General features: G+C 33.5%; 1 protein-coding gene across 1 annotated transcript; it reads left to right on the top strand.

Moving 5' to 3' along the window:
* Positions 1 to 37,048: 37,048 nt before the first annotated feature.
* Positions 37,049 to 116,777, top strand: LOC123654597 (GATA-binding factor C-like). The gene is made up of 7 exons (XM_045590493.1): positions 37,049 to 37,298; positions 60,766 to 61,302; positions 70,298 to 70,449; positions 93,353 to 93,487; positions 114,397 to 114,610; positions 116,370 to 116,509; positions 116,751 to 116,777. The coding sequence occupies exons 1-7, from the start codon at positions 37,049 to 37,051 to the stop codon at positions 116,775 to 116,777; spliced, it is 1,455 nt and encodes a 484-aa protein (XP_045446449.1).
* Positions 116,778 to 124,588: the final 7,811 nt, after the last annotated feature.

Raw genomic sequence — 124,588 nt, 5'->3', positions numbered from 1 at the left:
ATTCCATCGCTAAGGGTATTTGTTGCTGTCCTAAGGTACCCCAGTGGTACAAAGAGCCATCAAGGGTATTTAATTGGGGTTAATAGTTTGTATGAAACATATATTACAGCAGGGTCGGTTTAAAGGAAAATAACCGCATTTGCAACCCTATGTGTTCAAGAAACATTTATATTGATCACTTGTAAGTAGTACTAAAAAATATATTTTTAACACTCAACATCATCAACTTTAATATCTAACTTTTACGTTACTAGAATACTTTTTTATTTACCCCTGTCGTCACGAAGTCACGGAGGAGCGTGCATTACGCTATTCCGTGGCATATATTTACGTAGAACCATATTAAAAACTAAATTGCATGCAGTATATTTTAAACATATTTAAACACTACAATACTATATTATTACTACATTATTTCATTCCATAATTCTGACGAATTCAACGAACCATTTTGTTCGACGCGACGCGCACTTCACGCGGACGTAGGCGCGGACAACAGTTAGTGTATTATAAAACAAAGTCCCCAAAAGTGTGTGTTAACGATTCCCTTAAAATCTACTGAACAGATTTTCATGCGGTTGCACCAATGGAGAGAGGGCTTCAAGAGTAAGGTTTGTGGAATGGCTAAGCCGATTTTGATGAGAGTATCACTTGAAGTTTGCCGGAAAAACTTTGTGACACACTGAGTTCAACGCGGGTGAAGCCGCGGGCACAGCTAGTATTATAATAAAATAATATTTAGACTTTCACAATAGCCTTGATGTCAAAAATTCGACTTCTGTACGTAGTTCAACCGTCAACGAGCACTACCACTTTATATTATTTCTAATAAGTATTTAAAATTCATATCATATTTATACCTACATTCCACAGATATTATACGAGAACTTATATCAAACCTTTCTATTAATTGGTTAGACAAATAAGTGTACACGTTAAAATTCAACTACATAGTTCGTAAACAAATGCGATCTGGATGCGGCAGCACGATGCTATCTCCATCTTACCCTGTTCCTCACATCGCTAGGCTTTGTGCGATTTCAAACGGTCCTTACAAAGACCTATTTTATTCTCATTTTTACCGTCTATAAAGACGCCACTGAAGTGGAGGGTGGAAATAATTAACTCGACGCTTTTCTACTTCCCTTCTTTACGCGGAGGTTTATAGTATCGTACAATTTACTGTTCTTGTAATGTTTTGAAAATTATTTAATAATTATGTAGTGTTAACTCTTTTTGTAGCATTTGATTGTGATATATCAGTTACAGTAATGTAAACGAAAAGCACAAATTTACTAATATTAATAACAAAATGTTCTTACTATTAACATTTTACTTTCGTATAAATTTTTTGATTAATTTACAAGTAATACTTGAAAGTTATTGTCCAATAACATTTAGAACGGGGAAGTCATCAAGTGACAATCGACGTTAATTCGAGACCACCGTGCAAACACTCACTAAAACAATGTGATTCGCGTCATTAAGAGCGCGTGCGGCCGCAGCTGCCTACGCGCACCTCATCGTTCGTTGTGTACAGAGGGCGCTGTTGTTACAGTCGAGGGTGCCATCGAGGATGCCATAGAGTGGGACTGAGAGGGTAAACGAAGGCACGTGTTGACGCCCGGTGGGCTGACCTCCGTGCTATCGGATATGTCTCATTGAAGTTTGAAACAGTGTAATGTCTATCTCGAAGAGTTTGTATCAAAACATTAGATTAATTAATTGATACGATGTTATAATTAATGTATTTTATTCGCAAATTTACTTGAAATGTGTCAATCTATAAAATAAGAAGCAATTTTTTCTTTAAATGGAATTATTTACAGCATTTTAATAAATCCAATTAATGAAATCATTGAATGTAGATAATAAATTGTTTAACGCAAATTTATGTAGAAAGATAACGTGACAGAAATCAATAGTAATATGTTTGAGATTGGTGCCATTTTGAAGGAAAAGTACATGATAACAATGCAATAAAGATAAATCGTTCTGATATCGGATAAAATCTTATTGATGAAATACATGCGGTAAGAGACTTGGCGATTATTTTCTTATAAGAATAAGATTTTATTCTTATTGACACCTAGTATATGTAATACCTATTTCTGTATTCTAGTCATGTCTCATTTAATTCGTACAAGGATACTAATGTTCAGGATCAAGTTATTTTATCTATACAAATAAATAAAATTGGAGTGTCTGTTTGTAATATTAAAATAACCGCTTTTTAATAAATGCATATGGATGTATATATGGCACATATACCAAAATAACATTTTTTACAATTTTTTCAGTCTGTCTGTCGGTCTGTCTGTCTGTTTGTTCCGGCTAATCTCTGAAACGGCTGGACCGATTTTGCCGGGACTTTCACTGGCAGATAGTTGATGTAACAAGGAGTAAGTAAGGATTCTTTTATTTGAGATTTTTTTTATTTTATAACTCTGCAAACTGAACAATAACTTTTTTGTTAAATTCCACGTGGACGAAGTCGCGGGCACAGCTAGTAGAGTAAAAATTTGATTTTAGGAATAATTGAGATAGACGGAATAAAGACTTCTACATTTTATTTATTATAATTATGATATCGTTGCTGCTACATATTCATATTAATAAGGGTAGATCATCGATATATATTATAAATATTATTTTTCTCTTCGGAATACGTAATAGGATAAGTATGGACGAAGGATCGTTGCTACTACTCGTAACCTACCAGCAGTGCGATAACGCTCGGTAATCAGTTTGATCGGAAAGCAGTGGCGAAGCACGTAATTTTCATTTGTTAAACGCCACGCGCTCGCATTGCTCTCATTCTTTTATTTATTAATACAACTACACTTCTATACAATGTCGGAATTTATTGTTTTAATGTGTTGCAACTGTTATGGTCTACTACTTATTTAAAAGTAACAATTCGATTTAAGCTCATTTGTTTTTAGAAATTCGTAGACTACAAAGACAAAGATAATATATTACAATTAAGCGATTTAATAAGATATCGTAAATGAAGTAAAATTTGTTTTTAATTGTAGCGTTATTCATTATATATTTTTTAAATACAATATTAGCTATTCAACGTTCTAAAATCGATCAAATTTCGCTACTTAAATACTGTTGCAAGATTTTGAAACAATCACTTTGGTGTTGTAGTGCGAGTAGTCGGTTTGCGGGTTCAAATCCCGCTCGGTATAGATATTTGTATTAGTGCAAATATTTTTTTCCGGCTTGGATGTCAGTCCGTGTGATTCTCCCTACCGTGCCTCGGAGAGCACGTTAAGCCGTTGGTCCTGGTTGTTATCGTAAATACCTGATAGCCATTGTTACTCATAGTAGGGAAAATATCCGCTAATCTGCAGTTGAGCAGTGAGGTGGATTGAGTTCGATCCTTCTCTTACATAGAGACAGAGGCTTATGCCCAGCAGTGGGATATTACAGGCTGAATGCATGTCAAATATTGAATGTATAAGTTTTTTATATCATTGTAATATGAAACAAATACATGTTAAGTAGGCTTTTAATAAATCTGACACCCCCACAGATTTACATATTAAAAAGGTCATTCGAAACTCCACTGATACAAGTGAGGACACTTGCTTTTAATATAAAAGCACAATAAAAACTCGATAGAGCAAAAAATATTTTGGATACTCGTGTATACAACTTTATTGGATGAATAAGATTGTACTTCAATATAATAAAACGTATTTTGTAGTGGTTTGAATCTTTAAAGAGGTGATGGCGTCGTATTTCAAAACAACGAACTTGATATTTTAGTTTTTCATGTATTTACTTAATTAAAAGCTGTGACAGGTTGTGGGGTTTTACAATGTTATGCTATTGAAAAAGTTTTTTGTAAACCCTTTTAGTTTCTATTTGTCAGTATGGAATTTTTTTGGTAAAATATGACGTTTTTTAAGTACCTACAAAATCTTTTAGATTTTTTAATAACTCTAAGGACAATAACAATTTTTTACTTAGTCTTTTATAAAATTTAATGTTATTCCGTAGGATATACCTACTATTGTAGTAAATATTATTATTAAGTGTCATAATCATTTGAAACTTTGATATCGCATAGATATATAACTTCACATATTAATTATGACTATGCTTTTGTTACATAAATAAAAAAAAAAATATTAATATACTACGCAATTATAACATCAGGCAAGTCATTTTAAATATATTTTTCTTATAAAACGTTATAATATATAAAGGTATTTCTAGCAACAGCTTTTCAAACTAAATAAACCAAGCTAACTGATTCTGAGAAATACTATTCAAAGCTTAGAATAACAAGAATTATAACGGAATATATTTTTTAAATCAAACAATTAACGTTATACGTTTTCAATTACATCATTAATCCCATTAAATTAAATGATTGAAGGACATCACGCGAACATCGAGCACACGCGTCAAAAAAATAAATCAAACATTCTCTTACGACGCCTACCATTAATAAAACTCTTTAAAATATATTTAATAATGTCTACAAAGGTAGAGAGCACAATGCTCCATCCATAAAGGGGCAGCATTTATTATGGTGACAATATATCGAATACAAAAAGATAGTGTGACAAAGATGCGTACTTTTTAATAATATTGTCATTTCTCAGCAGCAGTGGACTCTTTCAAAAAGCCATAATGTAATAATTTATTTCTTTATAAGAGTTTTTTTCTCTGTGGGAGAGTTAAAGCCAGGTGAGCACGGGTTAAACGATTTTTTTAAAGCCTTTATACAGCCTTTAAGCTACTTGATTTGGTTTTATAAAAGTTAAAAATATTAATATTTTTGAGCAGTACAAAATGTAATTAGATTCGTGGAAACAGGAGCATCACATGTGAAATCACAGTAAATTCATTTTAATAAAAATAAAGGTGGGTTTTTATGACTCATTTGAACCCAGTCTAACGTGCATGTTATCGACTAAAATATTGGTAACAAAACAAATATTTCCAAGAATCTCAGACAAGTATTTTATAGTTGGTAGGTACCCTACGTATATACGTATTTAATTCAAACTAACAAGATTTTCAATTATATTGTTATGTTTATTAATTTCTTATTATTCTTACCATATACTGGTACACCGTCTTAAGTTAATAAACTTATTTATATTTTACATATTTTAGTCTCAAAATTGCGAAACAAAAGTTTAGTAAAAGCGTATACAAATAACCCGTACGATATGAACTAAGAGTACAAAGAAACGTAGCGTTCCGTAGTACACCATTAATTATTTCCAAAAATAAACTTGATTTTTTAACCCAAAAGTGAAATCTATTTCCCTTATATTATTATTTAAGATTTTATATACATTTATTAAATTCTGCGTATAGCATTGTTTGCGCAAAAAACCGTCGCATTTATAGCCTTCGTCGAGACGGAGTTGACATCGGAGCCACAATAAAATCGATGAAATATCTTTGGGGGCTGTGACAATAACTCATATTATGTATTGTCTAGCTGTTTGCACAGGTAGGCTCGTTGCATTTGTGTTGTGGCGCTTAGATTACGAGTTGTAGTTTTTAAACGATTGGAGTGATGATTTGTTGTTTAGTAAAATTTTATGGCCAGTAAAAATATTTTGTTTTGTAATAAATTAGCGTTCATAATTTTGCAGGAACGGGTATTAATAATTTTTTATAATGAAAAATGTATACTATGATATTTACCATTTTTATTAAGTTACTGAAGATAATTTCGTTCTAGTTTATAATGTTTGTGAGTAAATGTGATCTTTATTTTTTATAGAAAATGGCTTATCTATTTATATGGAAAAACTCACGAAAATAATAAAATAAATGTTGTAATCCTCATAAAGCATGCACTATAAAAAATTTTTATTCGTTATATAATTTTATTAGATATATTTTAATGTGCTTATTAGGACAACCTCCTGTTTTATCTATAAAATTCTTATTTCAATAGAACAGTAAGATTGTGTTAGTGTAATTACGATCACCTTAATACATTTTGTTTTATCTTACCCTTGCGTAATCACTCCACTATATAGGAAGGGTAAGCCGGGCTCACCAAAGATCACGTAAACGTAGACTAGACCTTAAATCCCATCACCTCTTGGGTTCCGGGAAGCCGCATGAAGTCGTCACGCGGGACGTCCCGTCGGGACGGTAGCGCGCGGGCGGTCTGTGCCCGCCTTAATTAATTTTGATGCATTTACCTGCATGGCTCGAATACTGGATAGTTAATTTTGTTTTGTGTCACATGCCATTAACATATTTGAGCTACTTTCTCAGATTCAAAACTAATATATTTTTATTTTAAAATAAGGAGAAAAATTTAAAGGAGAGTTTGATTTTTTTTTTTATTTAAACGTGTTACAGTGTTTGCTTCAAAGCTACGCTTAATTTTTTTAAGTTATAGCAAAATTAAATAAAACACACAATCACAGTTTACAATATTTTATCTATTATATTCCTATATCATATTATATTATTTATATACAGTAGGTACCTACTGTAGTGGCGTCGTTAACGTAATCTTCAGCCGTCGATGGCCATCTACGACTGGTCATCTGGTCCTCTGCATTAAGTTCACGGTTTTGTGCTGTCAGAACTGTGTCAGAAGTTACAAATAAATATTTTTCTGCAACTACTTGTAACAGTCAAGAAACCTTATAAATAGGCCAACCATCTCTTCTAGGGTTGTAATCTAAAATCAACATAGCTATTGCATTGTGGGCTGAAAGATGTACAATCAAAGATGTGCGGGTATTTATAAAAAGTGTTACTTCATAACTAAACACGATTACATTTTCTTCACTTCAAGTGAGAGTCAAGAATATATAATACGTGAACCGTCTTTATGTTTAATTAATTTATTAGTTCTTTAAGCATGATAGCCACTGTTTACCGAAATATATTATAATACAATTAAAAAAGTTTCTGGAATAATACCCTACTATTAATAATCCTTTCGTGTCCTAGCGTGTTCTAGCAACATATTTTTGTATTTTACAAAAGATAGCATTTTGATAAAATTATTCTCTACGCATAGAGTTCATAAAAGAAATAGAGTTACTTAGCTTTGTTTGAAACTAAAAACCAAATTTGAGGACGCTCAATAAGAAAAAAGTTTTAAAAAGATAGCATTTTGATAAAATTATTCTCTACGCATAGAGTTCATAAAAGAAATAGAGTTACTTAGCTTTGTTTGAAACTAAAAACCAAATTTGAGGACGCTCAATAAGAAAAAAGTTTTAAGATACCGGGAAATGAATAGTTTTGTATATCGTTATAAATGAAATCGTAATAAATATGATATTTTATAGATAATTAGGTAGCAAGGTTTTAACGACGTTTTTTATATTTTCAAATTATCATGAAATCCTTGCTCGCAAGGTGATCGAGATAAGTATCAACTTCCGAACATCCGACCATCTCTCCGACCACTAGCCGCTGTCTAATTAAATTTAATGTTTCTATATGTAAAATCGTCTTCGACCATGTACATAGTTTAAATGCATACACAAATTCATGTGTACTTTATGTATTTTTTAATAAGCCAGCTGACTAAACTAATTAACAAAATTTACGTATATAAAACAAATAAACTTATGTACATATAGCTAATTGCTAGAAATGTAATGATTTGTAGATACCAAAACCTTTTATTTCAGTTTTATTTTATAAACTCTATTTAAGAATTTCTGCATGTTTTATTTTCAGTTAAAATCTAATTAAAATAATTATTAGGTAATATTTTAATACCCATAATTTTTTTTAAAATATCGTTACAGGTTCTTTTACTGTCTTGTCGGTTTAATTATAAGTTTCATTATACTTTAAAAAGACAAGTGATTACTTTACTAATTGAGAGAAATAATAAATTAGTAAAATATAAATAACTTAAGCCCAACTACATCTTACAATATTGATAATACATATATTATTTTCAAACACTCAAGTTACGTAGTATCTTTTTTTCGCTAAGAAATGCTTTTACGCACGGTGTAACCCACCGACGAGACCGGTGGGAGTGTGGGGCTCCTAGCCCGAAGTGAACAACCTAGAATACCCCCTAAGAAGAGAGAAGAAGACCCAGCGGTGCCATCGTCGTAGCACGGTGCCAAGAGATCGCTTTCGCATGCTACCGTGACGTCCCGGCGGTTGGCCCACCTGTGCGGGTCGCCTTTGTCTATAGAACGCCCATGGGTACTGTGAGCGCTCTATTGCCTCGGTGCCGGTGGCGAATGGGAAGAATGGTGCCCTTCTCCTACTTTATTGCGAAGGTTGAAAGAGCGCATATCGGCGTCTCCTTCCCCCTGGTCGCTCCGCAACCTCCTTTTGCGCCCTGAACTCCTCGTAGAAGGAGGCCACGAGCGATTAGCACTTCTCGTTGCTAAACATGTTGTGGACTCCGTTTGGCAACGACAGATCTTCGCCTATTACGGCCACCAGGGTGCAGCGCTGGGCCTACAAGCGACACAAACCTCGAGAGTGTGACGCTTCGTATCACTCAGCTCAGCACATTTGTGACAGGCAGGGGTGGCCTCCCTACCCGCAATCTGTTCCAGATACTTTCCGAAGCAGCCAAGTTACGTGGTACCTAATGCATCTGATACCTACTAACTATAATTATACTATCCCAAAATATAGGTATATTTATGCCGTTTGCATTGATGCCTTGCATCAGAATACTATGAACTTACAATAATTACTTGTTATATTTAAGAGAATATATCCAGTATTTAAAAAATAAAATAAAATTTGATACGATGTATTTTTATATTTTTGAGAATCGATAGGACAAGGTACTGCGGTCTATTATTTTTACAGTTTGCATTTAATATTTTAAAATATTTATCACAAGATCTAAATTGTAACAAAGATGTTATAAATTTTATCATTTTAATAGGTTATCACGAAAAGATAACATGGGGCATGTATCGTTAATTTTTATTATCTGCCACTGTATCTATTCACTGATTTGTCGTTGCTAATCGACCCCTGTTTTAAATAAGTATCTATTTACATATATTTTTTATTAACGAAAATTGTTGAAAGTTTGAACATGAGAGCACATTAAGTACATATGTAGACGTGGACTTTTAATAATCTCGAATCCACCCAATCTAGGTAAGGTTTACGAAATACTATATTTGCCTGGGAACCAAAAAATAAAACCATTTGAGTTATCGATATGAATTGAATCTTACAACAATAGTCAGGTTTTCAGGACGACATAGTCAAGCCGGTTTCTAGTTACCATCCCGAAAACAACTCTTCAAGATTTTAGGTTAGGTTAATTACCCTAAAGTTTAACGGTTTGTCGAATGATGTATTAACTGTATCATGGCGAAAAAGATGACAGCGTTTATCAGACAAGAAAGATAATGGAATAAACCCGAATAAGATGACCTGTATATACTTGTATGAATGTTACCATTTTAATTAATTATAAAAAAGGGGAATGGATAATTTTTTTATCCCTCATTATCATAAGAGTTTGAAATTGTAGCATTTATTTCAAAAAATGAAATGGCTGAAACGGATTTATTTCAACCACCTCCTTTGGCTATAATTTACTGTGTCACACACGACACGTTATCTATTCTTGATTAAATTAACTGCAAAATAATCGCAATGAACACGAGCTTCAAGCGTTCCTCCCACAATTCATCGGGACATAAAATTGAAATTACTTACTCAACCTCACGCCCAGGCGATTAGAAAGTCGTACAATCTTTGTCAACGAATTAAACTTTGACCGAATTATCGTCGACGGAATTGCGTTCACATCGTAAAATTATCTCGTATTGCAATAAACATGTCGGTGTTTCGGCGTGTTTGGAAACAAGGCGGCCGTGTCGAATGCTAATAGAGCGTGCAATGGGGATCGCTATTCGTTCGCGCTGTGTGGCACTGTCCGTCATTTTTGAGATGTACGTTTTGAACGCTCTCTGATTTATTGCAACTATTGTTTGCTCGTTGACCAACAATACTTATATTTTTTTTTACTATACTAGTAAGTATACACAATAAGTACCTTCTACTTATTGTGTATAAGTATAATTACATTGAAATAATAGACCTACTTTTGACTTGCTTTGAGTGTTGGGTTCATGTTGGGTTAGATAATAATCACTGTGTGTAAAAATCAGTAGCTTGTCAGTGTCTCTCTAGAATAATAAGCAGACTAAGTAGAAAGCTGGTAAAATAAAAGGTTGTTTGTATTTATTTATTTTCACACACAAACACACACACACGAACACACAAAACACATAAATAACGACATTGGCTTTAAATGATTTTACTTTATTGTGAGACGTTAATAAAATCTTTATGCTACGTACATTGCTAGATTTTAATTTACAACAATACAATTTACATTATAAGCTTAAGTATTCTATTATGTAGAGTGAAAAAAAAAACTGGAAGCGTAACCTTTCTTTGTTATATTCTGTGGCAAACGGAGCATGTTTGTGCCTGTTGAAGACAAAGGCATCAAACTAAGCGCCAGATAAAAGGCATTTGTTGCATTTTTTGCCACTCTTAAGCCTCCATTTTGGCACAAGCGGAAAGAAAATATCTAAATTGGTATTTACGTATCATAACTATTGATAATACATATTTAATATACTATTTTTATTTTTACTCTTTTGCGTATGTGGAATGTGGAATTATGAATAAAGTTTTTATCTATTTATCTATATTTTCTGCTAATAATAAATCAATGGATTACCTATAGTATAAAGTAGGTAATATCGGTGTTATAACCTAAATAATTTAATCTTGTTTTCTTAATAATATTTGTTCGGTGTGCCTAAAAGTGGCCATAGAGCTACTCGTGTTAGCCATTGAAAGGTTTACAAAGAACGGTCGAGAGTGTATTCATGGGTAAACAGAATGGCTACCAAAATAAATAAACACCATTATTGCTTTCGTAGCTTCAGCTCACTGTTCTCGTACAAAAGGAGTCAATAAATCCTAATACAATGCTGTGTCACCGCATTTGTTATGCAATTAACAGAAAAATGAATATAATAAATGGGCGTTCAGAGCTGTTTACGTTATACGAGTAATAGTTCATTGTTGGAATTAGGCATGAATTATCCACGCTGAATGTCAAGGGATGTTTAGGATAATCAAAATATTTCGGTCAGCTAAAAGACATTAATTCAAATTATTGAATTAATGATTACGTTGTATATGTAGAACGCATAATTATACTAACAAAAATATAAAAATTACAGCGTCATCTCGTCATCACATACCTTATAGGTACAATTTTGCTTGTAATTACTTTTTATTAAATATATTTCCTACTCATAATTAAAAATACATTTATGTTCAGTTTTATTTTTTTAAACAATATTTCTAATAAATATGTACATAAAACTATAGAAAACTATAGAAATGAAGGGGAATGCAATAAAATTTTACGAATTCGGAAAGTTCCAAATCAAACACCTACCTATACGTTTCATATTAAAGTATCATTAGGCTGTCCACTGCGCATACCTGGCCATTCATTATGCTGTCAAAATATTTTTACCGTACATTTCGGTTATTTTGGTGAATTTTTCGATTGTGACTTCACAATGACATCTCAATATTCGCAACAAAGGGATGCATTTGTCATTGTCCATTAGACGATATTGTTGGGAAACATGTAAAATATTAGCGTGCATTGCTTACCACTGTGTCTGATCAATTCGTGAAGTAATTTTGTGTAAGGAGATAATGTTGGCCGTAGCGCAATGAATAGCCGGTAGCTAAATGTAATGGTTGTAAAAAAAATATTTTAGAAATGGAGAGAAGTTGATTGTTTGAATCAATAGTTTACAATTTGATTTTGAATCTATATTTTAACAAGAATTTATAACTTCAAAGAATAACAGCAACAAATAAGGCATAAAATAATTTTTGAAATAATATAAAATCTTATGATCGTGGAATCATCTCTATTGAATAAGTATTAAAAACCTAATAATCATATTCATACTCGTAGGTGTGACAGTATGTAAGATAAAATACATAGGAATACAAGTAAATACAGCATAAAATAAAAATCGCATTGTAATCCGGTATTGGCCGTAGATAAGGAGGGATTGTGACAAGGAAAGAATTATGTGCTCCAGAGGGCAATTTTTCTTTCCCGGGATTTATTCTCGTAATTTATAGAGGATCTGCCTGTATCTGGACTAACCCGGTTGGGTCCATGCTCCCAATTAAGAAATTACAATAGGTATGACGTAATAAAATTTTACTGTGGGCACCTATTTCATAAATTCGATCTCGATACCTATTTATATTAATACAACAACAAATACCATCATATTTTATATTTAATTAATTGGAAATATTTTTGCTAAGATAATATATATTAGTTTTTTTTTATATTAGTAAGTAATAAAGTATCGATAATAAAATAATCGATTTCTGATAAATAATTTGATCTTATATTATATACGTAGATACATTATATGGCAACACGTGTTTATCTCATCCTGATCTGTCTACGATCTGTGCATCGATCGAATGTGTAACGGCAATTTGACACGCAAAATTTTTACCGAACGTGCCTCGCCATGAATTGCTGGTGACAAAAGTGTTCCTGGCAGCTAACGTCGAGAGTCGGCTTATACCGGCTCCCACCCCTCGACCGCAGTCGTAAATTTAGGGTTTCATAAAACCAGATCGGAGATAAGACACAGTGTAGAGAGAGCGTCCCGGATCAAATGCGAACCTTCGAACCTACTATAGACAATAAAAATAACGCCGGCGCATCTGCGGATACAATCCTACATCCAAGCCACGAAATTTGTCGTGTTTATATTAAATACTCACTAGTGATAGCGATCGAGGATTTGCCAGAAATCGTGAAAAAAGAAACGTGTCATTTGCAAGAGTATTGGCCGCTATACGAAACCGAATCCTAGTGAGAAAAAATCACAAAGTGAACTGTCAAGAAGCTCACAAAAGCACATTATGATTTAACAAGTTTCTGAATTGTTCCACCATGATGAGGCGTGTATTATGTTATTCAGCCATAGTACGGGTATTTGGGCGCTTTGTAGCTTGGTATTGACAAATAACTTAAGGTTTACGCTTAAAGCAAATGTGATGAAGGATTAGTGCGTTGAATAAGATATTTTGTTAAAACTTTGGTACCTGGTAGGCGCCACTGGCTCGATATAGCATTAATCCCTGTCCGGTCGGCTCGAGTCTCACGTCGCTTTAATAAAACTATTGGAATAATATCATGTGCAACTTTTAATGGTATTAAGAAGTATAAGTAGTTGTTAGAGTAAGTAGCTACTGGTGGTAGTTTTATAAATAGCCCGTCGGAAACAACGAGCCGCATTGAGAATGTCTTAGTTAAGTAATTAAAACTTAGATATCAATTCTCGTTTATTTAACCGTAGTCCCTTTTGTAAGATGCTATCGCATTCACTCGTATCGTTCAACTACTTGATTCTTAGAAGCTTACAACTTATAAAATTTACATCAAAGCATCGTATTCAGGCCCAGAACGGGTTGTAGGCGCAGTAACATGTCGGAGACATATATTTAAAGCTTCAGTAGATAGGGGTGCAATAATTTTGACAATGACTAGCAGCCTTACCCGGGCGAGGCGTAGGCGCGGGGAAGCGCGGGGCGCGAGGGGCAATCTGCGCACTAAATCACGCTACGAATAAAATTTATGGCGCCGAGATAAAAACTCGCAGCTTTTCTCTTTTACGTTCCTTCCCTCGTCCCCCCCGGCGGTCACCTCACTCCCGCGCGGAAAATCCATAGGGATTTTTCCAAGTGTTCCGGCGACGGCGTGTGTGGGGTCGAAACAATTTTGTTTTATGCTTATTGCCGGCTCCGATGTTTTGTTTGCTAACTTGCACAGATAAGGGATAGGTACAAAGATTGTCTCCTCAGCTGGACTACTTGGAGAGGATTCTCAGGACGCGTAACAACTATATTGGTGACGAATTCTTTATTTTTTGTTAGCTTTACTTTTGTACAAATCAGATTTAAGTACTCATAAGCTAGAATCAGCATAGGAAAATTCGGTTTCTAGGTCGTAGACATTTATCTCAAAAAGAGTTTTTATTAATATATTAACTAAAAAAAATATACCGTTTTAAAATTTACTATTTAAACACAGAAATGACCAGTGTACCACATGAAACGTGTCTTTAAATTAGAAATTGTTTGTATAAATAATAAAGAATATTATTTATTATTTTCTAAAAAATAGCACAATTTCTTTCAAATAAATCTTCATCACCTATTTCAGAATATTTTACGCCCACCTAAAGACGGTATTTTCTTTAACTTAAAGCTTAACAGGTGACCCACGCGATTTCACCCCCGTTCATTTGAGGATAAAACGTAGTATAACGTATATATATATATACCACGTATAACGTACTAAAGTGTGTTATACGTGGTACGTAATATAGCCTATAGCCTTCCTCGGTAAATAGAGAATCCAATACAAGTGTATTTTTCTATTTGTATTCGTAGTTTTTGAGATTAGCGCATTCAAACAAACAACTGTTCAGTTTATAATATTAGTATAGCTAAAGCTCAAACATAAAAATTTCTGTAGCTTAGTAAGTAACGAAACCTATACAAACTTTCATTACCTACCTATTTAACAATTTTATGAGCTTACTTAAGTATAGAATTATTGAACAACATTGAAACGTTAATTTTTTTTTAATAACCCAAAAGTCCATTTTCATACAACGAACAATCGAAATCGAATAAAAAATAGAATCAAAATAATGAATAAATAAACGCTTCACACTCAACACCCCCCAGTAGGATTTTCTCCTGTGTCGGGGGTCCGAAAGACACACAATACACAAGCACAAACGCCCAGACCATGAAAAACATCTATATGGCCAATATAAATGTCTGTTGTGAGCGGGGATCGAACCTGCGACCGCCAGCGCAACAGCCAGTGCTGTGACCGATGCGCTGACGCGTAACAAATAACTTAATAACTAAGTTGCAACCTCAAACACCTCATCTTCTATTCCTATAAAGTATAAATTAAAAAGGAGTCTAAAGTCGAATTTATACGTTTAGTGTGTCGGTCTGTCAGTCAGTCATGACATGATTTTTATAAATACATATTGATTAATAAATAGTAAATACATTAAGGTAGAGTTTGCTAGTTTCAATTAAATTAAGTACAAGTAAAAAAGAAGATAAAAGAAGTAAAAGTAAAAATAGAGTACTAAAGAAGTACTTATAAGGTTCCATTTTTTAACCGACTTCCAAAAAAGGAGGAGGTTCTCAATTCGACTGTATTTTTTTTTTTTTTTTTTTTTTTATGTATGTTACATCAGAACTTTTGACCGGGTAGACCGATTTCGACAAATTTTGTTTTAATCGAAAGGTTTTGTGTGCCAATTGGTCCCATTTAAATTTATTTGAGATCTAACAACTACTTTTCGAGTTATATCTAATAATGCGTTTTTACTTGACGCTTTTTTCGTCGACCTACGTTGTATTATACCGCATAACTTTCTACTAGATGTACCGATTTTGATAATTCTTTTTTTGTTAGAAAGGGGATATCCCTAGTTTGGTACCATGATAAGGAAACCAGGATTTGATGATGGGATCCTAGAGAAATCAAGGGAAACATTCGAAAATCCGCAATAACTTTTTACTGGGTGTACCGATTTTGATAATTTTTAATTTAATCGAAAGCTGATGTTTATCATGTGGTCACATATAAATTTTATCGAGATCTGATAACTACTTTTTGAGTAATCTTTGATAACGCGTAGTTGCTTGACTATTTTTTTGTCGATCTACGTTGTATTACTAGTTGATGTAATTGAAGTCGGTTTTTTTTTCGTTTGCGAGCAAACACAATTATTGTAGTATGTTATTATTTTTCATAGATTTTTTTTTACGAAATCTTACAAGCCAAAAAATTTAGACGCATACAAATGTGTACTCATAGAACTATATATATAATATAGGTATAGTTATACTTATATGTAGTAAATGATCATACTTGGCAATAATTAGGTATTTATATCTAAAGTTAATAATCTTATTTGCTTCTTAATATATTTGTTTCCGACCGAATATATCGCAATATCTTTACAGTAAATCTTTTTTCTGAGAAAGTTGTGTATTTTCTGTTCACTACGATACAACTCTGGTGATTTATATCCACAGATAGTGACATACACTTTTCGTTCATTAGATGAGTGTATAATATATTATATGCACAATAAATAATTTGTTCATATCACGTTATATAATATTTCTCATAGCTTAATGGCAATAAAGTATATAGAATATAAACTGCATAAAATTGTCTGTTAAATTAGTAAATGTACATTACAATTATCCGCAATCAAAACAGAGTAACAATTTAGATACATATTTTATTAATTTAGTTCAGACGTAATCTTTGAAGTGAAACAACAAGAATATTAACTTCTCACAGTTAGACATATAGGTATTAATAATGCTTCAATTTAACAATAACTTTATATTTTTATTTCAAAGAGACTAAAAATTTAAAGCGTAAGCCGCTTGATCAGGAAAGATAATATAATACACTTGTAGTTTACTGCTATCTAATTTTTTTAGGGTTCCGTACCTCAAAAGGAAAAAAATGGAACCTATACAGGATCACTTTGGTGTCCGTCTGTCTGTCAAGACCCCTTTTCTCAGGAACGCGTAAAGGTCTTAAAGCTCAAGGTCATCAAGCTGAAATTCATATCAAATACTCAAGTTTACTGTCTCTTAGAGCTGTGAAAAAATCAAACTTCTAAGCCAACGTAATCAAAAGATACAGTCGTTTATGCTTCAAATTACATATATAAACAAACGAATCAAAACCTACAGGGTGCTATGCAACTTATTTATAGCACAGATAAAGGGGATATTAAGAAAAGCATAAATTTTCAGTTACACCATATAATCAAAATCTTTTTAGTAATTTTGTTTATACGGAACCCTCGGTGCGCGAATCCGACTCTATCTATTGTTTTTAATCGAAAATTGGTTTAAAAAAAACTTAGTCGAATTGCCTTAAAAACTGTAATACCATACGTCAATATTTTGGTGGCTATATGTTGATTACTCAAACTTTTTAACAAGGATCGCTTAGTGATACTAAACAATTCATTTTATTACTTCTTTATTTAGTCAACAAATAATTATATACAGACTAGTGAAAGCCTCTTAAGATCACTTTGTTGTATAATAAACATCTGTTGTTCAGTTTCTAAGTAAAATAGAACCACACTCATTGTTAATATTAAATGTGAGACAAATTCGTACCACAACAAAACCTTTTAAAACATGTCATTCCGATAGTCTTACTTATCTGTACTCAATCAGTGTTTACATTATTACAACGGCGTGATCCCGTCAAAATAATGTCCTTATTAGTTTACAAAGCGATTTCAAAGAAACTACGGGAAAAAATGACAAAAATATCCACGCCGTGCCCGGAGATTACTCGAGAGCAAGGCCATCTGTGGATATTGAGACCATCTCACACGAGATAACTTATCGGCCGATCTCGACTCAGATTTTGTGAAGAAAAAGCGAAAGAAAAGGCTCCCATTTATAGATGAAGAGCCATAGACTCCGAAGAGCGCAAGCCACAATCGCATTAGGTCGGCGGCTGTCGAACGCAACGATGATTTGAATTTTCATTGTTTATGGTGGCAGACATGTGTCAAAGTTCGATTGGAATTTAAATTCGGCTCCTTTGTTATATATTTTTTTATCAAGTTGTAAACACGGTACAGTGATGTTCCAATTTGGTTACCAGTTCTTTGATGGAACGTTGTATATATGACTGCTCGTATATTTCGGTTGATACTTTTGACGTCGGTATGTAGTATGAATAATTACGAATCATGCTGCGAGCTAATCGCCGTTGTTAGATATTATAACAAACGAATGTTACCTTTAAATAAAACGCAGCTAGATGTCCGACTCACAACTAGAAGTCGGAACATCAAAGCTAGTTGGCATCTGCTAAATTAGCGAATTCAACTCAGCCGAGCGAGGGTACGGCACAAAGCGGCGACCATTTTGTTCCGACACTTTTCGAAATTGGAACGTGACGGTTGCAAGCGCTGCCAAGCAGAGACAATAACATGAAAAGGAAAAATATAAATGGTCTTATTTTAAACAGAGGTATTGCGACGACTAATATTTTATGCTGCTTTTCAAATATAAGTTAGTGTATTGCATTTTTGAGTCTTTATGTATAGAGTGAAGACTGAGTTTTCTATGGCGGAAGTGAGGCAGTTACGTCGTTATAGTAGTCAACGGTGTTAATTTAAAAGTGCGTTCTTGAACCCTTTCAGAGGTATTGTATCTTTGTACGCTTTGTACGAGAGATGGTTTATCAGCTTCGCATTGTACATAAGTGCTGTTTTTTCATTCCGTAATGCTTTTACATTTCAAAGGGGTTAAATGTTATTCAGACTAGCTCCTGCTTAGAGCGTGTGGGTGTTGAGGGGAACGGGAAATATCTGTTTACTCGGTTTTCGTGCAGTTGCTGTTGTTTTACTACATTAATTCTATTGTGCATATAGAATTTAAAAATGAAAAAAAAAAAAAAACTTGTTTACTCTACATATATACTGTAAGAAAACTAAGAGTTAATTTACATTAAAAAATTATTTATACCAATTAAGTACATATAAATGGATTTAGTCCACGAGAAGATTGTATTTTGTAACTTACAGATTTTCACATCGGTTACATTCACTATGGATTAAACAAATTATAAACATATTATGATGGTAGGTATTGGTTAAGTAACGTGCTTTAGTTACGATCTTTGATACTATGTTCCTGGAACTTGATTCTATAAAGTGTAATAGGTAACAAATAGACAACACAATTTTTTATCTATATATACTAAAAGTAATTAGAATGGTTATAATAATTTCAAATGTTAAAAGAAGATGAGTATAGATGGTGGCGAACGTTTGGAAGTACTACCAATGAAAAAACATTCAACTCTTAACGAACCCTAAAAGTATGACGATCATGTGTCAAGGATAGATCCAACACATAAGATATAAGCACAAGCTCTTAGCCTTTGACAAACATCTTTATAGTCTATACAAACAATGTTTTGAGCGATGGTTGTCCCGATTGCTAGAACAACCGCAAATCACAAACAGCAATGACTTTTGACCCGTTGTAAAAAACTATCTATTGTCAATATTCGTTGAGTTCTCCTAATCGTGGTTAAATGTAAATTTTTAAATTTTCACTGTTACTATGATTATTAGATTACTATGATTGTTATTTTGAACTATGTATAAATTAAGTAATACCTTCAGAACCTTCTATCCTATCTAGTATACCTAAAATGTATATTGTGAATACAAATTGCAACATATACACTAAAAATACATTGTAATTTATTAGTATAAATTGAGTTGTTAACAACTAATTAGTAATTAATCGCAGAAATAGGACGTATATACATAGGGATCAAATTCTAAGATAAGAACGCATTTTGTCACGTGCAGTACTGGGTTCATTCAGGTTGTTTGAGTACAATACGTACTGGCAATTACGTTTAAACATGTGATGTAATGTAATGATGTAATGTAATGTAAATTTAATTTCATGTACGTCTATATTTAAAATTAATTGCAGGTCAGAGGTAGTGTTGTAGGATGAATGTATTACCGATAAAATTGCAAAAAAAAAAAAACAGTAAAGTTGTCAAAGGGGAATTTCTCAAGACATTGAAATCATGGATGTAAAAATTGTATGTGTACACACAGAAAATAAATAGCCTTTATATAACTGAAGGGTTTGTAAAATTTATAATATTTTTTATTTAATAATTTGAAGTTAATATTGTATTTTCTGTTATAACTACACATATATACCTACTCATGTTAATGTTACGAATGATGTATTTAATGATGACTTTGATGATTCGTTAAGTTTTATTATTTATTTATTTGTTTATTAATACTGTATTGTACAACACAACTATATTTTTAACATTAAACACATTTAAAGACAGTTTCGGACTGTGAAGTACAAAGGTCAGACATAAGTCTGACTATGGAACTACTTATAGGTATCTATTATATCTTCCAGATAACACAATTAAAGGAAGGATAAATTTAAATATAAGCTCGAGACAGGAATTACGATATTTTCTGGTGTTTAATATTTTAAGCTGAACTGAACTGTAAAGTTGCCGCACCTGCGCAAGGGCTGGCTCGTTCGTGTCTTGTACGGGAGAATGATCGGAGCTTGACTGAGTACGCTGCTTATAATCCATTACGAGTTTGGATTTAATTTCGCTACTAAGTGTTAATATAGATACCCACTTATTCGATGCAATAATAATTTTACGAGACAAGTATAAGAGCTTATGGTATCTGAATACTAGGACCGACTATACGTACCTACTCTTTGAGGTAAGGTAGGTAGACCCATGAGAACATATACCCAGATCGGTAACAAATGTTTGCATACACATATACATCTACAGATATCCGCTCCCTATGGGATTTGAATCGATGACCGTTGATATTATGGGATTATTATCACCGTATCACTTAAGTGGTCACATAGGTACCCACAACATTTGAATAGCATTATTAGTTCTTAAAAAGTGGTATAAAAATAAATGTGCAATTTCAATGGTTCAAATCTTTATATACTCCTAGTTTATGTATTGTATAAAAGACTCAAACTGTCTGGTCATTGACCTGTCATTAGATACTAAAAATATTAATGTAGTATATCTTCTAAGTATACACAAAAGACAAAACTACAAAAGACTGTAGCATCAGTCTCAACGACCAGTAGGACTCCTGTGTCTGGTATCCAAAACACACACAACGCAAACACAATCACTCAGACTTCAACACACATCTATATGGTTACATGAACACGTGCTCTGACCCAACACCATCATTAAATAATCTAAAAGATATAATAATAAAGATGTAAACTGAGTTAGGACACAGCAGGAAATTTCCTGCTCAAAATATGGAGCAGAATGACGAGGGTAGTACCTCGACCTTACAGAAGATTACAGCTAAATAACACTGGAAACAAGGACACGTCTACTCCAACGGCCATCGGTCCTGCGACACAGATGACCAGCCCACTGCCACTTCAACTTGCTAATTCTGTAGGCTATTTGGGTTACTTTCGTTCTTTCGTGGATAGTCTTATTTCTAATCCTATCTTTGAGGGAAACCCCAATTACAGCCCGTTCCATTGAACGTTTAGTGACTTTAAACTTGTGGACCAGTCCCTTCGTCAATGTCCACGTCTCAGCTCCGTACGTTGACACAGGCAGAACGCATTGCTTGAAGACTTTTGTAATTAATAACGATTAACAAAGAATTATAATTATGTAGAGGCAAACGGTAAATAAAATTAATCGTTTTAAGGATGTTTTGTCGCAAACATTATTTATTGTATTTTATTTAAATTCTTCATTGTACAATAGATACACTAAAACAAGTGTGTACAAAAGGCGGGCTTTATTTTACATCAGGCTATCCTTGTCTGGACCAGACCTGGTCCTGATAGAGCTTGCCGGATCTGGCATGCCTCATTCTATCCTGATCCGGTCCAGATACATGATCTGGTTGAGCCTGACCTTTTTTCTAGTCGGGTAACTTATTTAAATTATATAGGTAGGTACGTTAAATATTACGGAAATATTCAGATAGATTTATAGTTCAGTTTTAACCTAATTTCAAAAAAGTTTGAAAGTAAAATATTGTTATTTTCTTTACTAGTTCAAGTTCCAAATGTGAAATAAAGCATTAAATAAACTTTTGATTTAAGAGAGATAATGGCACTTTATAGCTAACTCGAAGGGTCGGGTAAACACTAACATAAAGGAGCATAACCATGAATCATTCGGATAGCTATTGAACAACACACACTGAGAGTTCAGAATTACAAACAAACAATATTTAAATGACTGGTTCTAGACAGAAATGTTACAAACATATTGAAACAAAATTAATTTGCAAAGTTATCACTTTTATAATGGGTATATTGGTAATTGGTAAATAACGGAAAAATGGAAATTCAGTAATTTGTATTGTGATACTCGACAAAGAATGGCAAGAGGCAGAGAGGCGTCAACTATATGGAGAAGATTATCTCCTGCCATAAAAGTTGAGAGGAACTACGGGAGGTTTATGTCGAAGAACAACCTAACAAAGGAACTAGTTGTTAAAATAAATTAAAAATTGTAATGGTGTAGTGTTGTTTACTCGTTGCAAACATCTTAATTTCATTGAAAAACTTTACTCTCTACGTCGACAACAGCCGCAGTATAATATTTTTTAAGGTTAACCTCTCACAAATTGTGGCGGTTGCTACCTTTATGCATGTAATTGTTAGGCATTTATGTACATACCTACTCGTAGGTACAACAAATTTAATTTTACAAAAGAGAAAACGTGAAGTCCTGCGTAGACCTTAAGCAATGTTTATTTATCGTTTTATCAAATAATATGTACTTACACTTCTGCAACAATAGCTGCTGTGCTGCGTGGTTACGGCAGTAAAGAATATAGCCGCCCCCTCTCTTCCCGTGGGTGTCGTAAGAGGCGAATAAGAGATAACACAGTTCCACTATCACCTTGGAACTTCAAAAGCCGACAGATGGCGGGAAAACCATCCAACTGCTGGCTTTGAAATAAACAGGCCGAAGACGGACAACAGTGTCTTCGGTGCGACAAAGCCAGCCCTGCGGTCACCAACCCTGCCCAGCCTGCCCAACATTGTGACTACTGCAACACACATCAATTTACGCCATTTTTAGCGCGAACTTGTGGCGGCCTATGTCCAGCAGTGGACTGCGATAGTTGAATAATACCCTACGTAATACCATAAGTCTGAGGGGTGGCCTTGTTAGAAGCGAGGCCACCCCACCATTGTTTCGGGGCCCGGAGTCTTTGTCCGGGCCTACTGTCGGGGCGAGGTGGTGAATGCTAGCGCGACCCCATCTCGCCCTACCCAGGTGGACGACTGCTCACACGTGGTGGTTTTTAGTCAGTAGGAGTCTGACATAACCCTCTGGCGCCCCCGCGGAGGGTATCCATGATAGATTTTTCCCACGTAAAAAAAAGGTGAATAATAGCAACTAAAAGCCATATACCTATATATCCTAATGTATTACTTAGAAGAAGATTAATAATTAATCTATTAGTCCATTTTTGAGTTGTATTTACGTATGTCGAACACTTAAACCATAATTATGAAGTATTGTTTCAAATTAAATTTAACTGTTTTATTTGTCATACTTGTACCTAACTCTTATGGTAGACTAACGATAAGCCGAGGGACAATATAACTGGTAGTTTATTCACCGTTGGTAATTAATATTGGGGTACTGTGTGTGAAGCTGATTTTTTGAAATTAAAACAGTCAATTCGAAAATATTGACTGAATGATTATAATAATTTTAGGTAATAGCTGACCCCGCAAACGTTATTTTGCCATATATGTTATTAACTTCCTTAATCCCTCCCCCCCTTATTACTTATGAGTATGAAAAATAGAATTTGGCCAATTCTCAGACGTACCCGATATGCACACAAAATTTCATAAAAATCGGTTTAGCCGTTTCGGAGGAATATGGTACCTAACTAACATTGTGACACGAGAATTTTATAAGATTCGCCCCTAAATGACACACAATTATTTGAATGAAAAAAAGTGGGTACTTTTGGGTTCCAGATGTATAATTTCTATTGTACTGGGGGATTATAATGTGAAACTTTTATTTGTTATCAGACGAATCTATTATTAAAAATAAAAAGTAATTTTAAGAGTTAAACCACTGTGTAGATTATTTAAAAAAAATGTGTTTATTTTGATAATTAATTAAAGTTTGAAGTGCATATGCTTTATTATAACAAATATCTAGGTATATGGTATAGTTTCATCTAATTACGGGTACTTATTTATTAGAAGATTTATTTTTATAAATAAAATTTCAAATGTCAATGTTATATTTTTGAGAGCGCTTAATTTCATTTAATTTTCTCAAAACATCTTTGCAATTAAATACAAAAGTAACCAAATGGAAATTCAATAAAACGTTCAACAGAACGAGCGGCGCCGTTGGTAGAGACCCTGCTTTACGCTCCACGGCAGCGGCTTAGATTCCCAAGTCTTATTAAATTATTTATAGATATAGGTATATGTTTATTATACTTAATCCCATTTTTCAGATCAGAACTTGTAACAAACATCTAGTTGTGTGTTTATTGTAAACATATTATTTTTTTTATAATTAAGTTCCCTCTGTTGCTAGCGGCAGAATAATATATGAAAATAAGTAGGGTGTCAGTTAAAGTAAGTACATTATTTAAATCTTAAAACGATTTTTAAATGGATAGGTTACCTAGCTGTCTATTATATATTTGTCCTACTAGATTATTTTATTTGAACTTTTTCTCATTTACACAAGTAAAAAATAGGTGTAGGGTAGTACCTCGAGCACAATCAAAGTACAAGTATTATAGTATTGCAGACATAAAATAATCTGAACTCAATCTGAACTGAATCAATGATAGTACATGAACTCTACATTTTTAATATTTAATGATTGTATCTATTAAACTAATTATAAATAACTTTGACAACATTTAGTTTTGTAACGTCATCACTAGTTCTACTAACAACTCTAATTCGGTGTAGGTTACCTAACCGCTCATGTATAGTAAGTAACGTTTTAAGAAGTAACAATATAACTATAACTTTATGCTTAAATGTGTACGAATAAGTATAAATAGTATTAAAGTTACATTCATAAACAACAATGCAGTACGAATCAGTATTGATTAAAAAAAATATAATTTTTTTGAGTTCTTTTGTAATTACTGTACATAATTATTGTTTTTTTAGTGAAATGTTTGAGTTGCGAGACGTACCTACTTGATTGTAAATTATTTCTTTATTTGCAAGGAACATGGATTCAGTGAAGTTATAGTGATCGACTGTGTGATTTATTTATAATAAAACAATAATAATAGAAAATTAGTAATGTTTTCCATTAAGCATTAAACATAACAAAATCCTCTATAATACGTAATCCATCACTCGCGACGCGAGCGCGACTGACGCACACCACCGCACGCCCAAAAAGAGAAAAAGAAAATTTAAAAAGAGAACACTCCCATCGCTAGTCACGCCCTCAAACCGCCCGTGGAGGTTTCGACCAATGAGGTCGGACGTGTATCGCGGCGGCGGCTGGAACCGAGCGGTGCCGAGGGCGGCCGACACGTTCACAACAAAAAGTCACACGACTGGTTTAGTGTCGGGTCGCGTCCCAACGACGCCGCTTCATGTGCCGCGGTCTGCTTCACGCGCCTGCGCACTCACTGAACTGTATTCAAAACATCCTCATATCACACCAGATCGTATAGACCAAAAGCAATCATTATTTTCAAAATAGTTGTGAGCTGTGATAGATATTATTCTTATTGAAAATGGACACGACGGAATGGAGCGTATGATTTCAGTGTGTTTGTATGTAGCAACGATAACAGTGATTAGTGATAGTGAACGATATTTGAGTGATACGCATTTTACGAGGACAATCAAGGTATTTATGTGTGTCGTTATGTAAAAATTATCTGTTTTCAAAATTTGTTTTCATCGCATTCACAAATTGTCAATGAGTGCCATTGACTTCGAAGAGAAAAATTAGTTAAAATTAAGAGAAATTTATATAAAAAATAAGAAAGAGCGCTTCTCTACACAGTACCTTCAAAATATTAAAGTAAATATGTAGTACGAAAGTATTTTTTTTATTGGACTAATTACATAAAATGCATTTTTTACAAAATCCAAAAAAATACTCATAAATACACATACATTTGAATGATATATAAGCAATTAAAATAATGTAGAGTCAAAAATGTATAAAACATTAAAGCCGTCGGGAAAATGTTCAGCAACTAATATTATTTAGATATCTAAAATATAAATTGTTTCTAAAAATAAATACATATTAATAATAATAATGTTGTATTATGAAATAATTCATATTTATTATGGAATAATTACTGATTATTCTGGTATACCGTGTAATAATTTAAATATGTAAATAAGATTTAACAGACGTTGTTAAATATTAATGCAATAGTTAATTTCACTATACTAAAAATAAAAACAGTGCTTACTCATGATGTTGAGATAGATTAAATTATCTAATGTTGTTATTTTTTTTTTATATTTTGAATGCTAATAAATTATAATTTTAAACAAGTATCAAAATGTCATATTAGATTATTCATATTGCTTCCGTATTTTTTCATTCATATCTACAAAATTTTTACAATATGACAATAGCAAAATCAATAATTTCAGAAATATATTACTTTAAGGTTAAGAATAAAACGAAATTAGACCTTACAATGATGACTAAATGAGAGAGTAATTTGTTATTGATAAATAAGAATTCCTTATTATAAAGCTGAAGAGTTTGTTTGTTTGAACGCGCTAATCTCAAGCAGTACTGGTCCGATTTGAAAAATTGTTTTTGTTAGATAGCCCATTTATTGAGAAAGGCTATGAGCTATAATATCATCATGCTAAGACCAATAGGAGCGGAGCATCAATGAAGAATGTTTTAAAATCGGGAGTTTTTTCTTTTGAGAGCTTCGCTGCGTGCGCTGCATAAACAGTTAAATTTTCGCAAAAATCATGTATGACACAATTGTTCCCCTTTAAAAGTTCCACGCGGACGAAGTCGCTGGCAGAAGCTATTTGTGTATAAAACATGAAATCGACTTCTTACAAACAGGTATAATAAATAAATAAAAGAACTATAAAATTATAAATATAATTTTAATTAAGAATGGTTTTTTATGGTCAATTACTTTGATGTTTCGACGCTCTTGTATATTCAAATGTAGATCTTTGTTATATAAATACAAAAGCACCAACAAATCAATGTCAATGTCGTATCACTAAACGAAAATTTTAGGACGTTCGAAATTTGAATGCGGTCCGAGATGCGCAAAGACTGCCATCGATTAGGCTTCGATAAGCTTTATGTATGTGTGTTACATACGCGTTTCCGCCGGAGATACATACATGTATGAGCATCCGTTTTATTTTTTTTGTTCATAATAATAAATTTGATTAATAAACTGTTTTTTTTTTTTAATAAATTTGTATTTATTTAGAAATACATATTAATTTACGGCAATGTAATTGTAAGATAGACGAACATATGCAAACATATTTTATATGAATATATGCAAAAATATACGATTAAATTAATTAATTATAACATTAAGACTTCTCAAGCCGAGACCGTCCTCGGTGAATTAAAAATACATTAATTTATTTTAGATGAGTGTCCTTTATTAGGAAGACATCTGCGTTAATATTAATTAAATAAATATTTAAATTTATAATTAATATATAGAGTATATAACTTATTTGTAGTTATTAATAAGAATTAGCTTCACATATAGTACTTATATGATATAAATAAATTTTAATATTTGAATTTTTACAATTCGTATACTTAGTTAAATATTAAATAAAAATTATGTAACAAATTATAGCCGCTAATGAATATTTAAGCGAGATAAGAGTCAAAAGATTAGGTCTCAAACCCTCAATAAATTATTAATTATTCTGATCTTTACTTTAAAATGCATCGATCAAAACTCTATCAGGTTCACGTTGAGGAAATAAAGTAAAATGGACTGAGTTTCTGACCACAGAGATTATAGACTTAGATATTTAGGGATCCGTGAGAATCATTCTAATGCTTTAAATGCATTTTTTTATAGATGTTTTTAATATGTAATGTAAAAACTACTAAACCAATTGCAGGGATATTTAGTGCTTAGATAGGCCGAGATTTAGGATAACACATAAGCTAGTTTTCATCCCGATATTCCCGAGGCATTGGTCGTTACGTGGGAAAGACTTGGAGGTGAAGTTTATTATAAATTAACTAATACATACTTTTTTGTATAGTATCTTGACTCTATCTGATATAATTACGAAAATAATTTTAAAAGTAATAAATATTCATTTAGCATGTTTTATTTAATATGTAATAAAACTAGAAGATAACCATTCCATAATTCTTGGATCTATATGACGACCGTAATAACGCCTACGCACCGAAGGTCGCGGGTTCGATTCCCACTCGTAGTGGAATATTTGTATTTATACAAATATTTATTTCCAGTCTGATTGTTAGTCCTTGTGGGTCTCTTCATTGTGCCTCGGAGAGCACGTTAAGCTGTTTGTGCCGGTTGTTATCATGTATACCTGATAGTGATCGTTACTCACATTAGGGAATATATCAGCCAACCTACACTGGACCGGCGTGGTGGATTAAGCACTACTGTTTGTGCATTCCTTGTGGGTCTCCCCACCGTGCCTCGGAGAGCACATTAAGCCGTTGGTTCTGGTTGTTATCATGTACACCTGATAGCGATTGTTACTCATAGTAGGGAGTATATCCGCCAACCCGCATTGGAGCAACGTGGTGGATTAAGCTCTAATCCTTCTCCTACGTGGAGAAAGAGGCCTATGTCCAGTAGTAGGATATTACAGGCTGAAGCGTAAATTACTATAAAAATAAAAATGTATACTGAACCATACATTATAAAGTACTACAAGAATTTAATAATCCCATGCACACAGTAGACTTTTAGAGAGGTTTATTATAATCTTCTTTGTTTCGACATGTTAGCATTAGAGTAGCTTTTATTAGAGTATTAAAAGTTTAAGTAACTAGTCCTTTTATTAAATAGGCACTTTATTTTTTAACAGATCTCTGTCATTGTCAAAGTGACATGACGTGACAAACAGATAAAAAACATTATATTGCGTACTTTTTATTAAAAAAAGGTTTATGAGAGCTCATTATTGAGATGTTTCTTCTCTTCTTTCTTGCTTGGTCAATATGAGTTCCCAATATTTTGGCTTTTGTCCTAGCCGTGACTATGGCGCTTGCAACAGCTCCGGAATTTCGGCTAATAGACTGACGCGTGACAGACAAAGTAAATATCACATTTAAAGTCAATAATAGTTTTAGTAACCACGAAAAATTAAAATCTTTATAGTTATATCGAAACCTCTCTTGTATCACAAACTCGATAAAGGTTCGGTTTTTGTCAGACATTTTTTTTGTCCTTAACCGTCGGAGAGAAATCAATTATCTTAATTGGGAGTTAGCCTAATCTCAATAAGAAGAGATAACCCAACGGGTGTAAAACGACATGTTTATATTAATATTGTTACTCTTTGAGCGACTTTGTTGTTTATTAGTGTTATAATGTTTCGACTTTTTATTTCATTCGTTTAAACTTTGACTAGTTTATGTCTCTTTCACGACTGACTTTTTTATTTGTTTAAGCTCTTTTATTTTACTTTTTATTTGTCAACCCCTTCAAATTTTTTTTTTAATTTGTAGTAAATGTATTACATACATAGTGTAACTTTCTTATTTTTTATGTAAAATTAAATTAATTATTTTTATTTTTATATTAAAGATATTGACCACAATAGGATATGATTTAAAAAAAAATTCATTACCTACATTTATTTCATTTTTATTTGTTGATAAGATTTTTTAGTTTATTAAATCAACGTTTATTCTTATCATAAATATGGTTTCTTTTACAATAGGATATAAAAACTCAATACAAAATAAATATAATTGCATCTAATAAAGTTCAGGCCTGTGATGCATTACCAAAATAATTGTGTTTGCTCGCAAACGAAAAAAATTTACTTCAATTACATCGACAAGTAATACAACTTAACTAGACAAAAAAAAAAAATAACAAACGCACTAGTCGTCACTACGATTTTCGAGGGTTTCCCTCGATTTCTTTGGGATTCCATCATCAGATCCTGGTTTCTTTATAATGGTACCACACGTGAGATATCTCCTTTCCAAGAAAAAAATAATTATCAAAATCGGTTCATAAACGACGAAGTTATGCCCGAACAGACATGAAATATATATATGGTGTGTTGTTTAGTGGTATAGAACTGAAACTATATTGAGTGACCTCCTCCTTTTTTTTTAAATCGGTTAAAAAAAAGCGAGTGTGCAAAGACCTCACGACTGAAGTAAAAGTTACGAAACGTAACTTTCTCTCTTTCTATCTTCATTAACTTATATCTTCCTCTCAACTTTCGTTCGCTTCTCCCAATCACACTTTACGTAACGCTCTCGTCACACTTTCACCAGCTTGCTCCCCAAATCAAGCCTGCGTATACTTCAAAATGTCAATACAATTACATTAGCAACAATTTAAAGGGTAATTTAGAAGTTTTCCTTTATCTGGTTTAAATTTTTTTTATAATAGAACCTAGATTACAGACCTAAATCAATGCATATTTGGAGGAGGTAGGTACATGGCATTTCCAATTTTACTTGATTGACGACTATAAATATGATTTCGCCATTTTTGTCTTAGTATCAGAGCTTATAACCTTTTTTTACAGCCAAAAAAAAACAAGTTACAAACAAATATGTATCTTCCGTCTTATATCTAAGTGTTTTAAGCTTTATAAGGAAGTCCAGATTTCTACAATGTAGTAGGGATTTATTGCTTAGTATAATGTATTATACACTTCTTAATTATCATAATTTAAAAGTATTTTGATTAAAAATAGTATTGTTTATTTATTACGCATATTTCATAATTTTATGAAACATATTTTTACAACAAGCATACTGCAATAATGAGATTTTAAACAAAAAAATTTTCTTTTATAAACGTTTTATTTTTATGTCACTGTTTTGTCATATATTATTTGTTTATTGTTAAAAATAAAAAATATACAACAAGTTGATCTATGGTTATAAAGCAAACGTGATAACTTATTTCTTTTATAACTATTTAAAACGGATACATGTTCCGATGTATATTTTATAAGTATTTCAATAAGAATGTAACAAATTTGAAATCTAGATTAAAATTATAATGAGCATTGCATAAACGATGATTCATAGTTTTCATATTTCTATTTATAATTATACGAATGTGTATTACGTTACATTATAAATTGATTTAATTAATCTAAGTGTAATACATACTCGAGAATTTAACGATCTTAGTGGACGGCTAAAAATACTTACCAATTAAGTACCTAGTTATTTAGTTACTTTGCATTACATTTTAACATATATTTGTCATTTTATACTTTTTGATTTGTTAAGTAATTATTTGCCGTTTGTTCTCAAAGGTGATTATAATAGTTGAACTTTATAACAAGTTGACTTCAAAAGCACTTTTGAATTGTTCTTTTGAAAAATGTTACTTTTAATGTTTAGTATACTAATTATAATATATGAAGCATCGAATTTGGATTATAGATTCTATTAAGAAGAACTGACAAGAAACTCAACAGACCTAAGAAGAGATAAATTAATCATAAAACAACTTGTTTAAGAATCATTATATTTTTTGGTTATATTTTTTATTCAACTTTGCATTATATTCCTGATTTTTACTTTTCTTTTCAATTGTATGAGGAGTTAAGAGATTATATTAAATACCATGTGAGACGAGGAAAGGGATAAGGAATATTTTGACTAGCCCGTTGGCGCAGTTTGTAGTGACCCTGCTTTCTGCTCCAGGGGTTGTGGGTTCGATTCCCACCTCGAGTCTGGGTGTAATATATATTTCTTTATATATGTATTATTAATAAGTATGTTTATCAAAAAAAATATAGCTATGCCAGTCGGCTGTTACTTATAACACAAGCATTAAGTTGCTTATTTTAGGAACAGACGACCGTGTTTGTATTGTGCAGATATTTATTCATATAATATTTATTTATTTATTTATGTTTGTACGAAAGTTTAGTATTAGATATATATGTAGATATAGGTATTTAACGGTTTATTTTACTTATTATACTTAAACTTAAGCAGCATGTAGACGTCTCATTAATACGCAAAAGCCTCCTGTCCGTCACGTTGCTGTGGATTGCCACATATAATTCCTCTACTATGAGTAACGATCACCACAAACTGTCTATGGTAACAACCAGAACCGACGGCATACTTTCTCTCCGAAACACAGTACGCTCGTCCAAGGACATACCTACAGCCAGACTACAGAATCAAATAATTGGGAATCGAATCCGTACCTTAAAGCTTTTTCTACCACTACACCAGAACTGTTGTCATTAGAAAATTTAATAAAAATTAGCCGCGATATCAATTATCAATAATTAATGTTTTTGCTGACAATAATTAGCATGTGATATAAAAAAGATCACTCATATATTATTTTAAAACTAGTTTTAACTTACGTCACTACAAATATATTACTGAACGTGAAATACTTACACACATTTTATACTTTATATTTTATATATAAAAATGAATGTTTGTCTGTATGTCCTCTATAGTATCGCAAACTATGCATTTGATCATGTCATGATCTTCAGCAAAGTATTGTGCATGAGCCCATAAAGGTTTCTGAGTTGGTACGACAAAAAAAGCGTAGCAACGCGCGCAGGGTACAGCTAGTATTTTATAAATACCGCCTAAGTAACGCCTACCTTGAAATAAAAAAAAAAAAAAAAAAAAAATTGCATGTTTTTAGAATAAAAAAGGACATGGGTTCATAAGCCCGTGGATGTATATCACTTGTAAAAAAGAAAAAAGTATTTTATAAATACCAAAACAAGTGACATAAACAAAATTAAACACAGTTCAATAAATATATATATGTTAAAAAACTATTTAACATCAAGTGGAAACTAATAGGTTGAGTGTTAAGTGACAGAATGACTTGAATAATAACAACGCACAAAAATGATTTCAAATTGGAAGTACCCGGGTGACCGAGCTAAGCTCGGTATTTTTACGAATTACATATTGATAAAATATGAATAATATTTTTTGATTTTACCGACATAATAATAAAAAATAAGAACAGTCTATTTAAATAAAAAATAACGAGTGCAATTAGAAAAAGAAAAAGAAAAAATAATTGATCAGGGACATGGGGATTTGAACCATGGACTTCTCGGTTGATCCCGAGCGGCCGATTTCCCACCGAGCTATTGCAATTACTTATTCTAATGATATTTTTTTTCAATTCCTAAAAACAGGGATAAAACGACATTTCCTGAAAATGAATCCTAGCTAGATAGATTTATCTCCCCCGAAACCCCCTAAATACTAAATTTTATGAAAATCGTTGGAGCCGTTTCCGAGATTCAGATTCTATATATATACACAAGAATTGCTCGTTTAATAGTATAAGATTAAGTTAATTTTATGTACCTATAGAAAAAGATTAAAAGAAAGGTCGTCGATTGTATTAATTTTGTAATTTTTATTGTATTAATTTTATAATCCCTTGTCGATTGATTTGTACAATTTAAAACAAAATATTTCAAACATACCTACATGACATATACAAGTTATTAAAGGTGGGTATAGTATAGGAAAAGGTAGGTTAAATATAGGATAAAAATAATGTCGCGTTTAGGTTTCTTTACACCTAATTTATGTTGTTATTCTTTGTGAGTTCAGATATAATTAGCATACTTTAATATAATTAGGAAGAACTACTACACTAAACTAGAAAACGAACCTAGTATGTAAATATGAGTTTTTATGTTAAAATAATTAGCAATATTGTATAGATATTTACATAATATCTATTATAAATAGGTACTTATTAATATTAAACATATGTCCAATGGCTTATAATGACCAATTGTATCAGACGAGATCGACTTTTGACAGCTTCACCATATATTTAAAAAAAAATACGAAATAATAAATTTTTTCATAGTGTAACTTTAGACTCATTGATATAATAGTTAGAGCATACACTATACCAATGCATATAAATGACGATTGAAAACTGCTTTTGAAACCTATAGTTTAATAAAGTAATTTTTAATAAAGAAAGAAAAATTATTTATATAGAACAGTTATCACTCAGTTCATTAATTAAATATATTTGTTTAAACCTTGAAATATTAAAAAATCTAGTCCTTGCAAACTTATCTCCTTATCACACGATATAACGAGGAAATCATATAAAATGAACGCAAATTGCGATAAATATGTGATTTCTTTTTTTTATCTACAAAATGATTTTTTTCAGTCGATCGTCAGATAGCGCCCTCAGCGGTTGTCATAGATTGAAGATATCTAAGTAGCAAATATCATATTTTGCCCTGATCACACATGTCATCGTTCTGGTGAGAAATTATTAAACTGTTTCTAATCTACACAGCTACAATATTAATAGCGCGAAAAAATAGTATATGCTATTTTAACTATTAGATACTTTATTTTGATCATTCGTTTAACTTTTTTAAATTGTATTCATTACTGTAAAGTATAATTGTAACAGTGATACATTTTGGTTTTTTTTTTCATTAAATCTTACCATAATAATTGAGTTAATAAATTACGTATTAAATTGTATTCAGACAAGCTATTCAAAAATTTACTTATTATTTTCCTAAAAGGAACGCGGATTTGTTTACAACTATTGTTATGCAAATATGCTCATAATTAAATATACAATTTTTAATAGTTAAATGATATCTTCGACTGAATCTAATCTTAAATCTAATCTAAATCGAAAATCAATTCTAGTAGCAAACATTTAATATTATTTTGGGTAATACATCCTTGAGATCAATTCGACCTACAAAATGTATTCAAAATTGGACTCATAAATGCATTCCACATTCTTTTTTATATATTGTCACATTGAAGTATTTTTAATATATACCTATATATAATTTTTATATAAGAAAAGCGAACTTTTAATTAATTAAGCGTCAATAAATAACTCTATCTATTATTGTGATCCAAATTATGAAACAATTAATCAACAATAATTAAGCAATTATTGTTCAAAAACCTTTTAACGTTTTAATATAAGATTTTTTAATATGGTATTATACGCGATTCGTTGGTTTTCAAACCGGATTTTGGAGTAAAATGTAATGTAATAACCTTTTGTATGAACTTGATGTTTAAAAGAACAACTACTGAGTTTTTTTTTCGTTTTAAGTAAATACAGCATTCGTCATTGGTGGTAGATTCACTTAAAACTAATGTGATTAGTCCTACTTACCTACCTAATTAAACATAAATTATTGTTTCACAACAAAAAAAAAAAATAGATATATTTTATAATATTACAAAGTCGATTATCTTACATAACTCGCATTTGATCTAAATATTTGCATTCACTTTATCTGTACCGTTTCGTGCGTCAAGAAACACTCGAATTTTATCTTCTAAACGTTTTAACACGTTTCAGCCTGTAACATCCCCTGCTGGACTAGGTTTCTTTCTCCGTGAAGACGGGTCGGAGCATAATCCACTGCGCTGCTTCACTGTGGGCAGATATATTCTCTACTATTAGTAACGATCGCTATTAGGTATGATAACAACCAACAGCTTAACGTGCTCTCCAAGGCACAGTGGGGATACCCACAAGGAGAGACAACTAAACGAGAGATAGGAAATATTTGTACAAGTCCAAATATTCATCCTGAGCGTGAATTGAACCCACAATCGCCAGTATGTGAGCGCCCACACTTAACAGAGCGTTGTCTTAGAGAGCAGGTCTTAAAGAGTCCTACAAATATCTCCTTCTTAAATAAACTTTATATAATATAACAATGATATGCAAGCATACGTTTGATACATATTTTAGTATTTTACTAGGTGCTAGTACAAAAAGTATTATAATTTATTTGGTACGCTTAATATCCAAATATCTTAGTGCCAAATCAGTGCAACGTATAAGTAAAAACAACAAAATGTTTCAAAATAAGATATTTGAGGAACTTATATTGACTTTGATTTATACTGTTAGGGCAAGTATCGTGTATTATTAATTTGGACATTGGATGCGATAAAATCAAATCGATACTATCGTTTTCGATTTCTGACGTATCTTATCTTAATACAAATTAATAGACATGGCTGTAAGTGTTAGTCCATAATCGTTGCACGAGTTCTTAACTTTATCGCGCGGATACGTTTTTCACGATGTACTTTAATTTTCATTGTATTTTTAAATATCATTTTACAATAAATGCGAATTATTCGTCTACATTTTATTGAAATAATTTTACATTTATTAAATAAATTTTGCATTAAGTAAATACTTTTATATTTTTATCGTTATCTCAAGTATAATAAATGTGATAAAGTCATGATCATATATCAGATTTATATGCATTTTATTCGAATGTAAATAGTGTAAAATTCATTTACAAATCAAACAATTTCTTGAGCGTTCACAGTTCTGACGACTGTATAAATAAGCTGTTACTTATTCGCGAGGCGTTTGCACTAGACACCTACTGCAAGTAATTTCATAGAAGGCAAGATAAATACATGGGTGCAAATATTCTACACATGTCACAGCATTTCAAAGAAAATTCGACTATGTAAAAATACCCTAATACGCCGTACAATAAGACTGGACGAACAATTCGTGTAAATGCTGAATAATAAGTGTTTATATATTTTAAAAATTAATATATGTTAAATAGCACATTGTATCCGCGACTAGATACAAAGCAAAGATATCTTCAGCGAGCTTAGTAATAATAAAAATCAGTGCTCGGTTAGCTAACAACGCTTAATGCGCGGTTACACCTTATCGCAGCCGTATCGAGTGTTGTTTGTGGTATATCAGTTAATCAAATTGGGAGCGTATCGATATCACGGACGTCTTTCGATAACGCACTGTTTTTATCTTAAACGATTGTTTCTTTTTTTGACATTATACTGGCTTATGATTTTACTGATTTATTTCTTTGATGTTTCGAAAATAACCCGCAACATTACTAATTGTGTGTTTTGTCTTTGCAGATACGGGTATGAGTGGTTCTGCGAGTCGGGACGCGTGATCGTGTGGCCATTTACGATGTCAAGACTGCGCTGGGTAGCCTCTCAGTAACTAGGCCGGCGCGAACGTTCATCGGGCGATTGACAATTGAAATGCGGATAGGGGTGCGGACTTAAAGTGCGTGTATATAAAAGCGATGCATGGTTTGTGAGGTCGGATCGGCGGTCATGGACATGAGCGGTGAGGGCGGAGGCGCGGGGTCTGGAGGCGCGCTCCAGCAGCGCTGGTACGACAGCCGCGTGAACGGCAGCCCGGCCGCCGGCGACGTCGGCTCCGAGACGAACGGGGACGGTTTCTTCCACTCGCCACTGGAGGGAGGCCACCACAGCCGCGCCCGCTACTACCATCAGCAGATGCACGCCCCTTACTCGGCGGCGGTCGGCTCGCATGGTAAGTTTACTGTTACTCTTATTTATGTAGTCTTTGGGATTTATTTTCGTACAACTCATGTCCGCTAATTAACGATTCTTTTTATATATTCAATCAATCTTAACATAAAATTATAATTTACTTTGAATAAAGTCTTATTTTATTTACATACGTAGGTATAGTGATGTAAATATATGTAGACACATTTAAACAAAATAAGATTATCCAACTCTTTTATAAATAAATAGTAAGCACCTATACCCAATTTAGTTTGGACGGAATAATACTTAACGCAAATAAAATGCGTTCCTAATACAATATAATTATGGTACAAAAAAGCTGCCAGTATTTAAGGCAACTTGTTGGCAGGGAACGGTAGGCAAACGTCCGTCTAACCTTATCGCTCATCAGACGATATCTCTCCTAAAACTCTATAATTAATTCTACGGATCTGACCAGTCAAAATCGCCATTCTGTAAGGTGACAGGTTAGGTAAACACGATCGAAAATGGGCCCCGACCGTAAAAGAAAAAAAAAAATCGTTCCATACTTTTTGTTTTTGTCTTTTGAGGTTTAAATTTTATGACCACAATAAAGTTTTTCGTGGAGACAGGTGGCTCTTCTTTATAATTTAACTACTCACTTGAATGTCTGTACGATCTCGTCTAGAGGGTCGTCGTTAGAGGCGAGATCGGCATGCGGCCGATACTCTTTAATTTATTAAGCGGTGCGTCGGTAGTGATGTGACACTTAAGAAACTGTGTCACTTCTGAGAATGAGGGCTGGGATTCGATTTTGTCGCGTTTACGGGTCGCGGCAGTAACGTACCTTAGTTTATGTGAACCCGCGCTCGACTAAATTTTTAGGCTGTTTGTAAACTTACTCTCTTATCGTGTTATGTCCGCAGTCACGACGCGGCTCCTTGTAGCTTTGATTATATCTAATTTTGGTAAATTCATTTGTCGACAACGGCCGCAGCCGAATCAATTAGGTACTATAAAATTACGTGAAACATTGATACTCGTCTCTTTTTAGTGTCGTTTATTTACGCCACTGAAAATTCGAAAAAAATACTTTAACATTTGAAAACTCTATTGAATTTCACTTACAGCGCCTCTACCTAAAGGGTTTTTGTTTTATTTATTTGCTCTTTGTTCTGTCTTTGTCTGGCCGGTAAAAAAGTAATAAAACATATTTTAAGTTGGCTGAGGTGTATATAAACTTGCTACGATGACAACGCGGATCGTTTTCACTTAACATTTTACGAGCGACTGCGGCTCGCCCTCACTCGCCGTCGCCCGTCGCATAATTGTATCAACTTTATTTATTTAATAAACTTTAATGCCGTATTTTTTTTGTCATCATGCACAAAGTTTTACCAACTTGTCGTTTATTCACACAAAAACGCTTGTAACATATTTTATTAATCTTTAAGAATATGATACAAAATGTAGATTTATTTTTGAAAGATAATTTTGTCACTTATTAACCGATGATATCTGACTCTAAACACACAAACATAAATGGTCGATGTTTATCTATTCAGATAAGAACGAAAGTGCGTGTTCGACTAAGAGTTGATAACATTTAAAAGATCTAATATGAATTCTATGACTCAACTAGATATTACCTATTTATATTCAGCTATACTTAAAAATAACGTTTTTGAAGCAAGATTTAAATTACTGATGCAGATGAGGTAAACTTCAGTAATATACGTACGTAGCTCTGAAAATGTTTTTAAAAGTTCTAGCTCATTAATAAACAATCTTAATTAGGTATTGAACATACTTAAAACAAATTATTCCATTTAAATTTAAAAGACGACCTTTAGCGTCGTTTGCTTATATGATTTTTTTTTATATATTAATAAGTGTTATTTATTAATATTTATTAAACATTTAAAATGTATACCGAAAATATAAAATTTTTAAAAAGTGACGAAATAAGTCGCTAGCGACGAACAGTTTTTGTAATGGTTTCGGTGTAACGCGATACAGGGCAGTCGATTTGACGCTCATCCGATAATTTATGGTTTGGCGACGCGATTGATGGCACGGATAAAATTATTTATTTCACACCGCTTTAGATTCATGGCTAGTGGATTGTTCTTCTCCGAAACTTTAATTAATAAATAAGCGCCTAATGTCTTGTGAGACGCTTAAAAGATATACCTAAGTGTATTTATATAGAAACTAGCTGACCCCGCAAACGTTGTTTTGCAATATATGTTACTAACCCCTTAATACATTAATTAACATTAATATAATTTAGGGGTATAAAAAATAGATGTTTGCCGATTCTCAGACCTACCCGATATGCACACAAAATATCATAAAAATCTGTCCACCCGCTTCGGAGGAGTATTTTAATTAACATTGTGACACGAGAATTTTATATATAAGATTACTATTTTGTCAAAGAGAATTAAGCGTTCTTGTTCTACTGAATATTGTCTGCTTTGAGAATATTTATGATTTTATGATAGATTTCAAATATAAAGCTTTTATCTTTATATCCCAATATTTACACAACAAAAGTGTCATTGATTAGGTGAAACATATATCATACAGTTTCTGATGATGATATTAAGTATTTACTGCATGTTTATATTTTTATGAATATCAATTTAATATACATATAACATTAAGGATAATTTTAATAAATAACAAAGTTATTACACTTTTAATCTCCGAAACTGTAACTGTCCTTTCCTCCTTTACTTTGTATAAAAAAACAGTTTATTGTCTCACTTACGTACGTATATAGAATTTAAAGTAAGGAGTACTTGTGTCTTTTGTCCCATGTTTCATGTTTTGTTTCTGTAAGTAGAAATACAAATACTTAAAAATTAAAATTATGACCCTGTATGTGTGTGTGTGTTTGTGTATCCAATATCGTATCTATACATATAGATAGAAATATATATGTATACCTTTACACAACAGTCTGTCACAATAATAGATTTTTTTATAAATACAATCAATATAATAAGCCGAATATGGCGGTTGTACATAGACTACCTCTCAAAATGGCATTATAATTTACTTTCATTTAAAATAGAGAGGCATCTTAATTTTTTAATGAATATGACACAAAACTATCAACAGGTGGACAGTGATACGATCAAATTGAAATGTACATAGAGTTTTGCAATAAATGAGAACATTACGGTCACACATAGTTAGGTAGTTAACTATTCATATATATAAGGTGTAAATGCTAGAATCTATTTTAATGGCAAGATAATCATTGTATGGAAAATCATTTTTCGTTTTAACAGTTGTTTAATCTTAAGAAATTAAAGAGGGATTTTTTTTAGCTATGTTTTAAAGTAGATAGGTAATAAATAGTTATACTACTTAGAAGCAATGGTTTTATAAAAGTTTTTCATATTGTATCTAGTAATGTAAAATTTTCGATATTGAGATTCTTAATTATATTTCTATAAATTTAAAAAAAAAATAGAAATGGTAATATAATGGTAAATAGATTTTTTGTAAGACGAAGATATTATAAAAGTGAAGGAAGTGAAGAGATATAAAATATACTGTTTGTGCACTATCTGTGACTCATCAATTTTACGTCTAGTCGTGGACATAGGATTTTTTTTCTAAGAAATTAATCTATAGAATTGTTACTATCAAACTATTTGAGTGTTGCTATTTGATAAACCTGTTTATTTCTGAAATAAAATATCGATTATTATTATTTATTAGTACCTAGGTAAATGTAAAGTGAATTTGTTTTCATTAATTTATCGATAAGCTAGATAGGTAGGTAGGTACTTCTCTTTTTACTATGTTTGATAAATGTCATTTTTTAAATCATCAACACAATGTGTCGCGGGTTGCTGTCTGTACATGGAAGATATTATATGAGTATTATTGCGACCTTTATCAACGCAAATAGCACCTAAAACAATGATTGTTACAATTTTTGCCTGTTTGTCTGTGATTTTGTGCACGCTAATCTCAGAATCGGCTTATCCGATTTAGATGTAATTTTCACTAATATATTGTGGTAAGTTTCACTTAGCATTTAGTGTTTGTTTCATGTCAGTCAGTTCATAATTAAAAAAGTTATGTCCATTTAAAGAGTCACGTTGAGCATGTAAATACCAAAATAAACTAAAAGATATTGCCAAAAAAAAGCCGTCCAAAATCACTATTCTACGCGGACAAAGACGCGGGCACAGCAGTAGTTTATATAGAAGAAAATCTTGTTACATTAATGCATGTTTACGACTAAATTTGCGCTGATTAAATAAATTGTAGTTAATTTTACTACAAAATGCCGTGAATGAAGACATAATGCTTATTGTATCATGTTTTAGTAACTTGTATCTAGTAATTAACATAGTCAAATATATTTTCTGTGTCATTCTCGTAACAAATCTATGCTTTCATTCTCATTTGCACTTAACGATACCCATGTTCAGTTATAACTGTAACTGATTGAATTATTATGAACTTTAGATTTTCTTTTTATAAGTTTTCTGCACAGTACAAATGGATACTTCAAAAGCGATACGGCTACGAAATGTAATCTCATAAATGTATTACAACGTTATGTCAATCGACAATTTATGTTATGAGTTATGAGAGGATCAATGCATTTTCCAGCTAGCCGTCCACCTGCCAACTGGTCGGACATCATTGTCTTTTTGTAAACAATCCCTTAACAGGCTAGATTTTTTCAATTACTCCGTCTGGTGAAGTAAATGAATATGAAAGTGGCGGCCTCATCACTATACCAATTAAATTGACTAAACATTCGTTTTGCTCAAATATGCTTTACCCGTCCGTCTGTCTCTATAGACACTACCCGTCATACGACTTCACGAACCTTATAGTCTTTTTGTTTTCAGTTTTTCACCATTCCTTTAGTCCTATTTTATTTTGTCTGGCAAGCGGACATGTTACGTGTTGAACGTTTGCAAGCTAAACAAACAATCGTGTGCATTATAAATAATATGATGGTAGAGTATAACTATTCATTACGTGGTCGTTACATTAATTTCTTTTGTAATTGAACAATGAGTGAATGCAGCAAAAAATCTGTGTGTGCATTTGCCTAATAAGCTATACATTTTACTTGTCAATCGTGAATGTGAGCTGAATGCCGTTTGTGTGCGTTAGTAAAAATGCGTGTGTGCGTGAGACGCGTCCCGCAGATTGGCGCAATTAGTTGTGGGGGGCGGGGCCTGCGTCTGCGCAGCGACATCTCCTCCCTCTACGCACACATGCGTTGTCGTGGCACAAAATAATGATGCCATGAAGCATTAATTATTTCCCCCATTCTCGACACACATTAGCAGGCGGCAATCGTGGTTGCGAAAACACTAAGTAAATTACTTTTATTCCAGCGAGGAGACATAACGTTATGTTTTAATGTTTTACTTGGTTGCGATGCATCCTTAATGTTGCCTTGATGATGCGATCGTCGGATATCTTGCAGACGTTGCAGGCACCTGGAGTGTCACAGCGGTAATAATAGCTTACACCACATAAAATTATAATCTGTTTTTTCAAAATAATGGGATATATTAAAGTTTTACAATGTATTTACTTTTATGACACTATTTCTTTTTAAAATAGCGATTTTGCTTGTACATTTATGTACACCACTTCTACCATGTCATCGCATGCAGTGATGGTCATAGTAGATATATAATATAAGTACATATATTCATTTGATATTTTAAAGTAAGATCAGATTTCTCTTAAACATTTTTTATAGAAATACATACTTTATATATCAATAAAAAGGTACTTACATATTGCTATTTTGTATTACAAAAGTATTTAATACCCTTATCTCTGAAATGATATATTCTTTTATCTATGTAATTGTAAAAAAACATCTTTGATAGCGGTATTGACGTAAGTAATGCTCGTTTCGTGGAATGTTATATAAAAGGTTATGAAAACGTAAACAAATATAGGTATAGGCATTAATAACATAAGAATAATTGAAAGAAAGAAGCAAAAACAGAAATATTTCGAAACGACAGCTTCCTAATAAAAATAAAAACGGTAATAAAAGTAAAATTAAATAGTCATTACATACATACATATAGAACTTTTATAATTAAAAATAAATAAATCATATATGTCTATTATTTAACAAAAATAAATCTAATGTATTATTTTAGCGTTAAAAGATTAGATAATAAGTATTTATAGCGTTAAAATTGTCTGTAATCAAATATGGCAGCCGCTACCTACAAAATGGATACGCGTACAAAACGTGTGCTTTCAAGTGTAGTACGCGATGAGCCTGAAGCGTTCGGAAATGGAATATTGCTGTAAACTTTCCAGACGAAACCAGTTGTTCACAGTAACGAATATGTACCAAGCCCTTGCTTAAACTTCGATTGTTATTATTTATAATTCGAATGTAGAAATATTTCTAGCGAGTTGAATTAAAAATAGTAAATTAAATTATTTAATTTTAGGACGTAACTATCTTAATTAAAGATAGGGAAACTAAATGACTTTACATATGATTTATACCCGACTACCGAAGGGGAGATTTTTTTATTGTCATCATCATCATCATTTCAGCCTATTGCAGTCCACTGCTGGACATAGGCCTCCACAAGTTCGCGCCAAATATGGCGCGAACTCATGTGTTTTGCCCATAGTCCACGCTGGGCAGGCGGGTTGGTGACCGCAGGGCTGGCTTTGTCGCACCTTAGACGCTGCTGCCCGTCTTCGGCCTGTGTATTTCAAAGCCCTTTAGATGGTTATCCCGCCATCGGTCGGCTTTATAAATTCCAAGGTGGTAGTGGAAGTAGGTATGCTATCCCTTAGTCGCCCCTTACGACACCCACAGGAAGAGAGGGGGTTATTTGATGCCGTAGCCACACAGCATTTTTTATTGTACTTACACACATGCATATGCATGTACATATTTATCTAATTATCCATAAATTTATTGATAGGTAGACTCTACAATGTATCTAATACTCGTAAGTAATAGGTATGTTACATATTTAAGTAGGATCGCCTTGAATCCCCGTGCTAAAAACATCTTGTTTTCTATTGTAACCATTATTATAGGTACTTTTTGAGTATTTGACCGTATCAAAAGTAGCCTACAGAAGCCTGAGAGTACGCTTCAGCCTTTAATATCTCACTGCTGGCCATAGGCCTCTTTCCTCATGTGTGAGAAGCCTGAGAGTAAGTGATCATATAAAAAAAAAAAAACAAACTTAACATTGCCGTCAAGATACTTTAAACCTTCCAAATTTTCCATAGATATTTCAGGGTTATAGAATAAATTTGTGAGTCATTAAGAACATGTTATTTTAGTTCAAGCATAGATTAAACGTAGGTATACCACATAGTACTTTATTTGAAATAAGACGAGTTTCTCACGATTGACTGGTGATTGAAGACACATAGGCTAATATAAAGTGGACTACCTTATTTATTCATTCTATCATCTCAACTAAGAAATTAAGTACGTGATTAGAATGAATAAGGTTTTGAATAATAAAATTTAATAACGCAGTGCATCGAGTTTTTCTAGCTACATCCGATTACCTAAGACAGCAAAAACTATGGAATTGAATTCCTTAGACTAACGATTACCATTCACAAGTATGAAAAAATCGAAAGTCGCCGGCAGAAGCTTCACGATTAATTAACTTGAGAACCGTTATTCATTAGAGTTGGCGTTTATTAGCCGTCACAATACATTTAACAAGCGGTCGCTTTGAACATTTTAAACAGTGAAGCAAACTGTATGTAAATGCTAAGTCATACAGGTTAAAGACGATGGTCGTTCGGTGGTAGTATTGCTGGTGAGGTAAGCTTTAGGTAAATTTTCTTTCGGTTGCTTTATTTCATTATTGATATTCCTGTGGAATACATCTAAGTAGGTATTTTTTTAAATGTAACTAGGTCAGCAAACAAGCGTACGGCTCACCTGACGGTAAGCAAATATCGTAGCTTATAGACGTCTGCAACACCAGAAGCACCCTATTCCCGAATTTCCCCCAGGAGCTCTGGTCACCTTACTAACCAACAGGAACATAACACTGCTTGAAAACAGCATTATTTTGCTGTGATCTTCTGTATGGACGAGGTACTACCCCAGTCGAGCTGCTTCATATTTTTAGCAGGAAATTTATCTCGGTTTATTACGAGTATATAGCCCAGCATTTTGAGTAAATGTTTTTTTCCTATAATATGAAGCTAATTTTTTTGTTCCGGTATTATAGTTTTTACAAAAATATCAAACTGAATATTTATGAATAAAATTAAATTGCATTTTTGTTAACAGCCATAAAAAAAAAACTAAACCTTTCCACAACTTTAAATGAAAACAATCAACACACATTAACAAAATATACTCAAAACAAATATGTCTTTAACTTTAATTAATCTTAAATACAATTATGTTTCTAGAATAAATGTAAATAATATATAACAAAAAAAAAAGAAAAAAAAGAAACAACATTTCTTTTAAATCAACCGGTGTACGGAAATAAGATATATAGATAAGTCTTTCAAACATTTTATAATAAATAGGTACCTACTACAACTTATAAAATAAAAAGGCAATGATTTTCAAATAACATGGGAGAGTACCTAAGTTTAATGAATACCTACAATGTATAAATATAAGAAACAAGTAAATATATTACACGGTTCATGTCAGCACTATATTTAGTTTAATGGTAGAAGCTTGCATGTTGTTTTTTACTGACGTGAATGAGAAACTACTTTCAGTTGAACCGACGACGGTTACAGTGTTACAATTAGAAAAATCGATCGTTGCTAACAAATTGTGGAGGGAAGCGCGTTTAATTTTATTGCTTATAGCCTTATAGTCACCGCGAACGCGTACAGACGAAAAAACTTATCAAATTACGCAATATAAATTTAGTTTATAGAGATTTACCATATCCAGCTTTTTAAACTCGTCGATACCTACAATGTGATGGCAGAAATACTATTACCTATTATATTAAGTTAACGTTTGAAATCACTACTAATAAGGTAACCAAAAGTTATAAAAAATTAGTTTAATATTATATCTATCAATATATTAGTGTCATTTATAAATTAAGTAACTTATTCAATGAGAGACATTTACTAGATATTTAAAACAAATTTTCGACTTACGAACTCTTTATAATTAGGCCGACACTTAATTATGAAATCTAAGTTTTAAAACATACAAGATTTTTTTTTACCATAACACGAATACGAGTAATATTTCCGTTCTTGATATTAAATTTAATTAAATAATGCAACATCTTACATAATAAGTATTTGAATGTATATCTTGAACTTAGTGTAGTGTGCGTTGGTTGCAACAACTCGACCTCACGATCGATATAGCTTCTAAACACGGGACGAGCTGACCTAATTAGGAAACTTTTTTATACTTTAAGCTTAATATTATCGTTTAAACAGCCTTGAAATAATTTGTTGTCTCGTAATTGTGTCGGGAGGTAACAATAAATAATTAGGCTTATTTATGTATATTAAAGGGATGGGGCGCTATGTTTTCGAATATAGGAAGTAATTTTTTTTTTTTTTTTACTGAAGGCAAGTAAATATCAAGTAAAGTCATGTACGTTGAATTCAATTTACAATTTTTGTTACGATTTTTCAAAATTCATCGCGTTACTTAATTAATTATTAACAACAAATATACTACGACTAAAATATCTAAAGGTTCAAAATGCAGCTAGCTTAAATTACAATTTTATTAATAATTAAGTGAATCAAGTAATAAGCATAAAGTTGGTATGGGGCGACCGTAATTTGAAACACATTCGTAGGTAGGTACTGTTTACGTACACCTTGGCTCATCTTATTAAAAGTTAATTAACAAAGTTGCTGACGTCACGAAAATAATGTTTAATACAGTGGGTACACAGTTCCCCGTCGGGGTTTTTTTAATATGTAATCGCTTATTATTAGGTTCTTATAAAAACGGCTCTGTCCGCTCCGGTGCGCAGCCGTCATTCACTAGTTTAATGTATTCGTTTTGCTTTTATGTCCTTCGCATGATTAGCTTTGATTGATTGCATCCAAATATTGATGCGTATTATCCAAACCGCTCTTAATGTTGGACATTACTGAAATAATATTGCAATGTAAATATGTACCTACTTTTTTCTTAAAGATGACTTTATCTGATATTTTTGTGTTACCTACTTGCGATTTGGTTGCTTAGAGATAAATTCAATTTTATGACTTTGTTACGATATCTTTAATGGTTTTTTACGGGTACTTATATTTCTGATTTTATTAAAGGTAGCATAAAATATTGAGGCGTTTTGTTTACTTTGTCCTTATGTAACCGGTTTGAGGACTATTTTTTGTCGAATTATGTACTGGAAGATTGATAGTTTTGTTTACACTGGGATTTATTTGAGGATCTCGGTCCAATTTGGAGTCTCGGGTCCCTGTTTCCGGTTGATTGCTACAATGAAGGTGATGCGCGGAGAGCTTGATGGATGAAGGTAGCGAAGACATGCGACCCGGCCACAAGAATTCGTGTGCGTTCAGGCAAAAAAGGACTCTAATATCAGTTCACGTTTAAACATCAAGATAGAAACGTCTGTTGCGTCGTCGTAAGGTCGATTTTCGTTTGTTTCAATATTTTCGTGGCCGTATTTATATATTTGCCACTAAAGCGGTGTGGATGAGTCGGTGGTTATGTCACGATTTGTCATATGTCGCTTTGCGGTTCCTAACATCCCCTGAGTAACTTCAGATTTAAGCAGCAGTTATTTAAAAAAAAATAATCTTCCATTTAAACAAAACTTAATTATAAAAGTATTCCGGTCCAATTAAGAAGACATGAATCAGACATACGAAGAGCGCTTTATATGCAAATTGATAATTTAAGTCTAACGTTTCAATATAGCTTGTGAACTTTAACTCTAACAAGAAACCTGAAACCTTGGCTATGTGTCAAGACAAATATTATAATGAGCGAAAATTTTAAATAAATAAACACACCTCACTATTGCTACGAAACGTATGGAATTTTGAATATTTAGCGAGTACTGCACGCCCGACACCTTGCTGAAATCGCTTAAGTGCGATTTATGTTTTCATTACGCTATATTTTCTAGGTTAAAACATTTAGGGCAGAGGGCGTTAGCGTCGCTCGAGTCGTTCTGCCTGGAAGGCTATTTTCGCAGCACATTACTAAGGATGAATGATTTCCTGGCGAGCCATGATTTATACGACGTTGCTTTGTGCTGGCTACCAGCGGGCACCCTACATAGACTCATTACAGGCCGTTCGTAAAGAATGGAGCTATTCATTCATACCTTTGTGTAAAGCTACCAGCATTTGTCTTTGTTGCGCTCGCGACGTGCTATCAGGCCGCATCGATCTTCGTAATCGTTATCGAAATTTGCTATGAATATTTTAAAGTAATAAATGATATAATAAAAATACAATTTTGCTGTATTTGAACATACTTGTCATCAAATATTTAGCAAAAAATACTGTACAAAATATTTTATAGATCATGAGGATGTAGAGAAAAAAATTAAAAAATTATTAAAGCTATATTAGATTAAACATACTTAATTATACATACCTATTCAAACGTTCGATTTATTGATTTTATGTTCGGTCATAAAACTGTGTTTTTTCTGTTTGAATCTATAAATAATGTAAAACTACATTTTAATGTTTCAACAACGTGTCAACTAGACATACAAATCACGTAATAATAATAAAATATCGGACAGTTCTTAACTGTTTCATTTTAATATTAAAAAATACGAACTCGAACTCGAACTCGAACGTACTCGAACGTGGAATCTATTACGAGTAGAATTATTAGTCGTGCTATGTGGTTTTGTTCATGATATGAGTAGGTGCAGGTGTTAGGATTTATTTGTTAACTTATTTCATGAGTGTGTATGGGCAAATATATTTTTTTAATTTTTTTTTATAAATGAGACTATCCGCGAACGAACGAAAGTAACCGACATAGGCCACAGAATAAGTAAGTTAAAGTGGCACTGGGCTGGTCATCTGTGTCGAAGGACCGATGGCGTTGGAGCAGATGTGTCCTGGAGTGGAGACCGCGCCATGGCAAACGCAATGTGGGACGTTCTCCGGCCCGCTAGACCGACAATCTACGTAAGATTTGATGGAGACCAGGATGTCTGGCGCGAACTTATCGAAAATGGAAATTAATATATTACTGTTCAATACTTTACTGTAATAGTAAAAACTTTGTGATTTCTATTTTATTAAGTTGTGTTATGGATTTAATGACTAATCTTTTTTCTATGCTTTATTTAGTATTATTTGACTAAACTATTATCAGTTAATCTGTAAACAGATTGTAATGTTTGGACTGAATGTATTGAGACTGAAATATTATGTTGTTTAAGATAACATGAAATACTAACAAACGTTTAATAAGGTTCACGTAAGGTTCAGAATCAAAGGATTCGATCGTGGTGAGTCACGCAAGTTCTAGTTCCATTAAAACTATGGAACTATTTTTATTCTTATTTTTAAAGTTTGAAATTCTAAACCAATTACTATTTGAATCTTGAAATAAGCTACGCTAAATTTTACTCAGTATGAAAATTATATTGTGTATGATATAGTATTGTAAATTCTTTATGAAATTTTATAAGAAAGTTTATGTTTACAACTACAACGTTTTGGGCCTTTAGTTTCCATTTTGTAATTAGTAAATAGTAATCGTAACTTGTGTACGAACTTTCTCTTAGTAAACATCAGCAGAATAGTAAAATATTAAGTAAGTATTTGGTATTTAGATTGTGTAATTGAAATAATAGTAATAATTAAAGTTTTTACGTTGACAGTACATAGCGTTAGTGTCGGCACGGGTGACGATTGCTACAACCTGTCAGCTCATGGCAACATTGATTATATGTCCGCTTTACGTCCGCGAGTAAGTCGTAAGGCTGATTTATTAGCTATGATCGCTGATATAGATACATTAGCGAATTCTCTTGCCACATTACATTTTAACACTATTTAATTTATCATACGAGACTATTAATTATTACCTTTTTTGTGTATTAAGGCCTAATTACCGATGTATCGAGATCTTAATTTGTTGTAACGGTTTGTTACGTATACCGATTATTTTTGCTCTTCAATTAGTGTAACCTATTATTACTTTCATTGATTGTTATTTACAGTATAGACGCAACTAGACGTTCCATGTGGTTCCACCTGTGTTAAGTTTGGTGCATATATTTATAAGTTGACATTTGGTTTACATTGTTCCGTAAGTAGGTACACATTGCTTAAATTCCTCATTATTAGTACCGTTTTACAGGGTTTTATAATTAAGTAATTTTATATCTGGTAATAAAATTTATTATTAAAGTACACGAGTATTCCTAGAAATATATTATTAACATAAATAGTGTAATTTAATTCTCAGCGCTTGGTTCTGTGCTCGGTTAAAGTTTGTAATTATGTTAAAATGGGTTATATTCAAATCAAATATTGATTCTAGGATAATGGATAATAGTTTGGTGCTCGCTAAACCTGGTTAAGTCGATACCGGATTAAGTTATAGGTTGTTGACGACCAGCGAGCGGGTAAGACACCGTACGTACAGAGGCGAACTTAATAATACGAAAATCATACTTAAAATGTCATAGATTTGTTTTTTTTCTCTCTGCTCAAACAGTGTTAATTACGAAGGACATTTATATGTGACTTGATGTCTCTCGCAGCTAATACTGTATTTTGGCAGATTAAGTGGGACGTAAATTTGGCGTTTCACTTAATTAATATCAAACTAATTTTTTTTTATGTTGTTATTGTACATATTTATTTTATTTTGACATTTAAATTACATTTTATTATTAAGTAAGTCCTTTCTGTTGTCTGCTATCTCTATGTACAACATTTAAAAATAACTAGGTTTAAGAATATATTTAAACAAACAGCTTACGTTTAGAAAGTCTATCAAAGTCTCCTTTCACTAGAAACCTCTCCTGATCCGTTTCAATTAGCAATTACTTTGAAAAATAATTTATTTAACTAATACATTATTACGAGTATGTAGACGGGTGCCTGTGTGCGTTTGTACGATGTCTTTATGTAAAATTGGACGCGTGTTGTCATTCCGTCCCTGTGCGTACTCGTATTTTTCTCCCGATACCGTAATGCGCAAGTCACGCGGTTATGTAAGTTGCCATGGCTGCCGGCCGGCGCCGTCATTATAGGCATTATTATTGGAACACTCGGTCTCTCGCCCGGCCATTGTCAAGATTGTGGGGTCAGAGAGACCTAGACGTTAGCCAGCTACGTAATTTCGCTATTCGTGTAACCCTATAAATCCTATCGTAAAAACAATTTACCGGATTCGACGTTGAAAAGCCAAGAGCTTAGATCATATTTAATGGTAGACATCGTGAGCACGCGGTTATTAATTATTGAAATGATTACGACGACTCATATTCTTCCCATGTCGTGTCTCGGCCATAGCTGCTCTACGTCAGATGCCTATTGTCATAATTTAAATGGGCTATGAGTTAGATTTCTTAGTGCCACTCTGAGTTACTTACTCGCTATGACGACGAACAATAAACCAAAGCCTCTAATGGTTATGTTTATAGTTTGAAGATTTGCCAGCTGTATGTTAAATAGAACATTATATTCGCGAAGGTTAAATATGTAACACTATACGTAAATGTGTGTCGTAAAATTAGATATCTATATTCATAGAATTATAAGAGGATCTTATATTTTGTTGAATAGGTTTTGTGTTAATATTATTATTATAATATTATATTGTTATTTTAGAGAATCTCTTGAATTCACATTAAATTAAAGAAGCAACAATTTATTTGTAAAGGAGAAAAATAGTTGTAAAATGTCCTTCACCTTCGTAACGAGTATAAATACTAGATGATGTAAATTATACTCGCGGGGATCATATTAATATTAACAATTAACTAGTCCATTCGGTACTTAGCTGTCGAGTCAAGTGTAGTGGAAGTATTTCTAGGCTGCGCGTTCGCCGCCGGCATCGCAAAGCGTCGGTGTGTTTGATCAAGTGAATCACTAGTGTAGCGTGACATATCCCGTGCTGCGGTCGCGGTCGCTATGAGATATTTTTACGGATCCATGAACCCCGTCTGAAGCGAGCTCGCCGAACTTTGATCCGAAAACGAAATATTGATTGCCCGATTGCTTATTGATATCAGAAGCCCGTAAGCAACTTTGACTAGTCCGAAAAGCTACCTTACGAAAAATATAGGCTCGAAACTGTCGTAAATATTTTGGAACTAACGCTCAAGATTCAGGAGTTTTATCCTAAATATTGTTGATGTAAAGTAATAAATTTTGTCTTTGGGTATTTAAATTCGTAGGTAGCTTTTAAATTCATGCAATGTTTGAAGATTTAGATCAACATTACCATTTGAATAACATTTCAACGTCTTAATATGAATCGAAATTTATTCAAGGAATGTTTTAACTCTCCCAGAAAGCACAAGCATATGTGATGCTACTTCCTTCCTTACTCGGAAATGAAAGAGAATCATTGACAAGTCTTCAAACAATGAAATTTATTAAAATGCAATAACAATAAAATTCGTGTCCGGACATTAGCGATGTTAAGTTATTCTCCAAACGCCACTTAATGAGAAGTGATGGGTTCGTAAGAAAATAAAAATACAATGTACCCACCCTGGGTACCAACGGGCGGCGACGCATTGCGTATGCAGGGCGCGTGTACTTAAAATTACACGTCCTGTATGCAAAGAAATGCTCGCCAGCGCCGTTGCAACTGAGAAGAAATTGTTAAAAATATATCTTGTTTTCATAAATTTGTAACACAAGAACATCGAGACACTGTAAAAACGTATAAGGTGAAAGTATATGTACCATAAATTATGTGTAATATGATATTTTAACACAATATAAACCATTTAATACACTAATAATAGTTGATTCGATTTGATTACCATAAAGTTCACATGTATCTAATATAGTAGGTAGTAAAGAGACGGTGAATGCGAAGCGGCGTCTATTAAAAACCAGTTTCTTCGTACCAATTTACAAAACAATCGTTAGTTGATCAGTTGCCCGCTGTTTTAAGCGTTTCACAATTCATCTTTATTAACAACGACGCGTTATGTGTATAGGAACTTTATAGCCTCGATACGGAACTATAAATCACTACGAGACACCCACGACGACTCAACTCCACTATTCGGCATGATCCGGTTCGTTCTAACGGCTCCTGTTGTTTTCGAACACTGCGCTCACTGCAGATTGTCAAATCGAATATTGAACTTAGCGTGCATATTATATAATTTGTGGATGTATTCTAGTATACATTCTTATATTTGTGATTAATGAAACGGAAGTCTTATCTAAGTTACGAATTCTTACGTAACGGAATAAATTGATGATTTGACAGAGCCAAATTAAAATTTCTCATTGCTGCGAATTCGACAACCTGAATTTCGACTAGTGAAATTGAACCCGGATATTAAGCGGGCTCAAGCTCGAATCGATCGGCGCGAGGCTTGTCGTTGGGGCTAGCGTTCTTCCGCTCGCCGTCACTAGTTGTTATTCCCGACCTCACCTGTCACACGCCACGGTAGCCAACCGTAATAATAAGAATCGTAATATAATGGTATTATAATCCAATCAAAACGTAACGTGAGGTGACCGCCCGGGCGACCGATTTACCATTCGTGACGCGACCGTGCACCTCGTAAAACATTTTTTGGGTGTACAAGTACAACACTTATAAGAATTAGAAGGATACTTTGTATTGAATCGACGCATAATGGTTACACAAATGTAAATGATATCGACTACATGTGTGGCGTAGCTTAGGAGCTCTGACAATAGTCTGTGGTACCTAAATGTACCTACTGGTAAATCGCTTGATACGTGCTAGCAAGCAAACTTAGCAAGTTACCTTTAAATGTGTTTGGAAGCTTGTTTCACGACATTGACATTTGTGCATACGTTAGAAGCGACATTTTTATCCACATATTTCTTTGATTCTTGCTTTATTTATGCTAAGATATGTGAAGTAAAAACTAAAGAGTGGTTTACTAGTCAGTCCAGTCGGTCCACCCCTACATATCTATTCGATGCATGTTCATGATTATTTATCGATTAATGTCACTCTGAACTTAACATACCTTTATTATCTTAATATATATAAATCTCGTGTCACAATGTTTGTCCGCGATGAACTCTTAAACTACTTAACCGATTTTAATCAAATTTGCACACCGTGTGCAGTTTGATCCAACTTGAAAGATAGGGTATATTTTGTTTTGATATATGTAATTATTATATTTAAGAAAAAAAATAAGGCGATACGAAGTTTGCCAGGTCAGCTAGTGTAATTATAAAAGCCCATTTAGGTAAAAATTGCAAATAGGTAGGTACTATTTTTGTATATTTGACTTTTCGTTGAATTATGTTTAGTTAATTTATTAATAGCCTTTTTACGAAATCGTTCATATAGGCTTTTTATGTGTATTAAAAATAGTTTATAAATTTAATCAATATGATAAATAATTTTTTCGCTTGAATTGAGATAATACGGTTTATGTAAATTATTCTTAATGGTGTTTTAATTTTGAATATATTTAGTTTTAGTTGTAAAGATTCGTTATAATTTATGCTACCTATATAATGGCGTCTATTTATCAATCACATTTTTATTATTAAGTCAATGTCGTTGAGAAACCCGTCCATTTGAATGCTAGCTCAAAGTAGATATTCACGCAGATGTGCAATTTTGTTACTAGAATAGTATTCCAATTTTATCATCAATCTGTGACGATTACATAAGTTTTGGTTAAAAATTTGTAATAGCATTATATGCCGTTGCAAAATATTTAGCTGTTGTTAAAAATTTAGTTATACTTGGGTATGGCAGATTGGTATCTAATAGCACTAGGTATACTAGATATAGATCTATCCTACACAAATAAAAATACAAGTAGAAGAACACGGAGCCAGTTAGCTGAATTTTTCTACCTGTACTGTTCAATTGTTTTCGGCCACTCAGTATACAGACTGTTAAAAATTAAACACACATTAGGCGTTTGTTGGATAAAGTTAATCAATGGTAGGGCTAGCCGCCAAATTGGGCGGCTAATTTAAGTATTTAACTACAATACAGACACTATCTTCTTTCAATTTAATAATGGATGTTAATAAAGTCATTATAGATGTGTTAAAGGTATTGATAAAAAATAATAATATTTAAAAGTATAATAATGTTACGCTTGTTTATACTTGTTTAACCTCGCTGTACCTATGTAAATTCGACAAAATTAATCTTAACATTTGTTATTATTAAAGTAACACGTGTTAGTGATGTATTCCGAATGTTTTAATAGAAAAACTTATCGAAGTCGTTGAGAGCAAATAAATTAAAAATTACTTATAATAATAACGACGCCTGTGTTAACAACTGCATAATTCTCACGATATAGATGAATATTTTAATAAATTATGTTGTCTGTTGATTCAATGTTTGTTTTTTAACTTTTGCGACTCACGATAACGTTTATATTTGACGGCCCGTCGCTGTTAACAGCGGCGATAATTTCTCATCGGTTATTTTATTTTTTGTTTAAATTAGAGACAATTGATAAAGTGACTTAACTTTTTTTTCAAGGTTGTTAATAGTCATTAAATAAACGACCGCTGGACTGCCTTAGTAGGTACCTAAAATACTTGGCGTCGATACGACGATCAATAAATTAAAATTAATTCGGCGTGCGAACGGCGAGATCCGATACGCGATACTGACGCCTACATTTATCATTCGCTAACACGTCGGACATTTCACAAGAGACGCACGTCGGGGAATTGTAGCGTTTACAACGTACGGCATAAGGGTTACGGGATCGCCGATGACGGACGTAATGATCCGTCACGGGAACAAAGGATAACACTGCTAAAGACAATAACTGGAAGGGATAAGTTCGCGTGCGTGATGGTTAAGCCGACGACGGCGACACACGCGCCGGCACGCACGCCGCATTCGGATGCGGAGCCGTAACCGCGCAAATAAACCGCTGCAGACTGGACGACGCTGCCCGGATGGCCTTGGCGCTTGCTGGGAAGTTTCTCACGATAAAGTATTTCTACATTTCGTACATTTTATTCAATTTGTAGCGCTAATGACATTAATTTTAATTATTTATGCGTAAAGATTACGTTGTCTTTTTATGTATTTCATTACCGCGAACGTTATTTTGTACATCGAAAATATACAATGAAATCATTAGGTTATTAACCTAAATGTGAAATTGTGCCAAATTCGGTTTATGTAGACATATTTAGGAACCTATTTCAAACTTGAAAATATACTAAATAATTATTCGAAAGTCTAATTGTACGTCTATAATATTGTAAAATGTATTTGTATGTACAAAAGCTTTGGTGTAATAAGGTAAATAGGGTGATTTTCACCGTGCGCAATGTGCACCGTGAAGCCAAGAAGGGTACCTACTGGATATCGGGCCACGCCTTTAAAATATTGAGAATAATAAAAATGTTAGTAAATTAAAGCGTTGTACATTCACCACATAAATAGTTTTATAAATCGTAAACGAAATTTAATCAATCAATTTTGCCTATTTTATTAAGTAGAAACTAAAAGTATTTTAAGTTATTGAAAGTTATTTGTACAGTTGGGATATAGCTTTTTTATATATATACGTGTATAATGTAATTATGATTATATGTAATATATTGCATAGTTCTTATTACATAAGCATATCAGAGGAATTTATTTAACTGGAATCATGTTTACTGTATATTCATTCGTCTAAAAGAAATATATGTCAAAGATATCCATTAATTTATAATTTTTATTAATTGCTTGTTTTTAGAGCATTATTAATAAATTTAAATTTGTAATAACGTTTCGTTTTTACTGTCGATTCGGTAAAGGTGTGTTCACGATAAAGACTATCGTAAAAGCTAAGTAAATATATGTTGAAAGTTTGAATGGAATATACTTATATCTAAGTATTCATGTGCTAAACAGCGATAAAGGGAATAATTGTTGTTGAAATATTATTAATAGTGAAAAAAAGTAGTAGTCATGTAACTTTTTCGATAGTAACGTTGTAAATAATCAGAAGGGAGCAAACAAAAACCGTTACGTATGAACTTAGCGTCGATTTGAACAACACTTTCAGTGCCCTGTGGCGCGGTGCGGTGATAAGATCTCGGGCTGCATCTGCCGGGGATATGGGGGCAGGGGTTGGGGTTAAATTCCGGTGTTTTGTTTGCCGGTTGTGAGAATTTGCTATGATTGGTTTACGATTTAATTATGTATTGGCTTCAATTAGTTTCATTGCAAAGTTGTATGATTAAAATTGATTATAATTATACTTCCTTATTGACTAACTGAGGTAAGGCATAGTAAGAAATATCCTGTTCAAATTGGAGCAGCTCGACTGGGAAAGTACCTCGATCTTACAGAAGATCACGGCTAAATAATACTGCTTTCAAACATTGCTGTGTTCCACTGGTGAGTAAGTAAGGTAATCTCTGATTCTGGGACATTTAATTGAATTGAATTCTTGTAAGTGATTATCTGTGGTACGAAATTTACCCTAATTTCTTTTTAATTCTGATATAAAATGCCAATGAACTCGAGGCTTAGCACACATATATGGCACATGACGGAAACTAGCTGGCCTGATGAATATAAAGAATCTAATGTAAGCGTCGGCAGTTCCCGTACTAGGTTTCACGCGCGAACGACATCAATACATTTTTGTTCGAGTCCTATTTCGTATCATTCGCTGATTTTTGTCATCATGGTAAGGGGCAGGTAGGGCATGTGGCGAGATGGCACGATAATAGGAATTATTCATACGTTATCGGGGTGCCATCGTTGGTGGCATTGTCAACGAGGGGTGGCTGCCGTGTCGTAGACGCTGTCAAAACGTTGTGTGTGTACGAGGCTTAAAGTGACGCTAGCGACTGATAATTGTTTTGTTCCATGTTCGTTGCAATGACGATCAATATTTAATTTGTCAAACATTTAGGAAAACCAATTGAAAGTCGAAATTCAGAAACGTGCATCATAATAAAAGTAAGAAAATTACTTATGTTTTTTGTCAATTTTCTTGTGCTTCTCGTCAATATGTCATTTCAAACGAGAAAAAGTTCCACAATAGCTCTTAAAATCCGTCAATCACGAGAACTAATTAACATTGCGAGGAGCAATACTAAATTCACATTTTTTCGACTACGGGCACCTTGATACGGATCTTTTAATCTCTCGCAACGATCGGCACCTGGATCTACTCGATGCGGGCAGATCATTGCAAACAGGACACGTGAGACCCAGTTTTTATTGTGTAGGCTATAATGTCAACAATTCGTTGATGAGCTTTAAACAAACACGATTTCCATAGTAATGATGTGTCGATAGTAGTCATCACTTGTAAATATTTAATTTCTAGATACTGTTTGAACATTTCATTAAAATATGTACTAATGAGATACTAAAATTTGTGGTAAGAAGTCGAAAAAATCGGATTGAATTAAATTCTAAACTCGTAATATAACACAAAGGAGGGAAACAGGGATGAGTATCTACAAATATCGAATAAATTATTTAATAAAAAGCTAAATATACATAGGTAATATTAATATAGCTAGCAATACCCGTGCGAATAATTCGCACTAAATAAGTAAAAAATTTACCTACCGTCAATCATGTTGACGTTGTTTCAAAATTAAAGCCGTCATATATATAATTTTAATAATTTATTAATTTAGAAAAACAAAAGCAATAATATTTTTTTATTTATGGATGCCGGTAGAGCAAGCAATTATCTATAATATGGTATAAAATTTCAGTGGAGCAAATGTGAGATTTTTCCTAAAAAGGGAGGCAAACATCTTAACCTTCAGGTCAAAGAAGTCTTAGCGTAGGCACCTATTAATATATATGATTTTGAGTTGCACATATAATCAACATACTTGCTTACCATTGATGTCCAGCAGTGGACTATTTTAGGCTGAAGTGATGATGATGATGATGATCTTTGATTTATTTAACTTTTTATTTCGGACGGTCAAAGCGTAATTGTAACGTTTAGATAAAGTCGCGTTAGTTAATTTTAGATAAGTAATGTAGTTAAGATAACAAATCGAGACCAATTAAGATTGATATAAATAATTTGTTCAGTAACAGAGTGGTTTTACTCAATTTGTTAAATTAGTTCTAATTCTTCTCCCGTCTATGCTTGGTGAGTAATATTTATCTCACTTAAAAATAAGTTAATTTTATATAAATAATATATTTCATTTGGTGAATATAATATTATTAATAAATATATTCCATAAACAATTTTATATAGAAATACATTGTATAGCCGTATATTATTTAATACGTATCTTTGTAATAAAAATACAGTGTATTATTTATAGATTTATATCGATGTGAAATAAAATATACGTTTCGATATAAACTAACTATTAGTTACCCGCAGTGCGCCGCGGGCCGACCATAGAGTGAAATCCTTACCCTGTTTTATTCAACAAGGGTATAGACAAGGGATGCTCCCCCCGTGTACTTCCACCAATCCACGGGTTTCACTTGAACAATTATCATTACCCTAGCATAGTACATATGTTTGCGTTCAATGTTAAATAATAATTGTTGAGTAAATTAAATAGGGTGAAGTTGTGGGTATACGTGTTTTATTTAAATGTCTGCTAGTAACATTGTATTGACACATCCTTTTTTAACTATTCAGTTATTTTGATGAAGAAAATGTTATATTTAAAATTTTGTTGGATTTATGTAAATATGACTTACAATAATATTACTGTTATAACGTTTTTGTTATGTCGGAAAGTTTTGAAATAACCATCGTGCATTGTAAAATAATTACAATTTTCTTTTCTTATTATATAAATAAGTGCATATGATACGAAACAAATCACGGCTTTGTAGGCTAACGCTGAGTATTTAATTAATAAAATTTCCAGTTGGCCCACTATTTTAATTGGCCGTTGTTGTGACACTACTTTTGTAATATTTCGGAATGGCCCGCCTTTGTTCTCTGCGCAACCAACGCGACCGGCGCGGTATAATAGAAGTTATTTGTTTATCAAATACGCATTAAAGCTTAGAATATTCATGGTCATGTTAATTTAAAAGAATAGAGATGTCGTGTGAAAGAGTTGTTGGATTCAAATGATATTAATTTCGGTATCACGGGCGGGTCGTAACGCCTCCAAATTGTCCGCCCTAATGACGGCTAGTTCGGACAATGACTCGGCTATCGTTCGATCTTTGTCAGCTGTGCTCATATTGCTTAGGGCTACAAATTTTGGACATAGCTTCTAATTTGTTTATAATTTTCGGATTTCATTTAAAGTTTTCATTGTCATGCTTAATCATAATAAATACTTTGTTTCCTGGTTTAACATGTATCATTTTGTTTTTAATCTATAATTTTATACAGGTCGAACGCTAAGTGGCGGTAGCGGACAGGTGTGCAGGCCGCACTTCCACACGCCGCTGCATCCCTGGCTCGACTCGAAAGCGCTGGGCAGCGGCGCCTGGGGCGGCGGCTTCCAGCAGGACGCCGCGCCCGCAGACAAACCTCTCTCTCCAGCGCAACATCCCCATCCTCATCCCCTATTTTCCTTTCCTCCAACGCCGCCGAAGGACTCGACTCCCGACTCGGTCGCCGCAGCGGCGCTGGGTCAGCAAGACTACCAGGCGGCCGTCGCGCACGCCACGGCGATGAGCGTCGCATTCATGCAACAACAACAAGAACTGCCACTCTGCGGCGACGTTAAGCCCATGATGGGCGCGCCGCCCTCCAAGCAACGAGAAGGTGCGCAGCCGGACTCGTGTCCCCAGGAGAGTCAGCCCTCTGGGGAATACAACGCGCAGTACAACGCCGCCGCCGGCGACTACTACAACTACCAGGGGAAGGGTTATAGCGGGCAGCAGCAGAATAAACCGCGACCGAACAAGACGCGAACTAGCGCCGGTGAGTCCGCGCGGACCGTACGCTCTGCACTGACCTCGCTCGCACTCACTTACATGTCCTTACGCTTATCCGATCACGTATCAGATCTTTGAAAATCTTTAAATAGCTTCAAATATATAAATATTAATTTATCAATCATAAAAAAATTCTATCTTTGGCTAATTACTACTTCTCTTCTTATTTTTATTCCATCAGATCTAAATATGTTTCAAAATCTATGTCTACTTACTAACTAGTCCAATCAAACAGTCAATCCATTCTGTCGGACAGTAACGGAACGGTACCGCTAAAGTAGCTGTAATAAGTATCTCAGTGCGGAGCCTCATCAGTCGCGATTATTAATTTGATAATAATAGAGTTTCATTTCGTTTCAATTCGATTACTCTTATAGAGGATACGATGTGGTCTGATAAGCGTGGTTGCACTGGTGATTTCTTGATGGTGTCACGAGAGTAACGCTTGGTTTAACTGCTAAAACGGTGGAGGTTACTAACATTATATATACATTAACAAAAATCTAATTATATTCAACAGTATAACGAAACTAATTGACCAAGACCTAACATGTATTGTTTTATTTGTACATTAAGGTTTGATATTACTCTGTATGTGAATTTAACACTTTAAAAAGTTATGACCTAGCGTTAGACCTTAACTGTCTGTGTAAATAGTACGTAAATTCAAAATGCAGTCGCGTTAATTAATTCAGATATGAATAATGTACTCACGAAATATTATGCCGTTTCAAACCCTGATAAATACTAAAAATACAAATATAATTTATTTTCATAACAATGAATAATTTTAAATTCAAATTATATTAAGTTGTAAGGTAGGTAATATTTAAATTTCGGATAAATAAAACGGTAGGTATAGTTGACTAACTAACTCATTGTTTGTTTTTACATTATTATTATGATAAGAAAAATATTAGAAGAAAAAAATATACTTTATAAATAATATTTTTGAGTCAGAAATTACAGTAGGTATGTAGTAAACATACAATATACTTAGGTACGGCTTACGGTTGACGATACATTAAGGATACTATATACTACGCCCATGTTCCTATTGTATTAAAAGGAATAATTTTAGATGCAATTATTTGTTGTCAACAAGTAGATAATATTTTCTACTCGAAGCGTCGGTTTCCCATTACCTAATTGTAGAGCCATTGTTTTTATGCGAATACAGCTAAGTGGATTACTATTTCATTTTTAATACAATCTTCTGAATCAACTTTTTACGAAATCGTTGGCTCATCTCTGTTTGCTTTAAATTTAAATATGTAAGAGTTAATCAGCGTATCTCGACTCAAATTTTAATTAACTTGTGCACCTAACATTTTACTGAAACGTAATTAAAGCATAATTAAATGTTTTTCAGTAAAACATGTACTTGTTTAATATTTTTAATATCAAAGTAAGGTATAATGAATAAATGTTTAAAATTAAAAGTCTTAAATGTGTTTACAGTACATACTACTTACTTGGAAATGAAGTTAGTCAATACTCCATGACAGCGTGAATAAATAAAAACAAACATTTCAGTGTGTTGTGATATAGTACTATAAGTTAAGATAATAATCAGCTCACAAACAGATCATTAGAAATGAAATAGTCTCAGGTAGAAGAAGTGCATCAATTCGTGTAGGTATATTAAACATCAAAAGCGTTGCAATTAAAAGTTAGATTCGCGTAATATTGTTCCACTAACCTCTGCTCCTAATGCTACTATTGTTACCTCAACAATTGGACCGAGTTTTCGCAATAAGCCAGCACAATAATATGACGAATATTCATATAACTGAGAATTACTCAACAGTAATTGTATTACGCTCGCTTTATTTTATACATAAATATGTAATTATAACTCTCATAGTTAAGTTGTGACAATGGAGAACGAAAAGCGGTCGTTTTTGTCTCTCATTACCGGCTTAAAGTTACATTACACGTTAATGCCAACATTCAATTTAGCACAATTATGGTTATTCAATATTTTGTGAAAATTCAACTTTGATTAACATGTTCCGATCTCACGGGCGTGGATATAATCTCGTTAATGGGTTTCTCATGGATAATTAGAATCGTAGTGAAAAAGACGGCGTTAATTGCGATAGAAAAAGTAGAACCGCGTTGTCAATAAGCCGTCTCGCGATTATAATCATACGGCGGTTATCGGTGGCGGAAATCGCATTCTTATTGAATTATGTGATGATTTATAGATCGCGACTACATCGGCAATGTCTCTGGAATAGTAATGGCGCACTTTGTTAGAGACTGCACGTCTCATGTTTTAGTTTTTATGCAAATGTTAATAGACCGAGTTATTTAAAAATATTTAAGTGATTCCGATGATTTTATTTTATTTTTTCACCCACATAACTGAATAACATATCTGTTCAACCAGCTATAAAAATAATTTTTGTATCGAGTTTGTAAGTCGTTGCAAAGAATATTTAAAATAAACACGACTTTATTATCGCCTTATTTGTTCTTATTATATTGAACTTTATTATAGCGGTGCTTGTCATAATTTCATATAATGAGCTTATCAACCGGTTCTAGAGAAAACTCGTTCTTGTCAGTATTTGTAAAAAAATAAAAATAAATGCGCAAGCGGTGAATAATTTGAAATTGTTACTGGCAATTGATAAACAGTTAAGAATTTTTATAATATATACCGAAATGTATTATGACGCCACCGAATAACGAGTCGAACGAAGCACATTTATTCCATAACCGACACTATTATTATAATTTTAATACTCGTAATTTTTATTAATATTAAACAAAAAAAAATAAATAAATGTATCAACTCCTGCTGTTAAATCGATTTTAAATGAAGCTTGATAATTTTAAGATATCGTAGGTAGTATCGAATACATGTATCTTATATTAATATATTGATTATATTAATTTAATAAACGGTCTACAGCATAATAATATAAACTATAAACATATTGATATATAGTTTCCGACATTAGTAGGTACGTAAACGTGAACTTTTGTTAGTCTGACTAACCGTGTTCGACCTCAAATCTAGGTTCAAGGGAAATGTTAAAGTCACACTCGATATTCAATAACTTATTCACGAGAACTATGTATGAGGTTTTACTTAGAATTACTTAGGTACATGGTTCAAGTTCGATACTGACCTGACGCACGGCGGTACGTTCAAACATTTTAAACGTATGCAAATTTAGAAACATTTTTATATATCTAAAATAATTATTCAGGCGTTTTTATAAAGGAATTTTTTGTACTCGTGTTGACTTGTTTACTTTATTGTTAATTTGTGTTAGAAGATTAGATTGTATTCAGAAATTTGTGATAATTTTTGGTAAGAAACACGTCAATAAATATTAAAATATTAACACCTAAACGTTAATGTTAAATGGATTACTATAATATATTTCGTTTATCACCTTTAAGCTCCACTGAGGTGTGTTTGTAAGGAATTCCGAGTAAACGCGCCCGACCTCGAAACTAGGTTCAAGGAAAACACTTGCGAAACCCTTCGTTCGATTCATTCAGGATATCTATTGGATATCGAGTCCGATCGGGATGTTAAGAATTAAACTTTAAATATTTTTTAGAACTATTTTTGTTCGCCGTATAATTTTGTAAGAATGAAATGTTATTTAATCTGAAATTTCTAATGAGTATCAAAATGGGTACGTTAGTTACGCCTTAAGACCTTTGGGAGTATTTTTTTAATAGTTTGAAATTCTTATCATGTAACTGTGCAGGATGAGTTCTTACTAAGAATAAGAAGTAAGTTTGAGTTACATAAAAGCTAGAACTTAACAATCTACTATTGCGAATTTTATATGGCAATTGAAATACAAGGCTACCAGAAATAGTACAGAGTATTGTTAAGTAGAGATCGGATATTATTATTTAAGAATTTAATGAAAGTTAAAAATTTTTAATTTATATTTTTGACTTGCCCCGAGTGTCAGATTAGTGACTGGATGATGGCAGTTCTATGTTTTATGTTCATTGGTGGAAGCAATATTATGATAATGCGGCTGCCCGGATGTAGCCCATTCCATTGTTACCGATCTGACCTCGCTGTAGTGCAATAAAACAAGCGGATTTTAGAAGAAATTAAAAATGTTCAATTTATCACAATTGTTGTGTTAATCTCGTTAGTATCATATCAGAACAGCTTACGGATAAACTTTTTAAATACATAAATATATCCTGCTCATGTGAACGTGAAGTGTTCGTTTCGGTTATAATATTACTTTTAGTTTAGTTCACCAAAGTTACCATAACAGTTGAGAACACAATAAGCAACATCGGACCGATTCCAGATTTAAACTTCTTAATGGTTTATTTGTGTACTTTCTAAAACAATACGTTCGGTACGTTCACTTAAATGGCATTTGATTTAAACTACAGTTCCCGTGTTTCAACGATAATTCAAATGCAACGTATCTCGAGTCCGTTGCACTTTTAGCCGCTGGTTCTTAACGAAAGGTCCTATGAGTCATAATCGACTGTCCCTATCCGAAGTAGGTACAATACGACATGATTGTTTCCATGCAACTCACGTAGTGTTGCTGCAACAAAGATGTTTCGCGGAAAGTTGCGCAACCAATTAGTAGATTCATACGTTTCACAAAAAAATGTGTACACAACTGCATAAAAGTGATCAAGAAATTATAAACTCTATGCTGTCGATGTAAATATTATAATTGTATAAAAAATAATAAAGAGAAGATTTTCCAGACGTGTGTGCGATTGTACGCCACGGACCGGCGGCTAAGAGGAATGAAGCCGGGACGGCTCTCTTGGTTATTATTTTTGTTGAGTGCAATTCTTTTATGTTCGAACTATATCGTAACAATTTCACAAACCATCTGCATAGTGATACCTGTTTAATTTTCTACTACTCTTGTCAAATATAACTGTAGCTTATTGCTTGAAGGGTACTTTATTGACATAGTTGTATATTTATTATTATATTAAAATAAATTACTAAGGAACATCACACATTATATAAAATTATGTATATATAAAACGAGTGAAAGATAGGATCAGTAATAAATTTATCAATTTTATTAAAAACCTCGTTATTAACTGTTTTGATATTTCTTAAAGAGTACAAAAAGATTAATCGAGTTGTTTGGAAACAAGCCACTATTGAATATTTTGTGTTAAATATTCTTGTACCTAACAATATGTGGCAGGTAACAATGCAGTGGTCCGTCACGGTCTGTCGGTACAGTACTACAGTGTGGGATACAATGCAACACTCCAAATTTGCATATGACTTCGGCGGAACTTCAGTGATTAATTCATTATAAAAATGTACTTGCAGACTAAATGAGTTTCATGTATGTATGTACGTAATTAATGAGTTCGTATACCTTTTATTATTTTTGTTTCATTATTGTAGTAATTTTTTTATTATCTATCGGTACAAGTTTTATTTTAACGGAATATTTATCTGCTATGCATTGCTCACGAAGGCATTACTCGTTTGCAGTTTCCTTAACTAGAAAAAGATTCCTCCCGGGCACGATCGGCCGTCTTATTAAGCTCGCGTCATATCACCGATGTGTATAATTATACAGGGTTCGTTGCAACCGCTCGTTGCATTGGCGTCACACGTAATTATCTGACCGTATAATAATAACCAATGCAAATATGAGCACTGCAGCATTGGTCTGTGCAGGCGCCGTGAAAAATGACTTTATTCCTGCGGTCCGTATCGCTGTGTCATCCTTTAATGAGGCTGGTGTTTAATAGAATAATATAATTATCATTTTACAATCTATCCTACTAATTTCGCGGAATATACAGATTAAAATTACCGAATAGCATCGACTACAATACGATATTCTATTTGCATACAGACCTGTAATTAAGGCATAATAACAGCCACTGTGGCGCAACAGTGAATAAGTTTTAAGCAATAATTTAATGGTTTGTATGCAAAATAGCCGCACCGTTACGTGTTGATGGGCCGATGCGCCGAGAGAGCGCGTCACGGTAGACGGGAGCAAATTAGTCCTTCATTTAAGTTACATTACCCCGCTTCGTACCAGCGTTATACGTGACTATGTACTAGTTTTTACGGAGTGATTTCATTGAGGAGTAACGGGCTGTCTTCATTTATTTTGAACGCATCGATAGTTCTGGAGAGGCTAGCTCTATCCATTAGTCGTGGCGTCAGCGGGGTTGACACGATGGGATATTTTCCCAGCGCGAGTGGGGCGTGTGAAAACTTTGCGCGCACTTTCCGAGGCTGGAGTGCGCTCTCTCAGAGGCTCTTGAAAAATAAAAACCGCCCACTCGGCTACGTAAATATGGCAGATGAAAATCTTTTATCGCGGTCACGTAGCACTGCCGCGTCACGACCGCGCGTCACTCCGGGTAATAAAGAGCGCGCCGCATTCTAATTTTGAACAAACACTGGAATTTTTTGCTCAAACTCTTGTAGTCGTTCAGGATAGGTTTATCTCTAGCTGGACAGGCACCGTTACGTGCGCACTAAATGGTATCTTTATTTTACGTCAGAATCACGTCCAGCGAGCGAGCGGCGGACGTTAGATCACTCGATAGTCAAAACAAGAACAGAAATAAAATAATACTTTAGACAGTCTAAAGAATTTAACGTATATATTGTTACAGAAATATAGGAGGAAGAAAACGCTTTAACTATAAAACATTAAAATAACTGTAATATGTTTTATTTCGTTGTATCGGTGGAGATGGTAGTAGTAAATGAGCCGCCGCCTGCGGTCGAACTGACTTTCCAAATGTATATTAAATCAACGGAGATGTTTCTATTGATTTTGATAGGTCTCCGTGTGAGAGACACTATCATAAAACTCCACGATACTTGTAATATCCTGTTATTTTTTCATAATAATCGTTATTGGTGTTTATTTATTAGAAATCTCGGAACAAATTATAGGCTTTATCGACGTACAAAAAATAAGGGGTTAGCCCAAAAAGTGAGTTGTCGGTTCGATCGCAATAAGTTTTCGATAAAGTCCGGGCGATTTAATTGCCGGTTGTGATCTGGTTTTACATAAAAAAAGATAAATGGCCATATTGCCTCAAGCTCGAGAAACATTCTGTGCTCGGTCGAGTTTTTTCTGTCTGATATTCAACCACTTTCACCTTTCTTGTTAGATTCCTGCGCGGGAAGCATTATTTATTCAGTGCGCCACGGCGTCTGCCCGGGGACTATGATAATAGCGTCATACTATCAGCGCATTGATATCTTTCGATAAGTCGCTAGACCAATAAACTCATTTCCGGAAAAGATTTATTGAAATTACATCGCAAAATTTGCAAATTTAGTCTTCATAAATACAAGCTATTGCTATTATAAATATAATCTGCAAACACACTGAAGAAAGGATGCGATGGAACTAAATGGGTTTTTAAATCGATTTCGATAAATAATTGATTCGGTAATCGAGTTTAGAGAAAGATTAGGGGCGGTTGGTTTTCGTTATGAATATCCTGTGCGAGTAATCGAGTCATGTGAAATTGATTTAGCGTAAAAAATACAATGTTCTAAAGTTTTATGATCAAACAAATCTGTAGACGGTACGAGTATACACTGCTCACTATTTCATCTTACGATCAGTTTAGTTGTCTTGATTAAATTAAATTCTAAACGAAAACTGAATATGTATGTGAATATTTTATTGAAATATAAGTTTAAATTAAGTAACAATACAAACTATTTGAAGGAAATACGAAGGATCAAAAAACACAGCGTGCAGTGTCTTCGCATATAAATATTCTCCCGGAGGGCCACTCGTCTGGGGTTACCTAATAAAATATTTGCATGTTTTTATGAAATAGATGCATGTTTTAGTGTTAAGAAAGTATTTTATGTTATATATTTCCGATTAGATTAATGGCTATCGTAGGAAAAAAAATGATATAAAATAGTTAAAATAAGCCTACTTATAGATAGATATGCGGATGCGTTGTGCGGTTGAAATGCTTGCCTTTGAAATTATAACTTGTGTACGTTTAATACAATTACACATAGCTAAAATTAGCATGTAGATAATACTTTATGGCTCCTTAACGCTCTGTTTGGTAAATTGCTCTCGACAGTTTGTGCAATGTTTTTTTCTTTAAGAAACTCGCTTTTGTTTATACTATGAATGAAATATAACTCGTTGATATCAATGTTACGCTATTTTAATATTGGCTTTTAAAAAATATTTCGGTGATAATAATTTATCAATTTGACGTGTAGTTCAGATTTGTTGTTAGTTTATTTCGATATTGTATCAGCTTATTACTCCAACGTAGGTACCGAGTACTGCTGGCGAGTTTATGCTAGTATTTTTAATAATTATAGGGTATTCGCTTTAAGTAATAAGAAATGGTAACTTTCTCCATGTTTTTCCTTGCGTGTTAAAAAAATCTTGATATTTTTCCACGAGTGAAACTTGGCTCGCTTTCCCTTGTTAATTGAATATTTTTATATTTTTCACAGTAATTGCAATACATTTTGTAACGATATGAGCTGTGAGTTATGTTAGAGTATTTTTAATAGAGATTGTTATTTTGCATGTTTAAGTATATAGTGAAATTTGATTGGTAATGTTTCTGAATGTATTTTTCTCTCGTCTTCCCAGCCTGCCAGGAGACAGGTAAATCATCCATTCAAGAGACTGAACTTGATTTTAACACTGCTTTTTATGTTTGTTTTTTTGTTTTTTTATCATTTTCATTTCAATCATTTATTCAGCTATTTATTTTTACAAAACAATAATAACAATAATAATTTAAGTTTTGTAAAAAATATGAAAAAATGAGTCAGTTTTAATTTCATTTTACATATCTATCTATACACATCACATAAGTTGACGAAAAACAAATTTCCTAAATAGATTTTTATTACATTTGAATCATAATATAGCTTTTAATTTACAAATTACTTTCTAATTATTTTTCCCATTGTGTTGGTGGCGTCGTGTTATACGTAATTATTGTATACACAGAGGGTCGAGAGTGCGTCAACTGCGGGGCCACGAGTACGCCGCTCTGGCGGCGCGACGGCACCGGCCACTATCTCTGCAACGCGTGCGGACTCTACTACAAGATGAACGGACAGAACAGACCGCTCATCAAGCCTAAGCGAAGACTGGTGAGTGTAAGAATCCGACCAATTTTATGAGTTTTACAAACTATCTTAACTTAGGTCGTTGACTTTGTTTTAATTACCTACATTCGATCACACTTTTGTATACTCAAAATAAAAATCAACGTCTTACATTTAATTATTTTAATTAAACGTGGGATAATTTTATTTAAATAATAAGTTTTATTAAAGATAACGAAGGGTAAATTTAGCACTTATGTGCCAACATTATTTACTTTAATGAGCATATTCGTTTGAATAGGTAGTCAGGTATTCAGTCACATTACAAGATCGAGTTAGGACTCACCAAACCGAGAATGGGAGTTGTTTACAGTTAGGGGCAGCAATAAAAAGGCGGGGCATGCATACGAGCACGACAGCGCATAAGCGCTCCTACAAATTGGACTCTTAAGAAACCTGAGCGCTTCGACGAAAAATCTCTCCTTTTAACAAACTAGCCTCTCTATGACCGCTATAAATCTTTCACTTAACGTTTAATCTACAGTCGGGCACGCATAAAACTGAAACAATGCGACATCGCCGCTGAGACGTCACGTCGTCGGCCCGGCTCGTCCGCGACCGCTAACGATCGGCCCGTGCCCACAATTGTACAATTTACCATAATACCCTATTCGCGGACATAAACTAGAGAAACAGCTTGAAATGTTCGCCTTTTGTTTGCTAAATTATGTAATGTCTAACAATTATGATATAGTCGCTCGGACCGGAAACGTTTTCTAATTGAGCTTGTCGTATGACGAGAGGTTTATACGTCTAAGGCTTTAGTGACTTGTCGTCCATTTTAATCTCCCTTGCTTTAGCATTGTAAACATTTCCAAGTAGCTGATTCGGTCATGGTTTTTAAACCCGGATGTAGCGATACCCACATACTTTTAATATTTAAAGTCAGTGTACTGTAGAATGTTACCGTTCGTGCGGCGTTGGAGATTGAATTCTCACTTTTAATTTCGTTGTGGGAAATTATAACACAATGCTCGCGTCCGACAACAGCGCGGGCTTTAATCCTTGTATTAAATACTATATATTTTAAAATTATATAAGTTTGAATTAATAGAAAATTAAAAGAATCTCTTACAACAACGAAATTATTAAATACCTAGTACTTCGGTTAATTTTATATTTAAAATAATTTTAAATAACGTAATAAAGGCATTTAATTATGAAACAGAGACCTTGTCGGAGTTAGCAGAATAATTGGGCGGCATTAGTTAAAACAATCATTATAAAATGGACTAATTACTTAAGTGCACTTGACATGGATGAGAATTGAAGTGGGAATTTTTTGACAATACAAATTAGGGGTCTAGAACAAAATGTGATATTCATTGTTAAGACAATTTTAAATTATCAACAATGAGCTGATGTAAACGCCAATTAAGATTAAATTATTTTACTTCGTCTAGGAATTTTTGATATTTTAGTAGATATTAAAAAATATGTATACAAAAATTTAGCAAATAATAACTATTGCTGAAAATAAGGTAAGCAACCTTCAGTCTTATTTACAAGTTTATTAATTCGCTCATGTCGACGCTGTATAAAATTATTAATATATATATATGTTCACCATAAATTGAATATTTTTTATATTATGTAAATCACGAACAATAGAATAACATATTTTTATATTTATACACATTTTAAATAATATTTTATTGTTTGTAACAAAATAAAATATGAACGAAAATATGGTGATAATGAGTATTCAACGGTAAAAACGTTTTTTTTTTTGTTTTAATAAACTTGCACTTATCTTTGCAGTAAGATGGATGTTAGATAAAAAAGTTATGGTACAGGTTTTAAATTACAGCGATAACCATTCACAGTTTTTTTCATATAAGCCTAGTCTGGAAATAAAATGTAAACAATTACGAAGATTAAACATTATTAATAGTTATTAATGAGTGCTGTGGCTGCAATTATTTATTCACACATTACTGACTATGAATGTAAACTTCAGACTCATAATTAATCTTCAGATTTTTGCTTTTATCTTGAAACTGTCTTTCAAGAAATCTATGATCGGATTGATTTGGTATAACTACTTTATTCTTCTTCTTCTTACGGTGCCTCTTCTCTACGAAGGTTGGCGACCATCATGGCTATCTTAATCTTCGAAGCTGCAGCACGGAAGAGAGAGCGAGTACTTAGATTAAACCATTCACGGAGGTTCTTCAGCCAGGATATTTTCCTTCTGCCTGGTCGGCGTTTTCCCTCGATTTTTCCTTCAATCACAAGCTGAAGAATCCGATATCTGTGTCCTCTCATTATGTGACCAAAATACTGCAGCTTCCTTTCCTTCACAATTCTCATTATCTCCAACCTTTTATTCATTCGGCGCAGAACCTCAACATTTGTTATTTTCATGGTCCAGGATATTCGGAGTATACGTCTGTATATCCACATTTCAAAAGCTTCTTGTTTTGAAGTAGTACTTTATTAAATAGCTTTAAATTGTAATTACATGATTAATTTCTAAGCATTTCTTTCAGTTAGTTGTAAATAGCGATTTTGTTGTACCTTGTTAAAAGTAAATAAACAATATTAATTCTTAATTCACTTAATTTAAATGTGCATTTCCCAACATCTAATTAAAAAAACTTTGGTCAGCTTTAAAAAGAAAATATAATTTAATACGAAGATGCCGTAAACATAATCTCAGAAAAGGCTGTCATGTTTGTAAAAGGTAAAAAGGGTAACGGTATCTACAAAGTGTTTTTGATTTAATCTTAGGTCCAGAAGTATAGTGTTACATTGTATTCAAATAATCTCGGTCATAATTATTGCGTCAAAGTACAAAATATATTCGAACTCGTAGTGAGATAAAGTTTTCAAGTCAATTTGCGTTTATTTATCTTCTCTCCGACTAAGCAATATTTAGTGAGTAAATTCGGCGCCGATTCGCATTGGAACAGGCGCATCAGATTAAGCCACAAGTATTTTTTATCACATTATTAATTATAAAAATTATAAATATAAATATATACATACGAAAAAAAATATATAACAAAATGATGTCTTCTAAACGATGACTATAAAATATATGTATAGGTATGAGACGATATAATGCTATACTACGAATGTAAATATACATTTTTTCAAATTTTAAATAAGTTTTGAATTCGTATTCAGACGTTTCTGTTACAAAACGAAGCAAATGTCAGTGAAGGGAGAAAAAAAAATCAACAAAAAATCACGGATCATTGACAGAACAGTAAAAATTTATTTCCTCGGATTCCGGATTCAAAATCTCTCACGCTATCTAATCGATCCAGGTGGCTTGCAAATGTTCCAATTATTAGGTAATATACAGTACTATCACACAACCAAATCGCTATATCCTCGTTCCACGCATGAGCAATTCGACCAGAAGGCGGGCGGTCATAGAACTTACCTATTTGGCATTCATGGCCCTAAACAAGTGCCAAATAAATATTACAATAAGAATTCTATAGCCTCGAGCTTATGTACGCAGCGGTCCCACACTGTCTGCCTTACGTGCCTCACCATGACGTCAGATGAGAAAGAATAAAAAATAAAACGTCTAAAAGAATTAATAAAACCTTCGCTTTGTTTAAATTTTGTTACCGAGAAATGTCCCCATAAAATAAATAAGAGGCATTTATGCGTTCGCTTATTTATACTAACATTTAATATAAACGAATGAAGTAAATTAATTATAAGATATTGTAACGACGCGTCAAAATAGTCTAACGCTTCCAGGCACAAAAGTTTTTAATGTTTCGTTTTTATAGCTGGCGATAAATGAATCCATTAAACGTGCATGTCAATAGTTTATTAATTATAGTTTGGGAAGGTTTTTATTGTTGATACAGTAGTGACCGTTGTCGCTGTCGCCGGAGACCGCTCGCCGCTCATCGATCACCGCCGCCTGTCGAATAAATCTTGCTCCAACCTACGGTACACGTTAAAAGCTTTAGCGGGGCAAACCTAATTATTATTAGAATAAAAATACGAAACATGTAAAAGAATAGCGCTCATTTTTAAGTTTAAATTGAACAACAATTCGTAACTACGTCGTTTCGTTTGATATGTATTTATTTAAAGATTACTTTTTTGTTACTCAGAACAATAGTAAGAAATAGCCTCAAACAGAGCATTGTTTCTTGAAAACTGTTAATCCAACAGCTTACTAATTAGCATTTCTTTGAAAAAACCGCTTATTATTAGTAAAAATTAATGAAATAGCATGCGAGGTGAATTAGAGTGTCGTGATTTGATTGACTCACTCATGTGTAGTTAGGTCGTTCACGTCGCGGTCACTGATTCAGAGATTAGGACTGCTCCGTAAGAACTGTAAATCGAAATCTATATAAAATAATATAATTAAAGCGTCTGTTTGTAAATGACAAAATAGCAGCTTTGTAATTAATGTTTATAAATGCTCACATGGTAGGCACTTAAACGGAGAATTTGTTTGTAGCTTTCTATCTCTGGAAAAAAGTTTCTAGTTTCGGAAATAGTTAGGTTTTTGATATTTCTAGTTTTCACGGTAGAAAATAATGTTTCAAAATACTACAATCTAAATAAATGAGATGTTCAATATTAATTAAATATGTTAATATAATTCGCAGTACTTCTTAATAAGATATAATAAGTATTTATTTATTGTATTGCACAATTTTAAGAAAAAATAAATTAATATATAATTATGTAAATAGAGAAAATAATAAGTATAACATCCAAACTTTTCTAGATCGGTTACAGAGTTTTTAACAAGCATCATATTACATAATTATTTATTTCATGTGTCATCAAATGGTATTCAAAATACATTACTTGACGCATCGAATGTCGTAAATTAGCATTTAGAAATATATTTTGCGTCCAAGAGACCGTTTAACTTGACGAAATTCTAATGAGGGAGTGAAATTAATGTTGCTCTGAGCTTGATTTACGTTAGATTGTTTTTATTAAAAACAGTTTAACTTATCAGCTTGTCATAAAATATACTTATTGACATTTTTTGTTTGAAAACTAAAGTGACGTATCTTAATTATATATTTCTGATTAGAAATAATCATTATTTATTTCGAAAGCATATGTAAAAGTTTCCTCTCGTTTAATGTTTTAATTTTAAATATATTTTCTTCTTAAAAATGTCAAAAACTTGCATATTTTAAATGTTTGTTGCATATAGTGCTTTTAATTACTGGCCAGTGCTAACAATCGTAATATTCAGAGTAGTTTTAAATACAAGTAGGTACAATAGGTTCTCACGCAGGGCCGCGTTCGGTGAGTGACACGGCCTCGCGACGGGGGTGCACTAACTTTTATCAATCTTACTCGAGACGAATACCTGAACAACCTGTGTGCCACCTGCTAATGTAACGAAATGAGATTCTTGATTTACATAGAGACATTGACTTCTTAAAACATAGTTGTATGGTGAAAAACTCAATTTTTAAACTCAATTTATAACTGATATAAATTGATCTGTAATGCAATTGAATTATTTAATAGAACTTTTTTTTTACGCAATATACTTATTAGTGAGTCGATTTATACGGTAAAAATTTCAGATACTCTTTTTTTATGTTATAAAAATGTAGAAGTAACTTATATGACATTAGCAAAGCTGCGCAAGCCTACGTTCACGGACAACTTGCGTGTATTTTATTGCATTTCCATAAACACGGACCCTTTTTTCATCCCACGACCCGAGCAAGAGGAAAAAAATTCCACTTTTGTCAACGCCTTGATTGATATGGTAACCTTCCCTTGTTTTAGCAATAACCCAAAGTATTCAGTTTGTTTTTTCTCCGCCGCCTCGTACATTTTTATTTGCCACGTCGAACAGGTTTGACATATCACTAAATTTTGTAAGAAATATTAAAACTCTCAGGATTTTACACCGGTGGCCGAGTAGCGGGAGGTATTATAAATTTTCAAAATATTTTTTTCGTATCTTCTTTCATTGCTCAGAAAGAGCGTTTTTCTGTATGAACTCCTCGCGTTCCTCTACCTGTCCTAGGCGCCAGCGGCTGCGACATTTATGGGTAGTTTATCGAGAATGTATTAATGTCGATATTAATAATGTAAAACGGTATTTCCGTAGGTTATAAATTGTGGAGGGTTTTTGTTTTATTCTCTTGTCAAAATAAAGGCTGACATTTTTTCTACAGTTTAATAGGCGCGTGATATTTTTAAGGTAGCTCATCGGGATTGTAGGCTCGGGTTTGCGTACGACGTCGGGTAATCGAGTGATTCGGTTAAACGGATTGCTTTTGGAGCGCAGGCGAGAACGATTTCACGCGTGAAGCGAAGAGAATCGATCGCCAGCTATGTGTATGAACTCAATTGAGAAGCTGCGCTGGTGCGTTTTAGTGTCCGTGCTTTTGTTGCAGGTTAAAAAACGTTAAGAGACGTATGTTTAAATTACAATTGAGGCACGTCGTGTGCATTTCAAGGGCAGCGTAAGCGTAATCGAAGTCAAATTGATTTTTTGATTTTTTTTAGTGAAAATCAATAATTTACAAAGCGTTTAGAAATGATTGTATGCGTATTTTTGTCTTTCATAGATCGATCGATTTCATACTACACTAAAAGGATGGAGTATAAAGTTATGATTATGATAACTTAATAAGAATCCTATAGTTGGTAGTGGAAAGACCCTCGTGTTACACAAATCGTTTTGGAGTTATTTATCGGTAGCCGTGGTACGTCTGCGGACACTTTTGATTTAGAGCCACAAATTGCACGCCTCAGAGTTATGAGAACATTTCTCTCGAATTTATGATTTTATTTACGTAGCTCTTCATTAATTTTCTTGTAAAAAATAACACGCTCAAAGGAATATTCTACGTTTTAAAAATCAATGGTACCTATTTTGACACGATATTATAACAAAAGATTAAATAATGATAAAATACACCTTCGAAGATTAAGCCGGATCATACGATTCACATGCAGTAGCTTCGTTGTGAAAACGCCAATCATTGTATTTCCTCATACTGCTTCCAAACTAAGCAATTAAGAGCATTAGGCAATCGTTTGAATGACATCAAAGGCGAACTACCGTGTTACGTTATAATCTGGCCTAAGCTTCGTCCGAATTGACAGACTTTAAGTGCTGCTACCGATCGTGACGTACACCTGACCGAAATTCGGTCTAATAAATAATTCGATGAGCTCACAACTACGGACTTCCTAAGCAATTAACGAAGCAGGAAGCCGTGGCTGTCATTAGCCCGTCAGCGCCAACTGTTCCTAAAAGTACACGAATCACGGTATACTCTCCAACGTAATTAGGTACGATGCGTTATAAATACAAATAAATAAAGTGCGGTGTGGTGGCAGGCCGCAATTTAGCGGTGCGGTCGCTACGTTCAAATTGTTGGGTGCGAGCGATGTCTCACGGACTAATGATGACTAGCACCAACAATACCGGCCTCTGCTGTGAACTTACTTTGCGATATCGATTACATTAGCAGGACGATTAAAAAGTTGGACATCTATAATGTTGTCCTTTTTTTCTCTTTTTTTTTTTCTCTTAATGTGAATTTTACTTATACTCAATTTTGCACACCTACAAACGTTTGCTCTTGTACGTCCTAAGGTTGGCTGGTAGAGAATGATTTTAGCATTAAGCCCGCCTTTTGTACAATTCTTTAATGTATTGTGCAGTAAAGTAATAAATAAATAAATGTTGCAGAACGTATACATTTGATGTACAGATAAAATATCGTAGATTTAATATTTAAAATATTAATTACTCGTACATTTATCAAACTACCTATTACATTTTTATTTTTCGTAGTTCATACATGATTATGACAAACATTTATTTTGAGCTATGGTGTGTTTTTAAAGAAGCTAAAATCAATTAAACAGAGTGCTTTAATTAAAATTATCCACTTAGATATGTACAGGTAGGCTAGATATACAACTAGTAGGCTTAAAGATGTAAGCAACATTTTGTCAACTGCACTGTAGCGTCCCACGCACGCGCAGTTACATGCCACCGGGCTTCGATTCCCCGGTCGCTTCCGTATACAACAACATGCCCACTGTGGGGACATTGTGTCACCATTGTTACTACACAGTTAGTTAAAGAAAGTACATTCTAAATTCAACACAAAAAATATCGAAAGTTTCCTATGAGAATAATAACAGTAATTATGTATTACAAATGGATACTTACTAACAACCAGTCGATTGATTTTATTACCTTGGATAATAATCGCTCAGAGCTAACCTCTTTACGAAAATCACTGGAGTACTTACTTTAAAACATGTTTGTTTTATACAAACTAATGTGATGTTAATATCGTTTCGCTCGGAACTGGTTATTCGGCAAATATGAGGGTCGTTGCATACAATACATTTAAATGTATCGCGCGATCGCAGATCAGTCGTAATTGACGCAACGCGATAGCATCCGCGATGCGAGATCGCGCTTCAACGCGATAGCCTTACCGCGACAATATTCACGTGAAATGCTTAATGAGCTTCACATTTACATAATTGCTTTTATTTGTTTAAGTAATCATGCATATTGTAACAGCCTTTGATTAATTGCACTATAAAAGAACGCAATGGAGTAATTACATTTACATTAAACGGTCGCCGTTTGAGTAACGACTTTATTAAAATTGAATAAATACATAAAAATCATGTCAAAATAATAACGCTATGTCAATACATCATAACCACATACATAAATAATAATAGAATGACAAGTAAGTATATATTTTGTTATGTATTTTTATTTTATATAAGAGTGATAATTCTTTCTGAATACGACAGGAAATGTTAGATAAAAATCAGGTTGATTGTTTCTGAAAGATGTTATCTTCGTAATGACAGAATAAGCACTCGAAGACGACTTAGTATTAAGTGAAGAAAAAATTTCTAGCAACGTTAGGTCTCACAAGAGAAAACCACTACATATGTATAGAGTGATCACATTGTTGCAGCGTGTTAAAGACCGGTCGGTTGCGGAGTAACGAGCATTTCGTATACAATAGACCTTTTAGCGTCATCTGGACGCACGTCAATCGCGACTTGATCCGTGAGCGTTAGTGAGCGACAACCTTTATTATCAACACGATACGTTCACCCGGGGCGACTATGACGGTGCCGTAATTATTATATTTTAATAATTGATCGTTTATGGAAAGTGCGCAAATTTTATTCAAAGGTTACTCGGATTACTATAATGTTGTATAATTATTATTTATTCAGCAATTTACTTTGTTTTTATATGTTGCGGTAATAACAAGTGTAACAAGAGTACGTAACGTGAAAATTGCAAATGTACTGCTAAAAGTAAAAAAAAATTATCATAATTATAATAGACAATAAGAGGTGAAGCTATTTTATTTTATCTAATGGCAAGTTAGCGAATTTAATAACTATAAAATCGTTTTAAAAAAAGACTGATAAAAGTTCACCAAATTAGTCGTATACGTGAGTTAAACACTATGATAACAAAAAACGATCGGAGTCGGTTGAATTCATACAAACTTATAAAATAAAATGCGTCCGCGGGACTGACGTGCGTCCGGCATCACTTAGCAGCGCTGGAATGATGTGACAGGCCTTGCCGAACCGAATTCCTTTTTCAAATTTAAAATTAAAAATAAAACAAAACGAAAACTTTCCGAATCTGTTCCATTGTGTTCAGGTTTTGGAAAAATTTAAATGGCCCAATGCTGGCCGTTTTTTCGTGGTTCAGAATCTTGGATTCGGCGTTTAAATACATACAGTTTCGCGGTTTAGCGCCATGTTTTTTCCATTTTCTGCGCATACCGATATGTTGAATGCGAAGCAATGCGGTAGATTTTGCACGATTAAATCCCGGAGTGCGATAGGAATGAGTTGTTAGTGTTGACGATTTGGACCACTCTAACCTATATTTATCTCTCATTTTGTACTTAGTGTTGTTTATTTGTGTATGATAGTGGCTTTATTAATTCCGCGAAATCTGTTCGAACCGATGACTGTTTATTCACATGCATTTATAATGATTGATTCTGGTATGAATTAATATGTCTAATATACGATCTTATGATGAATTTCCTTTAGCTTTGTAGATAGTATTTCACATATTAAGAGTGGCAATACGAATGTATTTATACAGCCAGGGCGGCCTCTTCCTAACAATGCTACGCTTGTCGCAGCAACTGCACAGGGCTGGCTCAAAAGAAATGTTTAGTAAAATCACTTTTATTAGAAGATAAAGATAGATTTGTTTGTCTGGAATTATAGAACTGACTTTATTCATTGTTTCACAATTAGAAAGCTAAACTTTGCTATAAAGATCATATTATATGTCATAAACTGCCGTCTTATAATTGCCTATGCAGTTGTAGTTGCTGGATTTTTCTCATTTATAAACTACAAGTATATAAAATAATTATGATAAATTAACAAAAACCAATGTAAAAAGATAGCGCGACAAAACTTTAGGTAGTTAAAAGTTTGAGCTTTTAATAATATTTAATTTAAAACTGTTATTCGTAACAAATAACATTTTTTAAGTAACGATTTATCATATTCTTATAAATTTAAAATTATCAAAATAGGAATGGTTTATTTCGCTTATTTCCAACCCTACCAGTAGGGCCGTGAATCAGGGCTGACACGGCCGCCGGTGGTCCGCGCGTCAGCAGCGCGTGCGCGGGTGGGTCCCTTCAACCCTTCCGATTTACATAAATATTGCACATATATATAACTTTTACTTTATCACACTATATAAGTGTATATAGACATGTAGTTTTAATTATAATTGGGTATACTTTTACTGCACCTTTTTTGAAAATTAATATTTTTTTCCAACAAATACAAATAAAAAAAAAATACTTTGTAGAAATGAAAAAAGATGATTAGTGTTTGCCGTAATGTCGATAAAAATATAGGATTTCAAAGTATTGAAGACTATCATGATTTAGTATTTGTAGAACGCTGTTATGAACTTGGTACATAGATTACGTAACGTATATGTACGTATAATGTCAGGGGTGGTTAATTAATATGGTAACCGCGTCCAGTAATAAATAACGTAACGGCTAGTTCCCACATGTATCTAGAGCTAGACTTATTATTCGATACAAGAATTATATTTTTTATTACCGGTAATATAGTTTATTTAAAAACAATAGTTAGTAAGTCTGTTCATATCTTAAGCGAAGCCAGCGGCAAGCGCTCACTTTGATTCACTTTTGTTCATTTTGCGCCGTTCCATTGTGTTTACCGCGTTTACCATTGTTCGGGGCCCATATAAATTGGATCGCACTGTTTTACAGCGGTGACAGGTATATTTGAGTGGTCGATTTTGGCCGATAATTAATCCGTATTGTAAAATGTTGGCCCACCCTCGCAAGCACAGAGTCCCGCCTTTGTATTTCTCTCTATCCGTGCCGACTGTAACCAGTTTGTTTTAATGACAGCCAAAACGATTAACCTAAAAAATGTAATACAATTAAACAAGATTAATATTTATTAATTTCATGATTTTATCGCCAACCCTTTACCCTAGAGTTATTGACTTAAAATTCCTTGATCACGATATAAATATCGCCGACACTCATGCAAACACCGTATATTTTATGAGTAATTATGAAGAAAAAAGTACCATGAATATTTTAATATCAATAGTTTTAGCTTATGACGCATCAGTCACGTGCTAGCAAAAACTTTAAATGTGCAAATTGCTCAAGAAAAAGTTCTTCGATTGCGCTCTCTGAATGTCATTTCACGGTCACTTAGGGCTGGTCGCTACATTAATTAATACAATAGTTCTCAGACATAACAAATTTAGATATAAATAGAGTTAACATTTCTATTCTTTATAGAACATAAATGTTTTAACACTTGTGCAATGTATGAACAATCGTAATAAGTTTTTGCAACTATCTATCGTAAAAATATTTTTTTTTCTTTTAATCATATAAAAGCGCGTGCGAGAAATTTAATGAAATACTTGAATGTCATCAACATCTCATACAAACACGAATAGGAAGAGTAAAACTATAATAATCAAATGTATAGACAGATCATAATTATACCTTTTCTAGAATTGACGACTTCTAATTTTTATAAACAATCTTGGGATTTTAGACTTTTAAAATTGACTATTTTTGTTGCTTTTCATATATAAATATCTTAGCATCTTCAAAAATCACGCTACAAGATTGAATACGATATTGATATTCTAGTTTCATTGAGTGAAAGCCTAAGCAGTTACTCATTAGTTAAGTTTCGACGCGGGTAGCCGGCTAGCCGTCACGGAGGAATTATTAAAGGCGCACCAATCAACTCACGTCCGTGGAAATGAAGAGCTGTCGGCTAAGTGACGCGTGGCTAGTTGGCTACCGTCGACCAGCTCCGACTGACGGCCGTGATTGCCAGATGTTGAAAATATTTGACCTCTGGGGTGATTAGCTTTTAAAATTGTATCTAAAAAGATCCGTTATGCCTTACTTAACAATGATATGTAACTATTTAATCTTTAGCGGTAGAGAGAGGAATAAAAAATAACATTTAAATAATAGGAGTTTAATGTTGCGTAAGCATAAAATTTTATAATTATACCGTGTATATGAGGTTTTTGTAAACCTATTAACAAAAAAAAGAAACATGAAAATTTAATTTGTATGTTACGGCTTATGTACAAAGCTTTTAAGGAATGAATTTCTGCGCATGAAAAGTAACTATTTACCTATTTGATTTAAAAGTAAGACTAATAAGTTAGTACCAAAATTTTAAAGAATTTAAAAACTTACTAAAAGTAACACATGCGGTCGAGTAAATTTGTTTCGTAATACGTAGTAAATTTTAATCATTTCAACAATTCCTGTCGAAAGAAATGAAAGAAACGGTTCTTCAAAGCGTCTCTTAACTCACGCTCCGCATATTATTTTCGCAATTAATTTACGCGAGCGAGACGCGGTTCTACCGAGCCCGTTGCACTCATCGTCGGACCTTATCATTTCTCGTTAAAAAATGATCCAATTAAAGGTCATGCGGGGCATCAATAAGTTACCGAAAGCCAGTTAAAATCTCTTGCACACCCATTGTAATAACGCATGCGCTCTCAATATTAAAATTTAACAAGGTATTAATTAAAAAAAACTAAAGCGAAAATATCTTTAAATTTTCTCAGGGCGCGCAGAGGGCTCGTCGTTTTATTTTTAATTCATTTTATTCGGCGCTGGCCGAGCGATGCGTCCCGCCCACCGGTGATTTAAAATTTTGATTTATAGACGCGGGCGCGGGCGAGTCCGGGTAAAACGCGGGAGAGTACCTAGCACGCGCGTTATGCGTCGTGCCGCGGGTAATTATAAATATGACGCGGTGCTAAACTGTGCGAATTGACCCTACAACCTGCGAGAATCGCATTCACACTACGCCCTTCGATTCCAAAACATTAACTTCGAATAACAGAACAGTTGTCAGATATCATTTTAAAATAGGTACATTTATATAATGAGAATAAACGATACCTATTCATATTCCAAATTAATTAAATGGACCAAACCAAAATGTGTAGAAAAAGCACTTAGATCCATTGATTGCTTGAAATATGTACTTCAGATAGAGTCAATTTAAATATTATAAATGTGTTTAATTACTAATACTATTACACTAAAGTATAATTTTATTGTACCCCATACTAAACACACTAGAATACTCGGAATAAATTAAAAGTCTAATTTTCCAATTCCGATGCAAATGTAGAAAATCATGGTATCTAGACAGGCAGCTGCCGTATTTACGACTTCCCTCGCTTCCCTCCGGACCCGACTTCGCTTGTGCCAGTTGTTGCGCACCTGTTTGAATGATTAATCATCCATTATTCCTTTATATAACTGTCCGGTTTTACACCTTAGCGTATGAGTGTAAACTTGTCATTGTTTCGAGGTTATTATTTATTAATTATTGTAAAATAGATTTTACAATTAATAAACTATATTATACCGAAATTGATATAAGGGCTATATATAATTTTGAATAACATATAAGCCATAATATAGTCGGTACCTACTTATATCAAATGTTCATAACATTAAAAAATACCCGGCTAATAAGTCATGCAGGTAAAAGAACATTCAGAAAAATATTTAATCGTGTTTGTTCGATGAAGCATATATAAAATTTATTGTATTTCCATAACATAAAGTCTAGCAAAACTACGGAATTAATAAAACATTAACTATTTATTTACATAGCAATGACTATAAAAAATATAATGGTGCACAAACATTATTAATGTTAGTCGTGAAACCATAAATAAAAGCTTAAGGACAACAATAATTTATGATGTCATTGAAAAAGGTAAATCACAAATAGTATTTAACGTTCCATTCTAATAAAACGGTCTTAGTTTTTCGACTTCGAGACACATAGGACACAGTGCCCCACAGTGTAACACAGATTAGACGAATACTATTGAATTCCATATGAATACAAAACACAGTGTAACCAGCGGCCTCGCCTTGTATCTAATTTGAAAACGCCCGCACTGTCCTTTGCCATTCAATGCAAATTCACACGTTACAAGAAGCGACCCGACGCTGAATTACCAACGTTTAGTCGCCTCTGGAAAATTGTTTTAAGTTGCATTGAATGTCATTTCAGTTGATTTATTTTTTCCTTATTCATTTGGAATATTATTCAAATATTTTTAGCTTTGTGGCGACCACGTAAATTAACAGAGAATTCTATTTATCTATTGCTATATAGCGACAGGCGGACAGCAATAAATGTCACAAAAACTTATCGTAAATTTTTTTATATACTGAATAATACCAGTACGGTGAAATCATGAATCGATGTTTTGGAAATATAGAAAAATGTCTCTTTTGCCTACAAATACAAACGTTTGAAATGTGTAGGGATCAAACCTGCGATTGTTAGCGTTACATCAATTTACTGTGACCACTCTATGCCAACCCATCTTCTACTTAACGATAACGTAAAAATATATATATTTAGCTAAATTTTTAAAAGCCTAGGTTGTACTTAAGGATACATAAGAATGCCAGTAATTGTCAATTGAATTGTTCTTACCTAACGTAAAAGATAACGATTGTATAACCTTAACTAAACGATAGAACCAATGCCGTTTGTTATCTAACGAGATAATTTATAGATAAGACCTAAAATAAATTAGACCTGTTTCAATATAATATAATTGTGTTTGCCAGCAAACGAAAAAAAAACCGACTTCAATTACATCGACAAGTAATACAACGTAGGTAGACGAAAAAATAGTCAAGTGAATACACATTATCAAAGATTACTTCAAAAGTTGTAATCAGATATCGATGAACCATATGATGATGATGACGACATGATAAACATCGGCTTTCGATTAAATTAAAAATCATCAAAATCAGTACACCCAGCAAAAAGTTATGCGGATTTTCAAGGGTTTCCCTCAATTTCTCTGGGATCCTATCATCGAATCCTGGTTTCCTTATCATGGTACCACACTTAAGATATCTCCTTTCCAACAAAAAAAGAATTATCAAAATCGGTTCATAAACGGCGAAGTTGTCTCCAAACATAAAAAAATATATATAGGTCGAATTGAGTAACCTCCTTCTTTTTTGAAGTCGGTTAAAAAATAAAAAATCACCCGGGAAAGGTAATAATAAATATGTTTCAATTGTATGAAGTAACAATAAGTTAGTGTATAAAAAAGGTAAAAATAGTTCTTGTGTTATGTATTTATTACGATTTTTTTAATATAAAGCAGTTACTAGGATGGCGATCGTCACTCATTCATAGTAAGGAATATATACGCCAACCCGCATTGGAGCAGCGTGGTGGATTAAGCTCTGATCCTTCCTTACGCTTACATGGGGAAAGAGCCCTAGGCTCAGCAGTGGGGCTGAAGCGATTCGAAGCGAGTTACTAGGAATTTGGAAAAAATATAATAACAGCATAAAAAGGGTTTCGCGCCAAATCATGGTAATTTTTAGTGAAATAAAAATGTGAAAAAAAAATGTTAGGTTTCCATCAACAATGGACGCAAACGTTACACTATCACAACGACTCCGCTGCTCATCCATTCGTTTTTCATTGTCTGTTCTGTATTACTTTGATAGATATGCCTAATGAAGAAATTAAACTTGAATGGTGAAAAGTTATTGATATTAGAAATCTATTAAAAACGTTGTTATGTTAGTGTTAGGTATTGCACTGATGTACCTATAAATCTTTTTTGTGCAACTTTGACCCCTTTAAATAACGTACATAGAAGTGTATTAAGAATAAAAAAAATATTTATATACATATTTTGTGTAACAACAAATCGAAATGCTTTCATTAGACATTACAACTGAGAAAAATATGGAGCAGCCCGACTGGGGTCATACCTCGACCTTACAGAAGATCTCAGCTAAATAATACTGTTTTTAAACAGTGTTGTGCTCCTATTGATGAGTAAGGTGACCAGAGCTCCTGAAGGGAATTGGGGATAGGATCGGCAACGCGCTTGCGATGCTTTTGGTGTTGCAGACGTCTATAAGCTACAGTAATCGCTTACCACCAGGTGAGCCGTACGCTTGTTTGCCGACCTAGTTATGTATAAAAAAAGACAGCAAAGAGTAGTGAAAAATACAATTTAATATTTCCTTTGTAGTATGAAGGATCACTAGCATATAAAAAAATCGTTTTTTATAGCGATCATTTAGTATAACAAATTCTAGTCTAGACAAATGTAACAATGTTTAAAATGTGTTTGAAGCAGAATGTATTTATTTCATTTGGTCAATTTGCAAATATTACTATAAACAACTAAACTATACTTGTTTTATATAAACAGTTAAATTAAAAATAATAGGGGCAGGTATTAGTAGATTTCTGTATGATGGTGCTTACATTTATTTGTGAAATAACTAGCTGTGGTCGTTGGTATTAGCCACATGACTACTACAATGAGATTCTTTGATTAAATTTACGTATTTGTGCCGATTTATAAATCGGCACACATTCTACATGTTTTATAGTTAAATGCAGAAGTTATGTCATAATAATTGTGTTTGCTCGCAAACGAAAAAAAAACCGACTTCAATTACATCGACAAGTAATACAACGCAGATCGACGAAAAAATAGTCAAGCAACTACGCGTTATCAAAGATTACTCAAAAAGTAGTTATCAGATCTCGATAAAATTTATATATGACCACATGATAAACATCAGCTTTCGATTAAAATAAAAATTGTCAAAATCGGTACACCCAGTAAAAATTTTATTGCGGATTTTCGAGAGTTTCCCTCGATTTCTCAGGGATCCTATCATCATATCCTGGTTTCCTTATCACGGTACCAAACTAGGGATATCCCCTTTCCAACAAAAAAAGAATTATCAAAATCAGTACATCCAGTAGAAAGTTATGTGGTATAATACAACGTAGGTCGACGAAAAAAGCGTCAAGTAAAAACGCATTATTGGATATAACTCGAAAAGTAGTTGTTAGATCTCAAATAAATTTAAATGGGACCAATTGGCACACACCACCTTTCAATTAAAACAAAATTTGTCGAAATCGGTCTACCCGGTCAAAAGTTCTGATGTAACATACATTAAAAAAAAAAAAAAAAATACAGTCGAATTGAGAACCTCCTCCTTTTTTGGAAGTCGGTTAAAAAGATATCTATTCATCGATTATTTATTAGTTTATTGCACTGATATATATTATTATATAGCCTGTAAATGTCCCACAACTGGGCATAGGCTTTCTATAGGTATAGTATTAGAACTTAATTTGGCACATTGTTTCAATAAGGTGTTCTTAGTTATAATTAGTCATATTAATCTTTTAAAATACACATGTAAATAAAATAATACTCTAAAATAAGTCAGTGTAGGGTTGTATCTCTTGCGAAGTGAGGTTTTATTTGCATTATTGTAGTGTTTCAGTGCCACTATCCATCAACGTCTGACTGAACTAATTACAGTTCATTCCCATATATATTTTTTATCTATAATAAGCATCGCGTACTTATTGTTTCTTCATGCAATAGTGACAGGAAATGATGTTTTATTGCGAATTAATTTTAATGGTACTCGTTGTTCTATTCTAAAAGATTTTTTTACATTATAAACTATTTAATTATCAATATAATCACGTTTAGTTTATGAGACGTTATAATTTATATAATTGCTTAAGAGAGTCATTTATAATTTACACTTTATATGTTTTAGTTTTTTGAATTATGTTTGCAAACGATTTACCATATTATAAAAAACCAGTTGTTTTTGAACCGACTTCAAAAAAGAGGAAGTCTCTCAATTCGACCGTATATATATTTTTAATGTATGTTCGCGGATAACTTCGTCATTTATGAACCGATTTTGCTGATTATTTTTTTGTTGGAAAGGAGATACCCAAGGGATGTTACCATGATAAGGAAACCAGGATATGATGTTGATATCCCAGAGAAATCGAGTGGAACCTTCGAAAATCATAGTGGCAACTAGTGCGTTTGTTAATTTGTTTCGTCTACTTACTGTTGATTGAAGAACTAATTGAAGTAGGTTATTTTCGTTTTCTAGCAAACACAACTATTATTTCAATATGTTATTACTTTAAACGTATAGAGTAAATTAACACCGCAAACGTAAAGACAGGGATTATATGCCTTGCTTTAAATATATAGTATAAAACATTCATGCAGACAAATTGAAGCAAAACTAATATGGTTAAGTATTTCTACGCTATTAACAGACTTTAAAATAAAGTAAAAGTAATGCAAATTTTTTTGAGGTTTGTCGATAATATAATTTGCGTCATCCTCTGTATTTTTAACAGTAGGTACATAGATACGTATCTAATGTACTACCAAACTACTGTACTGTACTATCAAAGTATTTCACTTACAACTATATATTAGGACAATTAAAATGATTCAAGAATGTTGCCGCTGGTAGTCGTTTCTTTGTAAAAAGACTTAACTGATCTCCTATCACTAAAACATATTTTGACGGTTCTTAACATCTCTTTAATATATCAGCTACCAAAGTAAAATTACAAAAAAATAATAATAATATTATTTTCGTACACAAGAATTCGATTGACTTCGATAGACACGGAGAAACATATCAAAGGAGAGCCTTGAATAAAACATTGGAGAGACAGATTCTTGAAATATTATTATTATTGTTCAGTGAAAGAGACTTAAACAACAAATAAGAGGTAGAAGAGTCAAAGGTCTTTACAAACTCAAGCACGGAACTTTTGACAAACATTATTATTGATTATAAAAGAGTTTGGTAAGTCGTATGACGTGGCAGCGTGACGCGGGCGTCGATTACGATGTACGAGTACCCGATGTAATCTCGTACGGGCGGCTTGATGTGTCAATCCGACACGATACTATCGCGATAGCTCCTATTGGGCAACCGCAACGCTTTGTTATCCTAACGGATTTATAAAATTCGGCCCATACTGTTATCAAAATTCTTGCTTCGCCCGGCTGTCATTTTCATTGACGTAATATTAAGCAATTAGATTGAAGTTTATTATCATTACTATCGACGAAAAGGCAAAGATAAGAAATGTTAAAGCATGTTTCATATTCAGGCTAAGAACATACGAAGTCTCCGTAGAACTAGAGTGTGGCTTGCGTTACTGATTAGTGAAATAAAAATTCTGAAAACTCTTTGTGATATTTTTTACAAATATAGCAAGTCTAAATATGTATGATAGATAAAACTGGTTTAATTTTTATTTACGACTTGTTTAAAACGAAACTATATGAAACATCGTAAAATGTAAATAGGTTTTTATTAAATTTTACTTACCTACTAATAATTTAAGGGTTCAACCTTTATTTCAAACACCCCTCATATAAAACTACATAAAACCCTTAATATCTACACAGCACACTTGTAAAACGACCGCTATATTATTGTTCAGCTGAAACTGGCTTGGTGTGAGTGAACACGATGAAAATCTTTATTTTCACGCTCTATCTCTCTTTATCTAATCGCTTCGGTCTGATAAGGACGGAGCGCCGGAAAAACTGGTGCGGTGCGAGGGGTAAAGGCTACATCGATTCCGCGCTTTCTCTGCTAGGGGCCGTGTAAACCTTTAAAAACAGTGCTTTTGCCACGCGATTGTGATCTTTCGACATATTAATATAGGAAAGAAATTTCATTAGTGAGAGGTCTACGGTAAATGGATTGCCTCCCCCTTGGGGTTCTCATAGTGGGATCTAGATGACGTAGATATGCTGATACGCGGCTATGTGTGCATGGTGTGCTCGAAAGAGGTTTGTCTGTGTGTAGACAAGTAGGTTTGTGTTTTCCGGCTACGAAGTTATATGGATGTAGTACAGGGACGCTTCCGATGGGTTAAATTTTGCCAGTGTTTGCAAATATATGAGGGGCTGTATGTAACCATCCCTTTTTGTAATATAATTTTATGTTTGAGTGTAGATAGGCAGATAGATTAGGGAAGACGGAGGCTGTGATTTGATTTGATTAGGAGGTGTTTGCAGTAGGGTCGGGGAAGATAAGGCTGATTGGATCGCGAGAAAGCGGGGAGGGCTGGTCTTTATAGAAATATGTTTTTAATGTGGAGAGCTTATTGAATTAGACTTTGAGTGAGTTCAAATGATTTTAATCCGTTTGGCGTGTTGGTTGGAAATAATTAAACATGTATTCATTGACTTAATTAATTTTGAATTGTTTTGTATAATTATGTAAATATTTAAAAATGAATATACTCAAAACGAAAGATTTAATTCTAAATGGATAATTTATCTAAATTATCTATTGCTAAGGGCAGTATTGTGCCTAAAATAGTCAGTAAATACGGTTGTTATGACAACAATAGAGCTGTTTTTGTTCGTGTTACAGCACAAAAGAAGCCCTGATTTTGTCATTGCGCTCGTTCCTTTGAGTTTACACTAGACTGAAAATTAAAGTACTGCCAGAACAATATGCACTGAATTTACTCAATTTGTTTGTGTATGGCATCTTTTTATCTTTGTCGGCATGTTTTATGTTTGATAGTTATTTTAGAAGCCTGCGCGATATCGATCGCGATGGAATGCTGTTGACAGTGAAATGGGTATAACAATTAATAAAACGCTTCGGTGTTGGGTACAAGTGTCCGCGTGCTTAAGATTTTATTCATCCTCCTCAGGAATGCGAAGTGTTCTCCTAACTTATATGGCCGAGGCTTTCACTGAGCCTCGTCGTGACTGAGACGAATAAAAATAATTTTACTAATAAAATTTACGATGTTTTTCAACCGTTTCAGTGACTGAGGAGCGAAAGTAATTTGGTCATAAAGTTACGACTAAACAGCCGTTTTTCCATGGAAATAAAAGCGCCCCCACGATCGGTTGACTTCTGTAATCGGCTTAGTACCCCTCGGATATAGACGGCGTCCCCCGGGAACCAGTGTGATGCAGCGGGTGTTATAGCTTGATGAGAAAATCTTATCTACAGATTATAAAATCGGTTTCGCGTAATTGAGTCATAAACCCTCGACTTAATTTTTGTCCCACTTTATGGGAGAGTTAGGCGAAGTCACGAACGTCGATTGGGAATTTAATTTTTTATGACGTGATTTAGATAGTTGTAGGTAGGTACTTAAGCAATTTTTCGATTGGAAGAAAAAGTTTCTGTTGTTACCTCGGCTAATATGGCGAGCTCTAATCTTATTCGGACACAAAGGAGATGCCATGACGAGGCGAATATTGACACAAACCATTTAATATTTAGGTATTCCAATATGCAGCTGTACCGATGTGCACGACGAGTTTAAAGCCATGATTAGTCTCACTTTTTGTAATTTTTGTTTATTAGTTTTTATTTAATTAATATGCAGCTGGTTTAACTCGATATTTGCTTTGGTTGCATTTAACGCAAAAATATTCATGACAATTGAACTGCAAACATAGGTACTTTATGTAGTCTTGAGATCACGATTGTTGTGTTATTAAAATTTTATTCATTATAAGAACGTTAATAGCCGATTAGAACGACATAAAACATAATTAATGTTTATTTACTTGTTTAGTGACTAACAGCTGTGTTTGTTTTTCGAGCTCGTCAGTACACGACCGAGAACGATACAGTCACTTACAATATTAAAACGGACAATACGCCGCGCCGGTGCGGTCACGATAATCTTGGTAGTATTCGATTCTAGTTACCGAGAATCGATCGGAGTCGACGTTCCGGATAGTTCGTTGGTAATATTTTACGACTTCAATACTTTTTGTTCGATAAATGACATGACAAATTAATGGATTTATTATGAGTCGGATTGTGCGGCTCGTTTTATTTTCGTGTCGGTTTAGGACGAATGCATTTTTAATTGAGTGAGGCACTTTTGTGGACTGTATAAAACGGCCACCGCATGCCGTGGATATTTTTTTGTTTGATTGACGTGTAGTAATGGGCAGGTGCGTAAGAAGGGCCGAAGATAGCTACTCGCTTTTTCGACTTCATGTTCAAATGTTCACTTTTTGTCGGTCGTGTCGTCTTGCGACCAGCTCTTGTCGTGTAGAGATTGTTTTAAATTTAATGGGAATGTAAATTTGCATGTGTCCAAACTGATACATTTTATTATTAGGTATTTATGATATTCTTAAATATAAGTTCGATTCAGTCTATAATATCTGGAGAAGGCTTTGAGTTTAATCCACCACGCTGCTCCACTGTGAGTTGGCGGGTATATTTCCCTACTATGAGTGACGATCGCTATCAGGTGTATACGATAAAAACCGGGTCAGACAGTTTAACGTGTTCTCCTAGGCACGGCGGGGAGACCTAAAAGGACAGACATCCAAACCGGGAAGAAATATTTGTACATATCCATCATGTGTCGGAATCGATTTTGCTTCGACCCAATATTTAAATAGATTTGTCGTTATTAAAATAATTTTTTGTGCTTCCAGTCGTTACAAAGTGCTGCGAGACGAGCTGGCACGTCGTGCGCGAATTGCAAGACGACAACCACAACGCTCTGGCGACGCAACCAGAATGGAGAACCTGTCTGCAACGCGTGTGGCCTCTACTATAAATTACATAATGTGAGTAATTTCATTTCACTTATTTAGTAATATCTTTTACCGGAGAATCACTAAATAGATACCATTTCATACTCTCAAAATAAAGAAAAACAAGCAAATATAAAGTAACATTGATTTCCTTATGAGAGATGAACACCTACTACTAATAACTAATATTTTTAGTTTGACATAGTTAGTGGATCAAAGTACTAAGAAAATTAGAACTTTTAAAGATTCACATATCTTACTGCTTAAATAAAATCCACGTTTAAAAATTATTGTTATTCAAATTTTCATTGGTGTTAAAGGCGATACTTAAAATACTTGATAAATGCTTCAGAAAATATGATTTGAAAGTATTAACAAAATATTAAGTCCCCTCGATTACTTCTCCCAAGGGCCCGTAATCCCTCAGGATGATTTGACTCTATCTCACCGTCGCTTGCTTGAGGCCTGGTCCCTCCCTACAGAGAATGATGTGTCATAACACCCATACAATTGTGTCAAGTCAAATCGAATAATTCTGATGACATAGCTAATACTATTTGGTTAATAAATACTTTTCTTAGAATTTCCGCTTAATTTTTAATGTCGAAAATAAGAGTTACACGGTCGGTAGGTACTTTATGTTTGAACGAGTTAATTTTTCTAAAGGGTTTAACCTTTTCGTCAGTCGATGTTACTGCTCTTGAACCAATTGCAAGTATTCGTACAAGTAATGTTTGTTGTTGCTAAAACAATTCTCACGACTCTCACAACCCCGAAGTACGGAACGCCCTTATGCGTTCTCTCAGTTATATCTACATTCGAAAAAGAACAAACGTAACGGAATTGAACGCTACAATGACAAGAATTAACAGTCAAAGCGACCCTAAAAATACTTGAGATTTTTTTTGTAATGTATACTTTATTGCCGCTTCGAGTATCCGAGAAACGATATTGTTTGGTCTAATTATTCGTAAAGAGCGACAAAAGAGGTTGCTACTTCAGAAGTTGAAGGTATAATGACGGGAGCACAATACGACCGAACCAGTAGCGATGTCAAGACGTAAGAAACGCCTTCTTATACATATTTATAGAGAACTTGTAAATATACGTTGGCTCCTTGGCCTTCGCAGTGCCTCATTTATCAATCATATATAAAAAAGTGAGAATCTAGTTTCGTGGAAACCAGTTGAATTCGTACGTTAGATAAATGTCTTCAAGTTACCGAGAATTTATTGAAATGTGCATTTATTTGCATTTAGATTATGGAGGATTATGTACGAGCTAATTAAGCTAAGCCGATAAGAGTGCAGGTAACGAGTCAACTAGACGTTCGAATCGAATGTTTTTTCAAAATTAACGTATTATTCTATTGTATGATTATTTTTATATTTAAATACAAAATAGATCGGCACTGCAAAGGGACATTTTAGTAACAATGCGTAAATAAATACTGTATAATATCGGGGCCGGAGCTCGTGATCGATTTCACTCAAAAAACGCAATTCATACAATAAAGCACGGGCCTATTGTGATGCAGCTCCATCACAAGCCGCTTACGGCGGGAACTAAAGCTCTTGATACTATTTCTCTTTAATTTTTTTGTTTCAATATTAACACAAATTTTGTTTTGCTATTAAAACTATTTAAATATTAAAAATAGGCACAACTAGATTGCATCTAATTAATCACTTCTGTTAATTACCTAAAGCTTAAGGGTTTTGATATAAAAATATAGCATAGAATATTTCATATATATTTTTGCTTAGCATAAAATACTTTCCAGCTACGTGTACTTGTAATAATAATAATTATTATTTATTTACTCCTTTTAACATAACAATTATAGCACTTCAAGTCAACATCTTATAATTAATAATTGTGTTTGCTCACAAACGAAAAAAAAAAACGACATCAATTACAGTTACATTAAGTAATATAACGAAGGTAGATGAAAAAGTTGACAAGTAAATACCCGTTATCAAAGATTACTTAAAAAGTAGTCATAAGAACTCAATCAATTTTAAATAGGACCATAAAACAAGCATCAGCTTTCGATTAAAATAAGAATCATCAAAATCGGTACACCCAGTCAAAAGTTATGCGGTATATAAAGTAGGTTGACAAAAAAATAGTCGAGTTACGCATAAGATTAAAAAGAGACAACATGATACACAGCACCTTTCGATAAAAAAAAACATCGAAATCAGTCCACCCAGTCAAAAGTTCTGAGGTTAACAATCATAAAAAATACAATCGAATTGAGAACATTTTCTTTTTTGGGAAAGCGGGTAAAAAAGTATTACAAATATTACGACTAAAATCTATATGGTAAAAAATACCAGTTTCAACTATCAAATCTAACAAAATCGACTATACCTCTCAAAACATGAGTGTTTACTCAAAACACGCCTCTTAAGCAACAATCGAGTCCGCTAAAATTGCCCTTACTAGTATTTATACTGTTACAAAAGCAACGATCACGGTCTTTCGGTCTCACTAAACGCACTTTTGTATTATTGTTTTTAATAAAAACATTTTATTGGCCCTTTGTGATACATTGCTTGTTTGTTGACTTGATTGATATGAGAAATATTCTTGTATAGAAATGAATGATGACTCTTAAAGTTTATTTGAAGAAATTCTTTATATCAATTTTTATCTTATTATTATTTAAATTAAGTTTATTTTGTTATTTTTAGCACACATAAGTAGTTTTTGTATGACATATAAATCTAAATTTTCTAGATATTATATAATACTAGTTGTTACATAATCATCACTTCAGCCTAATACAGTCCACTGCTGGACATAGGCCTCCATAAGTTCACGCCAAAAATGGAGTAAACTCATGTGTTTCGAACATAGTCACCACGCTGGGTAGCCGGGTTGGTGACCGCAGGGCTGGCTTTGTTGCACCGAAGACGCTGACCGTCTTCGGCCTGCGTTTTTCAAACCCAGCAGTTAGATGGTTATCCCGCCATCGGTCGGGTCATGTTCCAAGGTGGTATGGAACTGTGTTATCCCTTAGTCGCCTCTTACGACACCTACGGGAAGAGAGGAGGTGGCTGTACGCTTAATGCCGTAACCATGTTGCATAATAGTCTTATTAAAATAAGGTGCAACGCAATTATTTTTTACTCATTGACAAAAGCTTTTAATAAAAGTAATTCAGTTAAAAAAAATGGATTTCAATTGAATGTATCTAATTTAAAATAAATTATTTATTTGGGCAACCACAATGGTCCGTTAATAGGATTACCAAAGGTGCGTGGGTTCGATTCTAGCGATGTTCCCAGTAAAATTTGTATAAAATTTTTCAAACTAATATGAACCTTATGCTGATATAAATAAGTACTAATTTTTTCATATTGCGACGGGCGCTTACAGACGTACGTAGTACGTAACAAAGAGCCTACCAGTCTGCCTGTGGCTTTTTATAAATTTGTTTATTTAATTTATCACGCTCGTTTATTCGGTACTTCCTTCGATTTATAACTATTAGCTTTTTGTGGCTTATAATTTTTTTTTTTTGTAAAACCTTTCAAGGATTCGATTATCGGATCCACTTTTTTGGTATCTTCCGTTACTATACTCTTTAACGATATTTTAGTTATTAAAAAAATACGTCCTAATTAATATGTTTTTATATTAATATTTTACTCGAATTGTATATTATATATTTTTAACATAAACTAGTCAGAAATACTAGGAGCGATTTGTTCAACAAATGACTACAATTCGTAAACTAGCCGAGCAACAAACTCATCTTTGAACATTTTACAATAACATAGTAAACAAATTAAGTCTCAACAACACATCAGCCGTTTCGTAACTAGATCGTAACGTTAAGTGCCTTCCATACAAAAGTATTGGATTACCAGGTTGCATTGAAGCTAGAGAGAGAGCCCATAATAACAGCTCAAATGATACATTTCGAATACAATGGGCCGATCAATTCAATTTTAGAATTGAGAACGCTCTCCTAGTCTTTTTTTATTTCGTCTAAAGTGCTGTTTTGTTCAGCGAGCATCCGAGGGAATCTGACAGTCACTGTTTTTCTTTTGCATTAGATTTAAACGTAGCTTTATAAATACCGCGATCTTTCGATATTTTAACATTTTATGACGATGATTTTCTCCTTTTATAATGAGTATATGTAATAATTATTAGGTTATTTCGGTAATATTCGTATATTTTATCAATGCTGGTTATTGAACCAGTTTATGAATAGCGGCAAAGATAAAAAGAGCGTTTAATTTACTCATTACATTACATTACACATGCAACTGGCTGGTGGCCAAACGGCCAGCACGTTTGGGCGAATGTTATAATGACATCAATTTGAATATTCAACATCGAACAGCGAGCGATCCCATTTACATAGATTCGACCGTTGAATTTTGTGGCAGTGCAAAATGTCGTTCACTTCTAATTATGTTGCTGTACTGTTTAATTTTAGCCGCAGGTACTAGCCACTTTTTTTCTTATTTTTTAATAGTTTTATTATTATTATTTTCTTATTTTTTAATAGTTTTGCAATAATGGTTTTATACTTAAAATGACAAACTTTATGAGTATCCGAATTCTGCCAAATTCATCGTTGTGTTAAATATAAATATACCTTGCATGGCGTTTGTGCAGTAGGCTGGAAAGATTTTATCTGTTGGTAATACAGAAAAAATGGCGCCCACCGGAAGTGTCCGAGCGCGGCGCGCGGCGCGTTACAATTTTTTTTCTTTTTTTGTTTTAAATGCCTTTTTCCCGGCAGCGTTCGCCCGGAAATGCGTTTGCGTAGAACTGCCGTACAAAGCACAACGGTAATAGGTCCTATAAAGCTTATATGCAATTGTGATGCTTGACACCTTTTCTTAGAGTTAATTTTTGAGCACCTGGCGTTAAAACAAAACCGTTTTCTGTAGACTCGAAGGCATGGAGTGTAGCGCTAAATAGCATGTTTTTATTCATGAGCCTCCCATTCTGTTTAGCAAGCGATTCTCAGCTGATTTATTGTCTTTGTAATAAATTTGGGAAACTGAGAGCCGTTTCTCTCCACGAGAACGCTTTGAGTATGTTTATGTTAAGGAACTGTAAAAGTTCATTGTGTGATCTGTGATTACGAAACTTTTTATTTACACATTAAATTAGAATCATTACGTAAAAGAGTGTGATTCAAACACAAAATTTTATTCTTCTTACATAATGTAATTGTTACAACGGTAAAAAAAAATTATTATAAAATGTATCCTATATAGGTTAGAAAGAATTAACATATTTTTTATTAAAATGAATTTGCATAAATCCTGTTACAAAATACTTTAAAATCTTGTTTCAAGTAGTAAAACATTTTTTTACTTATTCTGATATATAATATTCTCGTGTCACAATGTTAGTTATAATATTCCTCCGAAACAGGTGGACAGATTTTTATGAATTTCTGTGTGCATATCGGGTAGGTCTGAGTCTAAGTGGTGTCGGCCAATATCTATTTTTCATAGGAGGGAAGAGTTAAGGGAGTTAATAATATATATATGGCCAAACAACATTTGCGGGGCTAGCTAGTCTTATAGGTTATAAAATTCTCGTGTCACAATGTTAATTACAATACTCCTCTGAAACGGCTGGACCGATTTATATGAAATTTTGTAAGCATCAGGTAGGTCTGAGAATCGGCCAACATCTATTTTTTATACCCCTAAGTTACAAGGGGGGAGGGAATAAGGGGGTTAATAATATATATGGCAAAACAACGTTTGCGGGGTCAGCTAGTAATTGTATAAATATATATTATTTAAAAACAGAAAAAGAAGCCGCGAAATGCTGGCTGTCAAAAAATATATATTATTTTTAATTTATTCGATGGGGTTTTTAAAAAAGGAACATAAAGGCAGCTGCAGTTAGTTGAGCGATCGTTGGCGCGATACGCGCGTCTTTCTACAAAACAATTACGCTTTGGTCATTGTAAAAGATTTGTGCAAAGGCACATTTCGCCGATATACCGTTATTATTTATTACAGACGTTTACATAATAAGAAAAATTATATGATTATTATTTTTATTTTTATTGTAAAATAAAAGAAATGTAATAGTCGTTCTTAGAAAAACTTCTTGTTTGATCTTTACTGTTACTAGTTTTTACTATTTTTTTGAAGGGATGCTGAAGTAGATAATCACTAATCTGGCTCACAGCCATCAGACATATCAGCACCATCAATCGTGATCTACGGGTACAGGAATAACCTTGTGTTTGAGACAGGTTAAAAATAGATTAATCAAATTAATAAAATTTCTTTTGCTTTTTGTCTCCTTTACTATGTCTAATGAATTGGGTTATGCCTGTAATATTAGATGTAAGAAAATAAATGATTAAATAAATAAATAAACTTTCAGTTCTCATGTACTATTAAAATATTATCCATAGTAATAAGTAATTTGATACCCACATTACAGAGTTTTAACAGTAAACCTAAACAGTAAAAGGTCGTTTAATATTAAAGTGTTTGCTTAATGACTTTTATTTACCGTTGATCGTAAAACACATTCCATTATCTATTTTAGTGAGCTTTTAAAATAAACTAGGATATGTGTTTTTTAGATTAACCCGTCCACGACATAATATATATTTCCTAAGCGCAGCGTAGTTCACATACCACGGACGCGGGTAGAGCACAGGTAATTAACTCGGATATCAACCATATTAGAGCGTCGCTCGATTGCGTTCACCAGAGATTCGGCCGGTCCCCTCCGGTACATCTGTAAACATCTTGTAGATAAGCATCTGACGTTTGACACAAAGCGCGGTTGCGGGAGATACTATCTTAGAACTAACCGAATACCCCCTTCCCCTTTCACCGCACCGCCCCCCAACTTCCTCAGCTCTCCGTCTAATTATTTATTTATGCCCGCTTATCATAGGATCGATGCGCTCGGCGGCAAAACTGCGTGTTTTCATGAGCGCAATTTTAGAATGGAGCCATAACGCTATCATTTAGAGATCTCAGTGACAGTCCCGTTCTAAAATCGCATCGATACTTCGCCGTTCTATTTATGCGAGTTTAGTCGTTTTATAATTGCTGACTTTCAAACCATCTTCGTCATTATATTATTTCTTTTCGAACGCCGTCAACTAACCCGTCGTCAATTAACCTACCATAGTGAAGCGATATGAGAGAAAAATGTTGTTATCCATAAAGTTATAAAAATGTATTTGTGTTTCTTTAACTTACAAATTTTTATTTCGAGCTACATATTTCTCTAGCTATTTCATCTATCTTATCATAGCACTTAACCGAAATATGGCAGTGTTCTTAACGACTAATAATAATAACGGAGTAAAGGTGTCGTCGATCGATAACCTCAAAGAGCCGAAATAATAATTGTGGCACCGTTTTACACCGTTACCACGAAACCATCGTAGGTGCGTAATAACGGAATAAAAAAAAAAACTTTATGACATCTCATTCGTACGAAGTGGCCAGGCCAAGGTGTAATTTGATTGAAAGCACCAAAAAAGCCTTATAATCATATAATAAGTGGTGGAATAATTACTGGGGTCTTAGGAGCAGGTGCGTCTCACAAGCGCACGCGCCGTCGGCCCATTTACAACTTCTGACCAAGAGAGACATGATTACATTAACAAAACACTAAATTGTAGTAAAAATATCGCTTTTGTAACGAATTATTTATTCTACTTATAAATTTTAATATAGCGCTATACAACAGCAGCTGACTTGTTAAATTATTTCCCGCTACCATTTGAAAAAACGAAACGTAACATGTTTGGAATGTGTATGTAATGAAAAATAATCGTTACGAAAGTGAAATGATTTAAGTATAATTTTTAAATAGAGATAAATTAAATAAATACGTCGTAGGTGTTGGTGATTTGACAAAAAAAATATATCATGTTCTCTGCAGATTATACGTTAGTCAGCCAGAGCAGCTAAGCTAAATAACTTTGAACAAAAACAACGAGATGCAGAATGAGTGTTGCGAACCTGAGTTATTGATAATCGAGAAACTGTTAAAGTTTGTGTCCATGTCGACAGTTACGATCGCTTGTCGGCGGCGGCGTATGAATTAGGGTAGCGTGGTAGCCGTATGAGATTTACTGAGGACGTAGTCGATATCTAATTGGACCGGGTTGATGCCACGGGCGAAACATATAATTTATTGTTTTCCATAATTCTTTTTGAGATGTGAGCTTTTAGAACTAGTAGCGCCATCTTCATTACGACATGCAAAGTGTCGAGTTTTTGATAGTTTTGTTTTAGGTAAAGTTAATCAAATGTAACAATAAAGAGAAGTATGTTCATATTAAACTAAATTTAACTCCTCGCAAAGTATCTGCTTCCGTATAAAAAGCCAGTAATAACTTCACAAGCCACGTCCAACAAGTAGCTTCGCTTCATATTCGCGTCAAATGAATTACTTCCGTTTGTATAATATCTAATATGTATTTTGTTAATATAAGTAAACCTCGTTTAAATACGGCGTTGCTTTCGAGTCGTGTCGGCGGGACGTTTAGGGCGAAATATTTAATGAAATTTGGAGCGTAATTAAAAATGTTGCAAGGCGGTCGTAATATTTACGTTTACAAATCAAGTTAATTTACGATCTGTTTCCGCGATACGAACATTAGTATCGATAGTGAGAACTAATTAACATTTGATAAGTCTACAATAAACTGCTACTTTTTCTATGGACAAAACCGCCATTCGGTCACACTTATCGGTAAATATAGTTACGGCGGCTTTGATTTTTAAAAGTAATATTAAATATTGATAATGATAGCGTGTTATTTGTCGTTAATATTAATATGCCGGGAACTTGTTTCTAACAAGGGACGATTATTAATATTTAAATTATTATTTATAAGTATAACGTGCTTAATAATCCAGACTCATAGCAGTGTGTCAGAGCCAAGTTCCAAGAATAGGAGGTGGCAAGGCACCGGCCGCGATTTACATTACACGAAACATTTTTAGCTACTTTCGACCCCTACAAAAACTCTTTCAAACCTATTTAAATTAAATGACACGCAAGTAATTACAGACCCTCAGCTTAACTAAAATTTAAATCTTATCAAAAGTAACACTAACGGTTCTCGACGTATAGACTAGGTGTCAAAACACAACCTTTTTTATTATTTACCTTAATTATTACTTGGTTTACTTTACTTATCACTAAAACCTAAACCAGTTTTAGATAATACCTAAATAAATAAATAAACGCTTCACACTTGATGGCGTAGAAATTTGAAATTTAGTATGGGTTCATGTTTTCAGTCAGAACTAGGAATAAACGCGTGTCGGGGAGTGCGGCAACAATACACAATCACAAACATTAAGACCACGACAAATATTTTCATGGCCTATAGGTACTAATATTGGTTATATGATCGTCAGCGGGTTAGTCAATTACTATAATCATTAATCAAAAAGTATAAGTAAATGTAGATGTTCAAGAGTAAATAAACGAAATGACCTAAGTAAGCGACGCATAAATATTGTTTTATTATTTGATAACACTAAAGACTATTATAAATTTGTATTTTTTTAATACAATGTAACATACTTGTGAGGGAAAAAATAGCAGAATTATTCTAATTTTTTGTTATCTACGACTTTAAAAATGATTAAATCTTAGATCTAGGAGCTGATAAGTACATAGTAATTACATTTTCGGTATTTTAGTTTAACTATTTATTATAATATGTATGTTAGTAGACATTTCTTATATTATGTAAATTTATAATTTAAAAAAATATAGAAAAATATTTGATTTAGGATTGCTTAAAATGAAAGTGATTTTTAGTAAAAATCCTACTTTTTTCGTGCAATCTTTTTTATGACTCAAACGTTGTGTAACTCAAAGCACATAATTTATGTCATATTATTATATAATTTGGAAATTTGAACAATGAAACAGTTCAAATATAAATAAATGTTTTGCTCTGTATATAGATAACATAACTTGAAAAATTACAGGTTAAGGTTCGCTTTAAATAAAGTATTTATTTGTGGTAGATGATTACTGGTATTTAATTTTGATATATAATTTTTTAATAAATTTCTGTTTAAAAAAGGCCTACTGTAAGAATAGTAAAATAAAGAGTAAAAGTGTCCGCTACAGAAATGAATAAATATGCAATTAGCAACTAGTCTTAAATAAACTTTTCGCTAACCGAATACGAGTGGTCATAACATACGTAAGTCTGCGCCCGCTATAAATCGAACTTGTCGATAAATTTGGCGCGTTTATAAATCGTATTTTCAATTATACCCTCGAGTAGCAGGTGTCCGACTACTGCCGCGAGTATTTATTTTAATCATGCGCGTACAACACACTAAGATTTGGTGTTTCGTCGACATCTCTCGAGGCACATCCTTAATTATGAAATATGACTTGTTGCAATCACAGAACCAATTGTCAATTAAAGAAGCACGGGATGGCTGATATTTATAAAAGACTAGCTGAGCCTTGCAGTTTCATTCACGTAATTTCCGATTCAGTGGAAATGTTGGGATAAAAGCAGCCTATTTACTATTTTAAATCTCCACCTATCGACTGAAAGAATTGTACTGACTGAAGAAATTATTACAACTAGATTTGTAGTTTTTGCGTGAAAAAGTAATCAACATCCATCCTTTCTTATGAAATTTCGTATTTATTATATTAGTAGGAAATATTAAAAAAAAAACTTAAGCTTTTTTAAAAGGTATGAAGATTGATAAGTCAAAATGAAAATAAGTTTTCAGTTGAAAACTCGTAGCCTATTCCTAACAGTAGCTAAGCGGTGAAATATAAAAAAAAAAAAAAATAGTTTGTGGTCATTTTTAATCATTTATTTAGAACTAACAACAGACGATACAACATTTGAAAATATGATAGGTTAATGAACGACGATTACTGTACATACTTCTTTTTGTATAAAAAAGATAAGTGTATTATTGTGTTGTATTTATAAATAAAAAATACAAAACATATTTTATTGAGGTAGGTATCCTGTTCAAAATATTGAGCAAGTACGGGAAGTACGTACGGGAAGTAAGTAGTAAGGGAAGTACCTTACAGAAGATAACAGCTAAATAGCACTGCTCTTAAATAATCTCATGTTCCTGTGGTAATTAAGGTGGCCGGAGGTCCTAGAGGAGGGTCGGGGGTAAGGTCCGTGACGGGTTTGCGATGATTTTGGTGTTCCATGCGTCTACGATAACCACTTACCTTCATATGGCCCATACGCATGTTGGTCGACCTAGTTGTATATAAAAAAAAAAGAAGTACCTTCATTCCGATCTAATTATATAAGTATTACACCAGAGATGGTCCAGTATAGTAAAATCGAGACTAGTACATACCATTGACAGCTATTACATTAAATTATATTATTACATTAATTATATTTGCTGTGTGGTTACGGCATTAAAGAATATAGCCATCCCCTCTCTTCCCGTGGGTGTCGTAAGATGCAATTAAGGGATAACACAGTTCCTTTGCATCTTTGAACTTAAAAAGCCGACCGATGGTGGGATAACCATCCAACTACTGGCAATGAAATACACAGGCCGTAGACGGGCAGCAGCGTCTTCGGTGCGACAAAGCCAGCCCTGCGGTCACCAACCCGCCTGCCCAGCGTGGTCACTATGGGCAACACACATGAGTACAACCCATTTTTGGCGTGAACTTGTGGAGGCCTATGTCCAGCAGTGGACTGTGATAGGCTGAAATGGTGATGATGATGATGACATTAAATGTGATTCTAAAATTCATGAATACAATAAAGTTGCAAGATAAATGAAGCTCTAATATTTCTCTCTAGTCAGTGGTCTGTTGCTAAAAGGAAGTTTACTGATTAATATAGTACAGTACATTTTTTTTGATGTCGGATAGCGATAAGTCGATAAAATAAATCACATACTAATTATTACCAATAAACTTCGATTTTACACTGAAAAAAAAAACTATTAAAATGTTGCTAAGTGATCGTAAATTCAATTAATATAATGGTCTATTAATTACAACGAAGGACCGCTGTAAAGTCCAGTAAGTAATCTTTTAACGAGCACATTTTATTATTTGATAAGTAAAAATATATATACTGTAAGTGCTTGTAAAATCGAGGACCTCGAATGAATCACTTGAGCTGTAAACAAGGTAGGATATCATAAAATGCTAATAATCATGATGCATTTGCTATCCTTAACGAATATCCTTAGATCTTTTAATTCTTTTTAAAATTGCTATGCGTCTGTAGAGATGCTCGTACAATATTGAAGACGCAGCGCAGGCGCCGGCAAGCCCGATTGCTGCGCTAACAACGCGGAACTAATTCACTGACATCGCTGAAACAACGACCCTTCTTTAAACCGAGCAAATTAAATTTTAAACATTAGTCGTAAAAAATATTTTTAGTAGATAAAAAAGACATTTTTTTATGTTATTTGCTTCTGAATTTCAAAACGGATTTTTTGTTTCTAAACGAGATATTAAGATGTTTTTTTTCGAGCTTTTTTATATTGAGTTATTTGTTAAAGTATGTGGAAATAACATTTTCCGTAAAATCTATTTTTGTGTAGACTTTTCTGTTACGTATTAGTCTTAAAGCTTTCTTGATAGTTTTTATAATGTTGCCGTGCCTATTTTATCACTTTCTTACTATATTTAAGTTACCGTAATAAATATTTCTCAAATTAAGAAAAATGAACAACTTTAGCGAATAAACAATTATTTTGATACGCAACATAATGACTAAATTATTCGGAAGGAAAACAAACCATAACATCATATTTCTGTTACGAAATTCAAATAAGATGTATTAACGTTTATGATTTTTTTAATTACTAAAAAACCATTCTATAAATAAAATAAAGCTTGCGCTAAAACGTCTTGAACCCTTTTCCTTAACAGTTGGGTGGGTTGCACTCACGCGTCACATCATCCCAGCTGAAACTTACCCGAGGCGCCACAGTTTTTTTATGTAAAACCACAATCTTTAACGAAATAACTTTCAGTATTTGCTTGAGTTTTTGTTTACCTTCAAAAACGAGTTTATAAAAGAAAAAAAGCGGAGTACAAGGCTTAATATGGTGATATGCATTAGTAGAGTGACATTTAGTTTTAGGGTTTTAGGTATAGATCGATCAATCATAATCAAAATCATTTTAGCTTGCGGTCGTTTGTATACGATTATTTGTAAATGCGAAGCTTTACTATGTGTGACAGTGACACGACAGTATTTACAGTCCTCAATAGTCCTGGTTCTTTTTCTTTAAATATATTTACAAAAAAAAAAAATACAACACAACACACAATACAAGTACAATTTTAATTGTATGTTTTATCATAGACATATACATAATTATTGTATACATACAATAACACAAATCTATCCACTTAGCACCACACGCCGAGATGACTCATATGTTAAATAGTTTACGCATTTGTAGAAAATAAATTTAAGAAAAATTATAACATTTGTAATTCGAATACAATATTTTTACTCGTAGAATGAGTTTATCTTTAAAAGGTCAAACTCATTCTTGATTCTCTTAATTCCGCGTAGGATACTCGCGTGTGGCATCGTCGTGGATAATTTCATAGCTCATTTATTTGTGTCCACGCCACATTTCTCCCGTCCTCGAACAGTTCGCTCTTTAATTGCAACTTTCGACACTCCGCTGATTGGATCAGATGGGCGACTTTTTGTAATGTTTCTATATTTGTTTTGCTTCGAAGAAACCACGTCGGGTCATTGGTATATCTGGATCGTTAATTTCTTTTCTTTAACTTAGTGGAATTTATTATCCAGTAGCTTCCTTGCGATAAAATATTGTGAAATATTTTTTAATATTACATGGTGGAAAGCTTTGCTTATTCGTAGTTAATAAGCGCATGTGTGTGTATTTACATTGATAATAATAACGACCGAATTTATCATTCGAATGTTCAACATATGAAAACAAAATATGTTAGTTTATATAATATACGACAAAATAATATTGCCAAATGAAGTATAATGTACTCTGATACTTAAAATATATTTGTGAATTATTTTAGTGACTATTTAAAATAAACAACAATGTATTTTCACGTAATTAAATTTTTATTACAAATATAGAGTGACAACATTTCAACAACGAAAGAAAATAATTGCATTGATAGGACTATTAAGTCGGTGTTAAAAAGAGTTCTCATATGTACTCGTTTTTACCGATATTACTGGCATTGATATAATAATTAAAAGTATGAAGACAAGTGAACGCATAGGCGTGTGCGACTATATCATATCTATACATCTCGCAATTTATAGGTGTTCGCAGTTCACACGGTTGTTATCTATTGTAACTCGATCTAGTAATTTCTTGTCGGTTATTATGGGTTTGAAATGTCTTTCAATAAAAAGATACGCACGCGACGAGGTTTTCCTTACGGTATAAGGTCTAGAAAAATTAAAATAATGCTAGAACACGGTGTGATAATATTCGTAATATTCGTTATCTGCCATTATAGTGCTTAGCTTGAGTGCCATAAAAGACAATTGCAATGGTATGAGATGGTATACATGGGGGATGATTTAAGGAAGTTAGACGAATTTGAAAAATTTTAATTATATACATTTAGACATTTTTTAAATATTCGACATTGTATATACATATGTATATATATATTGTATTTCATCTAATTCAAAGGTAGAACAGATAAGTAGCACAAATTGACAAAAATAAATGTATAAATATAACAAACTATGGCTTTTACAAGGACATTTTAGATAGTAGGATGTTGTTAAAGTACTTCCCCACTTAACTAATGGTCACAACTTATAGGAAAACGAAACTTTTAACCGAGAAAGCTAAGAAGAGTTGGATCGTCAGTCCAAAAGAAATTCTTTAAACTGTCTAATTGACCAGAATTAAAGATTTAGGCATTATTTTTATTCTTATTTATACCTGCTTGCAACAAATTTTTTGCCTATTACTTTATATTATGTCAATGTCAAAATGAATGTCAAAGAAGTTCAAAGTGTCAATGTCAGTTTTACCATGATTCATCATGAGAATACACGGAACGGTGTTGCGTCTGCATAAAATCTTGCCGCAAAAAAAGTTTTGCACTCGAACTCGCAAAGTATTTATTCTTTTACTATAACAAATATGGACAGCACGAACCACAATAAAGCGAGCAATGTTCTGGAAGATCGAAAATATGTATCGACCTAAAGAGTATGCATCATAGTCATATATTATATCACACGTTTCCGTGTTTCTTGCGACTTAATACAGACACGTCTATGCGTTCTGTTTATGAGGTTACCGTGTTCAGAGGTAATTGCAATCATTATTTAGGTAAACATTGATATCAATGGGCTATTACTCGACAAAAACAAAAGTCGCACGTGACAGCGATCGGTTTCAATAAAGGCGGTTTTTTGCCTGATAATGGGTGTACATTTTTTGTTATGTAATTGGTTGCTAATTCTTAATGTTTGTCGTGCACTGGTACGCCTGTCTAATTTATCTGATCTTTATCGATTGATTTACAGCTAAACGGAGTTGTACAATTTCTCTCGTTTCGTGTCCGTTGCATTCCATTTTGTTCTGGTTTTGTTGCGACAATTGGAACGTTTGGAACGGTACCGAATTTAGTTTTGTTTGTTCTTTTGTATATCCGACAGAAATTAAGATATTCGCTTAAACTGGTTTCAATTTAACTAATGTACGAGTATCAATGAGTCCTTATAAAATAATTATTTAAAGTTCAAAGTTCTAACTCATTGATTTTAAACCAATTCAATTTTATTATTATATTGATTAAAAAGTGTAATGAACAACACCCTTAAGTACTATGTGATTACATATCTATTTAAACATGTATAATACAATATGCAAATAGCTATATCGATTTCCTTTGTTTCATCGTAACGCAGTAAAACATTCGTAATACAGCTTTAATTACACACAAACGCGAATATAAAGCTTTCTAGCTGTCGGAAAAATTATGCGCATCGGGGCCACATTTTCCATGGCATTGTATGTGAGCCTGTTATTTTCCCATTTGAGTGGTTTTATGGCGGCTGTGGCCAGATGCGAATAGATAGCACGTACGCTAGAAACCTAACGTAATTATTCACACGCACAGCAAACAAGCTTTAAAACATTTTTCACAATGCTTTGGTAGGGATTTTATTTTTTTTAAATATCAATTTATTACACAATCACTGAAATGATGTAACGTTGTTTTGTTCTGCTATTATATTTTATTTAACTACACGATGCATGCCACAACTAAACCTTGTTACCAATTAAAATACAATACAATAGCATATTCATAGGACAAAAAAAAAATCATAATATTAAATTTTACTCATTGCTTATTGTACTAAATTGAATAAATTAGACTTTCCATGAAAAAATGAATTTATACTATTATTTATTTAACTATATTTATAAGTTGGTAAAATATGGTGATGTCTGATATTTATTTAAGGATATAGTGCAAGGCTAGGATCGACATACTCGTAAATAGGACGCGAGTTGCACGCGATCTTATCCTAACGGCGTAAAAGCATGACGTTTAATTCTGAACACTTGTACCTACATAAATATTACTTTTTATTTACTCATGTTATGGACTGATTAAGATTCCTTTAAATGGCTTCCATTTTTATATTGATACATGTAATTAAGTGCTCCTTGTGATTTACTTTAAATAGTAATCCATTTAAACCCGATAAATTGTAATTAATATTTTTAGAAAATAACAAAATATTATTTATGGTGTACTATTCAGTTAGGCATAGTTATGAAAAAGAAAAGATAAGTTCTTTGAGTACACGCATTTACAAGGTAAGGACTCACTAACTTTTCTTTCATTAAGCATTGAAATTGTTATCTATTGTAAATTATATTTCCAGCTTCACTTTACAAGACATCACAATACAACCAATTATTATTAGAGCCAAAGTAACCTTTATTGCTGTTCCATTGATATCAGAATTGTGTGTTAATGTGATATCGATATAGACTTTTCTATTACGTAGATCGCTCATAAACATACGCGATTATGATCTCTATCGGAGCGAAATTAAGAACTGTAATGGTATAAATATTTATTGAAATCGTTTGGTCGGCCGTACAAAGAGGCGGAATGTTGCATGCAAAGTGCGTGTATCGTTAGCAAGGAAACGGATTCACTAGCATATCACCGAGCTATTTCTCCTCGTAATTGTTATTGTTTTCCTACGCGATTTGCCTGCCTTTTTACGAGATAGACGTGAAAATGTAGCATATCTTTAAAAATATTAACGATTACTTCGCATGGAGTTGGAAAAGCTATAATTAATACATTGTTTATTCAATATGTCCACACATTCGAGAGAATTCCAATTATATTCCTATGCAGCTACGTGTTATTCGGTTGCAACGAGCCTGCAATGCCTTCGTGTATACAGAGCGCATCGTCTGAGTGGGAACGGCAATGTAATTAACCTGACATAATGGCCAGTTATTAAGCAATTCAGTTCCAACATGGCGGATGTCTTGAGATCTAACCACTAACTGTATTGAGGTATACCTAGGCAGCCATTTTAGGTACTGATATGCCTTCCGCGGCGCCGGTTATGGGACTATAATCCTTAAAAGGGACTGAATTTCGCATGCAAACAACGTATGGATGACGATTGCGAACTTGGGAACATTTTCCTGTTTGATGTACTATTTGTTTTTAATTCTTTGGACGCCTTGACGTTACTCTTCAACAAAATTTATACGACGACGTCTTGCGTTCGTATTGACTGTCACATAATATTATTTAAAAAATTCTTAAATATTATGTTTGAATAAACTTTTATAACATATTTTGTACGTGTTACTTACTGCATGCAATTTTGGGATGTTGGTTTGTTCAATATTTTTTATTCAATAACCATACAATTGTTATGTACAGTAGCTAATAACTACGAGCAGTAGAAATTATAAATAACTTTCGATATATTTACATTGAGATCTTAACTATTATATTAACAACATCCCCGGGTTTTTTGTTGTCCATGCATTTTGTACCACATAAAATATTTGTTTTATTATCTTCTTTAAACTTTAACTTCAGATCACCAGTTCTAAAACTGTCTAGGATGGTCCGACACTGATATCATTTTGCTGTTTTACATTTAGGAGTTTATTTTGCTAGCTCATAGAATTTTATTTATGGAATTATTTATCTGTTAGTTTAACCTATTGGTTACAATAACGGATAAAAATTGAATAACGCAAATCGACTCAGAGTCCGCGAAGAAATCCATCCATTTTCTTTAGACTCCATATATTATGTACATCACACCCTGATTTGGCAAAAGTGAACATAAAACCTACTTCTTTTTTTTCGAAGTCGGATAAAAGTGTGAAAGTCAAAAGACGGTACATAAATTATGTGTTAACAAAATTGGATTTTATATTCGTGCATTCAGACCCATCACACGGAGGCTTCGCAATGACCTAATTACGTTGCACTAAATCTGCCGGCAGTGCTAATGTTAATGCATTTTATATTGGTTCAATTGCAAGCAGCGACGGCGCGGTATGCGAGCGTCGTGATGTGTGGGCGATTCGTAGGAACGTATTAGGGACATTGGGAATTAGCACGCACGGTTTTACTGCACTCGCCTGTTTATGTGACCTTCAATTGTCAAAGATTAAAAATGCACTTGTGTCCAATTGAAAGAAAAATCGTTTTATTTTAATTTTGATTGATATAAGGCCTCTTTCCGAATAGTGTGTAGTAATAGATATTATGCATGTAGAATTTTTACGTAAATGTTAACAATACACCGTGGAGTGATGCTGCTTGCATATTAATAATCGAGTCACTGAACTATAAATTTTGACAATTCTTTTTAGTGTTGGACAAGGAAGTTTTTAATTGACTAAATTATTTATGAAATTTAGTACCTACTTGTGGTGGTCATACTCGACTTATTACATACATTTTATATAAAGTGTTCATATATCTGGCCTTTTAAATAATTTTATCTATATCTGGTTAGCGAACTTCATGTGAACAAAATGGAAATGAAGTTTTAAGATGACGGTATATTAATGATGTGCCGATGTGCCAGTGAAGTGTGTCTTTACACACATATCGACTATGTGTCGTAAGATGAATGTTAATTTAGCTAGCGCCACGCATTACACCGAAAGCGCAAATAAGATCAGGTCATGCGTATGAGCTGGTGCCGGCGGCAGGCGCGGGCGCAATGAAATCGTGCGTTTAGGCCACATGCCGCCGCCAAGTTCCATGGAAGTCGATGAATAACTCATTGTCCATCCGTCCGTCGTGACGCACGCTTCGTGGAAATAACGATGTAATGCAGAAAGTGACCGAGATACTTGACCCGCGAATTGTTAAATATGAAAGTGTAATTCGCACGCGAAACAATAAAACTGCCCGTGCTTTCTTCGGGTTCGCTAGAGAACCTTCCGTTTGAATGTTGTGTACTTAGCTAAAGTACAAGAATATCGGAGTGAAGATCTGATTATACAGCAGAAACGTTAAGAATCTAACGAATACTATTTTATTTAAAAGTGTGTTACTATAACTGTTAAACATTTAGAGTAACGCGATACTGATACTGATAAATACAAACTTTAAAATAGTTCACATTCATTATAAAATTAATTTATACCACTAAAATAGAAATAACCGTCTAATGTGAGACACCATTAAATAGAGGACCACGTTTTAGCAGAAGGCTTAGGATTGGTATTAACTTCAGCCTATTGCAGTCAACTGCTGGACAACCTCTACAAGTTCGCGCCCAAAATGGCGTGAACTCATGTGTGTTTCCCATAGTTAGCACGCTGGGCAGGCGGGTTGGTGACCGCTGGCTTGGTATTTCCAAGTCACCAGGTGGGTGGTTATCCCGCCATCAGTCGGTTTTTTAAGTTTCAAGGTGGTAGGCTCTTACGAAACCCACGGTAAGAGAGGGGGTGGCTATATTCTTTACTGCCGTAACCACACAGCAGAGGATTGTTTTTGATATTGTTATTGTCAGAGTGCAAATGAATTTAAAAATATGCAAATTTAATTAATTGGTATCGCTATAAAATGAATAGGTGTACCTTATTGACATACTAGATTTTTGCAATTGCTAGTAAAATAGAAATATAAGTTTCTCATTATCTTAATTTAACTTAATTTGACTATTATTCATCTTATTTTTATATAACTAAGTACCATTTATCTTAATTTTAACTGCGTTTAATTTTAACGCAATATGTAAAAATTACGTTCTTCGTTTTCTTGTGCTTCTTACGTTCTCGTATTTCGGCACACGAATGTGTGGTGACGCAACTTGTGTTTCCCACAAACAACAAATGTAGTCACAAAGTGCATCGCTGCTGTAATTAGGATGCGTCGTAGGTCCACTTCACGCATGTCGGCTTCGGCCACCAAACAGCTAAATATTCGCACACAGCCCATTGTGATACCATTTTATGGTCTCGGCTCGCCTTTATACTTCTTACTTAGCATTCCAAATTAGTTTGCAAACGTTTTTTATACAGCTATAATGTCATGTCATAGCAATAAAGTGGGAACGCGTTGGTAAAACTGAGTCAGACTGCTACGATTGTTAACCTCTTGTTAGCGTGGTTCAATGAGGAATGTTTTACGTGCCACCGAGTTGGTGAACTTGCATTTCCTTTTGTAGGTAGACATATTAAGATAACGGTGAACCAGAATGCACAGGACATGTGTATGATAACTGCACTTGTTTAATTAATTATATGTGCTTTGTAAAGTATGCTCATTACGTGAGATTTGGAGATATTTCATGATGAGAACTAATGATGTGTACAAGAAAAGAACTCATGTACCATTAATTATTTTGAAGTAATATAGTTTTTGTTGTATATAAACGGTTTTGAAAACGTACTTTTTCTATGACACAGGTTAATCGGCCATTAACAATGAAGAAAGAAGGTATACAGACAAGAAATCGCAAGTTAAGCAGTAAGAGCAAGAAAAAGAAGGGTGGTATGGGGATGGGCGGTGGAGGAGCATGCGCCCTCGCTCTGGGCGGTGTCATGGGAGACATGATCAAGCCTCTCGGAGACGCCACTAAGGGCTTCGGTGGTTCTGCCTTCCCATCAGCTATGGATTTCGGTAAGAAATTAGTATATCCAAATAAAATATTTTGGTAATTAATTACAATCCCGGAAACTAATTTATGGGGTTGGGGGGAAAGAGGGGGGTTGGGGGGAGGAGGAGGGTGGGTTTTCACCCCCCGGCATACTATGTTCGTGTAAACCCCGTTGTTACAGAGATATCGTGGTTAATGTTTTAAGGTTAAATTATGAGGTTAAGGGAGAAAAGGGGGGTTGGGAGGGGTAGAAAGGGTGGGTTTCTATCCCACCTGACAACTATTATCGTGTAAACCCCATGGTTATGGAGATATCCATGGTTAAAGTTTTGAGGTTAGAAGAAGAATTTCGAAAGTTAGAGGAACGCTTGGCTCCGGCGCTGCGGGAAGTGCAGCCCTTCCGCCCTTGCGTGCGAAAGCACGCTCGCTCATGCTCCGTTCCGCAGCGGAGGCTGGTCGCCTTCGGCGACCAGCCTCAGCCGCTCCTCTAAGCATTCGTTCGCGCGCTTTCGCACGGCGGGCGAGGGCTGCCCTCCCTCCGCGCCTCCGCGGCACAAAAAAAACACTCTAGGGGTAGGACAGACCAAGACCACGTGGACAGTGGGGTGCTCCGATTCGGTTTTGGGTATTTTTCGAATTTCTAAACCTATATTCTAGCACGCAATGTTAAACTATCTCAAAGTATTTTTAATCTATTTCTATCTCTGACTTATTTATGGATATAAATTTAAAAGTACTTTAAGAAAAGAAAATTACAATTATTTGAGATATTAATAATAAATAAAAATTGCTTAGATTATTAAATCTTAAAAATGATTTTTATATAATTTATATTATGCATTTAATAATCTGTCTCAGAACTCAGTTTATGTTGTCTATGTCGTTAAACGTCAGTTCGTATCGTATTTTTAATAATTGTTATTGTGTTTTAAATTATCATTTTATTTCATCATTAGTTCGAAAAATAACGTGTGAAAGTCCCAAAACGGAGCATGAGTGCACGTCCCGCAGCACAACTACGCGTTATTTTGTTTAAAAGTGGCGTTATTTTGTTTAAAAGTGTCTATTCGTCAGTCGTTAAAGGTCAGTTCGTATCGTATTTTCATCTTACAGTAAAAATCGTTTTTACGTAAATTTCTTGGAAAATAACGCGTGATAGTCGCAGAACGGAGCATGAGTAAACTTACCGCAGCACCAGAATTAAGGTGGAGTCAAAAATAACAAAAATTTAACCATAACCTTATCTCTGTAACAACGGGGTTTACACGAAAATAGTATGCCGGAGGGGTGAAAATCCACCCTCCTCCCCTCCCCCCCAACCCCCTCTTTCCCCCCAACCCCATAAATTAGTTTCCGGGATTGGATATAATAGTCAATATTTTGTCTAAAATATACGAAACAAATTGATAAATAAATGCAATTATAATCATCTAGCTGTGCCCCCCTTTCACCCGAGTTAATTTGAGGAAAAAGATACTAAAATATTACATAGCCTATATACAGTCTTTCTCGGTAAATGGGCTACCCAAGACAAATATATAATTTTTAAAATCGAACCAGTAGTTCCTGAAATTAGCGCGTATAAACAAACAAACGAACAAACAAACAAACAAACTTTTCAGCTTTATAATATTAGTAGAGATAACACACAATACGTATGAGTATATTTTTGTTGTAGTTTAAATTTTATAAACAATCAGAAGTTGTTATAACAAAGAATCGTGAACAGAAGCAATTACGTTATTGAAGATGTTAACTATAAACTATTTTCCTCACCTACAGGTCAGCACCAAGTAGGCTTAGTGCACCCAGCGGCGGCACACATGTCACACTGGTACGGAGCCCCGCATCAGGGTTTCGCCCCGCCGCCTGCCTCTCATAACCCTTACCACCATCACCACCTCGCGCAACTAAACTCTATGGTGAGTCAAGCCAACAACTTAATTATATCTCATGGTTCTCATTGAACATTTTTTTTTTCTAATTCGTTAGCGTTAAATTAAAGCAATTTGTAATCAGTAGTGACGATTTAGATTGACTATAACTCTGATTTTATCTTAACCGTATCCCTCAGAACTGGTTACGATATCGGTCTCAGGCTCTATCGGCAAATGTTAATGGAAATAATGTAAACTAGACGATAACATGATTATTTCTTTACAGACGGGATGGCGAAGCGAATACACGTGATAAGTGAACCGTACGTGAGCATTAATACTGTGGATATGTAGGTACGTCTCTCCAGGAGCGATCTGGACAGATACATCACATATAGATACTGTGATTTCACTTGTAGCATCATAGGCCATCGCGACACTTCCACACATCACACTAATTTATAAGACTGTGACAGAATTGATGTTTCTAAGCGCTATTATAAACGCACATCGGTTCGTCTTAACGAATCGATCGACATATCTGATTAAAACCAGTTGTTATCCCAATGTTTTTTATATACCGTGATTCGTTCCCTACGAGTATTAAAATAAGTCGTATCACTCTCAACTACCGGATCTTAAGTCGACTGCTACTGACCCTTTCGGTTTATCGAGGTTATCGATAATCGTAAAACGTTTTTGCCGTTTTTATTTTTCGAAATGTAAATCAATGGATTAATTAATAATGAAGTTTATTTTAATTTCTATTGATAATTAAACTTTGATATTTTTATTTTTGTTGTAAAAAATCGGCAAAATCGAGTTTTACCGACATAAAGGGATGCAGGCTTGTGAGTATTAAAAATAATTTAAAATAATTTTTAGAGGTAAAAGTGATTCGGTGGTTAAGTGTGACGCGGGTCTAAGTTCGTTTTACAAGGTGAAGTAACTAGCGAAATTGTACAGTATTATAATATTAGGTAAGGTTAACTATGTCCGCTTAGATGATTTATATAAATATATATACCTAAGTAGGTATCGTATCGTAAAAAATGTGTATTTTGTACATATCTTATTAAGTTATATTACGTTCCTGTATAGATTGTTTTATTTTTATATTGTATTTAATTTGAATTATCGGTTCGCTATAGGAATTGTGATGTGTTCAATAATTCCAGACGTTTCTTTTGTAAATTCGATTTGTGTAGTCTTTATTAAAAATGCAATAGTAATTTATATGATAGATGTAATTCGTACGTTGTAAATAAATTTACGATAAAACATTGTCAGTATGAGGATTATTATTTTCCAACGTTACAAATAGTTTCTTATTATGCCCATCATGATACCAGGTCACAAAATTGGGTTTGTAACAAATTTGTTGTGATTACGTTGATTTGTTATAAAATATTACATGGTTTATTTGTATTGCTGTATTTTATAAAAATAAGATTGTGTGGCCATAAATTAATCACGAAATATTGTTTTTGGGGGTTTGTCGTTTCGAAAAATTGTATCATTTAAACGACGTTTTCTAAAAACATTGTTTCGATATCAGAAAGTATGTGTAAATATGAAAAATGTAAATGACCTTAGAAAATAAATATATCAAAATATTAAAAATGTAAATTAGCGATCACCGCAGAAACAGCCTGTAACGATATCCCGTACCTAAAGTTTTAGTTTTTAAAACGAAACATTGTGAAGTTGTGTATTTTAAATAAAATTGCGAATAAATTATCAATACTTATTGATATTTCAATATGCCTTTTTATTTCTTTTACTTACATTAATAAAATTGAACTTTTATCGATATTTGCTTTAGTATCCCGTATCGACGAGGAACTCATTACACGGTTAAACGGGTATGAATACGTCGCATATATTTTCAATAACATTAAATTAAATAAGGAGACGATTCAATTGACCGTCCGTCTTACGTTCGCCATAAGTCACCGGATCAATTCCGCCATTCCGCAGAAAAACGTCCAAAACTCGCGCTTATCTCGTGGCAAATTGAAAATGCAGCCGGCCGTGTGATTGTGACGCAACGGGGCCGCTGCCGGCGACATATGGACCTATTCAATTTTAATCGTATTTCAGAAGAAAGGACATCGAATAATGTACCTATAAAACGCTCCCCGACTTGCTTTACTTAATAGCTCGGTTTTATTTGCGGTCTACGATCTGTCGGATTTCAAGGGTGCCACGTTGTTGTACACAATTAATGTTTGCGATTGATCTTTTTACTTCTTCTATAAGTTTTAGTTATTTTGTAAGCGTTTACGCTTCAACAGAGTTGTGGTCGGGACGTACCCAGCTGCGATGTCCTTATCCAAGTTTAGGATTTTAGTTGCGAATATTTTTTACGCTAAGATTAACTTTTGATAAAAAAATCAAATCTGTGGCAAATAAGACTTGATACGTTTTAAAATTCAAGTTCCAAATAGGTATAACGTGTAAACGACTGTCGAGCATTAAGACAATTTTCGAACAAAATAAATTGCCTACACCGGACCCTAACGTTGACCTGACGGAGGCAAGAAGTATTAAGTACGAATAAAAAGTAAACAAAAGGAATAATATGCCTTTCAAAAAATGGTGCGATTTATTTTAAGCGGGACTTGAGACAACCGCATAAGTCACTACGTACCGGCCGGTGATATATGCGGCACTAGCGCGGGAAAAAATGTCGCCCAGCAAAAAGCGCGCCATCACTCCCTGCGATTTATTGCGTGTGGCAACACCGCAGAATATTCAAGGCCTACAACACTGGGCGCATATTCTTACACCTAACCGAGAATCCGCGTACCCCCTGATGTGACGGAACTTCGCACTTCGCTAAATTACGACTGTAAAACTGTTGTATTTCCTTCCAAACAAAGGTTCTGCGTTTATTCGAACGTGTAACAAGAGCTTAAATTGAATTGAGATAAGCGACTTGAAAGATATGCTGACGACCGAATTATTGAAGCTACATTATTGCCATGATGACGATTATGATTACGATTATATATATTACCGGTATGAAGTAATAAAATTTTACTGCTATTCCAAGAGGATAAACTAAGGAGAATACCAGGACGTCATTGTTTATACGTGATCAATATTCACTGACTCAAAAGTGTCGGAGAATAGCATCACAAATCGCTTTAGGAGTCGGTCATAGGGATCAGTGGGTCGTGAGTAAGGAATCGTCTTCACTTCGATGCCCGCGACTATCCGTCTGATCCGGGAATCAATCTCGGATTTATGTGGACTTATCTCGCTGACCCTGCGCCACACGAGTGTCAAGACATATTCGACTTGCTTTTCAATTTTATAGCACTATTCTTTATTATAATAAGATCATCGTAAAAGTACGGTTGACTTGTTTTGTTTTTCTTTATAATATGAGAGCTTTAGGATTTAATATAGGAATCGATAAACAAGTAAAAATAAGAGATGGGTTTTATATATCGACCTCATGATTTCACATATAAATTACCAAGCTATCTAGAAATTTTATTTTTTAATATTCATACTTAATGTCTTTATGTTATTTTAAATTTCAATGTAATAGATTTAAAAAAAAAAGTTTTTTCTCTCCTCTTTCTTTCAATTTCTCAAAATTTTATGGCAACGGGTACTTGTCAGAAATGTTATTGTACAATAAGTTAATCATTATAATACTCGTGTAACTAATTATATTTTATTCCTTGACTTGTTCATGTAATCATAATCTTAGTACCTACAGCAACAAGTGCTATGAAACAAAACATAGGCAATGTAGAGCTGTGTCGCACGCACAAGGACATCTTGTGTCTCGTACGTTTAAGCTTCCATTGCAAATTAAGAATAAAACTTAAGTCATAATATATTAATAATAATAGGCACATAACAAGAATAATAAGAATGCTTAACACTTAACGGTCCCCAGTAACGTGCAAACAAAAAAGTAAGATGAAAATCAACGAGAGTCTAGAAAGACGCATATCACAAACACAAACGCCTAGAACTAAACAAGCATCTCTATTAATTATAAACTGTACAAGCATTTACGCAGGAATGGACTCCGCGACCAGCAGCGCGATAGCCAGTTGACCACTGTACCAGAACTTAATAAATTGAATATCAAAATGTACTACTACACGCGTCCCTATGATTGTTTATTGTAAAAATTTCATTGCCGTCTGCTGATGAATTTTCTTTCGATCAGTCATTCTAATAAAGAATAATAAAATATTTAAATATTTTTTTTTATTGAATTAATAAAATACAAACAACACCCACCTATGTATCTAATTAGAAAAAAAAAACAATCTAACTTAAATCGGTTCACAATTTAGGACGTGGAATTTTTTTTTCGAAGCGTGTTAAAATTCAAATTGGATTTATTAATTGGGCGAAAGCCGAAAAATTAAAATTAATTGTATTTATTGAATGGTTACTTATTTTAATTGAAACTAACAAAATTCTGTTAATACTGCGAAAAAGTTTACAAGTAAAACAGTAAATTATTCTTTTACGATCAGATTTGTTCATTAATTTAACATTATTATCTTAACCATTAAAGCAATTAGTCCGTTTTTTAGGACAACTGTATACGAGTGATTTAAATTTACTGTTCTCAAAACATTAACGGGATTTGATATTTAAATAAATACCTATGAAGAAGAAAGACTAGCGCTTAATTTTTACAGTGCAATTGTCCCATCTGTAAGATTACCTAAGTCTTGGTTAAATTTCATTGGTCAGCTATAATTTCGAAAAAATGGGAGTTTATTTATTTATATTTTACTGAAACGTTTTCGTCATCACATCAATAATAATTATTGAATGCAAATATATAATATAATAAATATAATACAAATAATAAAACTGGTAAAGAAACTTAACTATTACGTAAGCAGTAAGTACTGTCCGTTTTACAGGACTTTAAAAAAATCTGTTTTCCCAAAATGTATATTTTTATTTTTTGATAATTTTTCTAAATTACATCCTTATTGACACTTAAACACCGATTTTCAAACAAAATTAATATTTCGTTCACGGTTTGCCGGTTTAAAGGTAAGCAAGTTAATCTTAAATAGAATATTTTAAATGTAATCTTTATTAATGTTTGGTTTGTTAATGTAGGCATTTTTAGAAAGTGGCAAACGTAAAACATCCTGCACAACAAGTGAAACATATGCGAATATTTAATAAATTTGTCACGGACGGTGTTCAATCATACGTGTCTGACGTAAGAACCTTTCTTACGAAGCCGACTGTGAGTCCCGTTGACTATTGTCGCAACTTAATGAACGCTCACAACATACTTATTAAGTTCGGTTTATTTTTGCTAATATAACAAACACAGGAACCTAATACTGTAAGTTTGTGTTAATTTAAAAACCGAAACCTTTGCACTTATCTCATAATCTCGTCGTTTGCAAATTATCTTATTTGAGACGGAAAAGGCTCCCAACATTATTAGAGCAGACCAGTAATTATAAATGTTAATTAATCTGTTAAGTATTAATATGAGGCGATAGGCTTTTAAACTAATTCAAATCACGCATTGATATAGTTTGTTCGCTTCAGTACCCGGTTTCCCGCAATTTCTATCTAGCGGCCTCGCTCGACGATCTAACGGCCGAACCCAATATTCAATCTAAAGATAGAGATAGGTAGTTATCATTGACTGCTAATAACTAACTATCTATCCTTTGTAGTTGTCCCAATAATTCGCATATGGGACTACTATCTCCAGTTAGCTGTAGATAGACCGGCTACCTGAGCTCTTCCTTACATTCCAGTATACGCAGCGTCACAGACGGCCTCAGTTATGTTACACAGATGTTTTGTAGTATTTAAATTTGTCATACAAATTTTATTCATATTAAAGTAATCTTGTTTTATAAAAATATGGACAAATTAATTTTTACACAGACTTTTTAATTTATAATAAATGATATTATTTTAATATGGACTCCATGGTAAATCTAGTAACGGAACGTTTAACACGACACGAAAAAACGCTACGACGCCATTACGCTTTATTGAATCGTTGTTTCGTTTGAATTTGTATAATTTTTTTACAAATCAAAATTCAAATTATACAAATCATTGCAGATTATAGGTACATTCGTTCACCAAATTGTTTGTTTTATTCACAAGATGAGTAAAGTAAGTATTATTTCACAAGAAACATATTATTTTTATTCAATTAATTGTTGCAAAAGAGCAATATCACTTGAACTGCTTCTTGAACTTGAGTCTGCCATTATTTTTCACTCGAAATTAATTTTATTTTAAACAAAGAAAATACTTTTTCAATTAATAAATCTTAGTTATCCCCCGAAAACTATAGATCGGATATTGTTGTTACTAAAGATAACCAACGTTACTGACAGATAGAACTCTATTATTATTGGGACGCTTACACTGTCATTTTCATACGAACTGTTATCTCTAGTAAGCTATCCTCCCTCTCGTCGATAGACAGCTTTGAAGGATAAGATTGCCTATCGTCGACAAGTTTATTGGGTCAGTAAAATGAATGATAGATAGATATTTCTGTCTCTAGTAGGACATAACCAGAGATAGATTGAATATTGGGTTCGGCCGTAAGTAGATCGTTGGTCCAGAGGTCCGAAGAGCGTCTATACTGTGTTTGCTAACACATGGTCTCCACTCTAGGATATATCTTCTCCGCCGGTCATCGGTCCTGTGATACACGTAACCATCCCTCTGCCACTTGAACTTACTGATTCAACATACTATACCGTTTACGTATCCGTTCTCCGTTTTATTTCTCACTAGCTGCCTGGACAGACTTCGTTCTCTCAAAAGTTAATATTAAAAAATATATTTTTTTTTAGTATTAAAACCTTCCGTGGGTTTTAAGGAATATAGAAAAAAAAATAGGTCGAGCCATTCTCGACTTATGCGCTTAGCAACATTCATTTTTATTTATAGAGACATAGATGTTATATTTGAGAAAGACTCCACGGCCCATTGAGTGACTTTATACTTGTGGTGTATTCTCATCGTCAGTGTTAATGTCTCGGCACCGTATGTCAAAATAGGCAGGACGTAACTATTACTTGAAATTTTGGTCTTGCCAGTCATTGCATGTACATTATCAGACTCTAAATAACTTTTGTGTGATTCAATGACATATTTTTAAATATATTTTTTTAGTATGTACTAGATGCGTCTCATGATTTTGCCTCGGTATCTTCAGATCCCATGGAAATGTCCGGGTAAAAAGGGACATATGTAATATTTTGCATAACTATTATGTATATGATAGAAAATTGTTATAGTAATAAGTGCAATTCGATCGTTTTTTTTTTTTTAAATTTATGTTAGCTCAGACCTTTGGACTGGATGGGACGTTTTAGATGATTTGTTTTAAATCAAAAGGTGGTGTGTGTCATGTGGTCTACACCAGAGCAGTTGTTATTATTTTTAGTGAAAATTATAAAACTTGGTAGTTAGTAGCTAAATGATAGATTACCTAGATGACCTACTAGATAACCTAAATAGTACCTAAGTATTCATTTTACTAAGTCTAGTGATTCTCTTATAAACTCAATTTTCATACTCGTGTAACTCCTTCGCTTACAGCTTGTCCTCAAGAGGTACGAAGGTTAGATTAAAATCAATCCGTGTAAAGTAATCGACAGTAATCTGTCAGATTGGGTCTAGCATACTAAACAATAATTGCCGATATAATCTAGAGTATCTAGCAATCTCTTTATCTTAATCTAACTAATATAATAAAGCTAAATAGTTTGTTTCTATGTTTCCTTATAATTGCATGCTTGCTCGCAAACGAGAAAAAAACCGACTTCAATTACATCGACAAGTAATACGACGTCACTTCAACCTAATACAGTCCACTGCTGGACATAGGTCTCCACAAACTAACGCCAAAAATGGTATAAACTCTTGTGTTTTCCCATAGTCATCACGCTGGGCAGGCAAGTTGGTGACCGCAGGGCTGCCTTTGTCGCACCGAAGACGCTGCTGCCCGTCTTCGGCCTGTGTATTTCAAAGCCAGCAGTTGAATGGTTACCCCGCCACCGGTCGGCTTTTTAAGTTCCAAGGTCTTACGACACCCACGGGAAGAGAGGAGGTGGCTATATTCTAACT

The sequence above is a fragment of the Melitaea cinxia genome, chromosome 6 (assembly GCF_905220565.1).
Source record: "Melitaea cinxia chromosome 6, ilMelCinx1.1, whole genome shotgun sequence".
NCBI classification, from domain to species: Eukaryota; Metazoa; Arthropoda; class Insecta; order Lepidoptera; family Nymphalidae; genus Melitaea; species Melitaea cinxia.
The sequence above is the reverse complement of the archived record's forward strand: the minus strand, read 5'-3'. Positions and strand labels throughout refer to the sequence as shown.

Bases quoted from the DNA above. Each gene is read 5' to 3' on its own strand.
- LOC123654597 (XM_045590493.1), top strand. From the start codon at position 37,049: ATGGTTTGTGAGGTCGGATCGGCGGTCATGGACATGAGCGGTGAGGGC. The intron at 70,450-93,352 runs GTAAGAATCCGA...TTGTGCTTCCAG, and splicing joins CTAAGCGAAGACTGGTGAGT to TCGTTACAAAGTGCTGCGAG. The intron at 116,510-116,750 runs GTGAGTCAAGCC...ATTTCTTTACAG, and splicing joins TCGCGCAACTAAACTCTATG to ACGGGATGGCGAAGCGAATA.